The 144179-nt window shown below is 39.1% G+C and overlaps 1 pseudogene; it reads right to left on the minus strand.

The window, feature by feature from the left end:
* Window positions 1–134119: 134119 nt before the first annotated feature.
* On the minus strand, window positions 134120–137587 carry LOC147609991 (uncharacterized; annotated as a pseudogene).
* Between the last annotated feature and the right edge of the window lie 6592 nt (window positions 137588–144179).

The following is a 144179-nucleotide window of genomic DNA, read 5'->3' on the forward strand; positions in this document are numbered from 1 at the left end:
AGAAATCCTTACGGATGGGAGGAGGTCTTTCAGGAATGACTTGATTGAAGCTTTGGTGCAGAAATTAAAAATAAAGCATGCTATGTCAACTCCCTATTATCCCCAATGTAATGGTTTAGTAGAAAAAACTAATGGACTGCTTTGTGGATCTTTGTCTAAGCTAGTGGATACTATGAAGACAAAGTGGGATGTGCATTTGCCAGAGGTCCTATGGGCCTATAGGACAACTCACAAACTCTCTCTTGGTTTCACACCTTTTCAGTTAGTTTATGGAATGTAGGCTATTTGCCAATAGAATTGGAAATCACAAGTCTTCGCACATTTTTTGCACGCTTGAATAATGAAGAAGAAACACATGCCCAACGCCTAGTACAACTGGAGACCTTGGATGAGAGGCGACTTCAGGCACTTCAAAATTTGGAGGCTGCACAACAACGGCGCAAGGCAAGGCATGACACTCTCATGAAGAAGAAGAAGAAGCCAGAACTCAAGCAAGGAAGCTTAGTCATGAGGTATGATGGTCGTGTGGAGAAACGGCTAGATAAGAAGCTTCTTCGACGATGGGAAGGCCCCTTCAGGATAAAGCAAAAGTTCAAAAATAACACCTATCTTCTAGAGGATGCAAGTGGCCAGGAGGTTCCCGGACGTGCCAATGAGTACCGGCTAAAGATATTTTACCCTCGAGCACCATGGCCAGCAAACCCCCAAGACAAGTATGGAGGATCTACTGGGGGAGAAAGATGTGACGTGAAAAATTGATATCTTTCATTTTCAATTTTGTGCATATTTTGATGGTTTCTCAATGGTAATAAGGTGGAAGCTTGTCCAAGAAGATTGCGACACCCACAATGGAATAACGGCATGGTGATGCGGCGGCTTGGCAGCTACCCCGATAACAGCATTCTACCTTCAAATATAATGGTTTTACTTGATTTAGGGTGCACACAATGTAAATGCCACAAGTATGCTTGATGCGGCGGCTTGGCGGCTACCCCGATAACAGCATTCTACCTTCAAATATAATGGTTTTACTTGATTTAGGGTGCACACATTGTAAATGCCACAAGTATGCTTGATAAATACTTTGGTATGGTAGATAGGCTAGTGATGTGGAAAATAAAAGTGGGCCTTCATGCTCACATGGATTTTTATTGTATTATTAATATGGTATTCACCATAAGGCTACAAGTTGGGGAGTGTGGAAGGCATGTGGAGGAGTGTGTGTAGGTGCATAATTGGGAAAGATTCTTCTAGAATGCCTATATGGAAGAGGAGAATTCCGCCATGTGTAAGTGGGATCTCCACCTACATGCCACTTGGACTTGGCTATTATCTCATCACACTTTCAAAGTCAAAAAGTCTTCAATTTAATAATCAATAGAAGACTTAGCCTAAGAGGACAATTGATGGTGACATCTACCCTTATGTCACTGAAGGGTTGAAGATTTTTATATTGTAATTTGTAACAATGGAAGAGAGGGTGATTCTCCACCTATAAAAGGAGCCCTCCTCTCCCTTTCAAATCAATGAATGAAGTCTCCTCAATTGAGCATTTTGTGTCATTGCCATTCTCTTATCTTTCAAACCCTTATTCAAACACTCTCTTTACATGTGAATATCTCATTTAGCATTAGCTCCTCATGCTTAACCCAATTTTGGACCTCTTTGATGATTCATGATAAGGGGGATAAGGAGTTATTATCTTGGTGGGCTTGTGACTTCTCAAGGTAGCCCTTGCCTTATTGCCACCCTCCTTTGGAGGTACCAATGGTTTTAACGGTAATGAGCATGTGAAAAGACTTTGGGGACCATAGGTATATCTTTACGATTATCCACTGAGCAATGTTAACCCTTACCCTCTAGCTTGAATCATGAAGGAGATGAGAAGCAAGAGGCTATGTGAAAATTGAGGTTTCATGCAAAGAGAGGGAAGTGCAGTTTTGTGATCCAATACCCAAATTTCAACCGGTAATTACTCATCACTTGGGTATTGATTTCTAAAATTGATTATATGGCTAGAAAGCTCTTTATATGCTCTTTCCACTCATGTAACTAATTTCTTAATCCTTTACTTCAGTGATGATCATAATTTCTCCCAAAGTTGCTAACTTTTAGGTGAATTTTGGTAGTTTTATAGTCTTGTAGGAAAATGCTCATAACTTTTCGCTCGGTTGTCCGTTTTTGAAAGTTTTTATATGGGCGCGAAGCTCTCTTCAAGATCTATGCCTCTATGTAATCCTCTTTTGCACAGCCTATATGAATTTAAAACTCCAATTCTCTGTGTATCTCTATTTTTATAGACTTTTGGCCATTCTTTCTTCTTAATAATGATTAATAATTTCCTCTTAATCTCTTATCAAAAGGCCAATCCCATGTGTCTTATCCTCTTGTAAGTAATTGCTATATTCTTTTGCTTTAATATGTTCCGTCCAAATCGCCCAATTCGCACGGATAAACCTTACCAATATTCCCCGTATGTTTCCGTTTACATAATTTTGAGTCGGAAGATTTTCTTCCAACAAAGAATTGCCCTCTTATTTGGAGCTGCAAGATTGGCAGAAATTCTTACTTCTCCGGAGCCTTTCGTCTTTCCTTCCATGAATTATGATCTCACCTTTGATGTGTATATCTTTATCTTAACTTAGGGAGAGAAAGGGAGGTGAGGAGGCTGTGAGGTTTCATACAAGTGTGTTTTGATTCTAAGAAGTGATCGAAGTCAAAACCCCAACTTCGTGTCACACTATCTTGACAAAAAACTTGGAAGGAAGTCGAACAGACTGGGAACATAAGCTGACAGTAGTCCTATGGGCGTATCGAACATCATATAGCAACAGAATACACTCCCTTTTTGTCTAGCTTATGGTGTTGAGGCAGTAATGCCTATGGAATACCTAGTCCCGAGCTTAAGGATTGCAGTACAAGAACGTGTGACGAAGAATGCATTAGTAGCTCTGAAAGGCTAATTGACTTAGAGAAGCTTGATGAGACCATGTTAATAGCATCACATGGACTCATGGTCGAGAAACTACGTAGGAAACATTGGTTCGACAAAAATCTAAAACAAAAAGAATTGGAAATGGGAGACCTTGTCCTCATGTATGGTGTAGGAAGCACCAAGAAAAAGAAACTCAAATACTGAGGCCTGGGATTATTCTGAGTGTCTGAGATCACACCTCAGGGGTCAGTTCAAATTGAGACAATTGACGGCATACAGATGAAGGGTTACGTCAATGGAAGTAAACTCAAAAAATATTTTGGACCACTAATTCTCTTGCAAGAACATCTCTTAAAACAACAGAAACAACTCGCAAAGAAAAAAATCCAGTAAGCTCAAGAAGAAGCTAAGGCAAGGGAGGCCAAAGCTAAACAATTACTCCAGAAGAGATTGATACATGTCAACATGGCCTCCTTGACTCTCTCGGATGAAGAGGAACTAAACATTGAGCTAGCACGACTCAAGGTGGGACTTACTACCTATAGCTAAAGGCCATGCAACGAGCATTGCACTAATAGATACGTGATCAAGTCATAACTTGATCTCATATGAAACCTCGGTAGCATTAGATAGACCACGCCTTGAACCCCCACTTATGCGCAAGTACGCAGTGTGCACTTAATAACTACAAGAGCTGAGAAATTTTTAAGTACTAACATTTTCATCAGAAATAATTCCTTGGTCAGGAAGGTGTTTGTCATGCCTGCAGGTTCCATGGAAGAGGAAATGATTCTAGGACGATCTTGGATCTGCGTCAGTAAATGCAATATCCAATGGGAAGAGAGGATAGGGTTGTTGAGCGAGGGCGACAAGGTCATGTCCATACCCTTATGGAGCTTGACAAATAGAGGGAAACATATCATATGAATGATGAAAAAACGACACCGAATACAATGACATCATCTCATAAAATAGAACAAACATCAATCCCATGAAACTTGCACACAAACAATACCCAAAATCTCAGGGTACACAGAAGTGGGTGCCCAAGATTCAACTTAAAAACCAACCCCATAAGAAGGACACTAGGAATAATATCAGGACAACAAGAAAAATCTGCAAAGAAATCAAAAGTGAGACCTTGCTTACACAAATAGATTGGCAAGACTCCAAGCATCCCAATAGACCACAAGGGTTCCATAAGCAATGGGTCGGAAAAGACTTACTGCGAGCACAAGGATACTACCAAGGCAATATGAAAATATTTGTACCCAAACACCACTCAATGGATCAACACCACAAGCAATTCAAGTCACAAAAGAGAGAGTAGTAAAAGCATACAACATCAACTCCCAACCCAAGCGGGAACCTCGCCAACCTTTGTGTGGAGGAAAAAGACAACTCAACAAAATGGGTTGGGAATTGCCAAAACAATGAGAATAGCCACTCCAGTCAAAAAACTGCACAGGGAACCTAAAGGTAGAAACAAAGAAGTTCAACAAAAGGACACAGATACAAGCCCTCCACCACAGGACCCAGTAACAACATTGTTCACTTGGGTGGAAGGAAGAATTAAAAACTCCCACATAGAACTAAAACGACTGCATCAACAAATACCTAGAAGTGCCTAGGTGTCACCTTGGTTCTTGTGGTGGCAATTAAAAAAAGAAGAAGAAGGTATCCAATGGTTGCACAATGGGTACAAGGTAAGCAAGGTATCATTCACTCATTATGTGCATGCTTGACTACTTGAGCATGAAGAAAAATTAGAAGGTATCAATCTTTTGCATTCATGATCCAAAAATGTTCATGTCGTGAACCACTTCAAAAAGAGTTCATGCCGTGAACCAGTTCAAAAAGAGTTCACGCCATAAACCAATTCAAAAACGTTCACGCCATGAACTGGTTCACAAAGGTTCACATCGTGAAATGATCATTTCTCTCACGGGCCAATCAAACAATGCCATGTGGTTTTCTTCATTAAGGCAGCCGGCTTGTCCGACAACTACGTTATAAAATCAAAATTCTTTCCTTTCTCGTCATTTTGCATTGTGTGACCTTTGCTTTTCGATTGTACTTCTGCTCTGCTGATCGTTGTGTATCGTCCGTTTGGATTTTGTGCTATAATTCACTATCTTCTATCGAGGTGGGAGCTTGATCCATTCCCTTTTCGTTTTCATTTTTTTTATTTTATTTTTTGATCTTCATGATTGATCAATAGCTTCTCGACAATGCTTATTGTACATAAATTACTGAATCATAATTATTCTAAGAAACACTGCTCTGCGGACAAAATAGATAATATTTCTTGAAAATGAGAAACATTTGGCATCTTTCAAAGATTCCGTAAATTTTTTTTAGCTTTTTACCTCTTTTTAAAAAGTGGTCTATACATGCATACAACACTATTAAAAACTGATAGTATTTTGGGCACTTTACACATTTCTTACAAAAATTGACATGAAAAAAGACTTCGTTTGCTTACTTTTTGAGATTATAATTAAAAATCCAATAATAAGTTTTCTAAAAATATGCCAAAATAGAGGCAATGTTTATTATTTCCATTTTCAATCCATTAAAAAGATGATACAATTGTAAAAAGAAGGTAGACGAGGCATCCTCTTCTTCACTATCCACAAATACATTTTTTCTTCTTCTTTGTGTACACTTGAAGCTTAGACTCCTTGGGTCATCTACCATGTTAGCATGATTGAGGATGTGCTACAAAGTGTAATTATAAAAAATTATTTATATGATTATATTACAAAAGCGTGATCTTGGTACAGTTCTTAATTATAAAACCCTATTTTGGCTCTTGATGAGAGTAGTATTAAAATCCATTTTGAAGCTCTTGAGTATCACAATTTCTTAATTGATAATATATACTTTTTAAAAAAGAGTTTGTTACGTAGAGATGAATTTTAAAATATCATGAATAAGATATTTAAAAGTTGTGTAATTTTGAAAAATAGTTACGCACTCATTTTTAAAGAAGATGTGTCCTTGATGTGACAAAAAGGGGTTAAATGGTAATTTTAGTTATTAAATGAGTTTCGAAAGCATGAAAAAGCTCGCTTTAAGAAACAAAAGTTTATACTTTTCAAAAGACTTTTTTGTAAAATACCAGGCAAGGACTTAGGTTCAAATCCTAGTGGTTACTACACATGGTAGGGATGTTTTAGCTACAACCTTTGCGGCCAACTTAATACTGAGTAAGAACTTCTTAGCTAAGAGTTGATGTTTTTCATCAACTTGATACAAAACATCAACTTTTATGAAAATTTGATATTTTTCGTCAAGTTGATGTAAAACATCAACTTTATATGCGAAACATCAACTTTCTATGCAAAAGATCAATCTTTTTTACAATACTTGATGTTTTGCATCAACTCGATGTAAAACATCAACTTTTTCATAAAACTTGATGTTTTTCATCAACTTTGATGCAAAACATCAAATTTTCCACACAACTCGATGTTTTGCATGAAATTTGATGCAAAACATCAAGTCTACCACAAAACTTGATGTTTTGCATCAGATGCTCTAAAGAAGAAAGTTGGAGGATCGGAGGTCAATTTTCACAAATGACCTGTGTTAGTGATTCCATCCATGCAAGCATACTCAAACAACCTATTCGATAAATTTTGAGTACCAACACGATTATGTTCCGATGCGATGTGCAGACGTCAAACCGATTTGCTAATGCAGCAAATCGCTTTGTGATGTCTATACATCATATCAGAACATAGTTGTGTTGGTACTCAAAATTTGTGGAATAGGTTGTCTGAGCATGCTTACTGGACGGAATCGCTAAAACAGGCCGTTTGTGAAAATCGACCTTTGATCTTCCAACTTTCTTCTTCGAAGCATCTGAAACTTGATGCAAAACATTAAGTTTTGTGGTAGAGTTGATGTTTTGCATCAACTTTGATGCAAAACATCGAGTTGTGTGGAAAAGTTGATGTTTTGCACATCAACTTTGATGTAAAACATCAACTTTTAGGGAGCTATTTTTCTTAACTTTGAAATGTTTTTACATTTTTTATGAGACTTTTTTTATTTTTATCACCAATAAATTTGTAAAAGCTCATTCCAAATAGTAGATTGTAGCCAATAAAATCTAAAAAAAATTAAAAAAAATCTTATAAATCATAGAATTAAAGAAAAAGAAAAAAGATGCCTAGGATAAGGTGATATAGGTAGAACATAGGTTTAGGGCTAAGGACCTGAAAAGCACATATGGTCGTCGCAAACTTTGACTAAATATTTTAGAGGAGATTATTAAAAAAAATGTTTATCTATATAACCATGTAACCTTTGTATCATAAATAATATCGCTACATAGTAGATGCCAAAAATTCATGATAGCAGAAGAGCTAGATGATATAATCCATGATGACTTGTAATCCATTGGTTTTAATCTAGATGTGCAAGGCTTCATTGATTTGGAAAACCACAAGCCGATTGATTCACCAATCTTGATTTTTGTTCTACAATTCAATCATAAAGTTGAAGAACTATAAGCAAATACACGTGGTGGGACCATCTATGTTGAGGAGGGGGGTGCATGTGAGCCTAGACTTTGCCATGCCTATATGCAATAGTATGCTCACCAGCATAGGGAACCTTGAATCTATTATCATGGTCGTCGTGAAAGTTCCAAGCTCTTCTCTACCACCATTCTAGAAGCCCTAAGCTCCTCTCTTTTCTCTTTATTCTCAAAGACAGTGTCTTGAGCGAAGATTGCATCTCTGAGTATCCTTCGTATGTCCTCCAAATAATTATAACCAGAGTTCATTCTACACTACCCTTAGACATACCATCTCTCAACATCCTTCATATGTACTCTAAATAATTATAATTGGAGCTCATTCCTACACTACTCTTAGATATACTATCACCTACATTCATGATAATGGCTATCTGGATCAAACATCAACACATGCATACTATGAATTTTTGCCACCACCACATATGTACATGATATAGGCTACAATGTCTTCCTGCCACCCTTATCCATACTGCATAACAAGAATTTCCTTCATGAAAACAAATGCCTATGTGGATTAATATTTACACCCATAGGCTATATGATGTCTGCCTCTAAAATTATTTCAATTTTCTAGTCTTTTAACATGCTTAGGTTTACTCAGAGCCTCCGTTAGTTACCATCTTCTACATAAATATATGAATAGAAGTCTACCTTTGCTCACCTATAAGTTGACCTCTTTAAACTTTTAACATTGGTTGTATATCATGCCCACTATGTGCTTATAAATAATAGAGCAAATAATTATGTCATGCAAACTATCAAGGTAAGTATATACTAAAGGCTTTGCTATTTGGGTCTAGAAATAGAGTCAAGGATATTTGTAGAATTTTTCATAAATTATGGAGGTTATATTATTATGTATTCTAATATTTTTTGAGTGCTTGGTGCATATTTATGTATAGTGGTAGAATTTGTCCCAAGAAAGTCTATTAAAGAAAGTGTCTTACATTCATGAAATTTATAAAATAAATTTTTATTTGAAAAAGATTGATATTTCTTTAAGTTATGTAGACTCCTATGTTATTTTGTAAGTCAAGTTTATTTTTATGTCACAAACAACATCAGTTTATAAATCTACAAAGGTCACACGTGTTCTTAATCTTGAACAAAATAGCAAAATTCATGTAATTTTTAATTTATATATGGAATTCTAGATGTGTTTTCAAAAAACTATGTTTTTAAGCTATTTTTGAGATTACATTTTGGGAGGGAATCTTTCTAGGTAACCCCCATCAATTACCTATTTTGCTCGCAAACAGTGTTAAGATTTCTTCATGGTATCCTCACATGCATTAAGCACAGTCAGCACCTTAACAATGAAAGAGAAAATGGAAAACCAATAACATAACAAACGGCACCTTCACTAAAGTTTCATGATATTATCACCTTGTAGTTTCACGGAACCTCAAGTTCGTGAAACTAAGTTCGTGAAACTGTAGTTTCACGGAACCTCAACGGTTCATGGTTGGAACCTCACCGGTTCATGAAACCTAACTTCACGAAACCTCATTGTTTCATGAAATGTGGCAAAGCACACAAAGTTAGCAAAGCAATTGAAGTTCGACATGAATCAAGGGCCATCCGATAGGGGCAAGATGCTCTACTACCATCGTCTAAGATGTCTTCTAGGCTACATGCATGTCATGTCAAAGACATGGTGGACAGAGGATTTTGGTGCTCCCACTCAGCATTCAGATGCACACTCAAAAAGCTCCAGTCACACGAAGAAAATTTTACCGACATGAGTTCGGTGACCAGGTCTTTCGACCTCGATATAACAGGTTCTACGGATAGAACCTACATTAGGAAGGGGGGGGATGTTAATCCCATTTTGGATTAACAAACATGGTCCTCCAATAGAGGACATTAATAAGTGTCACGACACTATAAAAGTTGTACATTATGTGATATTGGCCACCCAAGGCCTAGTTAAGTAAGTTTTGGGTGCCCAATGTAAATAAGGGCCAAATGTATATAAGGACCAAATGTATATATTGGCCACCCAAGGCCTAGTTAAGTAAGTTTTTGGGTGCCCAAGTGTAAATAAGGGCCAAATGTATATAAGGCATTTTCTCATAATGAAAAGACACAATCCCCTTTTGTGCTATAGAGAGCTCTTTCTTGTGTCTTGAGAGAGATTAAGAGAGAGCATTCTAGCATTATTCCTTTTCTATGCTTGTATGATTCATGCTTGTGTGGGAGAGTGAGAGAGAGTGATTGCCTTATGCGATGATGCAAGCGACTCTACGGTGACAGCATGGAGGTGGAGCTTGGAGGTTTGGAGATTAACAAGTGAGCTTGGAGGCCTTAAGGGACTCAAGTTTGAAGCATTGGTAAGTGCCCTATGATAGTTGTTGTGATCTATTGCTCATCCTTTAGGTGAATCCATTGAGTTCCCTCTTGGAGGTGTGGTAGCCCATAATAAGAATCACATGTGCGCATGCATTGTGTGTGTCAACAATCGCATGTGAACGTGGCATCGTGTGTGTGCTTGTGTGCATGTATGCTTATGTATATGCACGTGTTTGTGTCTCTGTGTGCACGTACACAAGAGAGTGTGCATGTGCACATATGCAAGAGAGTGTGTGCATGCATCTATGTGCCTGTGTGTGTAGATGCACGCACGTATATGTATGCATGCATGTTTGCTTGTGTGTATGCGCATGCATGCATACATGCATGTGTGTATGTGTATGTACACTCGAGTGTGTACATGCACGTGTATTTGTATGTGTGTATGTTGTGCGTGTGTATGCAAGTGTGTGCATGCTAGAGAGTGTGTGTATGTGTATCATGTGCACCTATTTGGGGTGTGTGCATGCGATTGGGTGTGTGTCGATTCTGTGTGCATGCGTGTGAGTGTGTGTGACTTTGTGTACATGTGTAGTGTTTATGTGTGTATGAAAGTGTACGACTATGTGCATGTATGCTTACGTGTGTCTATGCGTGTATGTATATATGTGGTGTGCATGAGTGCGTGCAAGTGTGTTTGTGTGTGTGTGTGTACGTGGTGTATACATATGTGTGTCTATGTGTGTGGATACACCTATGTATGTGTATGTGTATTCTTGTGTGTGTCTATGCATGTATGTGTATGTGAGTGTGCAAGTGTCTATGCATGTATGCGTATGTGAGTGTGCATGAGTGTGTGCAAGTGTGTGTGTATGTGTGTGAGAGTGTGTGTGCATATTGTGTCTATGTGTGTGGATACACGTGTCTATGTGTATGTATGCATGTATGTAAATTTCTTGTTAAAAAAAAAGATATTTTTAAAAATAGAAATGGTTATTCCTTTTACTTTTTGTTTCATTGGTGGAGATGTGTGCTAAGGTGTGTTTACTTATTATATCCTCAAATAGATTCACCTTATATACTATTTTTAAACAATGATAGAGATAAAGAGAGACATGTTCTCATCATATAAGTGACCTCCCTACAATACTGCCGCCTCTTTACACCAAAATTGGAATTTGAAATGGGAATAAAGATTTTCTTTCCATCTTTAACTCTTCCTGAGATGGCCACAAAGTGACATGTGGGTGAATGCTATGGCAAGGGAAAAATAGTGAAATTAATAGAGTGTGGTAGATGTGCATATGCGTGTGTGTAACCCTATGTGTACGGTTGTGTATACATACACTTATGTGTATGCATACTCTTTAACTCTTCCTAAGATGGCCACAAAGTGATATGAGTGAATGCTATGGCAAGGGAAAAATAGTGAAAGTAATAGAGTGTGGTGGATGTGCATATGTGTGCGATTGTGTATGCATACGCTTATGTGTATGCATGTGTATGTGTCTCTATGTGTGCATACACAAGAGAGTGTTTGTGTGCATATGTGTGCCTATGTGTGTGGATGCACACATGTATATATGTGCATGTGTACATGTCTGCAACATGTGCACGTACGCTGCACGCATGCATGTGTGTGTGTGTGTGTGCATGTGTGTGTATTTACATGTTTACATTTGTGTGTGTGTGTTATGCATGTGTGATTGTGTGTGTGTAAGCATGCAAGGGTACATGCACATCTATGTGCATGTGTATGTCTGTGTGAGTGTGTGTGTGTGTGTGTGTGCACACACATATGTGGGTGTGTGTACCACACATGTGTGATTGGGTGCGTGTCATTTTGTGTACATGCATGAGAGTGTATGTATGCACCTATATATATGCACGTGTATGTCTTTGTGTGCGCATGCACAAGAAAGTGTGGGTGTACATCTATGTGCCTATGTGTATGTATGCATGTGTGTGTGCATGTGTACATGTGTGCACATGCATGTGCACTTATGTGTGCATGTGTGTGCATGCATACATACACACGTGTGTGTGTGTGTGTGCTTGAGTGTGCATGCATGTGAATGTACACGTGTGTGCGTGTATATGCAAGTTTGTGTGTGTGTGTGTGTGTGTGTGTGTAATTGTGTGCGTGCAAGCATGCAAGAGTACGTGTGTATGCCTTTATGTGTATATGCATCATGTGAATGTGTGTGCACACATATGTGGGTGTGTGTGCACAATCGCATATGCATATATGTGATTATGTAATGTGTCGATTCTATGTGCATGCACAAGTGTGTGTGTCGATTATGTGTGTGCACACGAGTGTATGTGTATGTATGTATGCATGTGTGTGTCAAGTGTGGGCATGCTAACTCTGTGTGTACACATGTGCATATGAGTGTGTATGTCTTTATGTGTGCATGCACATGTATGTGTGAGTGCACCCTTATCTATTAAAGCCTTACTGAAGGTGACTCATGTTATTGTTATGTTGAGAATATGTGGTATCGACTCTCTGTGTGCACGCGTATTATTTTGTGTGCCGATAATCACATGTGCGCATGTATCATGTGTGTGCTTATGTATATGCACATGTATGTGTCTCTATGTGCACGTACGCAAGAGAGTGTGTATGTGCATGTATCATATGCATGTGTGTGGATGCATGCATGTATGCCTACGTGTGCACGTGCTCTTGTGTGTGCATGCATGTGCATACATACATGCATCTGTGTACACTCAAGTGTTTACATGCACACATATTTGTATGTATATGTATGTGTGTGTTGTATGTGTATAAGTGTGTGTGTATGTGTATCATGTACACATGTCTAGGTGTGTGTGCATGCATGTGCATGTGGGTGATTGGGCATGTGTTGATTCTAGTAGATCAAGTTGTTATGTAATAACCCAAAAGAATAGACATTTATCTTTATGAATATTTTATAAGTCATCATCTTTAATAGGCTGACATCATTTGAGGTGGATCTGAATAAATCGAGATCCATTAGTATAAGGGGAGAGTAGCCCCTCTCAGTCATAGTAGACCAAGATATCCCTGTACAGTTAATTTCTGATGAGCTATTTACCAGGAGTAACACCCTATAGAGTTCACGAGGATGTACGTGCTCCAAAAATACAACAAGTCATAGTACTGAACACAGCAAGTGGGTCCATCCCAATCAGCAAGCCAAAACCCCTCATTATAGTGCCATGCACACATACCTTTTGGTGTTTATGTAAAGGCAAAACTTACCAATGCAGCCTTATATATTAATTACTTAGTATTATTCAACTGCAGATTAGAAGCTAAAACAACCTAGTCTGAATTACTTCAGAGGTTATGTTTATGATGCAGAGCGGCATCAGAATGATTTTAACATTAGTTATTTTAAGATCAACCATCATATCGAAACTTTGCTCATTCAGTCCAGCGATCATCATAATTACAAAAAACATATACATAGCTGAAAGCAAGTCCATAGACATGTTATTTAACCTGTTATCAGATTTTAAGCCAAGAGGTCAGTAGCCCCATCTGCTATAGTATTGTAGTTTTATTAAAAAATTCTATAATCAACACCTAGTAGCACATTTAGTATTTCACCGAGTAGCCCAAGTAATCAATAACATAACCAGTACTTCAACCAATAGACCAAGTAGCCCAAGTAATCAATAACATAACTAGTACTTCAACCAATAGACCAAGTAGCATCAGACCAAGTTCCTACAACTAGTCACCATGTTTAATTATTGTGTGTACAGAATAAGTGGAAAGATGGTGGAAAGATCTGAGTCAAATCAATTAGTTGAATAAGAATAGACTCATGTAGTCATTATAACTGAAGTTCAGCTAAAGTGAGGTAAGAGACTATAGTGTTCAATCTTTGTAGGACCTGAAGTGTTTGAAGGTTTTTGCATGTCAAAGGACACAAAGGTGAGGAAATCTGAATCAGCTGAATCGGTTTATTCAGACTAGAGTCAAATAAGAGTCAGTGGAGGACAAATAACATATTAAGTAGGGTTCTAGAGCTAGATATTTGGGGATTGAAGATTCCTCATTCTGGAGGAAAATCTGAGGGTCTAGAGGACATGAAATTGACAGAGGTCAGCAGCAGTTAGTTGAATTAGATTTTAGTCAGGTATTGGTTAGCTGGGGTCACTTTAGGTCAGCATGTTATTAGAGAAGGTCAGGTGAGGAGATAGGGTTGAAGATCAAGGTTGTTCAGAGTCATATCTAACCTGAGAAGGTCAGCTGAGGAGATAGGGTTGAAGATCAGGGTTGTTCAGAGTCATATCTAACCTGAGAAGCCATTTTAGAGGATCAACTGATTTAAATTGAGGAGGCTAAGGTGTCAGACTGTATATCAGTAGAGATTCAAAGGATATCTGAAGGTCAGCTCAAGTGAGGCAAGAGACTGTAGTGTTCAATATTTGTAGGATCTAAAGTGTTTGAAGGTCTATGAGTGTTAAAGGACACAAAGGTCAAAAGATCTAAATCAGCTGAATCACTTTATTCACGCAAGTCAAGTAAGTGTGAGTAGAGGATAACTAACATATTCAATAGGGTTCTAGAGCTAGATATTTGGGGATTGAAGATCGCTGGTTTTGGAGGAAAATCTGAGGGTTTGGAGGACAGGAAACTGACAGAGGTCAGCAATAGTTAGCTGAATCAAATTTCAGTCTCAACAAGTAATGATGGGGTGTTCTATTTTTAAACAATGATAGAGAGAAAGAGATACGTTTTCATCATATATAAGTGACCTCCCTATAGCATTTTCCCCTCTTTACACTAAAATTTGAAATTGAAATGGGAATAAATCTTGTCTTTCACTCTTTAACTCTTCTTGAGATGTCCACAGAGTGGCACGTGGGTGAGTGCTATGGCAAGGGAAAAATAGTGAAAGTAATATTGTAGGATTGACGGTACAAATGTTACATTGAAGCTAGTTGTAGCACATATTTAATGTATATCTAAGGAGCACCAAAAATTTGGAAGACTTTAAAATTCAAAACATGGGAGCCCTTCAATCCAAAAAGAGAAACATAAGATCAATGGCCCATAGTAAAATATGTTGACCATGGTTTCCCTACACTAAACTAACTATAGTCCAAGGTGGTGTTGCACATGGACTATTTACCCACAATAATCAAGGTGGTGTTGCAAATGGACTATGTACACACGATAATTAAAGTGGGCATCACCAGAGGCTATGACAGGTTGGTTTTTGGGCTAGAGGCTTAAATACCGATGTTGACAAATACTTGTATCATAAAGTTTTTGTAATATTTTAATATCCTTAATATATTACAATGGTTTAAGAAAATAATATGTAATATTTTGATATCCTTAGTATATTACAATGGGTTAAGAAAAAGAAATATGTTGACATGGACTTTTGACTGAAAAACCTACCCACTCATCACTCTATCTTGCGTAAGGCAAGACGACCAAAAAGATATAAATACTCTACAAGTACATTAATTGTGATGTATCTATTCATGAAAACATGCCTAAACTAAATGAATCATAGAAGATGATGGTGTATGAGAAAGCATACTTGCATGGTGTACATATGTGAAACATAACTTGAAAGCCGACTATATACTAGAAAGTTTTGTGAAGCGGCTTCTTTGGGTTTCCTTTGAGAGAGTGAACTTCATTTGCACTAAAATTCATAGTATGAACTGTGTGGGAAGTGAATAAAACATGGGAGATGTGAGGAAGGGATGCATAAGAGAGGAGGAGCTAACTAGAGAAGGTATGAAGAAGGAGAAAGGACTTGGAAGAAGTATTCTAAGAGTCCATTGGGAGAGAGATCTTCTAATGCCTTGCATCCTTGGAGAAGGCCCATAGGCATAAGGGAGCATAGCCCACAAGGGTGGAGTATGTTTCCATTGTTCTCCTTAGGGTTGGGTGATCCATAACTCTTTCCATTTTGCTTACACTCGTACTCACACTTTCATTCATGCTCGCACTTTCACTAGTACTACACACACACACACATGCATGCATGCATGCACTCTTGCACTTGCACTAGTACACACACTCACATGTGTTCACACTTGTCCTCACAACTAGCTTACTTTTGTGCTCATGCTCACACAACTCTTAGTTCAATTAAAGCCATTGTTCTCCTTAGGGTTGGTTGATTGTAAGATTCCTCCCTCCAGATTTCGAGATGTAAAGGTGTAAGAACCTCCCCTTTCAGTCTCTGTAATCATCCCCTAATTCTCAATGCAAGAAAACATTTTTTAACCCTGTTTTGGTCTAGAGAGAGAAAATATTCTAGAGAGAGATAATACAGTTTTGAAAGATTTTTGGATAAGTATTTTCTCCCAGTCAATAGGAAGAGATCCCCTGAAACAAAATCTTAAAAAGAGTTTTCCAATGTGCATTAGAAATTAATTGAATATGTGAATTGGAAATCTTGGCCTAGGGGTATATAATTTCAAAAAAAATCTTATTAAGGTCCAAAGAGTGTCAAGAAGGGCCAATAAGGTTAATCCAAGTGTTGGGATGAGAAAAAGGCAAAGAATATAAGAAAATCCCTCAAAAATGAGTAAATTCTCACATAAGATGAAGAGTTGACTAGTACAGGGTTTATTAGTTTAAAAAATGGGGTTTTTTAGTAAAAAAATGGAATTTTTGACACCTCAGAATGGGAAGAAGGGCTCATGAAGGAGGCGCCTCGACATCAAGGGATAATTTTTAATTTTAGAAAATGAGATATTTTTATCTCTCCTCTCTCTTCCTTCAAACCAAATAAAAGAAGTGAGCCAAACTAGACTAAAACTTGTCCAAAATGGATCAAACTGGAGCTGGAAGCCTCTAGATCCTAGTGGACTTGGTTGGTGGCCTCCCTCTCCTATAAATAGACCCCCATTCCTTTGTATTTGGATATTGGAGTAACTCTATGCTAGTGTAATTTTTAGTTTATTATATTTCTATTATTGTGAAGCTTTGGAGCTTCATTAATCCTCTTCTTCTCTTGGAGATTACCCTCTTTCACTTGGTGGCCAAGCTTCTTCTTGTGGGCTTCACATTTCCCTAAAGAATGAAGCCAAAAACCAAGGGTAAGCCTAAACAATGGTATTTTTTCTAAATGGTAATCTTCTTCTCAACCTCCCTAATGCTTGGGAAGCATTTTAATCTATGGGTTTGTCATTTAAAACCATGTTTTTATTGATTATATTGTTAAAATGGATTAATGCTAATCTTTTATGCTTGAAAGTAATGTTTTGATTTGTAAATCTCTCTTTTGGTAAGAATACTCACCTTTATTGGATTAATCCTTCTTGGAAGGATAGATCTTAGTCCTAATCTCATTTTTAAACCAAATCTCTAGAACTAACAAGCTAGAGATAAAGATTAGGAATTTTTATGATTTTTAATCCAATTAAAATGAGGATTAATTCATTTATGGTTATTTTATGTTAGCAAAATTCATATTTATTCATTCTAAAGTGAAAGAAAGCTTAGGTTTATGCATAAACTAATTTTTATATTAAAAGTGAACTTTTGGGCATTCTCATTTCATAGAAAATGAGGGGAACCTATGGTATAATTTTTATTATTAAAAAAATGAAATTTTATGCATAATTAATTTTTTTTTTGCTAAAAGTGAAATTTTAAGCATTCTCTTTTCATAGAAAATATGGGAAAATTATGGTAAAATATTTATCATTAAAAAATGGAATTTATGCATAAATAACCTTTATATCAAAAGTGGAATTATGAGTATTATCATTTCTTAAAAAATGTGGGGAAGCTATGAGAAAATTTATATCATTAGAAAATGAAAGTATGCATAATTAATTTTATGCTAAAAGAGGAGTTTTGAGAATTATTCATTTGCCTAAAAAATAAAGAAGGTTATGCATAAATTTTTTAGATTAAATATAATTCATTTAGATAAAAATAGATTAATAGGTATGCATAAATATTTTATGCTAAAAGAGGAATTTCCATGATAATTCATTATGGAAAAATAGAGAAAAGAAAGCAAAAATATTCATGGAAATGCATCAAGAAATCATGGACAAAATTTTAATCAAAAAGAGATAAAAAATAATAATTTTGGAACGTAATTAACTTTTGGAACATAATTAGCTTTTGGAATTACAAAGTTAATGTCTAGATTCTCGAAAAATAGAATCTTGGGGTACATTCTGAACGAGAAAAGGATTTTCCCAAAAAGACCAGAAACACGCTTAGTTGGATGAATATGAATAATTGTGACTGACTTATTCCTAGATTCCCTTGAAAGGATTGAGGATCCAAAAGAGAATGAATATTTAGACTTAATTGAATTAAGTCGAGAAAAGTTGCATTTAACTAAGCCAAGTAATGGCCGAAACTTAGGGAAGTCCTGTCAGCATAAAAAAGTAGAGTAATTGTACTTTTAATCTGGATGATGTGGGAATGATGTGTGGATGATGCGGAAATGATGTGAATAAATATGGGAATGATGTGAGATGATGTGAATGAATGTGGGAATGATGTGAAATGATGTGAATGAATGTGGGAGTGATGTGAGATGATGTGAATGAATGTGGGAGTGATGTGAGATGATGTGAATGAATGTGAGATAATGTGGGATGATGTGATTGGATGTGAATTGAGGGAATGATGTGAGACGATGTGAATAAATGTGAGAATGATGTGAATGAATGTGGGAGTGATGTGAGATGATGTGAATGAATGTGAAATGATGTGGGATGATGTGATTGGATGTGAATTGATGTGGGAATGATGTGGGAATGATGTGAATGAATGTGGGAATGATTTGAGATGATGTGAATGAATGTGGGAGTGATGTGAGATGATGTGAATGAATGTGAAATGATGCAGGATGATGTGATTGGATGTGAATTGATGTGGGAATGATGTGATTAGATGTGAATTGATGTGGATGGTGTGGAAACGATGTGATTAGATGTGAATTGATGTGGGAATGATGTGATTGGATGTGAATTGATGTGAGATGATTTGGATGATGTGAAAATGATGTGATTGGATGTGAATTGATGTGGGAATGATGTGATTGGATGTGAATTGATATGGGAATGATGTGATTGGATGTGAATTAATGTGGGAATGATGTGATTAGATGTGAATTGATGTGACTGAATGTGGATGATGTGGAAATAATGTGATTGGATGTGGATGATGTGGGAATGATGTGATTGGATATGGATGATGTGGGAATGATGTGATTGGATGTGAATTGATGTGATTGGATATGGATGATGTGATTGCATGTGAGTTAATGTAGAAAATGTGGGATAATGAGAAATGACGTGGAATGATATGGGACGATGAGAAATGATGAGGAATGATGAGGAATAATGTGAATTGATGTGATTGGATGTGAGTTAATGTAGAAAATGTGGGATAATGAGAAATGACGTGAAATGATATGGGACGATGAGAAATGATGAGGAATGATGAGGAATAATGTGAAAGGATGTGTAATGATGGGAATTGTATTTGGAACTGCATTTGTATGTGAAAGATTGTTTTATGTTGTTTTATGTCAAGAATGCCGGGGAAAGATTGTTTTATGTTTGTATGTGAAAGATTGTTTTATGTCAAGAATGCCGGGGAAGCATTTTGACTATCTTGTGGAATGAGGTCGTGGGGACCCAAGTGAAAAAGTTGCAACAGTTGACGGAGAGTCAATGAAGGACGTCTCATGTGGCAAGATCGGCCGAGATCCTGACCAGCCTCGGTTTCGGTTAAAATGGTGAGCTTCCGCTACGGTGGATGAGGGACCAAGGAAGCGGCCTATGAGTGAAGCGCTAGGTCACCTGCGAAGGAACCTAGAGAGTGCTAACCATACGGTGCTTGGGCTCTGGGTCGCCCATGATACCCACACGTGCGCTGAGGAAGAAAATGAGTTGCAGCTGTTTTTTGAACACGGGCATGGATCTGGTTGATTGGCCTTGCTGGTCTTCAAGGGATGAGTTCATGTCTCTTTTACATGGATCTTGTTGGTTGATCTTGCTGATCTTCAACTGAGAGTCCATATGGATTTTGTGTGAGTATATTCCTAGGTACTATGGGCTAGGAGCTATTGAAAATGTCCCTAAGTGAGCAGGTGGTGAGTGTTCTGGTTGCCAATGATGCCATAGGTACGCTGAGGAAGGAATGAATAGAATACTTATTATATTCCTGGGTACTATGGGCTAGGAACTATTGAAAAGGCCCCTGAGTGAGCAGGTGGTGAGCGTTTTGGTTACCAATGATGCCATAGGTATGCCGAGGAAGGAATGATTGGAAATTGGACTTGGAACTGGAATACTGAGGATTGTGATGGAAACACTGTGGTTTTATTGCAATGCTGTTTTGGAAATAGTTGAGTCTAGAAAAGGCAATTTCATGTAAGTGGTGTGTCTATTTAAGTTTGCATGAGAGCCGGCTAGGGGGCCTGGGAACTCTTTTCCCTGGTACCTGGGATAAAACATAACCAAATTTTCATAATGGATCCTATCAATACAATGGTTGGGGGGTGGTTGGCTAACCCATGGGATTGATGGATCCCTATAATCAAAATTCAATTCTGTTCAAGTTACGATAGTTGAAGTAAGTCAAAGGATAATCTTGTTCTATGGAAAAAGAATCAACGGCTGTGCCTCTTTGATGGGGAAAAAAGCATTGGTCTCTATGAACCAAGTGCAAGTTCCTCCTTTGATTCGGCCATATGACCTGTGGGTTCGGTCGGAATACAAAGGTCAGTTAAGGCCCTTGACTACGTTAGAAGATTTTTCCTGGAGGAATCGCCTATGCTTTTTGGGCGAGGGAAGTTTTTTCCGGGTTTCAATTTTGGAAGAGCCGCCGGATTAGTCTCTTTTTGGGCGAGGTCCCGAGTGGGAAGCTCTCCCTTGCGCGTGAGGTTGCTACTTTCGCTACTAGCACCCCAGAATTCGACACGCAGAGGGGGAAGGGATCTCACAGCTGGTATCAGGGCGAATTGGTTGAACATGATCAACCAAGAAGAAAGAAATGTCAAAAATTTATGAAATACCAGTGATGAAAGACTCTAATTGTGTGTTAAAACTCGTACAAATTGATATTCAAAATGGGAATTCACAATTTAGAAATTGGGTTTTTAGATGGAAGTACCGCAATTGTGTGGAGTCCTTGACTTGCTTGAGGCCTAGATATGATGACATTTGCCTTATAACATAAGGATCGTGACCACCTGTTTATACTGTGGGTATACTGCAACTCTTTTTATTGACAATATATATGAGTAAATCTAAGACCTTGAAGTTATAAGCAAAAATGCTATCCTAGATGATGATTTTTCGAATGCTGGTTGATATGGTTTTAGAATTATGTAAGATCCCTGTTCCCACCGAGCAACGGATTCGGGGTACTGGCAGCGGAAGTAGCGCTTCTCGCACGGGACAGGGGTCCCACACTCGGGGCCTCGCCCACGGATATCCGGATAAGAGACTAATCCGTCGGTTGTTCCAAAACCGAACCCGGAAAAACTTCCTTTACCGGAAAGCACGGGCGATTCCACCAGGATAACTTTTTACTCTATCGTAGTCAAGATCATTTCTGATCGAGATGATCCGATTACATCTATAAGATACTTAGTCAGTTCAAGGAAGAAACTTGCACTTGGATCATTGGGATCAACGCTTTTTTCCCCATTCAAGAGGCACAGCCGTTGATTCCTATCCATAGAACAGTTTCTGTCCGGGATTTATTTATTTTTTTCTATCGTAAAAACAAAAGTTTGAGTCTCGATTTACGGATCCATCAGTCCAGCCTAACCCCATCCAATCCCATGGGTTAGCCAACCGCCCAACCACTGTAGTGATGGGATCCAATTAAAAATTTGGTTAGGTTTTGTCCCGGGTACCAAGGAAAAGAGTTCCAAGGCCCCCTAGCCGGATGTTCATGCAAAATAAAACTAGTCACACCACTCACACACCCAATATGAAATTGCCTTTTTCAACCAGATTCAACCAGTTTAAAACAATCCTTTAATAAAACCATAGTATCATTGATCACCATCTTCCAATTTATCCAATTGATTCTTAATTCCCATCATTCCTTCATCAGAGTATCTATGGCATCATTGGCAACTAGAACGCTCAGGAGCCGTTTCGATAGTTCCTAGCCCATAATACTTGGCAATATAATCACTTAACAAGATGGACTCTCATTGAAGATCAGCAAGATCAACCAACAGATCCATATAAGGAGCCATGGACTCATCCATTGAAGACCAGCAAGGTCAATCAACCAGATCCATGCTCGATTTCAGAAAACAACTCCAACTCTGTTCCAATATCTTCCTCGACGCACGCGTGGGTATCCTAGGCAACCCAGAGCCCGAGCACCGTATGGTCAGCACCCTCTAGGATCCTTCGCAGGTAACCTAGCGCTTCACGCATAGGCCGCTTCCTTGGCCCCTCATCCACCGTACCGGAAGCTCACCATTTTAATCGCACCGAGGCTGGTCAAGACCTCGGCCGACCTTGCTACGCGAGACGTCCTTCATTGACTCCCCGTCAGCAGTTGCAACTTTCTCATCACGACCTTAATCACAAGACGGTCAAAATGCTCCCCCCAGCATTCTTGACATAAAACAATCATTTACAAACAGCATTTACAAACAGTTTACAATACAATTTCTATTTTAACTTTCATTTTTCCACATTATCCCTCCTCAATCTACATTACTTATTCCATATTCCATTTATATGTATACTCATCCCATCACCTCATTTCCATCTCATCACTTCAGATTCCCTCACATCACAATCGTATATTCACATCCATACATCCACAACTATATGCGTACATTCACATCTACATGCATACATCTACATCCCTATGCATACATCCACATCCACATTCACATTCACCTCCATACATCTACATCTACATGCATACATCCACTCCACATTCACATCCACATCTATACATCTACATCTACATGCATACATCCACCTCTACATCCACATCTACGTCTATACACCTACATCTACATGCATACATCCACATCTCCATTCACATCTACATCTATACATCTACATCTACGTATACATCCACATCTCCATTCCCATCTACATCTATACATCTACATCTACATATATACATCCACATCTCCATTCTCATCTACATCTATACATCTACATCTTCATGCATCCACCCACCTCCACATCCACATCTACATCTATACATCTACATCTACATGTATACATCCACATCTCTATTCACATCTACATCTATACATCTACATCTACATGTATACATCCACATCTCCATTCTCACCTACACCTATACATCTACATCTACATGCATCCACCCACCTCCACATCTACATCTACATCTACATGCATACATCCACCTCCACATTCACACTCACATCCATACCTCTACATCTACATGCAAACATCCATATCTCCATGCATAATAATATTCTTTTAATTAATCTAGGATGATAGTTCCTAGGATATGGTAGGAAGTCCTCTTTTTATGCTTTGAATGAATTTATTTTATGCGTGATTTCTATAAAATTTTTGCCATAGCTCCGCTACTATGACTGATAAATCTCAATTTTTTTTCTAAGGGATAAAGCTCATTATTAAAGAAATAATTAGAATGGTCTCTAATTGGATCATCAATCCATAATGGTCTCTAATTGGATCATTAAGAAAACAATTAGAATGGTCTCTAATTGGATCATCAATCCATAATGGTCTCTAATTGGATCATTAAGAAAACAATTAGAATGGTCTCTAATTGGATCATCAATCCATAATGGTCTCTAATTGGATCATTAAGAAAACAATTAGAATGGTCTCTAATTGGGTCATCAATCCATAATGGATTGAATCATCAATGTGCATAAACTAAAAGCATAGCAAAAAGCCATTAATTTGGCCTCAAGCATAGCTTAATCTTGGATTAAGGAAAAGCTTTATGAAAAGCTTCATTTGGATTGAGAATGGGTCATGAGTATGACCATTTCTTGACCATTAGAATTTAAATATAAGTGGAAATTAACTTCTATAGCATTTATTAAATTATGTAACTCTTCACTACTATTCACTAATTAACTTCAATAGCATTTAAAAAAAACCATACCAATTAAACTTCTCAAGCTTGAGAGGGGTTGAGAAGAGAGAATCATTGAGTAATTATAGAAAGATCAAAATTCAATATACTTACCTTATAATTTGCTTGATTCTTTATTCACGGTAGAGGCCCCCAACCAATCAATTGGTTTAGTGTGTTGATGGAGCCACCAATGGGGATTGAAGAAAGAGAGAAGTATCAAAAACTAGTGAATTATTAAAGAATTCACAGTTCTTGGCTTAGGTAGAGTAGAGTAACAATGCCTAAGACACTCTATATTTTGGCTTAGGTGGAGTAGAGTAATAAAGCATAAGACACTCTATATTTTGGCTTAGGTGGAGTAGAGTAACAAAGCATAAGACACTATATATTTTGGCTTAGGAGGAGTAGAGTAACAAAGCATAAGACACTATCTAATTTGGCTTAGGTGGAGTAGAGTAACAAAGCATAAGACTCTATCTAATTTGGCTTAGGTGGAGTAGAGTAACAAGCATAAGAGACTATATATTTTGGCTTAGGTGGAGTAGAGTAACAAAGCATAAGAGACTATCTAATTTGGCTTAGGTGGAGTAGAGTAACAAAGCATAAGACTCTATCTAATTTGGCTTAGGTGGAGTAGAGTAACAAGCATAAGAGACTATATATTTTGGCTTAGGTGGAGTAGAGTAACAAAGCATAAGAGACTATATATTTTGGCTTAGGTGGAGTAGAGTAACAAAGCATAAGAGACTATATTTTTTTCAACAAGGGGAGGCTTCTATTTATAGGAAAATTTGAGCTCCTAACCAAACAAACTGATTCTAGAATTTTCCAAGTCAGTTTGGTCACTTTTTGACCATTTTTAGGTCACTTAAGCTAACTTTTTGGAACTAGACTTGAATTAGGAGAGAGGAGAGATAAAATATCTCAATTTTTATGAGTTTTAAACTCATTCAAGCATGTGAAATATGCACCTCCTTTAAAGAACTCCCCTTCCTTACATATGTGTCATAATGGAATCATTTTAATATTGCTCATAGTTTTTTATTAATAAACCTTGTACATTTTCAACTCTTCATCTTATGTGAAATATGCACCTCCTTTAAAAAAACTCCCCTTCCTTACATATGTGTCATAATGGAATCATTTTAATATTGCTCATAGTTTTTTACTAATAAACCTTGTACATTTTCAACTCTTCATCTTATGTGAGCATTTAAGGGACTCCCCTTCCTTACATATGTGTCATAATAAAATCATTATTCCCAAAATATCTCATATTTTTAATATTGCTCATAGTTTTTTTACTAATAAACCTTGTACATTTTCAACTCTTCATCTTATGTGAAATATGCACCTCCTTTAAAGAACTTCCCTTCCTTACATATGTGTTTATTTACTAATAAACCTTGTACATTTTCAACTCTTCATCTTATGTGAAATATGCACCTCCTTTAAAGAACTTCCCTTCCTTACATATGTGTTTATTTACTAATAAACCTTGTACATTTTCAACTCTTCATCTTATGTGAAATATGCACCTCCTTTAAAGAACTCCCCTTCCTTACATATGTGTTTATTTACTAATAAACCTTGTACACATTTACTCAATTTTGGGTATCTTCTTTTACAATTTGGATTTATCTCCTCCCTACACATGGATTGATGCTATTGGCCCATAGGAACCTTAATTGGACCATAATCAAAAAAATTCTGAAAATCTAAACCCTTTAGACTAAGGTTCTTTATACCTATTTCCAATTAACTCCAATTGCACATTGGAAAATTCTTTTTGAATTTCTGTTTCAGGGGAACTTATTTTAATAAGATGAGTTATTTTTCTATCCAAAAATATTCATAATCTGAATATTCTCTCTCTAGAATAATTTTCTCTCTCTAGGCTAAAACAATTAGAAACAAGGTCTTTATATTTCTGAAGAGGGATTGATTACAGGGGAAGATACTAGACATCAAAAAGGGGTTGGGGGAGGAATCTTACATTCTACCCCACTTAAAAAACGCGAGATGTCCTCATCTCGCAACTTGGAATAATTTCGCAAGATGCACGAATATGAGACTTAGAGAAAAATTTTAATCACGATTAACCACCAAGAAAAGTCTTAAAGAGAGCAAGATTCAAAATAAGAACAAGATTTAAACTTTATTCATTCTCGGAACTTATACAGTAAAGATAGAGAAACTCTTTACACTTCCATAAGCCCGTCCATCATATGGTCACAAAAGCAGTCCTCACAAGCTGCACAAGTATAGGGTAACTCATCTATGGGAATGATTCTACTGGTTATTGCCGCACCTATCTCAGTGGTATGAGGTGATCTAACAAAAGGACCTCTGAGAGGCAAGCCAAAAACGGGGTAAAGGCATATCTTCTCATGAGGAAGAAAACACGCCAATAAGAAGACCCGCTCAGAAAACCCAAGATGCCTTGATCTCATGACGCAGTAGTATCGGGGACCCAAACCCAAAGCTTCAATAACCATGGCCAAGCGGACATTGTTACGAAAGTGCTGCTGACCCCAGGGTGTTACCCTAGTTATGTTTTGATAGGTCCGCCATTTGGTCTGCGCTACAGAAGTTCCTAGGTGAGGAAAAAGTGAGCGCTCATACTGTTCTATAAAGTCTTTCTTCACAGACTCTCTTGCGTCTTGAAGGTGAGAAATCATCAGGGATAAAACTAATTCTTGTTGCCAAGCCATGAAGGAGATTGAGAAAGAAAGGAGATTGATGGGAGTAAGATTACTGTGAGCGACAAGTAAAGGTTACGACTTATATAAAGGAAGGAGCTAGCGTAACCTAGAAGCCAACGGTAACTTGCCACTGAAGTTTTACCGTCTTTCCATGATTTGGGTTTGGCACATTTTTCTATAGAAGGCATTAAGAATTTTGAGATGAGGAGATAAAAGAAACTTGTAGGTTAAGTCACCTACTTTCATTGAATTCAGATATAAGGATCACAATATCTGGGGGATAACTTCTTATACTCCCCAAGAGATAAAGAACTTCTTTTGGGCCGTACTTGAATGAAAACCAAACCTTGGTATCCAAAACACCGATTCTCACTTCTGAACTCATTGTTCTAAATCCTTAAAACAGGTGGGACTCCTGAGAAGTATTCTAGGAAAAGGGTCTTCCTTTTTTTTTTTTTTAAAAACAGAAACTTTCTTTTATTTTAGAGAGGGAATAATTATAAGATCAGAAGGGAGATTCTTACTCCTGTATACCTCGAAGGCTGGGGAGGAATCTTACATTCTACCCCACTTAAAAAGTGCGAGATGTCCTCATCTCGCAAGGTAGAGGACAGCTCTTTTTCTTAAGATCCAATTTTATTCTGGGGTTCCTTATATTCTGGTCAACCCAACAGAACACTGGGATAAATATCCCTTATATAGAACTCATCATTAAATAACAATTCATTTAGATCATATCATTCATATCTTTAACATGATAATGGTCCATTAGACCGAAAAGTTTCCTTCGGAACATTCCTCCACGGAAGTTTCAGTCAAGCAAGTTCTCAATTTGACATCCCTTAGCTTGATCTACCGGTCAAGTATTAACAGTAGCAATCTCACAGCACAACCCACTAATCTCATAGTGATTTGCTGAATTCGTTATCATCATTCTAGTTATGAATATCATCACAGGGACTCGTCCCATTCCCCCTCATTGTGGTTTCATTATATTTCAACTAATTTTTAAAAATCAACATTTTTCAATCAGCATTTTCAATCAGAATCCAAATCAATTCATTCATTCTCAAACAGAATTAAAAATCATATCAATCACATTCGAAATCATCATCTAGATAGCATTAACGCTTATAATTTCAAGTCTTAGATTTACTCGTATATACTGTCAGTAAAGAGCTGCAGTATACGCTCGGTATATACGGGTAGTCACGGCCCTTGGAATTATAAGGTAAATACTATCATGTCTAGGCCTCAAGCAAGTCAGGGTTTCTATATAATTGCGGTACTTCCATCTGAAGAACCAATTACCAAATTATGAATTTCAGTTTGAATATCAAATTGTATGAGTTATATCACACAATTATAACCTTTTTGTGTTTCTTGATAAATTCTTGACATATTTATCTTCTCAGTTGATCTTTATTAACCAAATGCTCTGATACCAACTGTAAGATCCCTGTTCCCACCGAGCAACGGATTCGGGGTACTGGCAGCGGAAGTAGCGCTTCTCGCACGGGACAGGGGTCCCACACTCGGGGCCTCGCCCACGGATATCCGGATAAGAGACTAATCCGTCGGTTGTTCCAAAACCGAACCCGAAAAAACTTCCTTTACCGGAAAGCACGGGCGATTCCACCAGGATAACTTTTTACTCTATCGTAGTCAAGATCATTTCTGATCGAGATGATCCGATTACATCTATAAGATACTTAGTCAGTTCAAGGAAGAAACTTGCACTTGGATCATTGGGATCAACGCTTTTTTCCCCATTCAAGAGGCACAGCCGTTGATTCCTATCCATAGAACAGTTTCTGTCCGGGATTTATTTATTTTTTTCTATCGTAAAAACAAAAGTTTGAGTCTCGATTTACGGATCCATCAGTCCAGCCTAACCCCATCCAATCCCATGGGTTAGCCAACCGCCCAACCACTGTAGTGATGGGATCCAATTAAAAATTTGGTTAGGTTTTGTCCCGGGTACCAAGGAAAAGAGTTCCAAGGCCCCCTAGCCGGATGTTCATGCAAAATAAAACTAGTCACACCACTCACACACCCAATATGAAATTGCCTTTTTCAACCAGATTCAACCAGTTTAAAACAATCCTTTAATAAAACCATAGTATCATTGATCACCATCTTCCAATTTATCCAATTGATTCTTAATTCCCATCATTCCTTCATCAGAGTATCTATGGCATCATTGGCAACTAGAACGCTCAGGAGCCGTTTCGATAGTTCCTAGCCCATAATACTTGGCAATATAATCACTTAACAAGATGGACTCTCATTGAAGATCAGCAAGATCAACCAACAGATCCATATAAGGAGCCATGGACTCATCCATTGAAGACCAGCAAGGTCAATCAACCAGATCCATGCTCGATTTCAGAAAACAACTCCAACTCTGTTCCAATATCTTCCTCGACGCACGCGTGGGTATCCTAGGCAACCCAGAGCCCGAGCACCGTATGGTCAGCACCCTCTAGGATCCTTCGCAGGTAACCTAGCGCTTCACGCATAGGCCGCTTCCTTGGCCCCTCATCCACCGTACCGGAAGCTCACCATTTTAATCGCACCGAGGCTGGTCAAGACCTCGGCCGACCTTGCTACGCGAGACGTCCTTCATTGACTCCCCGTCAGCAGTTGCAACTTTCTCATCACGACCTTAATCACAAGACGGTCAAAATGCTCCCCCCAGCATTCTTGACATAAAACAATCATTTACAAACAGCATTTACAAACAGTTTACAATACAATTTCTATTTTAACTTTCATTTTTCCACATTATCCCTCCTCAATCTACATTACTTATTCCATATTCCATTTATATGTATACTCATCCCATCACCTCATTTCCATCTCATCACTTCAGATTCCCTCACATCACAATCGTATATTCACATCCATACATCCACAACTATATGCGTACATTCACATCTACATGCATACATCTACATCCCTATGCATACATCCACATCCACATTCACATTCACCTCCATACATCTACATCTACATGCATACATCCACTCCACATTCACATCCACATCTATACATCTACATCTACATGCATACATCCACCTCTACATCCACATCTACGTCTATACACCTACATCTACATGCATACATCCACATCTCCATTCACATCTACATCTATACATCTACATCTACGTATACATCCACATCTCCATTCCCATCTACATCTATACATCTACATCTACATATATACATCCACATCTCCATTCTCATCTACATCTATACATCTACATCTTCATGCATCCACCCACCTCCACATCCACATCTACATCTATACATCTACATCTACATGTATACATCCACATCTCTATTCACATCTACATCTATACATCTACATCTACATGTATACATCCACATCTCCATTCTCACCTACACCTATACATCTACATCTACATGCATCCACCCACCTCCACATCTACATCTACATCTATACATCTACATCTACATGCATACATCCACCTCCACATTCACACTCACATCCATACCTCTACATCTACATGCAAACATCCATATCTCCATGCATAATAATATTCTTTTAATTAATCTAGGATGATAGTTCCTAGGATATGGTAGGAAGTCCTCTTTTTATGCTTTGAATGAATTTATTTTATGCGTGATTTCTATAAAATTTTTGCCATAGCTCCGCTACTATGACTGATAAATCTCAATTTTTTTTCTAAGGGATAAAGCTCATTATTAAAGAAATAATTAGAATGGTCTCTAATTGGATCATCAATCCATAATGGTCTCTAATTGGATCATTAAGAAAACAATTAGAATGGTCTCTAATTGGATCATCAATCCATAATGGTCTCTAATTGGATCATTAAGAAAACAATTAGAATGGTCTCTAATTGGGTCATCAATCCATAATGGATTGAATCATCAATGTGCATAAACTAAAAGCATAGCAAAAAGCCATTAATTTGGCCTCAAGCATAGCTTAATCTTGGATTAAGGAAAAGCTTTATGAAAAGCTTCATTTGGATTGAGAATGGGTCATGAGTATGACCATTTCTTGACCATTAGAATTTAAATATAAGTGGAAATTAACTTTTATAGCATTTATTAAATTATGTAACTCTTCACTACTATTCACCAATTAACTTCAATAGCATTTAAAAAAAACCATACTAATTAAACTTCTCAAGCTTGAGAGGGGTTGAGAAGAGAGAATCATTGAGTAATTATAGAAAGATCAAAATTCAATATACTTACCTTATAATTTGCTTGATTCTTTATTCACGGTAGAGGCCCCCAACCAATCAATTGGTTTAGTGTGTTGATGGAGCCACCAATGGGGATTGAAGAAAGAGAGAAGTATCAAAAACTAGTGAATTATTAAAGAATTCACAGTTCTTGGCTTAGGTAGAGTAGAGTAACAATGCCTAAGACACTCTATATTTTGGCTTAGGTGGAGTAGAGTAATAAAGCATAAGACACTCTATATTTTGGCTTAGGTGGAGTAGAGTAACAAAGCATAAGACACTATATATTTTGGCTTAGGAGGAGTAGAGTAACAAAGCATAAGACACTATCTAATTTGGCTTAGGTGGAGTAGAGTAACAAAGCATAAGACTCTATCTAATTTGGCTTAGGTGGAGTAGAGTAACAAGCATAAGAGACTATATATTTTGGCTTAGGTGGAGTAGAGTAACAAAGCATAAGAGACTATCTAATTTGGCTTAGGTGGAGTAGAGTAACAAAGCATAAGACTCTATCTAATTTGGCTTAGGTGGAGTAGAGTAACAAGCATAAGAGACTATATATTTTGGCTTAGGTGGAGTAGAGTAACAAAGCATAAGAGACTATATATTTTGGCTTAGGTGGAGTAGAGTAACAAAGCATAAGAGACTATATTTTTTTCAACAAGGGGAGGCTTCTATTTATAGGAAAATTTGAGCTCCTAACCAAACAAACTGATTCTAGAATTTTCCAAGTCAGTTTGGTCACTTTTTGACCATTTTTAGGTCACTTAAGCTAACTTTTTGGAACTAGACTTGAATTAGGAGAGAGGAGAGATAAAATATCTCAATTTTTATGAGTTTTAAACTCATTCAAGCATGTGAAATATGCACCTCCTTTAAAGAACTCCCCTTCCTTACATATGTGTCATAATGGAATCATTTTAATATTGCTCATAGTTTTTTATTAATAAACCTTGTACATTTTCAACTCTTCATCTTATGTGAAATATGCACCTCCTTTAAAAAAACTCCCCTTCCTTACATATTTGTCATAATGGAATCATTTTAATATTGCTCATAGTTTTTTACTAATAAACCTTGTACATTTTCAACTCTTCATCTTATGTGAGCATTTAAGGGACTCCCCTTCCTTACATATGTGTCATAATAAAATCATTATTCCCAAAATATCTCATATTTTTAATATTGCTCATAGTTTTTTTTACTAATAAACCTTGTACATTTTCAACTCTTCATCTTGTGTGAAATATGCACCTCCTTTAAAGAACTTCCCTTCCTTACATATGTGTTTATTTACTAATAAACCTTGTACATTTTCAACTCTTCATCTTATGTGAAATATGCACCTCCTTTAAAGAACTTCCCTTCCTTACATATGTGTTTATTTACTAATAAACCTTGTACATTTTCAACTCTTCATCTTATGTGAAATATGCACCTCCTTTAAAGAACTCCCCTTCCTTACATATGTGTTTATTTACTAATAAACCTTGTACATTTTCAACTCTTCATCTTATGTGAACATTTACTCAATTTTGGGTATCTTCTTTTACAATTTGGATTTATCTCCTCCCTACACATGGATTGATGCTATTGGCCCATAGGAACCTTAATTGGACCATAATCAAAAAAATTCTGAAAATCTAAACCCTTTAGACTAAGGTTCTTTATACCTATTTCCAATTAACTCCAATTGCACATTGGAAAATTCTTTTTGAATTTCTGTTTCAGGGGAACTTATTTTAATAAGATGAGTTATTTTTCTATCCAAAAATATTCATAATCTGAATATTCTCTCTCTAGAATAATTTTCTCTCTCTAGGCTAAAACAATTAGAAACAAGGTCTTTATATTTCTGAAGAGGGATTGATTACAGGGGAAGATACTAGACATCAAAAAGGGGTTGGGGGAGGAATCTTACAAATTATGGTTGACAATTGATGAATTGAGTTGGATTCTGATTGAAAGATGATGATTCTAAATTCTAGTTGAAAGTAGATAAGTTGAATAAAGTCATGATGAGGATGAATGGAGAGGATTCCAGTAATGATGTTAGTAACTTGGAAGACGATCAAGACTTTCAACAGATCGCTATAAGATTAGTGGATCATGCTGACAGAATTGTTCACAGCTTGTTGACCTTGGCCCAGTGGACCCAGTTACGGAATGACAAATTGAGAACCTGTATAACTGAAATTCCCATGGGGAATGTTCAGATGAAATTATTGGTCTGATGGACCATTATTGTGTTAAGAATATGAATAAACTATTTTCTGATGATGAGTTCTGTATGTTCTTCTTGTAGAAGGGATCTTTATCCCAGGATTCTGAGAGGGTTAACCAAACTTTAAGGAACCCTAGAATCAGTTGGATCTAAAGTTTAACTCCTTTCAGATTTGAAGTAATCTTTTCACCTGAGCTGAAAAAAGGGACTTAACAAAGAATTTTCGTATTGATAGGATCATGGATCGAGGTCGTCGTGGTAGAAATGTTAGCCCCCGACGCGATGAGGAAGAACTCGACCCAGATGTTTGCAAGGCTCTTCATAGATCTCAGCCTGGACCTTTCAAAGGTGAAGGGAGAAACATTAGAGAAGTGGATTGAAGTTATGGAAGAGTACTTCGATGTCACTGTACAATGAAAAACGTAAGGTGGCTCTTGCTAGGCTGAAGATCCTAGAAACAGCCATAGTAGCGTGGAGGAACCACTGTGAGATGAACCGCTTGGATCGAAACACCCAGGCGTGGGATGATCTTAAAGCATACCTTAGAAATAGATTCCTCCAGGCTTCTTGGAGACAAAGATGAATGAGTTCCTGGAGCTAACCCAGGGAAGCCAAACTACGGAGGAATATCACCAGGCATTCGATCTCCTCCTCAAATACTCGCCACTGCTGGATGAAGAACAGCTGATGGCCAGGTTCATTCGGGGAGGAATGAGCGAACCCTTGGATACTTTGGTGAATAATGCTAAGTCAGCTTCCATGGCTAAAGCAGTGTGGATGGCGAAAGATTTTGCCAAGGCCTTTTTTGTCAAGGTTCCGCCCCGAAGCCAACACCATCGTCTTTCAAAAGATTCCTAACCCCGAAAGGTGATTCCAACTTTCCGCCTCCTAAGAGACAACAAGGTCCTAGTCAAATCCAGCATACGTAAAGTTACAGAATGGAAGGAAAGCCTTTTCCTTGGAACACAATTCCCTGGAACTTAACTTCAGAAGTTCCACCCTTGAACAAAGGAATTAAATGCTTTAATTGCCAAGGATACAGTCATCGTGGTATGGATTTCCCGACTCCTTTTGGATCAAGGTTTTCGGGACAAGGAAGTCAAGGACCAAGATTCCAGATGCCAACTCGTTCCTTCCAGAGTAATCAAGGTCCTTCCCGTCAAAATCAGGGAAACCCCAAAGGTAGACCCCCTAACCAACCCTCAGCTTTGATGCAAAGTAATGTAAGACTACAGTCTCATAATTGGGGAAGACAAGGAGAGAAATTCCCAAACCAGCCATCTACTTCCAGGCATTAGTTTGCTGGAAGTAATCGAAGAAGAAAGAGATTATCCTCTAGCCTACGAGATGAGGACATCTCGCGTTTTTTAAGTGGGGTAGGATGTAAGATTCCTCCCTCCATATTTTGAGATGTAAAGGTGTAGGATTAATGAAGCTCCAAAGCTTCACAATAATAGAAACATAATAAATTAAAAATTACACTAGCATAGAGTTACTCCAATATCCAAATACAAAGGAATGGGGGTCTATTTATAGGAGAGGGAGGCCACCAACCAAGTCCAACTGGGATCCAGAGGCTTCTAGCTCTAGTTTAATCCATTTTGGACAAGTTTTAGTCTAGTTTGGCTCACTTTTTTGATTTGGTTTGAAGGAGGAGAGAGGAGAGATGAAAATATCTCATTTTTTTAAATTAAAAATGCCCCCTTGATTTGATTTCTAGGCACATCCTTCATGAGCCCTTCTCCCCATTCTAAGGTGTCAAAAATTCTATTTTTTTTACTTACAAATACCATTTTTTAACTAATAAACCCTATACTAGTCAACTCTTCATCTTATGTGAGAATTTACTCATTTTTAGGGGATTTTCTTATATTCTTTGCCTTTTTTGCATCCCAACACTTGGATTAACCTTATTGGCCCTTCTTGACACTCTTTGGACCTTAATAAGAATTTTTTTTTTAAAATTATGTATCCCTAGGCTAAGATGTCCAATTCACATATTCAATTAATTTCTAATGCACATTAGAAAACTCTTTTTAAATTCTATTCAAGGGATCTCTTACTATTGACTAAGAGAAAATACTTATCTAAAAACATTTCAAAACTGTATTACCTCTCTCTAGAATATTTTCTCTAGCGTTCTGGTTTCCAATGATGCCATAGGTACACTGAGGAAGGAATGAATGGAATACTCATTATATTCTTGGGTACTATGGGCTAGGAACTATTGAAAAGGCACCTGAGAGTGAGCAGGTGGTGAGCGTTCTGATTGCCAATGATGCTGTTAACCCATGGCGGACATTGCGACATACTATATTTTACGTCGTTAATTTAAATATTCTGAGTCATGGGCCGGGCTTGTCGGCACCATATGTTAAGGATGAAGGGATTGGGTGATCGCCGATGAGAGACGCACCTTGGATATCAGTAGGATAAGGGTTAGGGTCGGCCGGCCATGTATGGGCGCCCAAGTGTGAACGGCCAAGTCACCTATATGAGTCAAATGTAACCCTAAAATCCTCATTCTCATGTGTTGTGAATAGAAGAGTGCTCTTGCCTTATCTCCTTGTTTTCCTTCTCCTGCGTGTGTGAGAGAGAGAGAGAGTGAGAGAGCGATCGAGCGCACTGTGTAGCGGCACGGCGAGGCGGCGGAGAGGCGGTAGAGCGGCGACGGCGGCTCCTCCTTCACGGCTGCGACGCGGGAATCCTTCAAGGCGGCGGTTAAGCGGTGAGTGACACACCTTTTGCATTCTGTTTTGAGCTTGCCTTCCTGGTTGTATGCTTGCAGCCATTCGTGGCTCGCATACGGTGTCCGGCAAGTCCCTAGCTACGACCTGTGCGGCAAAAGCGCACATTTTTGGCGCCGCTGCCGGGGAGTTGCCCTGCACCAAGCTCCAGTTTGCAGCTCGGCTACTGCGTGAAGTTTAATCTACACTGTAGGAAAGGCGTCTGTGTTGCTGTTGAGGTGTTTCTGTGGTTTTCAATCTCTGTTTCTGCAATTTGTCTTCTGTATTCCTGTTTCTTTTGTTATATTTTCGCTCCGCGTGTGGGCGTACGTTCTGTTATCTGGTTTCTGCGTGTGAGAGGGATTTCTGAATCCCCAGATCTGTGCTGTGTGTGCGAACTGCGCCGCGGCCAAGGTTGAACCGTAAGGAAACCCTAGAAAACTTATCCCACAAAAAAAATAGAAAATAAAAAATAAAAAAATTGTAAAAAAGAAAAAAGAAAAAATTAAATTTTATTTTCAAAGAAAGAACCAAACGTGTGGAGAGGAAAGCTTTTCTAATTGGAGAAAAATTTTTTGAAAAGAAAGAACCCCAATTGACCCACGACCCACGACCCACGACCCACGACCCCGGCCCCGGCCCCGGCCTCGGCCTCGGTCTCGGTCTTTTGATATATATATATAGGAGAGTGAGCCTCCATAGCTTTCTCTCAAGTGAGAGCTTATGGGAAGTCGTGCCCTATATGTAGCCCACTCCCCAAGGAGTAAAGTGAGTATGTGGGATAAAGCCCTCACCCTTTCCTCCACAAGCAAATAGGCTTTTGCCCCTTTCCCCCAAAGGAAACGGACTGTTTTGAGGACTACAAGAGCTCTGGATAGGCAAACACGATGCTGTAAAGCACACTAGGACCCTTTAAACGATACGCTCGTTTTGAGCTATCACACGCCCTAGTCCAAGTTCGACCGTAGGTAAGGGAGTCAAAAACGGGTTAAAAACAACACAAAAACAAGTAAAAAAGGGGTGCGAAACACCTAAGAAACCACTTGTGTGGGCTTCAAGGGTAGTTACCAACGCACGTAGGGTACCCACGTCACATGCATCTACGTTCTGGTCGGGTGCTAGAGCCTGAACCACTAGAAAGCGTTTCAATCTACGCAGGCTCACACCATCCCTCCACGTTGGCATCTTGGCCTTCGGCTGGAACCCAAGGGAGTGCAACCCAAGATCCACGAATAGTGGATAGTGACTCGTCCTCTGACTCAGAAGCCATGGAAGGACACCCTACCAAGAACCCTGAGGAGACAAGCCAAAACATGCCAGTGTGGGCCCCACAGCCCGGATCTAGCATGTTTAGTCGTTTAATAGAGACCTTTACTAGAGCTACACGCTCTGAGCATGCGACAAGCGAAGTAAATGAGGAAGGAGGGGTAGTAGATTCGCCATTCACATCTTATGTAGACCCTACCCTCCCAAAGAGTGTCCATGTGGATATTCTACCCACTTCGTTTAATGAGGGCCCTACTGAGCTACCACATTCCGATGCTCCTCCTAAAGTAGAGGTCCCTAGGAGCCAATCCATAAGAAGTGACATTGCGTCCACTTCAAGAGAACCGTTTGGCACACCAAGTCTGGATGGGATATTTCTCAATGAAAATTGGGAATATGATCTACACACAGAGACTCTAACGGACCTATACACGGGTTACACATATCATGTAGGTTGGTTAGAAGTCCTACGATCTACATCTAGCGCCACTAATCTAGAGGAGCAACAACACATGATATGTGAGGTGATTCATAGAATTATCCAAATTGAGAGGCAAAATAGGGGAGTGAACTTAGTTTCCACTGGCCCTATGAGATTTTTGGATACGGGCAAGGCCAAACAACCAACCCTATCACAATTGGAGACTCCCTCCGTGAGTCCCATAGACCCTTCATATGTTGTTTCGCCTGGAGTCTCAATGCAGGTTGAGCCCACGAGTAGTAACTTTAGCTTTCCAACCTTGGCTCAACTTTCCATTAGGGAATCCGCAATGCCTACCCCAATGATGAGCATGACAGAAAGCGCACCTGTTACCACTGTAGTTAGTACGACACCACTACCTAGTGGAACAGTACCTACAACAGTGCGTGCCAGTGCCTATCGACCCTATGTACCTATCGCTACTCATGCTCAGGTAGCTCCTACGCCTCTTAGTATGCCAATGGCGTATGCTCCACGATCGCCTTATCATAACCATTATCCAAGGGGAGCTAGGCCTAGTCACATATCATATCCTACGTCATTTGCCAACTTACTCAGACCAACGCCAACTCCTATCAGCCAGGCTATCCCAGAAGTGCCTCCACCAACTATGCCTGCTCACTTAGGTGATCTCGCAGCATTTGCTCAGACGATCGGACGATCCATTGCAGAAAACATGCGGGGCATGCCTGAGAGAGAACCTAGAAGCAAGGCAGTACAAGTGGCTAAGCTCACTCAAAACTTCAGTGGTAACGAGGATGTTAGGAAGCACATTGAAGTCTTTGAACACGTGTGTGATTCCTTGGAAGAGCACAATGAGCTCCATAAGTGTAAAGCCTTAGGCTTAACCTTAAGTGGGAAGGCCGGAGATTGGTATCGAACCTTAAGGGTTGAAGAGCGCACTCACTACCCCACTCTCAAGAGATTGTTCTTGAAAGAATACATACGCGAGGGTGTGCTTTGGGGGGTAGCATCTCAACTCCAAAAAGCTGAACGCGAGGAAGGGGAGTCAGTGAGAGACTTTATAAGTCGATTGAAGCATCTAAATTCTCGCTGCACTCCCGATGAACGCTTCAATAACAACCAACTCCTCGATAGATTCATCCGAGGATTGCGCCACGAGGACATTTACAATGGCCTAGTCATTAGAGGTCTTACAACGTGGGAAGCAGTCACTGCCAATGCAATCCAGTTAGAAGACAACTTGATGATTGCAGGTAAAAAGGTGTCTTCAGAAACAAAATCCGTTAGTTCGCAAGTATCTGGGCACGAGCCAATGACGGTAAAACCAATTGCCAAGGAGCCCAAGATATCTGAAATGTCTGTGACCGACCTTACTAAGGCTCTCCAAGAATACTTCAGGGGTAATCGAGCTCCTCAGAATAGCCATATGTACCCAAGGAGAGAGCAACAATGGTGTTCGGTGTGCTTAGGACCACATAGCACGAGTGAATGTCCCACATTCAGAGTCAAATTCAATGGGAATTGCAATGCATGTGGTAAGTATGGCCATCAATCTAAAGATTGCCTAACACTTAAGCGAATGTTGGCAAACCAGGCACCACTAGCTTGGTCAAACACACCTCAAGTACCCGCGCTAATGCCTGCACAACCTATCGAGCAACCGTCACAGCACATAGTTCCAAGGAATCCGAATGTAGTCCAGTCTGTGCCGTTACCACCGCCAGTGCTAGGACCACAACCTCCACATCCAAGGATTACCCCTGTAAACCAGATGGGTTGTGAGTCACATAGTGCATGTGGGGATTATGAAGAGGAGATAGACCCCACTGCTCCATACGGGATTGATACGTTTGAAATGATTCCCCAGTACTACATGGAGGATCATTTCGGGCAAGTCAAGCCTGTATATCAAGCGGCTGCTCTTGCCACAAGAGGGCAAAACCTTAATACCATGGCGAGGAGACCACCTCTTCAATGTTACGAGTGTGGTGGACCGCATCGTGTAGCGGAGTGCCCTAATAGGTTACAAAAGATCGCTACTCAGATGCAACCAAATCAAGGGAGCACATCGGGAATGCCGGTACTTACATGTAATCGTTGTGGCATAGATCATTTGATCGCTCAATGTCCACATAATCCTAATGCACCCAAGATTACGCCATTGAATTTGGTTGAGGTCACCAACCAAGTACGAAGAACCACACCCGTTGTACCCGCGAATGTAGTTACACGGTCAATGCTTCAAAATCAAAACTACATTCTTGAAGAAAGGGATACTGCATCAATCGCTCAGGCAAAGAAAAAGAAAACACGGCGGAAGAGATCGCTTAATGCCACGAGCTCCAAGCCTAGTTCAAAGACTAACATAGGGACAGGAGACGACCCCGTGTATATGAATGATCCTGAAGATGATTCCGATTCAATAGAAACCATGGGGACCAAAGCCACTACCTTAAGGGAGGAACCCACTCGGGAGCTCAATGAAGGAGAATCAAGCGAGTACAAAAATAAGGGAAAACGGAAGGAAACTTCCTCGGCCCCACAACCAAGTCAGTTAATGCCCCCTCGACCACCCAAACTGACTGAGACTCCCCAAGACAAGCCACGTGGGCCAAAAACCCTCAAGAAAAAGATTGGAACTTACCCAAACCCAGTTGAGGAGATTGAACAAGTGCAACACTTAAGGGGCTTGGTGGAAGAAACACAAAGAGAACTGGAGCCAAACCCGAGAAAAATCAAAATTCCAGACACAGTGTTTCCTACGCAAGTTCAGCCTCACCGGAACCATAAACCATTAGCTATACCTAGTATCATTCGGGAAGAAAGTGAGGATAGGACATCTGGAAGTGGGCAAACACCCTTCTTGCTGGAAAGAATGTTTAGTGAGGGAATGCCTGACCCCATCGAAGAGGAAGTGATTCCATCTTCACCAGTCCCTAGTCAAGGGGCGATGTCTCGAAAAGTACCGTTGAATGTGTCTAAGCTAATGGATTTCATGTCCTCTGAGATCAGAACCACGATCATATCCAAATTATACGGAGATCCTGAGCTATTCTTAGCTCTTCGGGCATTTCTCAATGGAGAACTAAAGGCGGGGCTACCACAATTTGCAAATATGGATAGACCCGACACGCTTCAAGATGAAGGGGAGCATTGGGATCTACAACCCAACCTAGATGAAGATTCGGTCGTTGAAATACCTGTGAACAAGTTGGGACAGTACTTTGAAGGTGACGAATCTAATGCCACCCTCCCCATTACTACCAAGGGATTAACTCTAAAGGGAATCCTTGATGGTGGTGCTGGAGTGAGCATTGTGACTAAAAACTGTTGGGAATCTATGGGAAGACCTCACCTCGAAGTCACAAACATAGTGGTTAAGATGGCAAACGGAACCATAGCTAAACCTATTGGAATGTTAAGGGACCTTAAGATCAAGGTCCTGGGATACAAGGTAAAACATACCTTCATTGTAATGGATTTCTCCAAGCATCCTATGTCATATCAAATGATCTTAGGACGTCCTTTCATGAGGGAAGCACAAATGGTGCATGACTGGTCGAAAAACCATGTCTACCTACAATTCCAGGACTCTGTCATTCGAGTTGATCTTGAGAATGGTCGTGCGCATCCTTTAGGAAGCAAGGTTATCATTGATAATCGATCAGATACCACTATTCACTCCGCCCCATTAAGGTATTGCTATACATGCAAAAAAGAGACTGATGATGGAAAAGATTCTCCTTACATGGATGTCCTACCGGGTATGACTGAGTCGGATAACGTGGATTGGGTACACCTAGCGGCAACCATAGACACATGGGGAAATAGAGGCACAAGTTGGGTAACACCTGAGGGGCAAGATATGCCACCGTTAGTGCCAATAAACATGATAGGTGTTATGCACATGACTCCTGATGGCGAGAACGTGGCAAACTCCACCGACACTGAAAGTAGCGAAGACTCTGACCAATGCAACTCTGAGTATGAATCTCAAGAAGAAACTGACCCTGAGCCTGATGGAGAAAATGAATCAAATATTCACCCAAATGTGGAAGCAAGGTGCTCAAGGCCTAGGACAGTGGCCTCCTGCAGTTCATCCGAAAGTGAAGATCGACCAAGTGAGTCCGAATCGGATAGAAACAAAAATCAAAAACTTGGTAAGAAGAAAACGAGACATAAGCGCCAACGCTATCGAGCTAATGTACGAACTGCAATAAACAAGGAAAGATCCACTGCAGAATGGCTTAGTTATGTAGGAGCCATTGATGCTCATCGGAAGATAGCGGATAATTGGGGACAATACCTCCAAAGTGTCATGTGGTGTATTCCGCAACCTCATGACGTCGCCCAATTAGAAATCGAAGAGAAGCCGAAACTAAGTCGTACTGCAAGAAGGCGGCAAAACCAAGAGTTGGCTCAACAACAAAAGGAAGCGGAATTGAAAGAAAAAAGTCTGGCACAACAAGAACCAGTAGACTTACACCCCGCACCCGAGCATTTCAAATCATTCACCACAGGGGAACGTAAAGTGGTCTACACAAAAGCCCAACGAACGCCTACCAATGGGAGTAGCGGTGTCTACGATGGCCCTGCGGTAGTTAAGGAGATAGACTTAGCAGATCCGGGTGAGGAGTCTAAACCAGTTTATATTGCTCAAGACCTCACCAAGGCGGAAGAAGCTGCACTTACGAAGCTTCTTAAAGAATTCAAGGACATATTTGCTTGGACATATCATGATATGAAGGGTGTTCCACCCTCGGTGGTGCAACACACGATTCCAATGATTAGCACTGCTAAACCAGTCCAGCAACGTCCCTACCCAATGAATCCTAAGTACGCAAAGATTGTACAAGAGGAAATTGAAAAGCTGGTAAAATGTGGATTCATATATCCTATTGAGCACTCAGAATGGGTTTCTCCGATAGTCATCGTGCCAAAGAAGAATGGGAAACTCAGAGTGTGTGTTGATCTCAAAAAGGTTAATGCAGCCACCAGAAGGGATCATTACCCCTTGCCATATTCTGAACATGTTCTTGAAAGAGTGGCAGGCAAGGAGGCATATAGCTTTTTAGATGGGTACTCGGGTTACAATCAGATCACAATTGCAGTCGAGGACCAAGCTAAAACAGCATTTATCACGGAGTTTGGAGTGTTTGCCTTTCGCGTCATGGCTTTTGGCTTGACCAATGCACCTGCAACATTCCAACGATTGATAAACACGGCCTTTAAGGAATATCTAAGGGACTTCTGTGAAGCTTTCTTAGATGATCTTTGTGTTCATTCCTCTTGGGACGAGCACTTGATGTGTTTACGAAAAATATTTGAAAGGTGTAGATTATATCGCATCTCCTTGAATCCTTTCAAATGCCAATTCTGGGTTAAACACGGAGTTATCTTAGGGCATATAGTGTCCAAAAATGGGATTTCCACTGACGAGAGTAAAATCAAGGTCATTCTGGAATTACCCCCACCCACCAACTACAAGGGAGTCCAACGCTTTATGGGCCACGTTGGTTATTATCGAAGATTTATTCTCTTCTTCGCCGAGATAGCTCGACCATTGTATAAGCTTCTCATCGAGTTTATTTGGACCGAAGAATGTGACCGTGCCTATGAGCTATTAAAGAAGGCCTTGGCGAGTGCTCCAATCTTGAGAATGCCTAACTGGGATTTACTCTTCCATGTGCATATTGATGCATCAAACTTTGCTATTGGGTGTGTGTTAACTCAACCTGGAGAACATAAGCTAGACTACCCCATTAGCTTTGCCAGTCGCCAGTTGAACGATGCTGAGATGAACTACACCACTACGGAGCGAGAAGGGTTGGCAATGATATATGCAGTAAGGAAATTTCGTTATTACCTCCTTGCCACCAAGTTTGTTTTCTATGTGGATCATCAAGCATTGTTGTATCTGGTAAACAAACCATGCTCCACAGGAAGAATCACACGATGGCTATTGATTCTTCTTGAGTTTGATTTCACGGTTGTTGTGAGACCTGGCAAGAAACATGTTATGGCTGATCATTTGTCTCGCATACCCAATGGTGAGGCTCCTACAGGGGTTGATGATGACTTACCTGACACTTCCCTGTTCATGGTGGAGACAATGCCTGAATGGAGTGAGAAGATTGTTAACTTTTTGGTTAATGGCTTTCCACCCAAGGAGCTTCGTAAAGATCTAGCTCGAAAGCTGATCAAAGAATGCGAACCCTATTGCCTGATAGCCGGGACTCTTTATAAAAGAGGAAAGGATGACGTTCTTAGGCGTTGTGCCCGAGAAGATGAGTATCTATACATTTTGCAAGAGGCACATATGGGTGTAGCCGGTGGTCACTTCTCAGGAGACTTAACTGCGCGAAAGATCTTACAATCAGGGTATTGGTGGCCCACTATGTTCCAAGATGCATCACTCTTTGTGAAGGGTTGCGATGAATGCCAACGATATAAGAAACCCCAGAGGAAAGATCAGATGCCCCTACATCCAATCAAAGTAAACCAACCATTTGAAAAGTGGGGTTTAGACTTTGTAGGTCCAATTAGCCCAGCGGCCCGAAACACACAATCTCACTATATTATTGTGGCCACTGACTATATGACCAAATGGGCTGAAGCGAAAGCGACACGTAAGGCAGATGCGAGGACAACAGCCAAGTTCCTCTTTGAAAATATAATCACACGCTTCGGTTGTCCTTTTGAACTTGTGAGCGACAATGGAACGCATTTTATAAATGACGTGATTAAGGAGCTCACAACAAATTTCATGATATCCCATCACAAATCTACTCCTTATTATCCGCAAGCGAATGGCCAAGCCGAGAGTACAAACAAGACATTAATCTCTGTTTTGACAAAGACAGTTGAAGCTCATCGCACGGATTGGGATCTAAAGCTCACGACAGCTTTATGGGCCTATCGTACTGCGTACAAAGTGGCTATTAATTGCACACCATTCAAAATGGTATATGGCCAAGAAGCAGTCATGCCGTGGGAATTTGTCATTCCTAGTCTTCGTGTTGCTACTCAAGAGGGTTGGGATGGTAATCCCTTAGCAGAGCGTCTGTATATCCTTGAGCGACTAAACGAAGAAAGACAATTGGCTGTATACAATGCCCTTGTGGAGAAGGATAGAAGGAAAAAATGGTTTGATCGCCATCTAAAGGACAAGGACATCAAGGTTGGGGATAAAGTCCTGATGTATGGAGTGCGAAACGAAAAGAAGAAGCTCAAATATGCTGGTAAGGGACCATATAGAGTATGTGAAATTACACCGCAAGGTACCATCAGAGTGGAGACTCTCGACGGAGTTGAAACCATTGGATTCCTTAATGGGAGTAAATTCAAAAGATACTATGACCCCCTGAGCCAGGAGGAGTTACACGCAATCCATCAAAAGAAGGCAGCTAAAGAACAGGCTGAGCTTAAAAAGATACAAGCAAGAGTCGAAGCCAAAGAACGTCAACAGCGTGCTAGGAGACGACGAGAAGCCAACTTGGGAATTACGCAAGTATTTTTCGAGGAAGCAGAGGAGGATGCATTGGAATCTGACCCACCTCTAAGATACCCAATTGAGTTACAGAGTCCTTACGGGGAGGTGCTGTATAATGCATTATTGGATACAGGAGCTCAACACAATTTGCTATCATATGGCGTGTGGTGTCAACTGGGAAAACCACCTTTATCCAAGAGTTCTATCCAAGTTCAAGGAATCAGCAAGAAGAAAACCCCTGTCTCAGGAATTCTGCACACTCCGGTTGCTTATGACAAGGGAACCATAATTCAAAGCTTTTTGGTTATGCCTGCTGGTACCATGGAAGGGACTGTAATCTTAGGGCGTAAATGGATGATGGCCACCAAGTGCAATATCGATTGGGCAACCAGACAAGTCACAACGCAAGAACCAACACTAGGTCTGACCGCTCAAAATCCCGCACCTAAGTCATCCACTCAAATATTAGATAACGAAAAATCACAAAGTCCAGTGGCAAAACCATCTTCGATTGTTGGCCACCCCTCTAACGCTTCAACGCCAAGAGTGGAAACAGGCAAGGTGGTCCCTAAAGCTTCGCTTACTATGCCAAAGAGTACATATAAATGGGTCCCCAAAGCTTCGTTAACAGCTACTTCCCCTGCTCAATCTCGTTCAGCCACCAAGAAGCCTCGTAAAAGGAAAGTAGCTACCCACCCGAGAAAGGGCAATGTAACATTGCGGTGGATCCCTAAAAAATTATTAGTAGCCCAAGGGTACTACGAGGGGAATGACCAGATTTGGGTTCCTAAACATAAGGTGAATCCCTCTACATCACCTATAAAACCTTGCAAACCAATTGTTGCCACCCCAATGACAATTCAAGACCGTGGTAAGGGAAAGGTAACAGAGTGCTCCGCACCACTTCCAGAGTTAGTTTGGATTCCCAAACGATATCGATCATTACCACCTAGCTCAAGAAGGGGGGAGCCACATGAAGCTTCTAGCTCCTCATGCCAGGCACACAATCATATAGAAGTTTCTACATGCTCTACACCTACTCTTGTCAACACCCAACAAAAAACCGATGAGTCTACGTCTCCCCTTGTAATAGTATCGTCGGAAACCATTTCCTCCATTCGTCAATGGGAGCGTACACTACCATCTCTACAATTGGATGTGGCCACAAGGGTCATAAAAAGCTATTTGCCCACATCACAACCTATGACCCGCTGGACAAATTGGTTCCAAGAGGCTGCAACATCATTGCAAATAATATGATCTACCCAAGGAAAGGGGGAGCATGTACTCACGCTCGACATTCTAATGCTTCCTCCTTAACCTTCTCCCCTGACCATGTAATTGCCAAATTCAAGGGGATGTATATATATAGCTTCATACATAAACAAAACAAAGAAAACAAAATAAAAAAATAGTAAAAAGAGCAAGAGCACGTTAAGAGCAGAGATATCCGTATACAATCAAGAACTAGATTGTCCTGTCATAAACCTACTGATGCTATATCTGTGTTTGCAGATATGGCAGATGCCCGATCATCATACACTTCATCCACTCCTACCTTTGGTGAGAGGTATCATCTGTACCTTTCTCAGATATTCCACATGTGCTATCCTGTAATTGAAACTGAATGGGATCATATAGATGTACTAGCCAGAGAGGAAAATATTGAGGAATTAGAATGGCTAATTCGCCTATTGACCATGACCGACCCCTACTCCGTAGAGGACATATCCCCGATAGCCCAATGCTTTCCTTTTCCACAAGATGACTATCCTCGCATGGTTACATTTTTGATGAGTTTATGTGGATGGGAAAATGAAAAGGAAATATCTGACAATGATGAATGGACGGATGAAACTCATGGCACTACTGAGGTTGATTTTATTTATTTGGATGATGCGGATAGAGGCTTAGCCTTAGGGCTAGAGCCAGGACTCTACAACATCCTCTTACCGTATCCTCAGTAGTAGTGTGGTGACTGGTAGGTAGGTTAGCGTTTCCAAGTTTTTTCTAGTTTAGATTCCTTAAACAAGTCTTGAAATTTTCACACTGATGTGCCTCTCGAGGTATAGTGCTTGTTAGTTGATTGTACAGGTTAAAAAGTTTGAGGTGGGTTCGCTTCGAAGTCCAGAGACTGCCGCAACGTTCATCAAAATATATCTACATCAAATTGCAAGCTGTCTCGTCAAATCAAGGAGATCTCCAATTACAGGTGTAATTCTTCCATACCCACTCTCTTTCGTTTTTACTATTCAATCAATTGCATAAACTATAATGCATGACCACATGGAAATTATCAATGTACTACTTAGTTTTTGAAGTTGCTTGCATGCTAGTGTAAATCATTAATGAGCTTAACTTTATTGGAAATATTCCTAGGCAGCATGACGTCTTTAGTTAACCTTGGAATACGATTGTCTTAGGTCTAGGGTCAAACCATCTTAATGTTTGAACACCTGGCTGTGTGTGTGTTGACCTCTAGGACATAGATTTTACCCCTTGTCGAAAAGATGCAAGAACACATTTTAGTTCAGGAGCGAAGATCAAAACAAACTTTAAAAAAAAAAAAAAGCCTACAATAAATGGCAATACAAGTCTATGATGTGCTTTAATGTTGGCCTATCGCCTTATTGATACTTGGTAGGCGAGGAGTATTCTACTCCAGACCGATGCCTTGGTTGGTAGGGGGTAGCCTTGCCTAAAGTGAGCTAATAGATTCTTGGATAATGCCTTGTGTTAAACATGGTACCAGGATCGATGTTAGTTTTGCCTTAGGAAGGTCGCCATTGTGTATAAAAATTGTCATGTGCAAAAAATAAAAAAATAAAAAAAAATAAATAAAGGCAAAAGGCTCCTGTAACTCTGATGTTTCTTGTGTCCCTAGGCTCGTGGTAACTACTTGTTCTTAGAGTAGACATAGTATGGTCATCTGTTTATTTATTAAGCTTGGTTATTTTCCTTGACTTAGGCCAGTTATAAACCTTGATTAACCTTTGACACCTTGCTAACTCTTGAATTCCTTTCAATAATTTTAAACTCCTATTAATTTGCTACACTAGCTCACTCATGTACCCTTAAACTAAGTTCTAATAGCAACATCCATTGTGGTCTCACACGCTTGAATTTATACACTTTATATCTTTTGAATTCCAGCATACCTTCACTCTACTTCCCTGTTTTGCAGACGGTCTACCACAACAACCCTCTCGAGCTTACCATACCATAGCTTCCGAGGACGGAATCTACATCAGGAAGGGGGGCATGTTAACCCATGGCGGACATTGCGACATACTATATTTTACGTCGTTAATTTAAATATTCTGAGTCATGGGCCGGGCTTGTCGGCACCATATGTTAAGGATGAAGGGATTGGGTGATCGCCGATGAGAGACGCACCTTGGATATCAGTAGGATAAGGGTTAGGGTCGGCCGGCCATGTATGGGCGCCCAAGTGTGAACGGCCAAGTCACCTATATGAGTCAAATGTAACCCTAAAATCCTCATTCTCATGTGTTGTGAATAGAAGAGTGCTCTTGCCTTATCTCCTTGTTTTCCTTCTCCTGCGTGTGTGAGAGAGAGAGAGAGTGAGAGAGCGATCGAGCGCACTGTGTAGCGGCACGGCGAGGCGGCGGAGAGGCGGTAGAGCGGCGACGGCGGCTCCTCCTTCACGGCTGCGACGCGGGAATCCTTCAAGGCGGCGGTTAAGCGGTGAGTGACACACCTTTTGCATTCTGTTTTGAGCTTGCCTTCCTGGTTGTATGCTTGCAGCCATTCGTGGCTCGCATACGGTGTCCGGCAAGTCCCTAGCTACGACCTGTGCGGCAAAAGCGCACAGATGCCATAGGTACGCCAAGGAAGGAATGATTGGAAATTGGACTTGGAATTGGAATACTGAGGATTGTGGATGGAAACACTGTGGTTTTATTGCAATGCTGTTTTGGAAATAGTTGAGTCTAAGAAAAGGCAATTTCATATTGGGTGCGTAAGTGGTGTGTCTATTTAAGTTTGTATGAGAGCCGGCTAGGGGGCCTGGGAACTCTTTTCCCTAGTACCCGGGACAAAACATAACTAAATTTTCATAATGGATCCTATCAATACAGTGGTTTGGGCGGTTGGCTAACCCATGGGATTGGATGGGGTTAGGTTGGATTGATGGATCCTTATAATTAAAATTCAATTCTGTTCAAGTTACGATAGTTGAAGTAAGTCACAGGATAATCCTTGTTCTATGGGAAAAAGAAACAATGGCTGTGCTTCTTTGATGGGAAAAAAAGTGTTGGTCTCTATGAGCCAAGTGCAAGTTCCTCCTTTGATTCGGCCATATGACCCATGGGTTCGGTCAGAATACAAAGGTTAGCTAAGGCCCTTGACTACGTTAGAAGATTTTTCCTGGAGACTACGTTAGAAGATTTTTCCTGGAGGAATCGCCTATGCTTTCTGGGCGAGGGAAGTTTTTTCCGGGTTCAGTTTTGGAAGAGCCGCCGGATTAGTCTCTTGTCTAGACATTCGTGGACGAGGCCCCGAGTGGGAAGCTTTGCCCTACGCGTGAGGTTGCTACTTCCGCTACTAGCACCCCAGAATTGCAGAGGGGACAGGGATCTCACATTGATCCAAAACTCTTTCCATTTCACTTGCATTCATGCTCACACTTGCACTAGTACACTTGTGTGAAAATATACCCAACATGATATTTTATCTAGCCCAAAAGGGTTTGTTTTTTGTCATTTATTTGTCTTTTCTGCTAGCCGACATCTCTCCCTAGTAGCCGACTAGCAGCCCTACAATATATATATAGAAAATTCTCATAATTCAACAAACAACACAAGAACATCATCGAGCCATATCTGCTGCACCCAATGCTTCTTCCTCTACAGGTAACACATCACTCCATATCTGCTGTTGCCGGTGCTTCTTCATCTACAGGCTATGCATCACTTAATACCTTCTTCCTACTGGTGCTTCATCATCTACTACTACAAGGTGCGCATCACTTTATACCTACCGCTTCTGTTGGCCATACCTGAGCTACTACTAGCCATACCTACAGCTATTGTCGACCACCTCCTTTGGGTGGATGAGCAGCACTTGTGCTTCTTCTTCTCTTGAGCGGTACTACACACCTACCTCTGCAAGCAACCTACATCTGCAGTACTTCAACGTTTTACATATACATCACATCTTTGGGAAATCAACCCTCTCTGCTACACATCGTTGGGAGGACAACAACCCTCTCTACTACACACCGTTGGGAAAACAACCCTCTCTGCTACACATCGTTGGGATAGTAGCCCCCCTCTCTCTTTCGTTTGGAGATGACCATCCCATTTATACTTGCGCTCACCCTCTACACCTCTGGCATCTCGCCCTTCTTCTTTGAGATTATCAGATTTTCCTTCCAAAGGGGGATACATGCCTACAACCAGTGTGCCAATACTGGACCTTGGTATCTAGCCTCATCTAGAGTGTTATGCTACTCAGTCTAGCCGATAGCTTGGACTTTGGTGTGGGAGTTTCTCTTAGGGAGTACAGGTACCACCATGGTCATCCAGAGTTCCATTGTCATCAACTCTGCCAAAGACCATGTCAGGTTTGTGTGTACCTTTGAGTGCTTATGTTCATAATTCTCTTTGAGTGTATTATTTTGCAGAACAAGTTCAACATATGGTACCATCACGATCCCTTGAATTATGTGAACCCAAATAGAGGGTCTAGGAGCATAGTTTGCTCCCAGTTTACTGGTATTCAAGGAGGTAACATTGTTTTCTCTTCTGGTTTACCTTCTATTCCTGCTCCTAATGTATTTTGGAATATTGCACAATCACAAACACAAGACCCTCCTACCCAACCCATGTTTTCTCCTATTGGTGTTGGCATGCCACCATTACCAGCCGCACCCCCACAGGGACCTGTGTATGGGTTTTACTTGACATAGGGCCCTCTCGGCACTATGCCTCCTAGCACCGTGTTGCCACCCAGCATTCTAGGTTATTAGGTAATTTACCAACCCATCTCAAGCACTACCTCTGCTCCTGCATATGTGCCTCCTCAAGGATTTGTACCTCAGCCAGGTATTCCACCTGTGCACCAAGTCGCCAACCTTATATCACATCTTATGGAGTAGCCTCCCCAGGTCCTACACCTGTGTCAGGTATTGGTGGATATTTTGGAGTTACTCCTAACCCTCTTCACCCCGAATATGGGTACTAGTTATACTGGACCCCCCCACCTCCTCCCTTTCATGTCTCTATGTCCAGAAATGATTTCACAAAAAAGAATCATTTCAATGGGTCTAATTACACCACCTGGGCTATTCTTATGGAATAAGTTTTCACTTCCCAAGGTTTGACGGGATTTGAACCAAAACCCCACCCCTCCCTAGCTCCGCTTGAATTCATCCCCTATTGGGAAGAGAGGAATGCCACTGCCATAGTGGTGCTCATGCAAGGCCTTCTGCCAGAGTTTCACTCACAACTCCAGCAGTTCCCCTATGTCTCTGACAGATGGACACACCTTGCAAAGAGATATATAGCACGTGATTGCATGCATCATGTTGAACTTGAGCATCAAATCCAAATTTTTTCTATCAAAGAGGGGGATGACCTGAACATCAAGGTTGTTGAATACCGATGCCTTAACGTAGAGTACGCCACCACATTTCTTCCAAGTATGAGGAAGACCAGGTTATCAATTTATTGGACAAGTTGGCACCAAGTTTCTTTACTTTTGTCACACATACCATTAGTTTAGAACCTATTCCTAACCTATATGCGTGTGAGTGCCAACTCTTGCGCTTCACTCGGTTGCATGACCAGTTTTATCCCAAGAAGTCATCTTCTTCCTCCTCTACTCAAGAGGGAGCTCGTGTGTCCAATACCACCTCTACTCAAAAAGGGCACCAAGGGAAGGGGAATAGCAACTCAGGTAATCAAGGAAAACCTCAAGGCAATAATACTGATCCCAAAAACCCTGCCTCAACTCCACAGTGTAGAAAAGAATAGATTCTGCACTCATTGCCAAATGCCTGGACATGTTGATGTGATGAGTGTGGTATTAAAGCCAAGGAAAATATAGGTAACAACCCCAACATCACTAACTCAAATCGCCAAAACAACCAAGGTGGCATAGCAATGCCCCAAATTGGTGGGGTCACAAGGGGGTGGTAATCCATCACCTACTCTGCAGGGTTCCCCACCAAGGAACTAGCAAACAAAATGGTATGAATTGGCCTAGATCCTCTCAGTGGTGACCCACTGGTCAGGTCTCTCAAGTCCCCCCCAGTCAGTTTCCTTTACCAACCCGGAAGAGATGTCTGATTGGTCCTCACTCACACTACATCCCGGCCCCATGACCAATGTCACTTAGGTCACATTTTAGGTTGATTTTGGCCACTTTTTTGGAAGGAAGAAGAAACAACGACCTAGACGAGGTAGTCAACATGTGGAAGCGTCTACCCTCATTTAGATCTGTCAGTTACCTAATAATCCTCTTGTGCCCATCATCGAATCCCACCCAACCCTTCCCTATGGCCATCCAATCACTCGAGTAGACAATGGAGCTACACACCATATGGCACACAATGCTGACATCTTTATCTCTGAGTGTTCTAAGGGTGAAGTTTGATGTGGCAACAACATAATGATGCCCATCAAACACATGCCCCAACTAGGCAACCTTGGACAATGTCTATCTTGTCCCTAACTTGGGCCTCAACATACTTTCTATATCCAGATGACCCAACTCGATCGTGGAGTTTACTTCAATAAGTGAGTTGTCGAGGTGATTGATGAGACTATAGATCTTATTGTTGCTAGAGGTCAAGCTTAGAAGGATGGATTATACCGGATGTCCACTTTTTTATTTGAGCCATCCTTCGAGGGTTTTGAGTTTCATCGGGTTCGTGCCTATGTGACTAAATCTCCTTCGGACACTGATTGAACGACTATGGCACTATCGCTATGGTCACCTTCCCTATGACACGTGCTATGACTTGTCTAGAGACTAGTTGGTTGAAGGCATACCCTACCTCAAGCTGACAAAGGATATCTACCAGCCATGCGAATGGGTAAGCAACATCATACACCATTCCCACATCATGCTACTCATCGTGCTTAGGGTATAGTCAAGTTGATTCATTTTGACTTGAGTGGGCAATCTCCAAGTCTCTCCTTGAATGGGTCTCTCTACTACATGTTGATTGTAGATGACTATTCGAGGTACATGTGGGTGTTTTTCTTGAAGCATAAATCAGATGCCTTCCAATACTTTTCCACATGGGTTTGGTTCACTAACCAAATGGGCGTCGCAATTGAGATTTCTCGGCAGTGACAATGGTGGTGAGTTTTTCTCCCATCAATTTACCGAGTTCTTGCAAGTGCAGGGACAGTCAATGCTAATTCACCTCCACCAACCCCCCTCACAAAATGGAGTGGTCAAGCACAAGAACTGCACCGCCCATGGACATGGCACGCTCTATGCTCTTTGCAACAGAGCTGCCTGAATGCCTTTGGTCAGAATCAGCCAACACTGCTGTGTATCTTCTGAACCGTTGTCCTACGGTTGATGTCCCTCATAGGACCCCGTTTGAGGAATTTTATGGACAAAAACCAACTTTTTCCCATCTTCGCATATTTGGGTGTCGTGCTGCATAAACACACACTCCAAATGGCACGAGGGGAAAGTTTTGAGCCAAGGAGTGATTTGCTCATTTTGGTGGGCTACTCTTTTGAATTAAAGGCTTAGAAAGTATTTGATCCAAGATCGAACAAAGTCTTTGTTCATCGAGACATTGTCTTTGGTGAGTGGGATTTACCTCACCTTCCGCTGCCCATATCACCCAAATAAGAATCTCCGACCGTGCCACATGAACCCAATCAGTCAACTATTACTTTGCCTCTTGAGGAGCCTTCATCCTCCCCCGACAGCCACCTAGGGACCCTTTACGCTGTTGGTACCAATAGACCATGCGTGATTCAGGCATGCTTCCCCATGATAACCCCTTGGTCCTCATCGGTTCACCAGGCTCACTCCTTGTGCCTCATTTTCCTCAGTGTTTTTTGTAGACTACGTGGTGCATGATGAGCCAACATCGTGGAAAGATGCTATCAAACAACCAGCTTGGAAATAAGCTATGGAATGAGAACTCAAAAGAATTAACCGTAATGGCACGCGGTCCCTCATGGATTGCACTCGTCATAAGAAGGTCGTTTGGAACCAAATGGATCTTTCGCACCTTGGAAAAGTACAAAGCCTAGCTTGTATTGCAAGGCTTTCACCATAAAGAAGGCATTGACTTCAATGAGGCCTTTGCACCTATAGCCCAAATGACGACAATCCGTCTCTCACTCAATCTGGCTGCTTGCCTACAAATGGCCAGTCTACTAGATGGATGTCAAGAGTGCCTTCTTAAATGGCATTCTCAAGGAAGAAGTCTATGTTGAAAAACCTCTGGGCTTCCTGCTCCTCGAGTATGAGGACAAATTCTTCTGCTTGCATAAAGCTCTTTATGGGCTTAAGCAAGCCCCCCAAGCGTGGTATCATCACATCAACAAAATTTTATGCAGCCAAGGTTTTCAGCCATCTTACTATGATCCCAATATCTATATTCACACAAATTAGGGGATGGTTTGCTATACCTAGTGCTGTATGTTGATGACCTAATCATTTCTGGTTCAAATCAAGCCAAAGTGGCTGATATTATGGCAAAATTGAGAGACGAACTTTTGAGATGACTGATCTTGGTCTTCTCTCATATTTCCTTGGCATGGAGGGGGTCCAACATCCTGATGGTATTTTTGTGTCACAACAAAAGTATTATCTTCAACTCATTAATTCCTACTTTCTCGATGGTGCTATCCCTGTGGCTACCCCATTGGATCCAACCATAAAACTATCAAAGAAAGAGGATTCACCACCACATGAAGAGCAAGTCTACCACCAAATGGCTCAGAAACTCATATGGCTCACAAACTCTCAACCTGATATTTCCTATTGCACATCCATTTCAAATTAGTATTTCAATTCTCCCAAGGAGTCACATTGGAGTTCAGCGAGACGATGAGGGTTACACGGACTTCACTTTAGTAGTGGGATCACCTTGCATGGTTACACAGACTCCGACTATGCCGGTGACATAGATTCCCGACATTCTCATGGTGGTTATTTGTACTCACTTGGATCTAGCCCTTTCTCTTGGTCTAGCAAGAAGCAGGATACTGTTGCAGGTTCTTCCACTGAGGCTGAGTATCGGGCCCTCAATGAAACCACCAGTGAGGCTATGTATCTTTGTCAGCTTCTTGTGGTCGAGAGATGCGTGTTACCAATGACATTGCTTCTACCATCTTCGTCCGATAGTCAGAGTACGATTACCCTTGCTGGCAATCTTATTTTTTCTAACTGTACCAAGCATGTGGGTGTCCATTTTGCATTTACTAGGGAATAGGTTGAGCTTGGTACCATCAGGCTCCAATACATTTATACGGTGGACAACCATGCCAACATCCTTATAAAGTTCGTCAACCAGCCCATCCTCAAGCATCTTCGTGAATAGATCACATTGTTCCTTCACCATCACCCTCCGCATATTAAGAGGGGGACCAACCTCTCCATCTAGATTATTTATCATTTTTGTAACATGCGCATTAGTCAATGAAAACCCCATGAGGGCATGACATATGTGAAAATCCACTGCACTAGATTTACCATCTTGCATACCCTTTGTATAGCATTTGTTTTTTGTGTTTGGGACACATGTGTGAATGAAAACCCAAAAAATGGGCATTCATGTATGTGAAAACCTCTTGCATTGTGGCATTGATCTAGCACCTGCACCCAAACTCAAAAGCCTCTACACAAGTGGAAGAGTACATGATCTACACCCTTGAAAACCCACCTTACCCAAAGCTTAATTCCTCTTCACCCCCTTATCTTCCTCCTCATCTTCTCTCATGTTCCCCTTTTAGCCTCAGAGGGGGTGTGTGAAAATATACCCAACATGATATTTTATCTAGCCCAAAAGGGTTTGTTTTTTGGCATTTATTTGTCTTTTCTGTTGGCCGACACACCGCTCCTTGGCCCACCAGCAGCCCACCAACATACATATAGAAACTTCTTTTAATTAAGCACAAACGACACAAGAACATCATCGAGTCATATCTTCTACAACAACCAGTGCTTCTTCATCTATAGGCAACACATCACTCCATATCTGCTTCCAGTGCTTCTTCATCTACAGGCTGCACATCACTAAATACCTTCTGCTGTTATGGAAGCTTAATCATTTACAAGTTGCACATCACTACATACTTGCAGTGATGTGCATACTTAATCATCTACAGGTTGCACATCACTGCATACTTGCAGCTTCTGTCAACCATACCTATAGTACTGTTAACCATACCTGCAAATACTATCGGCCATCTCCTCTAGATCAACAACACTTGTGCTTATTCTTCCTAGGAGCGATACTACACACCTACCTCTACAATAGCCTCACATCACAGGGCCTTGGGATTGGATTTCATTCATCAATTTACATACTCTCACTCATCTATTCCATGCTATATTGATTTTCTCTGATCTCTTGTACATCTTGTCGTTTCATCCTTTTATCCTCACACACGTGTTTGCACTCACACTCGGTAACTATCTTACATTCATGCTCGTGCTCACACCACTCTTAGTTCACTTGAGTTACAAGTAATATGAAAGTAGTTCTATGCAATTTTAGAACCCATATTCCTCATTAGGATTAAGCCTATGAACCAAAAGACTCTAAGATAATGGATAATTAGTGTAGGTATGATAAGAAATTGAAGGAGACGATAGATTAGGTAGAATCATGTTCTCAACATTTCCATTAGCAGCATCAAGTTAGTTATATTATTAAGGCTTATCTAGCCCACTTCTTACCTTAGGCCTTATCCAACTCACTGAAAAATTATCCATGCACTTGAGCAAGACATTTGTGTGCCTATGATGATTGTTGGAGTGGAGATCAATGTAGCAACACATACATAGATACATCAAGCAAGGAGAGATAGATAGAAGCATAGCATCCAAAGTAGATTGATTAGAATGAGTGAAGTACAAATGAAGTGACATGATAAGGTCACTTATACACTCATGAGAGTACATATAAATACTTGAGGGAAAAAACCTCCTAAAAAGGAAAAAAGTGGCGCAATCCATTATTAGCCTACCTCCACACATCACTACTATATAAATGTTACAAATCCTCCCTATATAGTGATGATGTGAACATGTATAGGGATCATGTGGCTGATTAATTCTCAAATGGTAATAAGCCTAAAGATTCGCAAAAAGCTTCAAACTTTTCTCATGAGAGTTTTGTGAGCATACTGTGCAACATTGTCATGTGTAGAGACATAAGCTAGGCTAATCTCTCGTGTAATAAGCCTCTCCATGCCACAATGATAATGCACCTCAATGTGCTTTGTGCGAGCATGAAACATTGGGTTCCTCACAAACAACTTATGCACTTTGGCTATTAGCAAAGATCTATTAGCGAAGATGGAGGTGGGGGATTGTTGTCTAACACCAAGATCTACCAAATGGCATCTGAGCCATACACACTCGAAAGTCGCTATAAAGGCTTCCCTGTATTAAACTTCACAGCTCCTCAAAGTGGCCATTGTTGGTTGTTTCTTGTTGAGCCATGACATACATGAATCACCAAGGTGAAAGAAAAAGTCACTAGTGGGGAAACATAAACTCGCATGTCATAACATCCAACCCAGTTAGAATCACTAAAAGCATGTAGATGAACATCACTCCCCTTAGCATAGAATAAGCCAAGGGGCTGAGTGTCCTATAAGTATATGAATACTCACTAGGCAGCCCGCCCATGCTTACTTCTGGGATTGTGCATAAACTTTCTTAGCTCAGAGTCTCCAAACCCAACACTAGGCCTCATCCATAGACTCACTAGGCAGCCCGCCCATGCTCACTAGGCAGCCCGCCCATGCTTACTTCTGGGATTGTGCATAAACTTGATTAGCTCAGAGTCTCCAAACCCAACACTAGGCCTCATCCATAGACTATGCCTCTCTTTTCAAAGCCATGGTGTAAGAAAAAGTAAGAGATCTCAAAAATATGGTACATAGGCCGCTAATGCAATGCTTTTGATGCAAAGGCTCACACCTTACTACAGAGTGCCCTCAACAAGATTCTGCACATAAAATCCTCTGAGTGCTCAATTGAGTAGTGTGGATATGGGTGACAAGCTAGGATAATAGGTCCACACTTATGCCACTAGCATGGTTCGTGATATTATGGGTGATATGCTGCTATTAGTTTATATGCTGTGTGGCAGCCACTTTGATGTATTAGAGTTATGGCATAGTTATAGTTGTTGAGTTATCAAGCTCAACTAGTGTAGATATGGGTAACAAGCTAGGATGATAGCTCCCTCCACACTTATGCCATTGGCATGGCTGGTGAGGTTATGAGTGATATGCCACCAGTGGTGGTGGTTGTGTAACAATCACTTTGTTATATTAGAGTTATGGTATAAAGTACATGTTAGGGTTATTTGGAAAATATTGATTTCTATTGTCATATGTTTAGGATAAATTAGCCAATAATAGGTCAATAAAATATATTAACTTTGTTTCTCCAAATTACATATTTGTGATATTCAGGCTTATAACACTCAAAGCATACTATATTTAAGGACAATCTTATGGGAATGCTTTGTTCAAATGCACATTGTATACCACAAGTTTTGTGATCACACTCATCATGTTTCCTAAACCATACATTGAAAATATAGAAAATGACTTTTGATCAATTCAAAGTCATTAATTAACGACAAACCCTTTACAAGGATAACATGTCCTACTCCAAACTCAAAGCTCACAAATATCTTCATTTCCATGAACTCATCATTATATCCACACGAACATTACTCAACATCATTGAATGTGTCAACTTGATGACATCCTTATGTCCATTTATATAACTACCAGTATATAATGGAGATAGAAAAAATGACTTTGGAAATTCAAGAAAAATACAATGGTACATAGGCCGATCATTGAAGATAAGGTCTTAATAATGAAACTTACAAATTACCATGACTATAAAGAACCAATGTTCATTTTACAAAACAAATTGAATGAAACATAATGACAAATGATGGAAACTTAATATTGAACACATTGTAATCAAAACTCATTGTCGATAAAGAGCTCATCTCCCACCTTGAGGTTACATATAGATTATTCAAGGTTATTAATTGAAATGTGAGTTTGTTTATGCAAAGGTGGCAAAAATGCAGAAAACATATATCTCACATTCCCTTTCTCACTGAAACCCCTATAACTATTTATGTAACCTGCTGCACCTCCATCTCGAACATCACCCATGATATCTACTTGATCATCTTTGACGTCAACTGTTTGGGTCCTCAAGAATGGAGTACCTCCTTCATCTGAGGTGCATGGAACATAACAAATTCTAGTCATCACATGAAGAAATTCAGATCCATAATATAGTGCAACAAAGCTCGACCAAGGGGAACCATGAAGGCAACCTCATTAATGTAAAAGACTTCAGCATTTTAAATTGGCCAAAGAGTGGTTGTAAATGGTTGCCATTGTTATCATAAATGAAAAGTCAAGAAACATCAAACAACAAAAATTAATGATCATTAATGTTTGCACTAGGCTAAACAATATAAAAGAACCTAATTGCACTTGTGGTATGCTTGGAATTGTGATATATGAAACTCTTAGCTGTTGCAGCTTCTATGATGAACCTTTTCTTATAACCTAGTTGTTCAACATAGTGAATTGTGACCATTTCCTCCCACTTTATAATCATGCATTGAAAGTATTTATACAGGGTATGTCCTTGTTGGACTGGCAACTGCCCCTATCTATCAAAAGAAATCATTGTACGGATGTCAACAACCATATCCAAATGGCATAAGTATCCCTATAAGTCTTCCAATGCACCGTCATATGCATAAATGCTAAATTTGGGTGGAGAAATGCAATTCTTCAATGGACTTGCACATCCTTTGTATGGACTATCATCAATCAAAACTGCCCTTAGTACATAGCATTGTGCTTTACATTGGTGCCAAACCTTTTTGAGTGGTTTTAACCTGGCCTCCACACCCATATTTTCTAGCCTAGATATCTTCTCACAATTACATACATAACACTCCTCCTGTCCCCACACAATAAACATTTTCTCCCTACATGAAATTCTAAAGTTTCCACCATATCCAGGACACTTCTGTGCAAGTCATAGACCATATCCCAACATGGAACTTTATGAATAGATTGGCTAATTTGACTCTATGCATCCTAGACAAAGTACAATTTATGAATAGATTGGCTAATTTGACTCTATGCATCCTAGACAAAGTACAATCCATTGTTTCCCACAATGTAAGCTTATTTGCCTCTTTAACTTTGTGAAGCAATGTTCTAACAATAATCTATTCAAATCTTTGTGAACTTGTCACATCCCTTGTATACAATCCTATGTTGCATTTATCTTTGTTAACACATGTGATATACTTTATCTGTCAAAAGAAAAAAGAAGATGAAAGACATTTTGTTAATTGACCAAAAGTGAATAAAAAAATCACAAACACATGTAATTGATCTCAAATATTGGATATAAGTTTTCACTACATAAAATTAAATTTGGTAATATGATTAGTTGTCCACATATTGTGGATGGTTTTGAATGTTAGACTTGGTTAGTTATCCAAATCTCACTAGATGATGTCTGGGTGTTATAGGAAAAAAAAGATAGAAGACATTCAACAATCAACCAAAACTCAATTAAAAAATCACACACATGCATTCATTACTCTTAAATTCTTGATATATATTTAAGTACATAAAATTTAATTTGGTCATGTAGTTGTCCACATGTTTGGATAAATTTGAATATTATATTTGATCAATTGTCCAAATCTCACTAGATAATAGTAGACATCTTGTGCATGGGTGTTATTGGCTAGATTAAACTACTTGTACAAATCTATGTTAAGGGTGGGTAATGCTAGTGGTTATATCTTATAAATGGATGTGAATTAGATTGTTCAAATCCATGTCATGGGTGTTAATGATATGGTTTTGACCAATTATCCAAATCTTATGTATGACTATAAACTTTAGGTGGCCTTATTGACATACCCAAATGATTAATTATCTATGAGCATTAAATTTGAACAAGTGTCCAAATCTTTATTTGGAGTGTCAATAAAAAAATCACACACATGGCCTAATTGATCTAATGAACATGGTATATGTTTCATTTTTAACAATAAACAAATTATGATGTAGTCACTTTATCATTATGAGTAAATTATGATGCAGTCAAGTTAGGTCAACAATAGTGTCTTTGAATTTGACAAAATGAAATAGAAATTCTTCTACAAAGTCAAGATAATAAATAACATATTTACAAATTTAATTGATGATATTTGTAGATCATTTACTTACATATCACAATGGAAAATACTATCCTACCAATAAAATGAGAACTAAGTGTGCTTTTTAGACACTTGTTGTGTTTGGTCATCTCAGGAAGAAGCTAATCAACAAATTCTAACATTACCTCTTCATGCTCCTTTGTAAGTGTATAGCTATATGCTCTGGTGTGGGGCCTTTTATCAGAAGCTGCTCATTCATAAACATAGAATCCTCTCCCTACTTTGTGATTCCAGCCTGTGAACTAATGTCAAGATTCCCCTTGACAAAGCTTAAACACATTGATTTGATCTCCTGTAGTTTTTATAAACTAGGAACTATTGTTAATGTCTTCCATTTGTTCGTAAGAGCCATTCTATATGCACTTTCCAATGTGAATACATTAAAAACATACTCATCCTCCCCATAAAAAGTCATATAGTTGTAGAAATAACATCTTCCATCTTTAGTAATATCCTGTGCACTGGCTTACTCTTCATGTGCATTTGAGTCATCACTATCACTCTATCACTATTGTCAGTATTATCCAAAATATATGGTCTATGTTCCAAATCTTGGAAGCAATGATTATCCATGAATTTCTTCTCTTTGCTACTAATACATGCACTAAAAAAGTATTGATTGGTCCATCCACATGATCTATATTAGGAGGGTTAATATCCACACTACGAATTGCCAACTTATGTTTCCTAGCTACCTTATTTAAAGCACTCTCCAAGTCTACAAGTTTCTTGAATGTTGCAAATGTGACAAGGACAAATTTAGCAGGTAGTTTTAACAATCCATGTGCAGGTTCAGTAGAGCTAGTTTTAACAATCCATGCAACATCATCTCAAACCTATTTGAGCTCCATGTCATGTTACGAACCCAATGAATTGCATCAATCACCACTGTGCCAATGGAAATTGGTTCCTTGAATGTGTTGCACATGAACTCCATCCCTTCCATGTCTGGTCCAACCTAGTATACACTCCAATGATACTTATCAGAATGCAAACTAGTTTCCTCCTTTTGGTTTATAATCCACTGATGAATGTATGCTTTATGATATATTCGAGAAAGCTTATTTTTTAGCCATATTTAGCTTGATCCAACTATCTTTTCATAGTATTCTGGTTGGATGTTGTAGTAAGTCACACACTTCTCCCATGACCTATTAAACTTGTAACTTGAATTTTCCTTGAACTCCTTCACAAGCTCTTACCTGCAACACCTTTTTCTCCTTAATTTGGCATGCTATTTCTTCCATATCCATCTTGACTATATCATGCTTTCCCCTACTAGAATGATCTTGGAAGCCAATATTTGTTCTTGAATGATCTTAATAGTCTCCTCATCTAAACCCCTGTAAACACTTGAACATGCTAGAAATAGTTTGTCTCCAACCCTTATTGACATCATTACTATGCTCAACATGATGGGGTAGTGATCCATCTTTGTATGCATCCATAATCCTCATCCACATCTCAAACATGTCATTCAACATTCTCAAAATTGGGGTAGTGATTCATCGATGTATGCATCCATAACCCTCATCCACATCTCAAACATGTCACTTGGGCATATTATCATGTGTGCATCCTTGATTGTAACACTATCACTAAATGTAACTAGTACTATCTTGATAAATTGCTGCACAACATTCTCAACATTAGGCAATGTTATGAGTTCTACTTTATCAATGAAAACCAAGAATATATTGAGATGTTTTTGAAAATACCAAATATTGAAAGGTTGATAATTACTTATATTGAAAGGTTGATAATTACTTACATCCCATTTTGAATGTTGTTTTCTTCCCTTTACAACTCTTTAATGAGGCGTTGTAGGTATATTGAATGCAATCCATTGATCCCCCTTACTTTCTTTACATTATTATGATATGGAGATTGCCGCATTATATTTCAAGATTCTAGGTTTTCCATTAGAGACAACTTCACACTCTCCTTTGGAGGGAAATTTTGTACTATCCTTGCAACCCTTTCATTATAATACTTCTTTCTTTGATTCACGGCTTCATCAGCCACACTGTCTATGAAAATCTTGGCTACATAAATGAAGTGTTGACTAGAAAGTATCCAATACTTGTATTTATAAAGGTGGTCTCACCGTCTCCAAAGGTCTACAAGTGGCCTCATAAAAACGCATTAGATCAACACATGATGTAGATGGTCTAGAATTCAATCCAAAGGGGAGAGCTCATTTTTTGACATGCTTCTTACTCAATTTTCTATAGACATATATTGCAGAAGCTTGTACACGTTCTTTTGTAGACATATACTACAAGAGATTGTAAACAATTTCTCACTGGGATGTGGAAAGTCTCTTATAATCCAAATGGGTAGTATTACTCATAAGTGACCAACCTAGAATGACCTTCACTACCCTTTTTTGCAAGCTTTTTCTTTGTCTGATCAGAGTCCACCACAATAGCAGTATCACTAAATGGAATAATGGTAGAACCTTCGGCTGTGTTTGTCACCAAAGTAGATGATGTTTGTGGTTTTTAATTCACTATTTTTGTTTTACCTCTAGCTTCATCCTTTGAAAGATTTTGGACCTTGTAAAATCCATCTATGTATTGTTTTATCATAGGGTCCCCATCCTTCTCCTCTATAAACCAACCTATTGCTCACATAGAGTGAGCACCATTAATCTTCATCTTTACACCATCAAAAGAAAATGCATCCAGCAAGTATGACTTATTGGAGTCTCTAATATCCACACAAATGCATGTAACTCCTTCTTTCCCTGCAATCCCCTCAAATAATGCTTGTACTACACCAAGCTTTTTGTATGCCTCTTTCTTGGGTTGTAATGCAAACAATTGCACATGTTTCAACATTCACTTCCCCTCTTCATTGTAAAAGTCAAGGTACCAATTCCATGCCTTGTCATCATTAATGCTGTAAAAAATCTCAAGCCTTGAGCTTCCCTTAGACATTTTAGAAGAAATGGGGATGATATCTTCCTCTTTGACATTTTGAACCTATTTAAAGTTTGATGTCATCAACTTTCTTAGTTCCATAACTTTTGTAGATCTTTATAATTTTTAATAATTTAACATTTACATAGAAAAATTAATCTATTAATCAAATCATGATTGAGTACTCTGGAGAGATGACGTTAAAATATTGGACTAGTTAAATTCTTTAGAGGGATATGAGAGGGAGTGAGCTATGAATTGTATATATATTTGGATAATTGTCTAAATCTATATTGAACGGTTGATCAAATCTAGTGAGAGGAGCATTAGGCAAGTCCCCAATAAGGGTTAGCATTAGGAAAGTCTCCAATAGGGGTGAGCAGTGAGAAGAGCAATAGGAAAATCCCTAGTAAGAGTGAGCTATGAATTGTAGATAGATTTAGATTGTCCAAATGTGTATTAAATGGTTGGCCAGTTATAGTGATTAGAGGATTAGGCAAGTCCCCAATAGGAGTGAGGTATGGATTGTAGGTAGACTTGGATAATTATCCAAATCTACATTTTGTGATTGGAAAAAATTGTTGAAAAGAGAATTATGAAAGTCCTTAATAGGAGTAAACTATGAATTGTACATAGATTTGGACAATTGTCTAAATCCACATTGAGTGGTTGGCCAAATCTAGTGAGAGGAGCATTATGCAAGTTTGTGGTCATGGTTAGCATTAGAAAATTCTCTAGTGGGGGTGAGGTATAGTCAAAGGAGCATTAGGCAAGTCCCCAATAGGAGTGAGATATGAATTATAAAAAGGTTTGGATAATTCTCCAAATCTATATTCAATGGTTGGCAAAATCTATTGAGGAAAGGAGTGAGATATGAATTGTTTATAAATTTTGAGAATTGTCTAAATCTATATTCAATGGTTGGCAAAATCTATTGAGGAAAGGAGTGAGATATGAATTGTTTATAAATTTTGAGAATTGTCTAAATCTATATTACAGTTAGTCATATCTAATGCCAATTAGGGAAAATTTAGACTCAAATTAGGCCCTTTAAGGATTGCTACACATTCTCTCTCTACAAAAATGTTGAGATATCGAGCTCATCTAGTGAGGCGGTGGACACTGATGACCCGCCTGGGGGATAGGCCCCACACTTACACCACTGGCATGGTTTGTGAGATCATGGGTGATATGTGGCCAATGAGATGATAGGCTATGTGACAGCCCTTTTAGAGACTGGCATAGTTATAGTGCCAGCTCATTTAGTTCGGTTCACACTATAGGGAACCCTAGTATGTATTTGGTTGAGTACCTTTTTCATTTGTGTGTTCTCTTTTAGGGTTTTGTGAGTGTGTGTGTGTGTGCTTGCAAGAGCTCAAGCTCTCTTCTCCCCTGCATATTTCCATGGTATCAGAGCCTGGTTCATGCTAAGGGCTGAGCTGCAAGCAAGAGAAGCACAGGAAGCAGTACGAGGGTAAGAGCTTCATCTACTCTTCCCTATTTGTGTTGGCGACTACACCCTTATCGGGAGCTCTACGGGAGGCACCGGCAAACGATCTCTGATTGAGGAGCTTTCTTTGCGGGAGTAAAGCTATAGGGCAACTATACTGTCCTATCAGAATTTTTCGGGCCGAAAATGCGTTTCGGCGGGCACGTTACGACCTCCGTTTTTCAGAAAGCACGCGATTTCGAGCATTGCGGGTAAGTCATCAATTCTCTGCAGAACTCTATTTTAAGAACTGGTTGTGCAGACATTATGTGTGCTGCAAGGAGGTCAACAGTTAAAATTGGGTGTATGTATGTACATTGAGGTCACTGGTTGTGACATTTGAGTGTAGTACACTACAGAAAATACAGCAGTTTGTTTTAGGACAAACCAGAGTGCTGTTTCTAGTAAATTTGTGTGTTTGGCAAGATGTCAAATGATGGCGTAAAGGAGATCGTTGCTGAGAAGCTTGACAAGAACAACTTCCATGCTTGGAGGTTCAGGTTGACAAATTTCCTGATGGGAAAGGGTTACTGGGACTACATAGAAGGTGAGCATGAAGAGGCACTGGAGATACCGGAGATCAATCCGACTGCTGCAGATGTGAAAGAGCTCAAGGATTGGAACCAAGGAGCCAGAAAAGTTATGTATTGGCTCTCTATCAATATACAAGACACCATGATTGGGCACATATAGGATGCCAAGTCCCCTAAGGAGGCGTGGGACACCTTGGTAAAACTCTATGAAACGAATAACAAGGAACGAAAGATACAGTTGAAGAATGAACTTCATACTGTGGAGAAAAAGAGTATGTCTGTGAATGACTATGCATTGAAGATCAAGGGTATTGTGGAATCCCTTGCATCTATTGGCATTTCAATAGATGATGATGATAAGGTGGAAGTCTGTCTACGTGGTCTCGGGCCACAATACAAGGCGTTCAAGACGTCTATTCAGACTCGGGAAAACATTCCCAATTTCATAGATTTGGTGTCTATGTTGATTATAGAAGAAGAGAAGAGCTTGGGTGAAGACCAACAGTCTTCACAAAACAAAAACAGTTCAGAGCAAAAGGCCTTCTACACAAGTTCAGGAAGAGGACGAGGTAGAGGAGGCCGTGGACGTGGCCAAGGAGGTGGCCGAATAGTTAATCAGAATTATGGCCAGCAGAGCAGCAATAACAACAGTCCCAAAATTCACAACAACAACAACACACAGGTGGAAGAGGCCAATTCAGAGGCAGGGGGAGTCAAAGAGGTCATGGAAATTGGCAAAGATAGTATAATGATACACATGGATGCTTTTATTGTGGTAAGCCTGGACATGTGCAGGCAGATTGTTATAAGAAGCAGGCTGACATGCAAAATGGAAAATTGCAGCAAAACAACTATGCATCCTCGACCAGAAACAATGAGGATAATGAAAGGTTGTTTGTTATGCAGCATGTTGTTAATGCCATGTCTGAAAATGTTGAAGCAGTACATAAATATGATGTATGGTACATTGATTCAGGTGCTTCGAACCACATGACAAGTCATGGGGAGTGGTTCAAGGAGATGAAAAACCTTGAAAGACCCAGTTTTGTGGAAACAGGGGATGATACTGCTCATCCAATTGCCCATGTTGGAGATGTGCCACTGTCTATGCTGCTGTGCAAGATGGCAAAGTGAAGTACCTTGCAGATGTACTTCATGTTTCGAACATAACAAAGAATCTGGTTTCAGTTGGCGAGATGATTGAGCAGGGTTTACAGGTTTGGTTTAACCTTGATGGTTGTTATGTTGAAGACTTTAAAGTCAAGTGCAGGTTGGTTGCAAAAGGCAACAGAGTGGGCAGAATGTTTACATTGAATGTAAACATGCTTGAAGTGAGTGCTGCGATGTTTGCAAATGGTTCAAGAATTGTTGCAGACACAGACATTTGGCATAAAAGAATTGGACATGTGAATGTACAGAGAATGAAGTCTATGCAGACTAAAGGAATTGTGACAGGGCTGCCAAAGTTTAAAGTTGAAGGTATGCAGAAAATATGTGAAGCATGCCAATTTAGAAAGCAAACAAAGCATGTATTTCCACGTGACAGAAATGTGAGAAAAAATGTACTAGATGTTGTGCATTCAGATGTATGGGGTCCTACAAAGACCATGTCTATGGGAGGCTGCATGTATTATGTGACATTTATTGATGACCACACAAGGAAAGTGTAGGTATACTTTATGAAGGAGAAGGGTAAGGTGTTCACTCATTTTCAGAATTTCAGAGTTATGGTTGAAAAGCAAACAGGGAAATATGTAAAGTGCCTAAGGTCAGATGGAGGGGGAGAGTACTTCTCCAACTCTGAGTTTCTGAAGAAGAGTGGTATTCGGAGACAGTTTACATGCAGATACACTTCTCAGCGAAATGGAGTTGCTGAGCAAAAAAATAGGCACATTGCTGAGATTGCGTGAGCATTGATGGGAGAGAAGAATATGCCGCATAGCTATTGGGCTGAGGCTGTTTCTACAGCAATTTACATCATGAATAGGACTCCAATTGCAGCCATACATGATGTAACTCCAGAGGAGAGGTCTACTGACAAAAAACCTGATTTGTCTCATCTGAAAGTCTTTGGATGCATTGCATATGTGCATGTGCCAGATGAGCTGAGAACTAAGCTAGATCCAAAAGCTAAAAATAAGTGTTTATTGGGTATTCCCTTGAGCAAAAGGGATACAGGTGTTATAACCCTGCTACATGTGAGTTGAGGGTAAGTAGGGATGTTGTTTTTGAGATGAGATGAGCAGCTGGTATGCTACTGAAAAAGAAGCTGTTGGGGCTGATGTGAGTGGAAATGTGGTTGCACAGAATGCAAGTCAGCAATCACAGTCTTTGAGTGGACCAAGAGAGTCCTCATCTAGTGGTTCAGCTGATAGACCATGGAGTGGCAGGCTGCGTCATAATACCAGTCCTACAAATGTGATTAGTACATCACATAAAGGGAAAGAGAAAGTGGTTGAGCCCCTTAGTATGCCTAACATTTCTGCAGGGCATTCTCATGTTGATGAAGAGTCTAGTGGCTCAGAGATGAGCCTTGATGAGGATCTTGGGATACTAGCTATGAGAACACCTGGTGTAAAGAAGGCTATGGAAGCCATGAATGCAAAGCTGTGAAGATCTGGGAGAGTGAAGAATCTTGTGCAGAGGTTTACCTATGATGGTTATGTGGCACATCACTATGCATACGTGGCAAAAGTTGTACAGGTTATAGAGCCCACATGCATTGATGAGGCTATTGGAAATGTGTGTTGGGAGAAAGCTATGGATGAGGAGATGGATGCACTATATGGAAATGAGACTTGGGATTTTAGTGCAATTGCCTGAAGGCAAGAAAGCCATTGGATGCAAGTGGGTGTACAAAGTAAAACATAACAGTGATGGAAGCATAAGCAGGTACAAGGCTAGATTGGTAGCCAAAGGATATGCGCAGACATATGGCATTGATTATGAGGAAACTTTCAACCCAGTTGCCAAGATGGCAATAGTGAGAGTTGTGATAGCAGTGGCTACGTCAAAGCAATGGTCTTTACATCAGATGGATGTAAAGAATGCATTCTTGAATGGGAATTTGCAGGAAGAGGTGTATATGTTGTAGCCACCTGGTTATGAGAATGTGAGTCACCCCGAGCATGTTTGCAGGTTGAAGAAAGCCTTGTATGGCTTAAAACAAGCACCAAGAGCATGGTGTGACAAGATTTCTAAATATCTTGTCACTATTGGCTTTCATGTAGCCAATGCAGATTTCTCGCTGTATGTGAGACACAGTGATAGAGAGGTTGTGCTTGTTGTCATCTATGTAGATGACCTGATCATTGCGGGGGACCATGATGCAGAGATCTTTGATGTGAAGATCTTGCTTAGACAGAAGTTTGAGATGAAGGATCTAGGGGAGCTTAGATATTTCTTGGGCATTGAGGTGATTAGGTCACCACATGGTATTGGATTACTGCAGAGACAGTATGGCTTGGACATGTTGTCCAAGTATGGTATGACAGGCTGTAAGCCTATCTCAGTGCCATTGGATCAGAATGGCAAGTTGAGTGCAGATTCAGGAGAGATTTTGGAGGATTCTACTATGTATAGGTACATAGTAGGAAGCTTGATCTACATGACGATCACCAGGCCAGATTTGAGCTATGCTGTTGGGTTGGTGAGTCAGTTTGTGCAGGTTACTCGAAAGCCGCATTTGGATGCATTGAGACACATACTGAGATATGTGAGGTCTACTTTGTATTGTGGACTATTTTATGAAATTGGGACAGAGACATGTGAACATGGGTACACAGATGCTGATTGGGCTGGTAGTATCTCAGATAGAAGATCTACTAGTGGCTTCATGTTTTCTTTGGGGAGTGCTGTTGTGACTTGGAGCAGCAAGAAGCAGCCTACGGTTGCTCTATCCAGTATATAGAGGCTGAGTACAGAGGTGCTGCTATCGGCAGCATGTGAGGTAGCTTGGTTGAGAAAGCTACTTGCAGATTTGGGTCTATCAGTGGATAAACAAGTTGTCATTTTCTGTGACAACATTAGCAGTATACAGTTGGCCCCAGGAACCCAGTTTTTCATGCTCGCACGAAGCATATAGAGGTCCACTACCATTTTGTCAGAGAGAAGGTTTTGGCAGGAGACATTGACCTTGTTTATGTCAGCACACAGGATCAGGTTGCTGCCATCTTCACCAAAGCATTGGGTACAGAGAAGCTCCACAGATTCAGGGCTTCGCTTGGTGTACATGAGATGGAGTTGAGCTCGAGGGGGAGTGTTGAGATATCGAGCTCATCTAGTGACGGTGGACATTGATGACCCGCCTGGGGGATAGGACCCACACTTACACCACTGGCATGGTTGGTGAGATCATGGGTGATATGCGACCAGTGAGATGACAGGCTGTGTGACAGCCCCACTGGCATAGTTATAGCGCCAGCTCATTTAGTTGGGTTCACACTATAGAGAACCCTAGTATGTATTTGGTTGAGTATCTTTTTCATTTGTGTGTTCTCTTTTAGGGTTTTGTGAGTGTGTGTGTGCTTGCAAGAGCTCAAGATCTCTTCTCCCCTGCATCTTTTCAAAAAATGGGCTCATGGTGAAATTTTTACAAATTAACTCAGAAGTCAGAAGTGAGTGGAGTTTGGACATTTGGAATCTACTTTTTAAGACCTTTCCAATGATATATAGCATGATTTCAATTTTTCATATTCAAGAAGTCCCAAAATTTGGTGATGAAGTGGCATGTTACATGCCACATCATCACCCAATTTGGAAACTTCTTGAATATGCAAAATTTTCCATCATTCTATATATCATTGGAAAGGTCTCAAAGAATAGATTCCAGATGTCTAAACTCCGCTCACATCTGAGTTGATTTGTAAAAATTTCACCATAAGCCCATTTTTCTAGAGAGAGAATGTGTAGCAATCCTTAAAGGGCCTAATTTGAGTCCAAATGTTTCCTAATGATGAGAGGAGCATTAGGTGAGTCCCCAATAGGAGTGAGCTATGAATTGTATAGAGATTTGGATAATTGTCCAAATCTATATTGAATTGTTAGTCAAATCTAGTGAGAGGAGAATTAGGAAAATTCCCAATAAGGGTTAGCCTTAGGCAAGTCTTCAATAGAGGTGAGGTCTAGTGAGAGGAGTATTATGGAAGTCCCCAATAGGAGTGAGCTATGAATATAGTTAGATTTGTATAATTGTCTAAATCTATATTGAATGGTTAGCCAAATCTAGTGATATGAGCATTGGGCAAGCTCCCAAAAAGCGTTAGCCTTAGGAAAGTCTCCAATAGGGGTGATGTTTAGTGAGAGGAGCATTATGGAAGTCCTTAATAGGAGTGAGATATGAATTGTAAAAAGATTTAGACAATTGTTCAAATCTATATTGAATGGTTGGCCACATCTAGTGAGATCAGTATTAGGCAAGTCCTCAATTAGGGTGAGCTGTGAATTGAAATAGTGAGAGAAGCATTAAGTGAAACCACAATAAGAGTTACTATTAGGCAAGCCCCTAATAGGGATGTGAGGTCTAGTGAGAGGAGCATTAGGCAAGTCCCCCCAATATGAATGAGCAATGAATTATAGATAGATTTGGATTGTAAAGAAAGGAAGGTATATTGAGTCTATGGCCATAGAAGAGGTTTATTGAAAGCAAAGATGTCTTTAAATTTAGATAGAAATCCAACGATCCAAACGATCAAATTTTAGAAGGTAGCGAGTACTATAATTTATCAGTTTACTTTGTTTTGATCTAATAGTTCGATTTAGAGTTATAGTCTTTGTGAAAACACAGCTTTCACTTTATAACAGTTAGATTTTGAGCCATGAAAATGACAACAGTTGTCATTTTGAAAAATTGATGGAAATTTGGATTTCAAAATCCACTTTATTGATAAAGTGGATTTTGGAATCCTAAATTCCATTGAGACTAACGTTTCTATCATGACATCGAAATTTTCGTCCAAAAAAAGAGAAATTTTGGTCCATAATGAACGAAAATTATACTTTTATTAGATGAAAAATTTAGTTCATCAAAAAATTCTATCAACGAAAAAAATTTCCATAAAAAATTCCTGTCAAAAAAATTCCATTGAAAATTTTCGTCAAAAAAATTCCGTTTGATGAAAAAAAATTTGGTGATGGAAATTTTTCCATCGATGAAAATTTGAACCCGTCGATGGAAATTTGGATTCTAGTATCCAAATTTTCATCGTTGAAAATTTTTTCCGTCGATGTAAAAAAATTTCGACGAAATTTTTTTCAGCGGTCCAAAACTTTCAATAGATTTTTTTTCATCGAGATGAAAGTTTTTGACAAACTTCTTTTTGGCAAGACGGACTAAATTTTTCGTCCAATAAAAGTGAAATTTTTCGTTCATTATGGATCAAAATTTCTCTTTTTTTGGATGAAAATTTTACTCAACGATAAAAACGTAAGTGTGTCTGAAATTTCGGATTGTAGAATCCATTTTGTTACCAAAGTGGATTTTGGAATCCAAATTTTCATCAATTTTCAAAACGACAGTTGTCATTTTCATGGCTCAAAATCTAAATGTTATAAACTAAAATTTGTGTTTTTGCAAAGACGACAACTCTAAATCAAACCGTTAGATCAAAATAAAGTAAATTGATAAATTATAGCAATCAGTACCATCTAAAATTTGACCACTTGGATCGTTGGTTTTCTATCTGAATCTAGAGAAATTGTTTCTTTTAATAAGCCTCTTCTATGATCCTGGACTCCATATACCTACTTATCTTAACATTAAATATATGCTCTAATTCAATGATTAGATGAGGTGCAATGATTGAGATGAAGTTAGTTAAATTTTTAGAAAAGAAAAAGTACATTTGTAATTGTAAGTAAAGAATGTATTATACATTACATAGACATGCGTGAATTATAAGTAGTTTTAAAGAATATTAGATCTTGTATTGACCTTGTTTTTTTCATTTGTTATTTGAAATGAAAAGTAGAATTTTTTTCACCTTTAAATTAACAATATGTACATTTTTTAAAAGAAGTTTAAAACCATGCTTATTTTGTAAAGTTTCTAAAAACATTTCTCTTCAATGTCTCTTAAAGATTGTAAAATTGATCAATATTTAGGCTAGTGAAAAATCAAGACAGCTCGTTGGCAAAAACGACAACTCATGACTCGTTTGTCGTTTTTCAATCATGACTCACTGTTGGAGGTGATAAAAACCATTAAAATCACATGGAAGACATTTTTCACAATGAGAACAGAGTCTAAAACAGAAGAATTGGAAAAACTTAGAAAGACAAAGATGTTCTACTCCCAATAATGTATAACCCCTTTATACATAACTCAAGAACTCTAGATTCCACCATCCTACTAAAAACTAGTCCCCCAAATAGGTACTCAAAAAGTTCTAAAGAGAGAGTAAAAAATATGTATCACCAAACTTCGCCCACCTGACTAAAATATAGATATTAACATAATAGAACATAAAATATAATTTGATTAAAAATATTTTATTATGTAAAAATGTGCATTACTATATATATATATATATATATATATATATATCTATGTATGTATGTATGTATGTATGTGTATGTATACATACACATACATACATACATACATACATAGATATATATATATATATATATATATGTATGTATGTATGTATGTATGTATGTATATGTATACACACACACACATATACACATACACACAATTACATATGTGCATATAGATATATAATTATTTAGCTGTATGTATGTATGTAAGTTTGTATGTATGTATGTATATATACATACATACATACATACATACATACATATATACATATATATATATATATATATGTAGTAATGCACATTTTTACATAATAAAATATTTTTGATCAAATTGTATTTGATGTTCTATTATGTTAATATTTATATTTTAGTCAGGTGGGCGAAGTTTGGTGATGCATATTTGTTACTCTCTCTTTAGAACTTTTTGAGTACCTATTTCGGGGACTAGTTTTGAGTAGGATGGTGGAATCTAGAGTTCTTGAGTGATGTATAAAGGGGTTATACATTATTGGGGAGTAGAACATCTTTGTCTTTCTAAGTTTTTCCAATTCTTCTGTTTTAGACTCTGTTCTCGTTTGTGAAAAATGTCTTCCATGTGATTTTAATGTTTTTTATCACCTCCAACAATGAGTCATGAAAAATGACAAACAAGTGATGAGTTGTCGTCGTTTGCAACAACAAGCTGTCTTGATTTTTCACTAGCCTAAATATTGATCAATTTTACAATCTTTAAGAGACATTGAAGAGAAATGTTTTTAGAAACTTTACAAAATAAGCATGGTTTTAAACTTCTTTTAAAAAATGTACATATTGCTAATTTAAAGGTGAAAAAATTTCCACTTGTCATTTCAAATAACAAATGAAAAAAACAAGGTCAATACAAGATCTAATATTCTTTAAAACTACTAATAATTCACGCATGCCTATGTAATGTATAATACATTCTTTACTTAGAATTACAAATTTACTTAGATATACATACATACATACATACATACATACATATATATATATATATATATATGCATATATATATATACATACATACATACATACATACGTATATATGTACATACATACATACATACACACATACATACACACATACATACATACATACATACATACATATATATATGTATGTATGTATGTATGTATATCTACATGTGTGTGTGTGGATGACTCCGCCGGGTCCTTGCTAGGGAACTCGAAGACAACCGACACAAACACTATGGTTGGGGGAGAAGGGAGCGTGGATCCTCTCAGGGAAGTATACCCGCCAAGGATGAGTCGACCTCACTAGCTAGACATGCAAGACCTATGCTCTACACTATTTATCGTGCTCTCCGACCACCACCTAGCACCGGAGTACCCCTACAGGCCTCTCACTCATACCACACACACCACTCACACGTCACTCACCTCGCTCACACAGAGAGATAGACAAAACACAAAATAGAGCACAACACTACCATCAGAATACCAAAAAGGAGTGATACAAGGGAGACTCCGCTCTGATAGAAGGACTGTGCTAGAACTCTAGGTGATACACAAGAGAGTGTCCTCTTTTGTGAGAGTATGTCCCAGACTATTTGTATGCTGCCGAGAGAGTGCTCCCCTTAACTCCTCCTTGGGTGTCCTCCTCCTCGGGTGGTGCTCAAGAGGATCTCTCCGTGCCTTCGGAAAGGGAGAGGGGTGTTGCCTCGATGAGTGCCATCGGAGTTGGCCATGCATGTATGAGATGTCGAAGAGGACCAGCGGTGAGAGGGGTCGAAGAGCACTGGCGGTGGTGACGACGATTGGAGTCATCGGAGGGTACCTGCGGTTGAAGCCATCGGAGGGCACTAGGGGTCGGAGTGGTCGGAGTATATCGGCGGTCGGAGTGGTCGGAGTGGTCGGAGCATACCGGCGGTTGGAGTGGTCGGAGTTGTCAGAGGGCACCGACAGTCGGAGTGGTTGGAGCACACCGACGGTGATGCCGGTCGGAGTGGTTGGAGCACACCGGCAGTGATGGCGGTCATAGTCATCATCGGAGGGCACTGGCGGTAATGGCGGTCGGAGCAGTCAGTGGAGTGTGGAGGAACTGGCTTCTCGTCCACAGGTCACCCACTACTGCTCAATTCACCGTCCCGGTGAATGCCAAGAAAACATAGGTGAGCCTCCGGGAAAAACATCTAGCAAGCAAGCTGCCAGGCATACCTCATACAATGATCCTTCCAGGCAAACCTTCTGGAGAGATACAAATAAATAAAAATGAATCATCTAGGCTCTTGGGCAACTTCATCCAACGAGCTGTAGAAAAAAACGATTGAACAGGGAGCTCCTCGGCACTTCATCCAGCAAACTATTTCTTAGAGCTCCTGGGCACTTCATCCAGCAATCTATTTCTTAGAGCTCTTGGGCACTTCATCCAGCAATCTATCACTAAGTGTATTACCACTGTCATCCCCCGGGCAAAGCATCCGGCAAAAGGTTACCTCAACAAAAGCACAAAAACCAATCTAAACAATAATAATCATTGGCCACTTCATTTGGGCAAAACTTCTGGCACGAAGTCTAGGCATACAAGATACAAAATGAAATTTGGCCATGGCCAGTACATAAAATATTCCACCTCATTAACAGAAAAATATTTACTTCTCCCAAGCATCAGTAGCATGTGCCAAGGCAGGCTCCCACAAAACTTTTGCTTTAGTGTCAAGACTGCTCATAAACTACCGCGGAGATGGCCATACAAAGGGCTTCGCAGTCCAAGGGTGGTTGAGAAGAGCTGCACATGCACCTGTTGTGTTATGGTATTGCAGAGCGATGAAGAAGGGGTGTGCCCTTCAGAGTTTCTCTGCAACCTAGCTGCAGCCCATGCCAAGAACTCTTTAACACATTTAGATGATCCTCTATGTGATGCAAAATGCTGTAGAACGGCTGGGCTGGGCTACCAAGTGTAGAGGTGTAGCTCCACATGTTTGTGCCAATATGGGAATCTCAACAACATCCAAAACTTGTTGGACATAATCAAAGTGGCCGCTCTTTACTGCATAATGGAGGCATGTCCTCCCATTGGGAGCATCAGACATAAGGATATACTCCCCAGGCCACAAGCCACTCACTCAGATTGGCCATGTGACGCGGCATAATGCAAAGGTGAGAGGTGGCGATTGCGAGAGAGGGAACCAATGGGGAGTGACGGGAGGGGGGCGGTGATGCATGGAGGGAAGTGAGGGCAGTGAGAGAGGGGGAGGGGGTTCAGGTGACTTGAGGAGACGGGTGAGGTGAGAGAGGGGGGGTGGGTCGGTGAGGGGCAAGGGGTGGGCACCGTTGGTGAGGGTTTTTGTCGGTGGGGTTGGGAAAAGGGGGGAAGGGGGGTGGTTGGTCGGTGAGGGGTGAAGTAAGAGGGAGAGCAACCTTTTGGGTTGATTGTTTTTTATATATAAATATTATTATTATATTTGGTTTTTTTTTGAGGTGGGGAATGGGGTGGTGGGGCGTGACAGGAAGGTCTGTAGCGCCAACGAGCTCCATAAATGGTGCACAGCCGTGAAAGAGAGGATGACGGAGGGCATGATTGTTGTGTAGGGGAGGGGGCGTTGAGGGGGTTGGGGGGTTGGCGCATGAGAGAGGGGGTGGGTGAGGTAAAGAAGGAGACAGGGGAGTGGGGAACGGTGAGTGCCGCGAAGGGCTGGGGGTTGCACCCGAGAGAGAGGACAGGTGAGGGGGCCAGCACACCAACAGAGGGAGTGGGAGGTGAGGGTCCGAGGGGGGCGGTGAGTGAGAAAGGGGGCTGGTCAGCTGCATAGGATGAGAGGGTGGGGTTGGCAGTGAGAGAGCTACGGGCGAGAAGGGAGAGGGTTGGGTGGTGAGAGAGGGGGGCGGGTGGTGGTGAGGTGAGAGAGGGGCGCACAAGGGAAAACAAAGGGGGGGGGCTGCTGCGCACCCAAGAACAGACGAGGGGGGCGGTTGGTTGTGAGGTGAGAGAGGGGGGGTGGTGGGGGGGAGTGGGGCCAGGGAGCTGCGGGTGAGGGTGAGGGTGATGCGAGGGGGGGTGATGAGCGAGATGGTGGTCACTCATGGTGGTCACTCAGGGGGGTTGGGTCGAGAGAGAGGCGACGGTTGGTCGGCGAGAGGGGGAGAACGGGTGAAAGGAGGAGTGGGGCCGGGGAGCTGTGGGTGAGGGTGAGGGTGATGCGAGGGGGGGGTGAGAAGAGGGATGGTGGTCGGTGAGGTGCGAAGGGAGAGGGAGAGGAGGTTGGTCGCTCGACGGGTTGAGGGAGTGTCGGTGGGGTGAGCGAGAGGGGAGACCGAGAGAGGGGGATGGTTAGTGGGTGAGGGAGAGGAAGAGACCGAGAGAGGGGTATGGTCAGTGGTGGGTTGATGGAGTGTCTGTCGGTGGGGTGAGCGAGAGGGAGAGACCGAGGGGGTGTGATGGTCGGTGGGTCGATGGGGTGAGCGAGAGGGGAGACCGAGAGAGCGGGGATGGTCGGTGGGTGAGGGAGAGGAAGAGACCGAGAGAGGGGGATGGTCTCGATGGGTTGAGGGAGTGTCGGTGGGGTGAGCGAGAGGGAGAGAAAGAGAGAGGGGGATGGTCGGTGGGTGCAAAGGGAGAGGGAGATGAGGTTGGTCGGTGGGGAGGGGTTGTTGGTGGGGTGAGCAAGAGGGAGAGAAAGAGAGAGAGGGGGATGGTCGGTTGGTGGGGTGGGGAGATTTTTTTTTTTGAAAGGGTCGACGAGAGGGAGAGCACGGGTGAGAGACCAAAAAAGGGGGGGTGAGGTGGTGAAGGTCGGTGGGGTGAGGAAAGGGGGGGGTCGGGTTGGGCACGGGGGAGGTGGGTCGAGTGAGAGGGAGCCGAGAGAGAGAGTGAGAGAGGGGCCAAGGGGGGGGTGAGAAAACGAGAGAGAGGGGGGTGACGGAGTGGGGTTTTTTGGGTTTTTTTTTTGAGAGAGAGAGAGTGAGGGGGCGAGGGTGCGGGGTTGTGGAACACCCCTTGAATGGGGTCTGGATCTAGCTCCATTATGTCCACCCTATTGCACTAGAACCCCTCATAGGAATTTAACCAATTCCATAGAGGTTCTGCCACCTCTCCCTCTGAACCAAATGGATCCCAAGTCTCATCCACTGGTAAGCCTTGCCATTCCTCCTGTTCTTCCTCGTCATTGGGTCCTCTCGAATGGGAATCATGTCATGTAGGGCAGTACCCCGAGCACTCTCATTGGGGCCTTTTTCCAAGGGCAAGGTCACTGTCCCCTCTGGGTTGGGGATATGCAAGTTGTCTCGACCCCAATCATGGATCACTTGAGCTGCCCTCAACCAAGGCCTTCCAATGAGAAGGTTGTAGGCCCCTTGAGCTAGTGGGAGGTATAACACCACAAAAGTCATTTCACATACTAATCCTTCAAAACTGATCGGAACTTGCCTGACTAGTCCCATGGGCATCACTTCTTTCTGGTCTGCCACTCGGATGGCAAAGGGAGCTGGCTCAGTACTTCGGAGACCCAAGACTTTCCTAGTAGCTTCGGGGATGATGTTAACACCAGAACTACCATCCACAATGGCTCCTGTAATTTGAGTTCCTCCCACAGAGATTGTCACCCTTGGGCTTTGGTGATCGGCCACTCTTGGGACAGTGAGGCATACCCTTGCTTGCTGCCTCCTGGGGGCAGTCGCCCACTACTACTAGATGTGGCTTCACCCCTAGTTGTCTTCGGATCCATCCAATGCTGGACCAAGCCTAACAGTTGCTCTCCTATTTCCTGGCTCAAACCACCTTTACTCCTGCCAACTTTTCCTCCCAACTTAAATTACTAACCTTGGGTTGGGTAGACTTTGAAGGTGTGGTGGTTGGGGGAATGACCAAAGTAGGCGCTGCTTCCTTCTCCATGGATGCTGTTTGAATGAATTCCTCCACGGCCTCCTTATAAGCTTGGGAGACGGCACCACAACTTCCACCATGTTAACTAGTGGGGGTCTAGGACAATCCCGGGTGTAGTGGTCTCAGCTCTCTAGGCAATGGAGGCATGGGGGCGAGCCTTTCTGGTACATTGCATTGAGCTTGCATGTGGCCGCTACCCCCACACAACGGTAGCATATAAGAGGTCGGGTGGGGTTGTTGGGAGGATGACAATTGGGGAACCTTTGGTTAGGCCGAGGCCCATAAGTGTTGTTAGCCACCGAAGGTACTAGAGGGGCTGCCCGCATAGACCACCGGAGATGGGTTTTGATAGACTTGAGGTGTTTGTGGGATTGGGACGGGTGGGAGGTACTACTAGAGAGTGCTTGCTTGATATGGAGTTTGCATAGACAGGGGGTTGTATGTTAGGGTTACTCCAGAATGAGGGGTATTGGTGTATGCTACCATGGCTGCTTGAGCTCCCTGCTGATATGAAGTGGCATGGGGCGGTGGAGGGGTTTGTACAAAAGTAGCCATGGGGGAGGGAAGGGTATGTGGGGTAGCTAAGTAGGAGGGACCAGTGGGGGCAGGGTTAATATAAGCTTGGGGGGCTGATTGAGGATTCAAGAAGGGTGTTGGGTTTGGTTGGTGGTTAGGAGCCTGGGAGGAAGTTGAAGCATTACTGGTTGGGGTCACCATGTAGTCTTCGCCGGTGCTTGCTAGGGAACTCAAAGACAACCGACACAAACACTATGGTTGGGGGAGAAGGGATCGTGGATCCCCTCAGGGAAGTATACCTGCCAAGGATGAGTCGACCTCACTGGCTAGACATGCAAGACCTATGCTCTACACTATCTACCGTGCTCTCCAACCACCACCTAGCACCGCAGTGCCCCTACAGGCCTCTCATTCATACCACACACACCACACACACCTCACTCACCTTGATCACACAAAGAGATAGACAAAACACAAAACAGAGCACAACACTACCATCACAATACCAAAAAGGAGTGATACAAGGGAGACTCCTCTCTCCGATAGAAGGACTCTGCTAGAACTCCAGGGTGATACACGAGAGAGTGTCCTCTTCTGTGAGAGTATGCCCCAGACTGTCTGTATGCTACCGAGAGAGTGCTCCCCTTAACTCCTCCTTGGGTGTCCTCCTCCTCGGGTGGTGCTCAAGAGGATCTCGAAGAGGATCTCTCCCTGCCTTGGGAAAGGGAGAGGGGTGTTGCCTCCATGAGTGCCATCGGAGTTGGCCATGCACGTATGAGATGTCGAAGGGGACCAGCTCGATGAGAGGGGTCGAAGAGCACTGGTAGTCGGAGGGCACCGGCGGTGGTGATGGTGATTGGAGTCATCGAAGGGCATTGGCGGTCGAAGCCATCGGGGGTCGGAGTGGTCGGAGCACACCGGCGGTGATGGCAGTTGGAGCGATTGGAGTAGTCGAAGGGCATTGGCGGCGGTCAGAGTGGTCGGAGCACACCGGCGGTGACAGCGGTCAGAGTCATCATTCGAGTACACCCCAAAAGAAGTTCTCTATCTCTTGGGAAGTATAAGAAGTTATCCCCCAAATATTGTGGGCCATATCTGATTACAAAGAAAGTAGGTGACTTAGCCTATGAACTTCTTCTGCCTCCTCATCTCAAAGTACATAATGTATTTCATGTCAGCCTACTTAAGAAGTATGTACCGAGAGCCCGAATCATGTGCTTAATGATGAACTCTTAACTTCTTCAACCCAAGGGTAGATGAACTCCAACTTGAAGAAATCCTTGATGTTCGAGAGAAGGTTCTCAAGAATAGAATTTTGAGAGAATTATTAGTCAAATGGAAGTTCTATCCTTTTGAAGACGCCACCTGGGAAAAAGAAGCCGAACTGATGCGGGTTAATCACCCTTAATGACAAAAACCAATCCATTAAGAGAAATTAGTCAAATTCAAGAGTTTTTTTATGGTTTTGGGAAATTTTTTGAAGTATTAAGCTACTCCTAATACTTGCAAACACTCTAATGCAAATAATTTCAACAAAAAACACACAAATTAAGCTAAAAATTTAATGATTTCAGTTCTATGTTTAACACTAAAGAGAGCTAACATTCACTAAAAATTACATTCTAATGCATTGTTTAATGCAATGGATGAAAACTAAGCCGAATACACTTTATGTGCAAGCCTTCAGAACATTAAAAATAACATTATCAACAACAAAAACAATAAATTAAGCTAGAAATTAAGCAAAAAGTCATTCTTTATAAACAAAAAAAGAGAGCTATTTCTCACACAATCACACACAAATCTCTATCAAATCCACATATTTTTCATGGAAAACCATTAATAAAGACAATGGGAAATGGGTAATATCAACAACAAAAGCAACAAATTAAGCAAAAAGTCATTCTTTATAAACCAAAAAAGAGAGCTATTTCTCACACAATCACACACAAATCTCCATCAAATCCACATATTTTTTTTATGGAAAACCATTAATAAAGACAATGGGCAATGGGTAATATCAACAACAAAAACAACAAATTAAGCTAGAAATTAAGCAAAAAGGCATTCTTTATAAACCAAAAAAGAGAGCTCAAATCCACATATTTTTCATGGAAAACCATTAATAAAGACAATGGGCAATGGGTTATGCGTAGATTAGAGAAAAAACTATGGAAAAGCCAAGGGATGGTTCCCTGACGACGCCAAAAATGTTATGGCTTACCCTAACCCCCCTTGAAACACATCCAACAAGAGATCACCTAGTGAACCACAACTGTCATGAGGATCTTTCCAATGGCTGTGCTTGTAACCCTTGAGGTCTCCAAGCTCTACAGCTCCTTGAGAAGACATTCCACCACGCCAGCGTTGTGACACCACCACGTTGCACTACAGGTGCTTATCCCTCCTCTCACCTCACTTCACTCACACACACTCACTAGCATGCATTAGGAAGAGAGATTAGCAAGACCAAGACTCAATCGCACAATGGGAGAGTATGTTGTATTATGAAAGAAATTCACTTATATACATGGCCATAACACTCACTTAAATTATGGTCGGCCAGGCACTTTAGGCTTATAAGAGGCCTAATGCTATTACAATGACTACTCTCATAATATATCCATGAAGTACATCACTTGGGACTTCATCCTGCATGCTACCACATGCTCTTAAAGCGGGAATCACCTTAAGTATTCCGTCACACCATTACGGGCACCCATCCAAGTTGTAGCTTTGGACACCATTGCTTCATATCTTGAATGTATGACCCTTTGGTGTATCTACCTTGACTCCTTGATGTAAGATAATGGTGGTAGCTCTTGTTAACCCCAGGAATGGGTTAACAATTAGCCACCATTAATCATGGCTCATAAGCTTGATTAAGCTTTCTCTAATCTTCCCTATATCTGAGCACCATCTCCCTTGAAGTGAGTACCCACTTGGCATCTTTATTACTTCTTCTAGATGTCTACTTTTGGCCTCCACATGGCTGGTCATTCCACCTATTCTTCTATCTTTGGGCTCCTCTTGAACCTTTGAACCATATTCTATGCCTTATGTAACTCATACAAATGTTTGATGGTCACATACCACTCTCCGTTGCTCCTAACATTTACCCAACATCACTTGCTATTACAACTACCACCATACATATACTGTGACTCTACACTCTTAGCCATTTGCTAGACTGGTCTCATAGGTGCCTCATAGGCTACAATGAGCCTATAGTTTTACATAAGGGTAGGAATCTAATGAGTGTATTTAAACATAAGGTGAGAGGGGCGACCTCTTCTAGCAATCTTCACTTGTTGGGTTTTACGTAAGACTCAGAAGTTTTAACAAACTTGGTCTTCTCGTTTTCAAATGACTCATTAAGCATTTTCCTACTTTTGACATGCTTTTGTGAAAGCTAATTCTTGACTCACATACACTCACTAGCATGCTCATATGGGTGCTTACAATGAAGATTACAAAATGATGATTTTTTTGTTTTTATAAATGTAGATGTTCTTGATGCCCAAGTTGTTGTATACCCTTGCAATGTGGAATTCGATGAAGATTTGTAGATAAACACAAAGCTTTTGATCTCCATGTGAAATGCTCTTTATGAAGGGATCCTTTACACCATGATTGAGTACCAACTAAGTGTAACCCTTAGTTGGTACTAAATCCTGTGAAACACCCTTTATGAAGGGCTCCTTAGTTGGTACTAAATCATGTGAAACACCCTTTATGAAGGGCTCCTTTAAGATAGAGCTTTATCATCTACACTTGCATGAACGGATGACTCTACCATGCTATAGCTCCTCATGAGTTGTTTCTCTCTTCACCACATGCTCGATCTACCGTGACATTATCTCTAGCTCCTGGACGTGCTCTTACATGACAACAACATATGAGAGTGTTGTGAGCCATGGCCAGAGATTTTTCTTGTTGTTTGCTTCTTCCTTGTGCTTTGGCACAACTCCCTCCTTTGCCATAGCCAACTCTTACAGCGTGACTAGGCTCTCCTGGGCCTCGAGATGAGTTGTGAAATTTCCAAAGCTGGAGGGAATGTCCCCTTGAAGGCGGTTTTTTCCTAAGTACAAGACCTAAAGCGTGTGTAGTCTTCCAATGGAGCTAGGGATAACGCCTTCCAGCTCATTAGTATTAATAAAGAGACCTGTTTTATGGTGCCGCCATCGGCCAGGCCAGGATTATTCTTCTTCCATGCCAGCCTACTCTCCATCTCTGTGCAGTGGAACATTTTCCAAAAGAGCACGAAGCCCAATGCTATTTCTCTCATGTGTTGAGAATAGTGAGTATGCTTGACCATTTGTTTTGTAATTTTATTAACATTTATAGCCTTTTTTTTAAATCATTTGACATAGTTTATCTTTTTTTTATATAAAGAATTAATACTTGACACTTGAAATAGGTGTGTTATATACAAAATCTCCATGTATTATGGTACAAAAACCAAAATCAGGTTATTTTAGTGCGTTTGATTTAAAATGGGAGACCATTTAAGATCCTTTATCGAAGTACGATGCTTTGAACAACATGGCAACTAGAGACGATGGCCACTTATGGCAACGATAGCTTGTTAGCCATGGATGCAACTTTTGCCACTAGGTACAAGGTAATTGACAATTAATATATGCTTTGTAGTGTATCCCATTTTTTGTAGAGTTTTGTACTAATATTGATTTATTATTATGGTTTTAGTTCCATATTTATACTATATTGGTGTTTGATTCTTTCAAAATGGTATACCAGCACCATGGATCATCACTTCATCATGTTCTAGTAATGATACAAAGCTATGGCTAACAAAACTTAGGAATCGCATGCTAGACCACAAGAAATATTGGGAGCCTAATTCTTTCATGGTCAACGATGCCCAAGCAGAGATAAATGCACTCTGATATGTACTTGAAGCCAATTTGCATTATCATGTTATTTTGCCAAAAATCACTGACAATTGTTTTATGTTATGTGCAATGAAGTGTTTGGATTTCAAATTTATTTGTGTGTCCAGCATGTTCAATGATGTTGGCTCAAACATCTAATTAGAAAAGTTGTGGATCCAAATGTGAAAGCACAAATGTTTAGGGATCTCAGGACAAGGAAAATATAGCACATTCCTTTTTGGAAAACACACAACATCAATTCATAACATACTTCAAATAGCATTGGCTGCAATACGTAGCTTATTTTCACAACTTACCAGGGCATGGAGGTTTAATTTTGAAAAGTGCATGCATGTTCATATTTTTTGAAGGGATGTGGGTTCCTGCCAAACGAATGTTGCTCCATGCAAACCAAGATACCAATGGTTCTATTGAGTCATACCATGGGCCTTTGAAAAGCCATTTTCTAAGCAGGCGACACACCATTCATTATCAACACATTGATTGGTTCATCTACAACCTAGCAAGAAGCAGGATACTATTGTAGGTTCTTTCGCTGAGGCTGAGTACCGGGCCCTCAATGACACCACCAGTGAGGCTATGTATCTTTGTCAGCTTCTTGCGGGAGATGCGTGCTACCATTGACACCACTTCTACCATCTTCATCCGATAGTCAGAGTATGATTACCCTTGCTAACAATCCTATTTTTTCTAACCATACCAAGCATGTGGGTGTCCATTTTGCATTTACTAGGGAATAGGTTGAGCTTGGTACCATCAGGCTCCGATACATTTATACGGTGGACAACCATGCCAACATCCTACAAAGTCCGTCAACCAGCCCATCCTCGAGCAACTTCGTGAACAGATCAGCATTGTTCCTTCACCATCACCCTCCGCATATTAAGAGGGGGACCAACCTCTCCATCCAGATTATTTATCATTTTTGTAACATGTGCATTACTCAGTGAAAACCCCATGAGTGCACGACATATGTGAAAATCCACTGCACTGGATTTACCATCTTGCATACCCTTTGCATAGCATTTGTTTTTTGTGTTTGGGGACATGTGTGAATGAAAAACCAAAAAATGGGCATTCATGCATGCTCCATGCATGTGAAAACCTCTTGCATTGTGGCATTGATCCAGTACCCGCCCAAACTCAAAAGACTCTACACAAATGGAAGAGTACATGATCTACACCCTTGAAAACTCACCTTACCCAAAGCAAAATTCCTCTTTAGTGTTCACCCCCTTATCTTCCTCCTCATCTTCTCTCGTGTTCCCCTTTGGGCCTCAGAGGGGGTGTGTGAAAATATACCCAACATGATATTTTATCTAGCCCAAAAGGGTTTGTTTTTTTGCATTTATTTGTCTTTTCTGTTGGCCGACACTGCTCCCTGGCCCACTAGCAGCCCACCAACATACATATAGAAACTTCTTTTAATTCAGCACAAACAACACAAGAACATCATCGAGCCATATCTTCTACAACAACCAATGCTTCTTCATCTATAGGCAACACATCACTCCATATCTGCTTCCGGTGCTTCTTCATCTATAGGTTGCACATCACTGAATACCTTCTGCTGTTACCAAAGCTTAATCATCTACATGTTGCACATCACTGCATACTTTCAGCTTCTGTCAACCATACCTGTAGTACTATTAACCATACCTGCAAATACTATCGGCCATCTCCTCTAGATTAGCAACACTTGTGCTTATTCTTCTCAAGAGCGATACTACACACCTACCTCTACAACAGCCTCACATTAGAGGGCCTTGGTATTGGATTTCATTCATCAGTTTACATACTCTCACTAATCTATTCCATGCTATATTGATTTTCTCTGATCTCTTGTACATCTTGTCATTTCATCCTTTTATCCTCACACACGTGTTCGCACTCACACTCGGTAACTATCTTACATTCATGCTCGTGCTCACACCACTCTTATTTCACTTGAGTTACAAGTAATATGAAAGTAGTTCTATGCAATTTTAGAACCCATATTCCTCTTAGGATTAAGCCTATGAACCAAAAGACTCTAAGATAATGGATAATTAGTGTAGGTATGATAAGAAATGTGAAGGAGATGATAGATTAGGTAGAATCATGTTCTCAACATTTCCATTAGCATCAAGTCAGTTATATTATTAGGGCTTATCTAGCCCACTTCTTATCTTAGGACTTATCCAACTCACTGAGTAATTATCCATGCACTTGAGCAAGACATTTATGTTCCTATGATGATTGTTGGAGTGGAGACCAATGTAGCAACATATACATAGATACAGCAAGTAAGGAGAGATAGATAGAAGCATAGCATCCAAAGTAGATTGATTAGAATGAGTGAAGTACAAATGAAGTGACATGATAAGGTCACATACACTCATGAGAGTACATATAAATACTCAAGGAAAAAAACCTCCTAAAGAGGAAAAAAGTGGCGCAATCCATTATTAGCCTACCTCCACACATCACTACTATATAAATGTTGCAAATCCTCCCTATAGTGATGATGTGAACATGTATAGGGATCATGTGGCTGATCAATTCTCAAATGGTAATAAGCCTAAAGATTTGCAAAAAGCTTCAAACTTTTCTCATGAGAGAGTTTTGTGAACATACTGTGCAACATTGTCATGTGTAGAGACATAAGCTAGGCTAATCTCTCCTGTAAAATAAGCCTCTCCTTGCCACAATGATAATGCACCTCAATGTTCTTTGTGCAAGCATGAAACATTGGGTTCCTCACAAACAACTTATGCACTTTGGCTATTAGTGATGAAGATCGAGGTGGGGGATTGCTGTCTAACACCAAGATCTACCAAACATCATCTGAGCCATACATAGTTGCTACATAAAGGCTTCCCTATATTCAACTTCACAACGCCTCAAAGTGGCCATTGTTGGTTGCTTCTTGTTGAGCCATGACATACATGAATCACCAAGGTGAAAGAAAAAGTCACTAGTGGGGAAATGGAAACTCGCATGATGTCATAACATCCAACCCAATTAGAATCACTAAAAGCATGTAGATGAACATCACTCCACTTAGCATAGAATAAGCCAAGGGGCTGAGTGTCCTATAAGTATATGAATACTCACTTGGAGCCTGCCAATGCTTACTTCTGGGACTGTGCATAAACTTGCTTAGCTAGAGTCTCCAAACCCAACACTAGGCCTCATCCCTAGACTATGCATCTCTTTTCAAAGCCATGGTGTAACAAAAAGAGATCTCAAAAATATGGTACATAGGCCGCTAATGCAATGCTTTTGATGCAAAGACTCACACCTTACTACAGAGTGCCCTCAACAAGATCCTGCACATAAAATCCCCTGAGTGCTCAATTGAGTAGTGTGGATATGGGTGACAAGCTAGAATAATAGGTCCACACTTATGCCACTAGCATGGTTCGTGATATTATGGGTGATATGCTACTAGTAGTTTATAGCCTGTGTGCTAGCCACTTTGATGTATTAGAGTTATGGCATAGTTATAGTTGTTGAGTTATCAAGCTCAACTAGTGTAGATATGGGTGACGCGCCAGGATGATAGCTCCCTCCACACTTATGTAATTGGCATGGCTAGTGAGGTTATGAGTGATATGCCACCAGTGGTGGTGGTTGTGTAACAATCAGTTTGTTATATTAGAGTTATGGTATAAAGTACATATTAGGAAATTTGGAAAAACATTCATTTCTATTATCATATGTTTACGATAAATTAGCCAATAATATGTCAATAAAATATATTAACTTCGTTTCTCCAAATTACATATTTGTGATATTCAGGCTTATAACACTCAAAGCATACTATATTTAAGGATAATCTTATGGGAATGCTTTATTCAAATGCACATTGTATACCACAATTGTATACCACAAGTTTTGTGATCACACTCATCATGTTTCCTCAACCATACATTGAAAATATAGAAAATGACTTTTGATCAATTCAAAATCATTAATTAACGAACCCTTTACAAGGATAACATGTCCTACTCCAAACTCAAAGTTCACAAATATTTTCATTTCCATGTACTCAACATTATATCCACACGAACATTACTCATCATTGAGTGTGTCAACTTGATGACATCCTTATGTCCATTTATATAACTACCGGTATATAATGGAGATAGAAAAAATGACTTTGCAAATTCAAGAAAAATACAATCGTACATAGACTGATCATTGAAGATAAGGTCTTAATAATGAAACTTACAAATTACCATGACTATAAAGAACCAATGCTCATTTTACAAAACAAATTGAATGAAACATAATGACAAATGATGGAAACTTAATATTGAACACATTGCAATCAAAACTCATTGTCGATAAAGAGTTCATCTCCCACCTTGAGGTTACATATAGATTATTCAAGGTTATTAATTGACACGAGTTTGTTTATGCAAAGGTGGCAAAAATGCAGAAAACATATATCTCACATTCCCTTTCTCACTGATTTGGTTCCTCAAGAATGGAGTACCTCCTTCATCTGGGGTGCATGGAACATAAAAAATTCTAGTCATGAAGAAATTCAGATCCATAATAGTGCAACAAAGCTCGACCAAGGGGAACCATGAAGGCAACCTCATTAATGTAAAAGACTTCAGCATTTTAAATTGGCCAAAGAGTGGTTGTAAATGGTTGCCATTGTTATCGTAAACGCAAAGTCAAGAAACATCAAACAAAACAAAAAATAATGATCATTAATTTTTGCACTAGGCTAAACAATATAAAAGAACCTAATTGCACTTGTGGTATTCTTGAAATTGTGATATGAAACTCTTAGCTGCTGCAGCTCCTATGATGAACCTTTCCTTATAACCTAGTTGTTCAACATAGTGAATTGTGACCATTTCCTCCCACTCTATAATCATGCATTGAAAGTATTCATACAAGGTATGTCCTTGTTGGATTGGCAACTGCCCCTATCTATCAAAAGAAATCATTGTACGGATGTCAACAACCATATCCACATGGCATAAGTATCCATATAAGTCTTCCAATGCACCATCATATGCATAAATGCTAAATTTGGGTGGAGAAATGCAATTCTCCGATGGACTTGCACATCCTTTGTATGGACTATCATCAATCCAAACTGTCCTTGGTACATAGCATTGTGCTTTACATTGGTGCCAAACCTTTTGGAGTGGTTTGAACTTGGCCTCCACACCCATAATTTCTAGCCTAGATATCTTCTCACAACACACATAACACTCCTCCTGTCCCCACACAATAAACATTTTCTCCCTACATGAAATTCTAAAGTTTTCACCATATCCACGACACTTCCAAATATTGTGGATGGTTTTGAATGTTGGACTTGGTTAGTTATCCAAATCTCACTAGATGATGTCTGGGTGTTATAGGAAAAAAAAAGATAGAAGACATTCAACAATCAACCAAAACTCAATTAAAAAATCACACACATGCTTTCATTACTCTTAAATTCTTGATATATATTTAAGTACATAAAATTTAATTTGGTCATACAGTTGTCCACATATTCAGATAAATTTGAATATTATATTTGATCAATTGTCCAAATCTCACTAGATAATAGTAGACATCTTGTGCATGGGTGTTATTGGCTAGATTAAACTACTTGTACAAATCTATGTTAAGGGTGGGTAATGCTAGTGGTTATATCTTATAGATGGATGTGAATTAGATTGTTCAAATCCATGTCATGGGTGTTAATGATATTAATTTGGCCAATTATCCAAATCTTATGTATGACTATAAACTTTATGTGGCCTTATTGACATACCCAAATGATTGATTATCTACGAGCATTAAATTTAAACAAGTGTCCAAATCTTTATTTGGAGTGTCAATAAAAAAATCACACACATGGCCTAATTAATCTAATGAACATGGTATATGTTTCATTTTTAACAATAAACAAATTATGATGTAGTCACTTTATCATTATGAGTAAATTATGATGCAGTCAAGTTAGCTCAACAATAGTGTCTTTGAATTTGACAAAATGAAATAGAAATTCTTCTACAAAGTCAAGATAATAAGTAACATATTTACAAATTTAACTGATGATATTTGTAAGATCATTTACTTACATATCACAATGGAAAATACTATCCTACCAATAAAATGAGAAATAAGTGTGCTTTTTAGACACATGTTGTGTTTGGTCATCAGGAAGAAGCTGATCAACAAAGTCTAACATTACCTCTTCATGCTCCTTTGTAAGTATAGCTATATGCTCTGGTGTGGGGCCTTCTATCAGAAGCTACTCATTTACAAACATAGAATCCTCTCCCTACTTTGTGATTCCAGCCCGTGAACTAATTTCAAGATTCCCCTCAACAAAGCTTGAACACATTGATTTGATATCCTGTAATTTTTGTAAACTTGGAACTATTGCTAATGTCTTCCATTTGTTCGTAGAGCCATTCTATATGCACTTTCCAATGCGAATACATCAAAAACATACTCATCCTCCCCATGAAAAATTATATAGTTGTAGAAATAACATCTTCCATCTTTAGTAATAGCCTGTGCACTAGCTTACTCTTCATGTGCATTTGAGTCACCACTATCACTCTATCACTATTGTCAGTATTATCCAAAATATATGGTCTATGTTCCAAATCTTGGAAGCAATGATTATCCATGAATTTCTTCTCTTTGCTACTAATACATTCACTAAAAAAGTATTGATTGGTCCATCCACTTGATCTATATTAGGAGGGTTAATATCCACACTACCAATTGCCAACTTATGTTTCCTAGTTACCTTATTTAAAGCACTCTCCAAGTCTACAAGTTTCTTGAATGTTACAAATATGTGACGAGGACAAATTGTACAGGTTTAGGAGGTAGTTTTTTTAACAATCCATGTGCAGGTTCAGTAGAGCTAGTTTTAACAATCCATGCAACATCATCTCAAACCTATTTGAGCTCCATGTCATGTTAGGAACCCCATGAATTGCATCAATCACCACTCTGCTAGTGGAAATTGGTTCCTTGAATAATGTGTTGCACGTGAACTCCATCCCTTCCATGTTTGGTCCAACCTAGTATACACTCCAATGATACTTATAAGAATGCAAACTAGTTTCCTCCTTTTGGTTTATAATCCACTGAATGTATGCTTTATGATATATTCGAGCAAGCTTATTTTTTAGCCATATTTAGCTTGATCCAACTATCTTTTCATAGTATTCTGGTTGGATGTTGTAGTAAGTCACACACTTCTCCCATGACCTGTTAACCTTGTCACTTGAATTTTCCTTGAACTCCTTCACAAGCTCTTACCTGCTGCTGCAACACCTTTTTCTCCTTCATTTGGCATGCTATTTCTTCCATGACCATATCATGCTTTCCCCTACTAGAATGATCTTGGAATCCAATATTTGTTCTTGAATGATCTTAATATTCTCCTCATCTAAACCCTTGTAAACACTTGAACATGCTAGAAATAGTTTGTCTCCAATGCTTATTGACATCATTACTATGCTCAACATGATGGGGAAGTGATCCATCTTTGTATGCATCCATAATCCTCATCCACATCTCAAACATGTCATTTAACATTCTCAAAATTGCGGTAGTGATTCATCTCTATATGCATCCATAATCCTCATCCACATCTCAAACATGTCACGTAGGCACTATCACTAAATGTAACTAGTACTATCTTGATAAATTGCTGCACAACATTCTCAACATTAGGCAATGTTATGAGTTCTACTTTATCAATGAAAGCCAAGAATATATTGAGATGTTTCTGAAAACACCAAATATTGAAAGGTTGATAATTACTTACATCCCATTTTGAATGTTGTTTTCTTCCCTTTGCAACTCCTTAGTGAGGCATTGTAGGTATATTGAATGCAATCCATTGATCCCCCTTACTTTCTTTACATTATCATGATATGGAGATTACCACATTATATTTCAAGATTCTAGATTTTCCATTAGAGACAACTTCACTCTCCTTTGGAGGGAAATTTTGCACTATCCTTGCCACCCTTTCATTATAATACTTCTTTCTTTGATTCATGGCTTCATCAGTCACACTGTCTATGAAAATCTTGGCTACATAAATGAAGTGTTGACTAGAAAGTATCCAAACTTGTATTTATAAAGACGGCCTCACTGTCTCCAAAGGTCTACAGGTGGCCTCATAAAAACGCATTAGCTCAGCACATGATGTAGATTTTCTAGAATTTAATTAAAAGTCAAGAGCTCATTTTTTGACATGCTTCTTACTTAATTTTCTATAGACATATATTGCAGAAGCTTGTACACACACCTCTCACTGCCACGAGGTCTGACAAGATTAAAAATCGTAAAAGTGCAGAAATGTGTTCAGGCCGTGAACTTTTTTAGAACTCTTCACAACGTGAACCAATTTGTTCACGATGTGCACCATTTAGAAGACCTTCACGGCATGTACCCTTTTTTGTTCACGACGTGAACTTTTTCCTGCAAACTCATGGTTTAGTCCAATCCAACGCACAGTCAAGCTAAGGCTATGAAGGTCGAGAAAGGAGGGACACCTACAACAAGGACAAGGGGTTCTGACCCCCCTAAGAGAAAAAAAAATTGAACACGAGAAAGTGCAGAAAAACGTTCACAATGTGAACTATGTTCTGACACTTCATGCCGTGAACTATTCTCTGTAATCTCACGACCTCAGAAATAGATCAACAGAATCTGATCAAAACTAAATTGGGTCATCAAAGTAGCTTATCAAATCATACATACATGCACTTAAGATCTGGAAAGCTCATTGGAGATGATCTTACACCTCACGATAGTGCATCGTGCATGTGGAAATTTGTAGAGCCAAAATGGGGCTTGAAACAGTCTCAAATCTAAAATTTGAAATCACCAAGGTCCTATTAACCTTACCCACATAATATAATTCCCCTTTTCTTCACCATGAAGGGCTTCTCAAGATGTGACAATACACCTTACTATTGTGCTTGCCTAGTGCTCTTGCCCAATAGCTACCTGCTACTACAAATATTTTCTTTCAAGTCAAAGGGAAGAGATGGAGTTACCCTTACTTGTTTACCTTTTCCTTTGATTTCTTCTTGAGCTTTTCACATGAATCGATGCTCTGATGCCATGAGAAGAATGTGGGGGAGAGAGGGATCTTGAGATTCTTGAGATTCATGAGAAGAATGTGGGGGAGAGAGGGATCTTGAGATTCTTGCAAGCCAACACACACACACACACAAGAGTAGACAAGCATACAAGAGAGATGGATGCCTGAATTTTCTTCTATTCTCTTCTCTTCTCTATAACCATAACATAAAGATAAGAGTATATATACTATAAGGGAAAGTACTCTTCTACTATAAGGGAATGTACTCATACTAAAGATAAGAGTATATACTATAAGGAAAAGTACTCTCCTATTATAACATGCCAAGGTTGATCCATAGTGTTAATCCGACTACATGAGCTAACACTAAAATTATAAAGTCCATATTAGAGAATTTGGAAAAATCAATGTATTTTAGAAAAAATAAAATTTACATCTTTAAATTTATTTTTAAATTTTGATGACTTTGGTAATTTCACTAAATTTAAAAGAAAATATGTTGCTACTCAAGGTTGATAATAGCAGATATAGGGTGTTCTAAACTCACTAGCCTTTATCACAGTCCTCAAATATTGCTAAACTCTTCTTTGTATTCATCACAGGGTTGTTGCAAGATCAGGGTGTCCAGTTTTATCCAGTTTCTGCTGGACTGGGACAATGCTTGGAGAGCAAATTTTAGGGGGTAAGGTACTTAAAATGAGATCAAGCAAATAATAGAAAATATGCTTGTCCTTAAATTAACCCAGTATAACTTAAATTAATATAAATTAGTCTAATTAATCAAAATTAATTAAAAATATGATGAAATGATAAACAAATGATCTTTCCATACTTAGAGTGATCCAATTTATTTTTCCATAGATGCACCATTACAAGTACACTAGTCCCTATAGGTTTTAGATGATTCACATCAAAAATGTAATTTTACTAATTAGATTATTAATATTTGCAGGCCTTCTGATAGTCTGGAAGAATTTTGAAAAAGAGATCATTAAAAATCCAACCATTGGATTTGCAATTTTCACTAACCACCACATTCTACTAATGTCTTAGTATCTACCCACTCTTTTGATGTACAAGATTGAGGACTTTAAGTGGTACCTATTGTGGGTACAAAAAGTGGCATATATTATAACACTTTAAAGACCTTGAAATATTTAAACAAAATAGACAAATATCTTAAAATTTTCTCAAAAAATCAAGTTAAGCTTCATATTATGTGAAGATCTAAGGTACAAATTGGGAATCTCATATGAGTTTATATGTAAAAGATATTAGCATTTTATGGAATCAGCTCAAATTTGGGACAGGGTGTATACATTGACTTTGTACCTAAGAAAATGAGGACTTTTGACTATCTAATGCTTAATCAAATTATGCAACTATATTTCCAACTTTGAATATGATGTTCCAACAAAAGAACTTGAAACGAAATTCCTTCATTTACTAGGAGAGATTAGCCACTAAAGGTAAACAAATGCGTGTTTGGGCACCCTGATCTTGCAACCACCCCACAATGTCCAACATAGGTCTAACTAGTACGCCAATAATCTAAACTCACTAGCCTTCATCACGATCCTTAGATGTTGCTAAACTCTCCTTTGTCTTAGCACACACATTATTTGGAATCTTAATCTTTTGTGGCATTTTTTTCCTCTTAGTGACCCATGCAAAAACTATAGTATCTGATAGTTCCCAACACATAGTATCCTTCTTGTTAACACATCCGGAAGTTGTTCCAACAATCTCTATAAACCTTAGCATCACTAATATTTCTCTTTTGCATACAGGTGTCTAATATTGTATTAAAATCCTCTTGTAATTTTTAGATGATCTATTGACATCTATGTTACTCTGAACTACACCCAACCATATAGGATATATATGGTTTCGATGGTCAAATAAGAACAAAGTCTCCCTTTCTAACATCAATCATGGGAGGAAAATCTTGCTTCAACCTTTTACTTTGTGTTCCACAATAGTGATCATCGAATTGCTCCAATCCTAAGAATTCATCATCAATATATCATCCACATGTGTACCGAGAGTTCTTGTGATAAAAGCCTCTATCCTAGACACTTGGTCTCTCTAGTACCTAAACCATGGACTCCTGGGTCTCAATTATTGGGGTAATGTATAAGGTTAAAGTTGCATCAGATCCTTGAACAATAGCCTATCTTTTTCCAAACATTGGAATAACACATGGAACCCCTGTCGGTAGTATTATGTTACCATCACTGTCCTTCCTTCATAACTTCATGCCACCATCCTTTAGCAACCATTCAATGGATTTAAGATGCACTTTATATTGCATGACTAGAACCTTTTCCTACATGAAGAATCTAAATTGCAATGGTCTTAAGTGGCACATCTTGTCAACTAGACAAGTATCCATCAATGAATCCCTTGAAGTCTAGGAAATTTGTTATCAAGAATGAGGTTGGAGCAGATACTTGGCCATCCTTGAATATTTTCATTAAATGTGAGAAGGTGAATGTCTAGCTAGTCTTTAGTTTCCTAGAAAGCCTACAAAACATTGCACCAATATCCTCATGTGTATAACCAACCATCAAAAATCCCGATTGGACCATCTTAAATAGTCCTTTGATATTGGCAACCAACAACGATAGATACGTGAAAAAATACCAATTCTTGTTCTCGAAGGAACAATTGTCCAATTGCAACATCAAATTCTCTAGTAACTTCTTAAATTTTGAACTAGGATTTGTTTAAGAGTTCTTTTGCTATCCCAACATCATTGAATGTAGCCCATTAGAATTTTCTAATGCTAACCGCACCACAAACTTGCATAATGCTCCTCCCACTAGATTTGGCCAACCACTCAATGTGGATTTGGACAATTATCCAAATCTATGTACAATTCATAGTTTACTCCTATTAAGGACTTTCATAATTCTGTTTTCAATAATTTTTTCCAACCACGAAATGTAGATTTGGACAATTATCCAAATCTATGTACAATTCATAGTTTACTCATATTATTAAGGACTTTCATAATTCTGTTTTCAACAATTTTTTCCAATCACGAAATGTAGATTTGGCCAACCACTCAATGTGGATTTGGACAATTATCCAAATCTATGTACAATTCATAGTTTATTCCTATTAAGGACTTTCATAATTCTGTTTTCAATAATTTTTTCCAATCACGAAATGTAGATTTGGCCAACCACTCAATGTGGATTTGGACAATTATCCAAATCTATGTACAATTCATAGTTTACTCCTATTAAGGACTTTCATAATTCTGTTTTCAACAATTTTTTCCAATCACGAAATGTAGATTTGGCCAACCACTCAATGTGGATTTGGACAATTATCCAAAACTATGTACAATTCATAGTTTACTCCTATTAAGGACTTTCATAATTCTGTTTTCAACAATTTTTTCCAATCACGAAATGTAGATTTGGATAATTATCCAAGTCTACCTACAATCCATACCTCACCCCTATTGGCGACTTGCCTAATCCTCTAATCACTATAATTGGCCAACCATTTAATACACATTTGGACAATCCAAATCTATCTACAATTCATAGCTCACTCTTACTAGGGATTTTCCTATTGCTCTTCTCACTACTCACCCCTATTGGAGACTTTCCTAATGCTAACCCTTATTGGGGACTTGCCTAATGCTAACCCTTATTGGGGACTTGCCTAATGCTCCTCTCACTAGATTTGACCAACCATTCAATATAGATTTAGACAATTATCCAAATATATATATACAATTCATAGCTCACTCCCTCTCATATCCCTCAAGTATTTAACTAGTCCAATATTTTAACGTCATCTCTCCAGAGTACTCAATCATGATTTTATTAATAGATTATTTTTTATATGTAAATGTTAAATTATTAAAAATTATAAAGATCTACAAAAGTTATGGAAGTAAACAAGTTGATGACAACAAACTTTAAATAGGTTCAAAATGTCAAAGAGGAAGATATCATCCCCATTTCTTCTAAAATGTCTAAGGGAAGTTTAAGGCTTGAGATTTTTAACAGCATTAATGATGACAAGGCATGGAATTGGTACCTTGACTTCTACAATGAAGAGGGGAAGCGAATGTCGAAACATGTGCAATTGTTTGCATTACAACCCAAGAAAGAGGCATACAAAAAGCTTGGTTTAGTACAAGCATTATTTGACGGGATTGCAGGGAAAGAAGGAGTTACATGCATTTGTGTGGATATTAGAGACTCCAATAAGTCATACTTATTGGATGCATTTTCTTATGATGGTGTAAAGATGAAGATTAATAGTGCTCACTCTATGTTAACAATAGAGGAGAAGGATGGGGACCCTATGATAAAACAATACATAGATGGATTTTACAAGGTCCAAGACAATCTTTCACCCTATGATAAAACAATACATAGATGGATTTTACAAGGTCCAAGACAATCTTTCAAAGGATGAAGCTAGAGCTAAAACAAAAATAGTGAATTAAAAACCACAAACATCATCTACTTTGGTGATAAACACAGCCAAAGGTTCTACCTTTATTCCATTTAGTGATACTGCTATTGTGCTGGACTAGGATCAGACAAAGAAAAAGCTTGGAAAAAAGGGCAGTGAAGGTCATTCTAGGCTGGTCACTTATGAGTAATACTACCCATTTGGATTATAAGAGACTTTCCACATCCCAGTTGTTTACAAGCTCTTGTAGCATATGTCTACAAAAAAATGTGTACAAGCTTCTGCAATATATGTCTATAGAAAATTAAGTAAGAAGCATGTCAAAAAATGAGCTCTTGACTTTGGATTGAATTCTAGACCATCTACATGATGTGCTGATCTAATACGTTTTTATGAGGCCACCTGTAGACCTTTGAAGACGGTGAGACCGTATTTATAAATACAAGTATTGGATACTTTCTAGTCAACACTTCATTTATGTAGCCAAGATTTTCATAGACTGTGACTGATGAAGCCGTGAATCAAAGAAAGAAGTATTATAATGAAAGGGTGGCAAGGATAGTGTGAAGTTGTCTCTAATGGAAAACCTAGAATCTTGAAATATAATGCAGCAATCTCCATATCATAATAATGTAAAGAAAGTAAGGGGGATCAATGGCCCATTGCATTTAATATACCTACAACGCCTCACTAAGGAGTTGTAAAGGGAAGAAAACAACATTCAAAATGGGATGTAAGTAATTATCAACCTTTCAATATTTGGTATTTTCAGAAACATCTCAATATATTCTTGGTTTTCATTGATAAAGTAGAACTCATAACATTACCTAATGTTGAGAATGTTGTGCAGCAATTTATCAAGATAGTACTAGTTACATTTAGTGATAGTGTTACAATCGAGGATGCACACATGATAATATGCCCACGTGACATGTTTGAGATGTGGATGAGGATTATGGATGCATACAGAGATGAATCACTACCCCAATTTTGAGAATGTTAAATGACATGTTTGAGATGTGGATGAGGATTATGGATGCATACAAAGATGGATCATTACCCCATCATGTTAAGCATAGTAATGATGTCAATAAGGGTTGGAGACAAACTATTTCTAGCACGTTCAAGTGTTTACAGGGGTTTAGATGAGGAGAATATTAAGATCATTCAAGAACAAATATTGGCTTCCAAGATCATTCTAGTAGGGGAAAGCATGATATAGTCAAGATGGATATGGAAGAAATGGCATGCCAAATGAAGGAGAAAAAGGTGTTGCAGAGCAGGTAAGAGCTTGTGAAGGAGTTCAAGGAAAATTCAAGTGACAAGGTTAGCAGGTCATGGGAGAAGTGTGTGACTTACTACAACATCCAACCAGAATACTATGAAAAGATAGTTGGATCAAGCTAAATATGGCTAAAAAATAAGCTTGCTTGAATATATCATAAAGCATACATTCAGTGGATTATAAACCAAAAGGAGGAAACTAGTTTGCATTCTGATAGGGTATCATTGGAGTGTATACTAGGTTGGACCAAACATGGAAGGGATGGAGTTCACATGCAACACATTCAAGGAACCAATTTCCATTGGCACAGTGGTGATGATTGATGCAATTCATGGGGTTTGTAACATGACATGGAGCTCAAATAGGTTTGAGATGATGTTGCATGGATTGTTAGATAGTGGTGACTCAAATGCACATAGAAGAGTAAGCCAGTGCACAGGCTATTACTAAAGATGGAAGATGTTATTTCTACAACTATATAACTTTTTATGGGGAGGATGAGTATGTTTTTGATGTGCTTATAGAATGGCTCTATAAAAAAATGGAAGACATTAGCAATAGTTCCAAGTTTACAAAAATTATAGGAGATCAAATCAATGTGTTCAAGCTTTGTTGAGGGGAATCTTGAAATTAGTTCATGGGTTGGAATCACAAAGTAGGGAGAGGATTCTATGTTTGTAAATGAGCAGCTTCTGATAGAAGGCCCCACTTAGTTCTCATTTTATTGGTAGGATAGTATTTTCCATTGTGATATGTAAGTAAATGATCTACAAATATCATCAGTTAAATTTCTAAATATGTTACTTATTATCTTGACTTTGTAGAAGAATTTCTATTTCATTTTGTCAAATTCAAAGACACTATTGTTGAGCTAACTTGATTGCATCATAATTTTCTCATAATGATAAAGTGACATCATCATAATTTGTTTATTGTTAAAAATGAAACATATACCATGTTCAGTAGATAAATTAGGACATGTGTGTGATTTTTTTATTGACACTCCAAATAAAGATTTGGACACTTGTTCAAATTTAATGCCCGTAGATAATTAATCATTTGGGTATGTTAATAAGGCCACATAAAGTTTATAGTCATACATAAGATTTGGATAATTGGCCATGGATTTGAATAATCTAATTCACATCCATCTATAAGTTATAACCACTAGCATTACCCACCCTTAAACATAGATTTATACAAGTAGTTTAATCTAGCCAATAACACCCATGCACAAGATGTCTACTATTATCTAGTGAGATTTGGACAATTGATCAAATATAATATTCAAATTTATCCAAATATGTGGACAATTGCATGACCAAATTAAATTTTATGTACTTAAATATATATCAAGAATTTAAGAGTAATGAAAGCATGTGTGTGATTTTTTAATTGAGTTTTGGTTGATTGTTGAATGTCTTCTATCATTTTTTTCCTATAACACCTAGACATCATCTAGTGAGATTTGGATAGCTAACCAAGTCCAACATTCAAAATATTTGGAAGTGTCGTGGATATGGTGGAAACTTCAAAAATTCATGTAGGGAGATAATGTTTATTGTGTGGGGATAGGAGGAGTGTTATATGTGTAATTGTGAGAAGATATCTGGGCTAGAAAATATGGGTGTGGAGGCCAGGTTCAAACCACTCAAAAAGGTTTGGCACCAATGTAAAGCACAATGCTATGTACCAAGGATAGTTCTGATTGATGATAGTCCATACAAAGGATGTGCAAGTCCATCGGAGAATTACATTTCTCCACCCAAATTTAGCATTTATGCATATGACGGTGCATTGGAAGACTTATATGGATACTTATGCCATTTGGATATGGTTGTTGACATCCGTACAATGCTATGTACCAAGGACAGTTCTGATTGATGATAGTCCATACAAAGGATGTGCAAGTCCATCAAAGAATTACATTTCTCCACCCAAATTTAGCATTTATGCATATGACGGTGCATTGGAAGACTTATATGGATACTTATGCCATTGGGATATGGTTGTTGACATCCGTACAATGATTTATCTTGATAGATAGGGGTAGTTGCCAATCCAACAAGGACATACCTTGTATGAATACTTTCAATGCGTGATTATAGAGTGGGAGGAAATGGTCACAATTCACTATGTTGAACAACTTGGTTATAAGGAAAGGTTCATCATAGGAGCTGCAGAGCAGCTAAGAGTTTCATATCACAATTCCAAGCATACCACAAGTGCAATTAGGTTCTTTTATATTGTTTAGCCTAGTGCAAACATTAATGATCATTAATTTTTGTTGTTTGATGTTTCTTGACTTTGCGTTTACGATAAAACAATGGCAACCATTCACAACCACTCTTTGGCCAATTTAAAATGCTAAAGTCTTTTACATTAATGAGGTTGCCTTCATGGTTCCCCTTGGTCGAGCTTTGTTGCACTATTATGGATCTGAATTTCTTCATGATGACTAGAATTTGTTATGTTGCATGCACCCCATATGAGGGAGATACTCCATTCTTGAGGACCCAAACAGTTAACGTCAAAGATGATCAAGTAGATATCTTGGGTGATGTGGAGGTGCAGCAAGTTACATAAATAATTATAGGGGTTTCAATGAGAAAGGAAATGTGAGATATATGTTTTCTGCAATTTTGCCACCTTTGCATAAACAAACTCACATGTCAATTAATAACCTTGAATATTCTATATGTAACCTCAAGGTGGGAGATGAACTCTTTATCGACAATGAGTTTTGATTGCAATGTGTTCAATATTATGTTTCCATCATTTGTCATTATGTTTCATTCAATTTGTTTTGTAAAATGAGCATTGGTTCTTTATAGTCATGGTAATTTGTAAGTTTCATTATTAAGACCTTATCTTCAATGATCAGTCTATGTACGATTGTATTTTTCTTGAATTTGCAAAGTCATTTTTTCTATCTCCATTATATACTGGTAGTTATATAAATGGAGATAAGGATGTCATCAAGTTGACACACTCAATGATGAGTAATGTTCGTGTGGATATAATGTTGAGTTCATGGAAATGAAGATATTTGTGAACTTTGAGTTTGGAGTAGGACATGTTATCCTTGTAAAGGGTTTGTCGTTAATTAATGACTTTGAATTGATCAAAAGTCATTTTCTATATTTTCAATGTATGGTTGAGGAAACATGATGAGTGTGATCACAAAACTTGTGGTATACAATGTGCATTTGAATAAAGCATTCCCTTAAGATTGTCCTTAAATATAGTATGCTTTGAGTGTTATAAGCCTGAATATCACAAATATGTAATTTGGAGAAACGAAGTTAATATATTTTATTGACCTATTATTGGCTAATTTATCCTAAACATATGACAATAGAAATCTATGTGTAGGATCTTGTTGAGGGCACTCTGTAGTAAGGTGTGAGCCTTTGCATCAAAAGCATTGCATTAGCGGCCTATGTACCCTATTTTTGAGATCTCTTACTTTTTGTTACACCATGGCTTTGAAAAGAGAGGCATAGTCTATGGATAAGGCCTAGTGTTGGGTTTGGAGACTCCTAGCTAAGCAAGTTTATGCATAGTCCTAGAAGTAAGCATTGGCGGGCTGCCAAGTGAGTATTCATATACTTATAGGACACTCATCCCCTTGGCTCATTCTATGCTAAGGGAAATAATGTTCATCTGCATGCTTTTAGTGATTCTATGCTAAGGGAAGTGATGTTCATCTGCATGCTTTTAGTGATTCTATGCTAAGGGAAGTGATGTTCATCTGCATGCTTTTAGTGATTCTAATTGGGTTGGATGTTATGACATCATGTACTTATAGGACACTCATCCCCTTGGATGCTTCATATACTTATAGGAAACTCATCCCCTTGGCTCATTCTATGCTAAGGGAAGTGATGTTCATCTGCATGCTTTTAGTGATTCTATGCTAAGGGAAGTGATGTTCATCTGCATGCTTTTAGTGATTCTATGCTAAGGGAAGTGATGTTCATCTGCATGCTTTTAGTGATTCTAATTGGGTTGGATGTTATGACATCATGCGAGTTTTTCGTTTCCCCAACTAGTGACTTTTTCTTTCACCTTGGTGATGCATGTATGTCATGGCTGAACAAGAAACGACAATGGCCACTTTGAGGCATTGTGAAGTTGAATATAGGGAAGCCTTTATAGTGACTGTGGAGTGTATGGCTTAGACACCGTTTGGTAGATCGTGGTGTTAGACAGCAATCCCCCACCTCCATCTTCACTAATAGCCAAAGTGCATAAGTTGTTTGTGAGGAACCCAATGTTTCATGCTCGCACAAAGAACATTGAGGTGCATTATCAATGTGGCAAGGAGAGGCTTATTTTACAGGAGAGATTAGCCTAGCTTATGTCTCTACACATGACAATGTTGCACAGTATGTTCACAAAACTCTTTCATGAGAAAAGTTTGAAGCTTTTTGCAAATCTTTAGGCTTATTACCATTTGAGAATTGATCAGCCACATGATCCCTATACATGTTCACATCATCACTATAGGGAGGATTTGTAACATTTATATAGTAGTGATGTGTGGAGGTAGGCTGATAATGGATTGCGCCACTTTTTTCCTCTTTAGGAGGTTTTTTCCCTTGAGTATTTATATGTACTCTCATGAGTGTATAAGTGACCTTATCATGTCACTTCATTTGTACTTCACTCATTCTAATCAATCTACTTTGGATGCTATGCTTCTATCTATCTCTCCTTGCTTGCTGTATCTATGTATGTGTTGCTACATTGATCTCCACTGCAACAATCATCATAGGCACATAAATGTCTTGCTCAAGTGCATTGATAATTACTCAGTGAGTTGGATAAGTCCTAAGGTAAGAAGTGGGCTAGATAAGCCCTAATAATATAACTGACTTGATGCTAATGGAAATGTTGAGAACATGATTCTACCTAATCTATCGTCTCCTTCACATTTCTTATCATACCTACACTAATTATCCATTATCTTAGAGTCTTTTGGTTCATAGGCTTAATCCTAATGAGGAAGATGGGTTCTAAAATTGCATAGAACTACTTTCATATTACTTGTAATTCAAGTGAACTGAGAGTGGTGTGAGCACGAGCATGAATGTAAGATAGTTATCGAGTGTGAGTGCGAACACGTGTGTGAGGATAAAAGGATGAAACGACAAAATGTACAAGAGATAAGAGAAAATCAATATAGCATGGAATAGATGAGTGAGAGTATGTAAACTGATGAATGAAATCCAATACCAAGGCCCTCTAATGTGAGGCTATTGTAGAGGTAGGTGTGTAGTATCGCTCCTGAGAAGAATAAGCACAAGTGTTGCTGATCTAGAGGAGATGGCCACCGGTATTTGTAGGTATGGTTAATAGTACTACAGGTATGGTTGACAGAAGCTGCAGGTATGTAGTGATGTGCAACATGTAGATGAAAAAGGTATTTAGTGATGTGCAGCCTATAGATGAAGAAGCACCGGAAGCAGATATGGAGTGATGTGTTTCCTATAGATGAAGAAGCATTGGTTGTTGTAGAAGATATGACTCGATGATGTTCTTGTGTTGTTTGTGCTGAATTAAAAGAAGTTTCTATATGTATGTTGGTGGGACGCTAGTGGGCCAGGGAGCAGTGTCGGCCAATAGAAAATACAAATAAATGCCAAAAAACAAACCCTTTTGGGCTGGATAAAATATCATGTTGGGTATATTTTCACACACCCCCTCTGAGGCGCCCAAAGGGGAAGGCATATCCAATGCTTTATTTTCATAGATAGCCATGGTGCAAATGAAATTTGTGCCGATGGATTAGCTTCGCTATGTGGCCCATGGAAAATATCACCTTGGTTGTCTCTGTGTTGGTATTGTATATAGCTAATGTGAGCAATGTCAGGCCACAAATATAATTGTGAGACAATAAAGTGACATTGACAACCAACATGCTGCCTTTTGGACTATACTCATCTTTTGACATGATCTAATTTGGATATTCATAAATTTTGCGAGTATCACGAGCCCCAAGAGCACACTAATAACTACATAAAAATGCAATTTTACCAAAATTAGTTGTTATTGCAAAATAGATAGTTAACAAAGACATGCTAATATAGGGGTGATAGAGTGTGCTTACGCAATCAAGCTAAGAAAGATACCTTCATCAAAGTTTCGGGGTATTCTTTCATCCATTGAAGTCGAAAGTTTGTTGGTGTGCCCGATCTTTGATTTTTTCCAAAAATAAAAATCCAAAACTCTTTTCCAAGAAATGTATGCAATGTTCAGCATCGTACTTTGATAAAGGATCTTGAATGGTCTCCCATTTTAAATCAGATGCACTAAAATAACCTGATTTTGGTTTTTGTACCATAATACATGGAGATTTTGTATATAACACACCTATTTCAAGTGTCAAGTATTAATTCTTTATTAAAAAAAAAGATAAACTATGTCAAATGATCTATAAAAAAAAAGAAGTATAAATGTTAATAAAATTACAAAACAAATGGTCAAGCATACTCACTATTCTCAACACATGAGAGAAATAGCACTGGGCTTCGTGCTCTTTTGGAAAATGTTCCACTGCACAGAGATGGAGAGTAGGCTGGCATGGAAGAAGGAATAATCCTGGCCTGGCCGATTGGCGGCACAATAAAACAAGTCTCTTTATTAATACTAATCAGCTCCATTGGAAGACTACACATGCTTTAGGTCTTGTACTTAGGAAAAAACCGCCTTCTTCAAGGGAACATTCCCTCCACCTTTGGAAATTTCACAACTCATCGAGGCCCAGGAGAGCCTAGTCACGCTGTAAGAGTTGGCTATGGCAAAGGAGGGAGTTGTGCCAAAGCACAAGGAAGAAGCAAACAACAAGAAAAATCTCATAGAAAAATCTCATAGAAAAATCTCATATGTTGTCATGTAAGAGCACGTCCAGGAGCTAGAGATAATGTCACGGTAGATTGAGCATGTGGTGAAGTGAGAAACAACTCATGAGGAGCTATAGAGGAGAGCCTAGTCACGTTGCAAAAAGAGTTACATATATTCTTAATTTTTTAAAGATTAATTAATCACATATTCTTAATTTTTTAAAGATTAATTAATCACATATTCTTAATTAAAGAGTTACATATTCTTAATTTTTAAAGAGTTACATATTCTTAATTTTTAAAGCTCGCATTCATGAAGAAGCACATATGGCTACACCCACGATGACTACTGGGCTTGTGGGCTCCACTGCAACATCATAGAGTCATCCATCCATGCAAGTGTAGATGATAAAGCTCTATCTTAAAGGAGCCCTTCATAAAGGGTGTTTCACATGATTTAGTACCAATCATGGTTTAAAGAATCCCTTCATAAAGGGTATTTCACATGGAGATCAAAAGCTTTGTGTTCATCTACAAATCTTCATCGAATTCCACATTGTAAAGGTATACAACAACTTGGGCATCAAGAACATCTACAATGCTAGTGAGTGTATGTGAGTCAAGAATTAGCTGTCACAAAAGCATGTCAAAAGTAGGAAAATGCTTAATGAGTCATTTGAAAATGAGAAGACCAAGTCTGCTAAAACTTTTGAGTCTTACGCAAAACCCAACAAGTGAAGATTGCTAGAAGAGGTCGCCCCTCTCACCATCTTCTCAAGGGGCTGTAGAGCTTGGAGACCTCAAGGGTTACAAGCTCAGCCATTGGAAAGATCCTCATGACAGTTGTGGTTCACTAGGTAATCTCTTGTTGGATGTGTTTCAAGGGGGGTTAGGGTGTGTTTCAAGGAGCTGTAGAGCTTGGAGACCTCAAGGGTTACAAGCACGGCCATTGGAAAGATCCTCATGACAGTTGTGGTTCACTAGGTGATCTCTTGTTGGATGTGTTTCAAGGGGGGTTAGGGTGAGCCATGACATTTTTGGCGCCGTCAGGGAACCATCCCTTGGCTTTTCCATAGTTTTTTCTCTAATCTACGCATTACCCATTGCCCATTGTCTTTATTAATGGTTTTCCATGAAAAATATGTGGATTTGATGGAGATTTGTGTGTGATTGTGTGAGAAATACTCTCTTTTTCGGTTTATAAAGAATGCCTTTTTGCTTAATTTCTAGCTTAATTTGTTGTTTTTGTTGTTAATATTACCCATTGCCCATTGTCTTTATGAATGGTTTTCCATGAAAAATATGTGGATTTGATGGAGATTTGTGTGTGATTGTGTGAGAAATAGCTCTCTTTTTTGGTTTATAAAGAATGACTTTTTGCTTAATTTCTAGCTTAATTTGTTGCTTTTGTTGTTGATATTACCCATTTCCCATTGTCTTTATTAATGGTTTTCCATGAAAAATATGTGGATTTGATGGAGATTTGTGTGTGATTGTGTGAGAAATAGCTCTCTTTTTTTGTTTATAAAGAATGACTTTTTGCTTAATTTCTAGCTTAATTTGTTGTTTTTGTTGTTGATAATGTTATTTTTAATGTTCTTCAGGCTTACACATAGAGTGTATTAGGCTTAGTTTTCATCCATTGCATTAAACAATGCATTAGAATGTAATTTTTAGTGAATGTTAGCTCTCTTTAGTGTTCAACATAGAACTGAAATCATTAAATTTTTAGCTTAATTTGTGTGTTTTTTGTTGAAATTGTTTGCATTAGAGTGTTAGCAAGTATTAGGAGTAGCTTAATACTTCAAAAACTTTCTCAAAACCATAAAAAACTCTTGAATTCGACTAATTTCTTTTAATGGACTGGTTTTTGTCATTAAGGGTGATTAATCTTATTCAAGAGGTAAAAATTTTAGAAACTGTGTTAATTGGGGTCCAAATTGAACATGTAAGTAGTTTGAAATTAGTATTTTGAGAGCATCAACATGCTTCAAAACACCTAATTACATCAATTTCTTTATCAATTGGAGGAATTTGACTCTTTTTTGCTTAATTTGTTCTTAAAAAGAAGAGACCAAAATTAAGAGCTTAATTAAATTATATATTAATTCACACATTAGTTGATACACACATAGTTAGCAATTCCTTGCTCTATCCAATGATGTGCTCAATTGTCTGAATTAGTAAGGGATTAGTGGTTAATTAGAGTCCTTGATTAGTGTAAAAGAGGAAAAGGTTAGTGAAAAGATAAATCTTTGATTAATTCTTAATCACCTTTTTTTACATAACTCATTAAGACTGCTAATGAGCATTCAATGAGTAGATGCCCATGAGTTGTCAAATTATCCATTTTGGAGGTCATTTATGAAGGATGTAAGGGGGTGTCATAAAAAGGTTGACTTTTTTAATTCCCACGTACCTTTTTGGGAAAATGCCCATATCTCCCCATTTTAAAATTCAAAATATATTCCCCCCCCCAAACAAGAAAATTTGGAAAAAAAATGGTTCACATGTGAACCATTTTCTGCACTCTCACGCCCCTAGGGTCCAAGCCCTCGGGGTCTGTGCCCTTTTTTTTGGAAAAGTCGAAAAAAATGGTTCACGCGTGAACTATTTTCTGCCCTCACACCCTAGGGGTCCATCCAAAAAAAAGAAGAAAAATAAATAAAAAATTAGTTCACGACGTGAACCCTTAAGTGTTTCGCGGTGTGAAACAGTCCCCGCGCAAAAGAAAAAATTCAGAAAAATGGTTCACGCATGAACTATTTTCTGCACTCACGTCCTAAGGGTTCACGGCCAAAAAAAGGAAAAACAAATCGGTTCACATCCTAAATGGTTCACGGCGTGAACTAGCAAGTGATTCACGTCGTGAAACAATCCTCGTGCAAAAAAAAAAAATCAAATTTAATTTTTTTTCTTAAAGTCGGTTCACAGTGTGAAACCCTAAGCATTTCACGTCATGAAATAGTCCCAAATATATATATTTTTGGATAAAATCCGTGAAGTTTGCTTCACAACGTGAACTGCACCCTGCTAGTTCATGACGTGAAAGAGGGTCCATCGGTTTTTTTTTTTTAAAAAAAAGATAAAATCCGTGAAGTCCGCTTGATGCTATGAACTGCACCCTGCTAGTTCACGACATGAAAGGGGTCCGTCGACTCTAGAAAACACCCCTGTTTGGAGGCTCGTATCTCCTAAACCGTGAATTTGATGAGGGAGCTCTAGTGCTCGTATCGGAAAGCTCTTCAAATTTGGCCTCAGCCACCATCAGAAGTCAAAATCGATCGTTTTGGCCTCCGACCAGCAGCCTCAAAATTCAACCCAAAAATCGAGATAAAAAACAGCCCGAAAAGTACTAAAATTTGAAAAAACCAGGGGAGAACGACTTCAAAGCATATTTGGGCTACTTTTTGAGGGTCTAAACAACAAAATGACAAATATCTCTGAGAGACAAAGTTGTAGTACTCCAAAAATACTACAACTCTCTCATACCAAGTTTTTCCAAATTCTTTTTGGAACACCCTCAAAAATGTGCTGTGAAATAGGATAAAAATTCTCGATTTTTTTTTTCATTTTGAGACGATGATGGGAAATAGGTTTTAGGATTTCCTCTTCTATCTAGGAAGTTACTAGCATGCACTTTTTTGAAAAAATATCCCTAAGGTCGTTCACGTGCGTGTAGCATCAGGGCAAAATGGACACTCGTTTGATCTAACGAAGAGTACGCCAGGCCTCTTGAGGCTATAACGCGCTGTGAGAAAATATAAAAAGTAAAAAGAAAACATGTGCGCTTGCTCATTAAGGAGCAATTAGGAAATCAGAAATGGCAATAATTGATAGACTACGTGGGTCGACACCCTCACTGAACACAATGGTTGACATCTTTGAGCCATTAAAATCTATGCCCCAATTGCAACTCCCAATACCATTTGCCATGCCAACAACAAGAGTGTCATCGGGTTTTGCACCCCCTGTCACTTCAATCCCACTAGGTTTTGGTCCCTTACCTAACATTTCCACAAATCAGGTTGTCACTTCAATCCCACTGGGCTTTGGTCCTTTACCTAACATTTCCACAAATCCTATAGGTACCAACCTCCTGTCACTTCAATCCCACTAGGTTTTGGTCCCTGTCATCGGGTTTTGCACCCCCTGTCACTTCAATCCCACTAGGTTTTGGTCCCTTACCTAACATTTCCACAAATCAGGTTGTCACTTCAATCCCACTGGGCTTTGGTCCCTTACCTAACATTTCCACAAATCCTATAGGTACCAACCCTTTCCAACCTCTGGATGCCCACACCTTGGACATACTGACTAGTCTAGAAAGGGGGGTATCCCGAGGACTTAGTGAGTCCCTACCATCAAGAGAACTCATATATAACCTCAGTGACTCATACAAAAATACGACCATATAGATCTCCAAAATTATGGATAAATATGATGGAACAACCGATCCTGTTCAATTCATTTAAATGTTTGAACAAAAATGTGAAGCCTTTTGAAATCCAAACTACCCCACTAAGGTACATGCGTTGAACCTATGCTTAGAGGGAAAAGCTAGTCAATGGTTCATCACATTGATATCGACGATCAAGACAAACTTCAAAACCTTGAAGTCAACCTTTATCCATAGCTTTTGAAGATAAGGTGATCAGTGGAGTGCATCGAAAGAACTCTATTCAATTGAGCATAAACCAAACGAAACCATTAGAGATTTTATCCTTCGAAAAAAACTCGGACTCACGATGCAAGTCATAGGAGAAATTAAAAGATTCTCAATTGAAGAGATGTTTCATGATGAGCTTAAAGAATAACAACTTACACAACTTGATCATTGTGTTCAACCCAGAAACATTCGATCAATGTTGTAAAGAAGCAATACGGTTAGATTACAACATGATGGAAGATGATCACGATACGAGGTGTTCCTCATCTAAACCAAGTGAAGCAATGACAAAAGAATGATTGATCTCAGAATTGTCATTTCGTAAATTCTATGCAGCCTTGCTTAAAAGCTTTCAATCAACATCTCTAAGAGAGGATGAAATTCTTCAAAGCCAAACATCCTTAATGCCTCTACAAGTGAGGAGAAAAATGCCTTATGTTCAATGCAATCACTATGACCATCCTAATCCCCATTATGCATACAAGGCACCTGTTTTTCTGTATTGCATATATTGTAAATCCTTTGGTCATGATACGACAAAGTGTCCCAATTCATCAACAATTGACTCAAAACCTCCATCTCTCGTGCACCAAACAGAAACAATCCGAAGAGTAGAAACCGCTCAAGAAGTAATTAATCAAACACTTTAGTGTTTCTATTGTCGTGGACCTCACAAAGTGGCAGACTGCACAATTTGGAATACTTCCATGCCCATAGTCACTAGCACTTTGTAACCCATGTATGAATGATGTGGCATTAATCACATGTTCCAAGATTTCTCAAGGCGAGTTGCTTCAATGCAACTTGTCTCACAAAATGCAACTCTTAACATCTTAAGTGTACAAAATGGGCAATTGTCCACGGTACCCTTGAATGTACCTTACATGCTTACAAGCTAAGGCACGAGAGAAAGTTAAAAAACAATGTAAAAGATAACACTTCGAACTGGGTAGAAGAACATGCCTTAAGGCTGAAACCAAAAGAGAAAGCAAAACCTTCTAAACCCAAGAAAGACAAGGGACAACAAACTATCAAAACCAAGGTTGAATTAAAGGACAAGGAAAAGGAGCCTATGGAGGACAGAATCCCAAAAGGAGACATAAACCCAAAAGAGCCAAAAGCTACACATGATGCAAAAGCATCCACCTTAAAGGCCACCACACAAACCACAAAACCCATATGTGTGACACATGATACAAAATCCCAAAAGAAAATTCAATGTCGGTGCATGGGAAAACATAATAAAAACCTGACGATCCAAAGAAAGTCAGAACAAGAGACAAGTAGAAAGTACGTCGCTAAGTGAGGATGAAACAAGTTCTGACTCTTCACTCACTGCACCTCACAGACCAATCAAGAAACTAGAACTTGCCCAACCACCCCAAATTGAAAATCATGATCATATGACATGCGAAAATGAAAAAATAAAGCTCAGGAGAGCATCCTTAGCATGGTTGAGTGTCTTACAAGCTCACCGGTTGTGATTCAACCTCATAATGCCAATCCTAAAAAAGCAACCAAAATACACAACCCAGAGGAGTATCACTTCCCCTATCAAGAGGAAGACATACTCTCTACAGAAGAGTCATTAGAGACAGAATTCATGAATTATGCAGTTGAGAAAGCACGTGAGGAATTTGATGAATCCCTTATGAAATTATAGCAGTCTCTCAAAACATTTGGAGGAATGCTCTCCTCTCAGGGTGAAGCCAGCATAACATCAGCACTTGCATCTTTAAGTGCTCAACATGAGTTATATACTAAGACATAAAGAGCTCCCCTCTCAAGGTGAAGCCAGCATAACATCAGCACTTGCATCTTTAAGGGCTCAACATGAGTTATATACCAAGACATAAAGAGCTCCATAGAACAGGACTGTGAGATTCACAGGTTTCCAAATAGACCTCATTTAGAATCGTCTCAGAGGACCCAGTGTGCCATTGTACACATTGGGTACTCTTGAAAAAGCTGAGAGCCAAAAAGAGGATGAAATTGAATGGGAATATAAAACAAAAACGGGATCTGAAGAGCAAAAACATAAACTGAAACATCCATGGTTCCTCTTGAAGATTCTATCATGGTATGGTTAGATTTCCCTACTACAGGCAATGATGTTAAGCGCAAACGCGCATTGATTAGCTCTCGAGCTAGTCATAACATCATGACAATAGACACTTGGGTGTCATTGGGACAACCTAAACTTATCCCTACAAACAATGGTCTTGCAAGAGGAGCCAATGGACAAAATATTAAAGTTCCCGATTACTTTAGCTATGCTACTCAAACAATTGATGGAGATGTGGAATTTACATTCCATGTTACCCTAGATTCCCTTGAGTATGATGTCTTCCTTGGTGGAAATTGGATACATAAATTGTTGTATTCAATTGATGAACCCATGCAAATAGTCACCTTGAACACTCCTGCAGGCATTGTACAATTACTATTATGGGAGAAAGAGACCTTGGAGGAGCTAGAACTTCCAACATATCTTACTAAAAGGATCCCTAGGATTCTGGTTGGATTGGAACTTTCCGATAAAATCACCACAGCTCAAACATAACTTTATCCAACATGAGAACACAATCTCATGACCCTCGAGTTATAGGATTTGTTAGGTCAGTCTCAACACTCACACGGCTCATCCTGAAAGAATTCCCTTTACACAAGACTTGCACATGCCATGTTTGAGGTACTTTGAACATAAAATGTATATTGAAACTAACCCCCTTACTTGCAAGTTTTTTGTGGTTGAGTATGTGTTGGAAGCAAATTTGATCTTGGGGCATAAATGAACTATTGCTACGCAAGCACCACTATGCTTTGCCAACAGCGATAGGGTCATCATGATGGTCAATGACTCAAAGTTGACAATACCATACTGCAAGGAAGAGGATCCAACCTTAATGGATTTATATGATGCTGAACGTAAAAAGTTACAAGCCTCTTCCATGAAAGCCTCTCTACACACAATGGCCTACCATCTACGTCAACGATCGACTCCGATAAAGCATCTACTCCTTCAACCCCATCCCCACCAATGAAGTTTGATGCTAGAACCTCGCAATCAATAGCTATTCCTGAAGAAGTCACCGCCACGCAACCATCTATCTCTAACAAGGAAATAAAAGGAAAAGCCCCTGTGCCTATGCCACTTCATTGACAAACCTCACCAAAGGAGACAACCGCATGCTCGAAAGCCTCATTATCGACAGCCACTCCATAAGAGACTCTAGCCTCATCATCGTCAAAAATACCCATGAGTCTCAAACCTGCAGCCTTAGTGCCAATGTGAAGGAAAACCCAAAACCTTGCACTTACACAAAAAAGAAAACTCCACCAAGACAGCCAAGATCAAGATATCTTAATGGTATCGAAAAATGGGTGGAGAAGCAACTACTTGTAGCTCAAGAATACTACAAAGGTGCCAATCAAATTTGGCTGCCTCGACAGTCAAAGCCTCATCCTCAAAGTAGCACTCGAAGGCCAAGGAAAAATAATTATACTCCACAACACGATCCACAAAAGCATATGCAAGTTCCTCAAAGAACTCCACCAAGTCAACAAGTGTGGGTACCAAAAAAAAATACTACAAGCACAACGGTACTAACAAAGTAATACCAAAGCTTGGATTCCCAAGCACATCAAAAGGTGCCCTCAACCTGTTTAAAGAAACAAACCTCAGTGGCACCAAAGGCATCAGCCACCATTTTATAATGTATATTAACGATGGATGCCTTTGCATGTGCTTCAACAACAAGGATACTATGATGGTAATCGCATCATATGGTTCCCAAAATCGAACAACGTGAAGAAAGCCTCACCACACCGACTTCAACCCCAACGTGAAGAAAGCCTCACCACCAACCCCAACCCCAACAGGTTCGACAAGAATGGCAACCCAAGAAACACCAAGCAAGTCACTCAACCACTCTCGTGCATTCAGTACCTACACAAGAGCTTATGTGTTCAAGCAACCCCAATGGTAACCAACTAGCAGTCTTACCTATATATATATATATATATATATATATATATATATATAGTAATGCACATTTTTACATAATAAAATATTTTTGATCAAAATGTATTTTATGTTCTATTATGTTAATATCTATATTTTAGTCTGGTGGGCAAAGTTTGGTGATACATATTTTTTACTCTCTCTTTAGAACTTTTTGAGTACCTATTTCAGGGACTAGTTTTGAGTAGGATGGTGGAATCTAGAGTTCTTGAGTGATGTATAAAGGGGTTATACATTATTGGGAGTAGAACTTCTTTGTCTTTCTAAGTTTTTCCAATTCTTCTGTTTTAGACTCTGTTCTCGTTGTGAAAAATGTCTTCCATGTGATTTTAATGGTTTTTATCACCTCCAACAGTGAGTCATGAAAAATGACAAATGAGTCATGAGTTGTCGTTTGCAACAACAAGCTGTCTTGATTTTTCACTAGCCTAAATATTGATCTTTAAGAGACATTGAAGAGAAATGTTTTTAGAAACTTTACAAAATAAGAACGGTTTTAAACTTCTTTTAAAAAATGTACATATTGCTAATTTAAAGGTGAAAAAATTTTCACTTTTCATTTCAAATAACAAATGAAAAAAACAAGGTCAATACAAGATTTAATATTCTTTAAAACTACTAATAATTCACGCATGTCTATGTAATGTATAATACATTCTTTACTTAGAATTACAAATCTACTTTTTCTTTTTCAAAAATTTAACTAACTTCATCTCAATCATTGCACCTCATCTAATCATTGAATTAGAGCATATATTTGATGTTAAGATAAGTAGGTATATGGAGTCCAGGCCCATAGAAGAGGCTTATTAAAAGAAACAATTTCTCTAGATTCAGATAGAAAACCAACGATCCAAATAGTCAAATTTTAGATGGTAATGATTACTACAAATTATCAATTTACTTTATTTTGATCTAACGGTTTAATTTAGAGTTGTCGTCTTTGCAAAAACATAAATTTTAGTTTATAACATTTAGATTTTGAGCCATGAAAATGACAACAATTGTCGTTTTGAAAAATTGATGAAAATTTGGATTCCAAAATCCACTTTGTTAACAAAATGAATTCTACAATCCAAAATTTCATACACGCTTATGTTTTTATCGTGAGAGTAAAATTTTCGTCCAAAAAAAGAGAAATTTGGATCCATAATGAACGAAAATTTTACTTTTATTGGACAAAAAATTTAGTCCGTCGCCAAAAAAAAGTTTGTCAAAAACTTTCGTCTCGATGAAAAAAATTCTATCAAAAATCTTGGTCCACCGAAAAAAAATTCTGTCAAAATTTTTTTACGTCAAACGAAAAAAATTTTCAGAAAAATTTGGATACTAGAATCCACTTGGATTCTGGAATCCAAATTTTCGTCGATAGAAAAATTTCCATCAATAGAAAAATTTCCATCGCCGAAATTTTTTTCCATCAACGGAATTTTTTTGATGGAATTTTTTTGACAAGAATTTTTTACGAAAATTTTTTTCTGTTGATAGAATTTTTTGATGGACTAAATTTTTCATCAAATAAAAGTATAAATTTCGTTCATTATGGACCAAAATTTCTCTTTTTTGGATGAAAATTTCGATGTCACGATAGAAACGTTAGTCTCAATGGAATTTTGGATTCCAGAATCCACGTTATCCAACAAAGTGGATTTTGAAATCCAAATTTCCATCACTTTTTCAAAATGACAACTGTTGTCATTTTCATGGCTCAAAATCTAACTGTTATAAACTGAAAGCTGTGTTTTTACAAAGACTATAACTCTAAATCGAACTATTAGATTAAAACAAAGTAAACTGATAAATTATAGTACTCACTACCTTCTAAAATTTGATCGTTTGGATTGTTGGATTTCTATCTAAATCTAAAGACATCTTTGTTTTCAATAAACCTCTTCTATGGCCATGGACTCAATATACCTTCCTTTCTTAATATCAAAATATACTTAAATTCAACCATTGGATCATCTTTATATACAAAGAAAATTTATTTTCTTAGACAATGTACTAACCCCATGTAAGAGTTTCATCAAATTTCTAAAAGTAACATCAATTTTATCTCCTATCAATTTGTTGATAACATGCTACGTACAACACGCAGTGTAGAAATGTGTATTGGTACAAAACTTATCTCTGTGTGCTCAAGGGAAAGTATGATCTAGAGATGCTTAAACAAAGCAAAAAAGGAAAGAAAAGTGAATTTTGTCAACGTGTGGACATGCTTAATTTGCATGATATAGAAATTGTTTTGTATAGATTTGAGTTAAAAAATTTCTTGACACTTGCACCAGAAAATAATTGATACTTTTAAGCAAAAGGTCCAATGACTCTCCTAATTGATTGGAAGATTTTCTTCTCTTTTGTAATTCTTTTTTCAATTGGATGTTTTTGGGTTTAGAGTAATGTTTTATGAATTCCTTTTTCACAAAAGTAGTGTTTTTTTTTAAATGTTTGACATGAAAGTGTCTCTTTTGTCTCCATATATTTGAAAAAGGGTATATTTTTGGGTTTTTTTTCCAAAAATGGAGTTGAGTTGTTGTTTGCATGATTTTGTTGTCATTTTTCATGACTTGTTGTTCTCTCTCTACAAATCCAAAAACATAAAAATGCCTTTTTTGAGATGAAGACATCAAAATCTAACTTCAAAAGAGAAGAAAAAATTTATACGGGATTGTGAGGGGTTTCCGTCAAGCTCTTCAACATCTCCAACACACGTGCCCCGAAAAGGAGTCAAGGGCCCCAAAAAAGGGATGATTTCCCACACTTGGTAATTGGTATGTCTTTGGGGGTGGTGGGGGACAACCAATTTGTTGGGAAGTATCGAGGAAGGGGGTTCGGGGAGCCTCTAGACCCCCCTGTTAGTGGGATCGGGAGCCACCACATAGGCCCCCCAATATGACCTATGTAATTCATGGCATCACATCATTAAAATAAAATATTAAATATTAAATATAATATAAAATTATTAGCATAATGATTACGGGTAGTTATTATAATTATGCTTATGGCTATGTGTGTGTGGAAACGTGGCCCAAAAAATGTTAATGACCTTTGATGATTTAACATTAAAGGTCGCTATCTCACAAGATTTCACCCAAAAAGCATTTCATGCTCTCTCTCTCTCTCTCTCTCTCTCTCTCTCTCTCTCTCTCTCTCTCTCTCTCTCTCTATGGCATGGAGAAGTAAAACACAGGGAGAAGACAGAAAGCGTAGGGAGAAGAAAAAAGCAGGGTGAAGAAAACACAGGGAGAAGGAGAGGTGTGGAGCAGGACTAGCACAAGTAAATTATCTTCTCTCTCTCACACACACACCTTTTGATATCAGATCTTCTCAACTCTCTCTCTCTCTCTCTCTCTCTCTCTCTCTTCCCCTTAGAAAATTGTCTCACCTTGGCAGTAGCCTTGCAAAAACAACTTTCATGATGGTGATGGTGATACCCTAAACCAGAATCAATATTTCCTCCCTCTTTCTCCACCAAGTATGATTTGAAAAATAGCTTGTTGTGTAGAGATCTAGTATAGATGGAGAGTTTATCTCTCTCTCTCTCTCTCTCTCTCTCTCTCTCTCTCTCTCTCTCATATAGTAGGAAAGTTGTATGCCACACTAATAATCTTTATTTATAGTTAACATCATCATTAATTAGGCTAATTAATTAATGTTTATTAATTACTCTTGATTAATATATTTAATCTTTATTTATAGTTAACATCATCACTAATTAGGCTAATTAATTAATCTTTATTAACTACTCTTGATTAATATATTTAAACAATCATCACTATAATTAAACTAATTATGTGAGATCAATTTATTTAATTTATCATTGTTTATTCATACATTTACTTAAGCTATCTTTAATCTACAATCTATTTAGGCTTATATTAACATGCTTTCTTTATTTTGATGAGTTAGCCATTTAAATAAGAAAGACATATTGCATACTTGTACATGGATCCATTCCCTTTCGCTCTTTTTCTCTTTGAATGGATTCCCTTTAGCTCTTTTGCTCTTCAAATAGATTTCTTTGGCTCTAGAGTTACACTAGAAGTAAACTGCTAACAAAAATTATAGACCACCTCTTTCAATCTAGAACCATTCACACATAACATAAATGTAGATTTTGAAAATTCCCCAAATCTACCTATACTCCATACCTCTCCCCTATTGGGGACTTGCCTATTGATCTATCACTACATTTGGCCAACCATTCACTATATAGATTTCAACAATCCAAATCTATCTACAATTCATAGCTCACTCTGATTAGGGACTTGACTAATGCTACTCATCTCACTAGATTTGGCCAACCATTCAATACAGATTTGGACAAATTTCTAACTCTATCTACTATAGTTCATATCTCACTCCTTTTAGAGATTTTCCTAAGGCTCCTTTGACTACACATCACCCCTATTAGAGACTTTTCTTATGCTAACCATTACCATGGACTTACCTAATGATCCTCTCACCATATTTGACCAACTTCTCAATGTATATTTGGACAATAATCTAAATATATATACAATTCATAGCCTACTCCTATTAGAGACTTGCCTAATGATCTTCCCAATAGATTTAACCAACCATTAAATGTAGATTTGGACAATTGTCCAAATCTACCTACAATCCATACCTCACCCCTTTTAGGGACTTGCTTGATGCTGCTATCACTACATTTGGCCAACCATTCAATACAAATTTGGACAATTATCCAAATCTACCTACCATCTTTACCTCACCCGTTTTAGGTACTTGGAGGGGACTTGCCTAATGCTACTATCACTACAATTGACCAACCATTCAATACAAATTTGGACAATCCAAATCTATCTATAATTCATTGCTCACACTCATATTGGGGGGACTTTCCTAATGCTCCTCTCACTAGACCTCACATCCCTATTAGGGGCTTGCCTAATAGTAACTCTTATTGTGGATTCACTTAATGCTTCTCTCACTGTTTCAATTCACAACTCACCCCCCTAATTGAGGACTTGCCTAATGCTGATCTCACTAGATGTGGCCAACCATTCAATATAGATTTGAACAATTGTCTAAATCTTTTTACAATTCATAGCTCACTCCTATTAAGGACTTCCATAATGCTCCTCTCACTAAGCATCACCCCTATTGGAGACTTTCCTAAGGCTAACCCTTTTTGGGAGCTTGCCCAATGCTCATATCACTAGATTTGGCTAACCATTCAATATAGATTTGGACAATTATCCAAATCTAACTATATTCATAGCTCACTCCTATTGGGGACTTCCATAATTCTCCTCTCACGACCTCACCCCTATTGAAGACTTGCCTAAGGCTAACCCTTATTGGGAATTTTTCTAATTCTCCTCTCACTAGATTTGACCAACAATTTCATATAGATTTGGACAATTGTCCAAATCTATATACAATTCATAGCTCACTCCTATTGGAGACTCACCTAATGCTCCTCTCATTATTAGGAAACATTTGGACTCGAATTGGGCCCTTTAAGGATTACTACACATTCTCTCTCTAGAAAAATTGGGCCCTTTAAGGATTACTACACATTCTCTCTCTAGAAAAATGGGCTTATGGTGAAATTTTTACAAATCAACTCAGATGTGAGTGGAGTTTGGACATCTGGAATCTATTCTTCGAGACCTTTCCAATGATATATAGCATGATGGGCAATTTTTCATATTCAAGAAGTCTCAAAATTTGGTGATGAAGTGGCACGTTTCGTGCCACTTCATCACCAAATTTTGAGACTTCTTGAATATGAAAAATTGCCCATCATGCTATATATCATTGGAAAGGTCTTGAAAAGTAGATTCCAAATGTCCAAACTCCGCTCACTTCTGGGTTACTTTGTAAAAATTTCACCATGAGCCCATTTTTGTAGAGAGAGAATGTGTAGCAATCCTTAAAGGGCCTAATTTGACTCTAAATTTTCCCTAATTGGCATTTGATATGACTAATTGTAATATAGATTTAGACAATTCTCAAAATTTATAAACAATTCATATCTCACTCCTTTCCTCAATATATTTCCAGCCATTCAATATAGATTTGGAGAATTGTCCAAACCTTTTTATAATTCATATCTCACTGCTATTGGGGACTTGCCTAATGCTCCTTTGACTATACCTCACCCCCACTAGAGAATTTTCTAATGCTAACCGCGACCACAAACTTGCATAATGCTCCTCTCACTAGATTTGGCCAACCACTCAATGTGGATTTGGACAATTGTCCAAATCTATGTACAATTGTCCAAATCTATGTACAATTCATAGTTTACTCCTATTACGGACTTTCATAATTCTCTTTTCAACAATTTTTTCCAATCACGAAATGTAGATTTGGATAATTATCCAAGTCTACCTACAATCCATACTTCACCCCTATTGGGGACTTGCCTAATCCTCTAATCACTATAATTGGCCAACCATTTAATACACATTTGGACAATCCAAATCTATCTACAATTCATAGCTCACTCTTACTAGGGATTTTCCTATTACTCGTCTCACTACTCACCCCTATTGGAGACTTTCCTAATGCTAACCCTTATTGGGAACTTGCCTAATGCTCCTCTCACTAGATTTGACCAACCGTTCAATATAGATTTAGACAATTATCCAAATATATATACAATTCATAGCTCACTCCCTCTCATATCCCTCTAAAGTATTTAACTAGTCCAATATTTTAACATCATCTCTCCAGAGTACTCAATCATGATTTGATTAATAGATTAATTTTTCTATGTAAATGTTAAATTATTAAAAATTATAAAGATCTACAAAAGTTATAGAAGTAAGCAAGTTGATGACATCAAACTTTAAATAGGTTCAAAATGTCAAAGAGGAAGATATCATCCCCATTTCTTCTAAAATGTCTAAGGGAAGTTTAAGGCTTGAGATTTTTAACAGCATTAATGATGACAAGGCATGGAATTGGTACCTTGATTTCTGCAATGAAGAGGGGAAGCGAATGTCAAAACATGTGCAATTGTTTTTTGCATTACAACCCAAGAAAGAGGCATACAAAAAGCTTGGTGTAGTACAAGCATTATTTGAGGGGATTGCAGACAGCAGGGAAAGAAGGAGTTACATGCAATAAGTCATACTTATTGGATGCATTTTCTTATGATGGTGTAAAGATGAAGATTAATGGTGCTCACTCTATGTTAACAATAGGTTGGTGTATAGAGGAGAAGGATGGGGACCCTATGATAAAACAATACATAGATGGATTTTACAAGGTCCAAGACAATCTTTCAAAGGATGAAGCTAGAGGTAAAACAAAAATAGTGAATTAAAAACCACAAACATCATCTACTTTGGTGACAAACACAGCCAAAGGTTCTACCATTATTCCATTTAGTGATACTGCTATTGTGGTGGAATATGATCAGACAAAGAAAAAGCTTGCAAAAAAGGGTAGTGAAGGTCATTCTAGGTTGGTCACTTATGAGTAGGATAAGGTTACCTATTTTTGGCAAGAAAATCTCGTGATTTGCGACGTTAATTACGGTGCTGATGTTGGAGCGGTTCGCGGTGTGAAGTTGCAGAAAATGATTCACGTTGCGTGAATGTTTTTCTATAGTTTCACATGGAAGCTTCCCACACCGACGACTATTATGATTTTGGGTGCAAAATACTTATCCAACCGTTCCCAAAATGATTGTGCCGCATCTAAGGAGTTGAATACAAGTTCAAGGCACAGTCAATGGCTCCTTATTTTTTTTATTTTTGTGAATTTTTGGAAAAGAAGAAAACAAAACACCAACCTGCTCATTCACATTGATGCTTCCAATGATGCAAATATCATAATTAACTAGAAAAAACAGTGAAGCTCTATTCTAAGACCACTCCACCACACACATACACAATAACGACAACCAATATCACATGATTCCTTACTTCCCCACAAATCTTATCCATTCATTTTCTACACAATGCACTACCAGAATGCAAGGGCAATCATGCATTAGAAATTTTGGAGGTCATTTATAGGGCCTTGTAAGAAATTCACAAACTCGTATTTTCTCTCTCTAGAAATGTTTTTAAAAAGATACCCTCATTAAATGTATACTTGATAAGAAACTGTCGCAAGTTATAAAAAAATAGATCTGACAAGTATTGAAATATGTGCACTAGCTACAAGTTGCCCTTAACTTTTTGGGTTCGCAAAAGGCACTTACGTCATCATATGGCACCTTTTCCAAAAATTTGATGCTACATTCGGGTATGGTTAGATTTCCCTTGGTAGAAATATGTTAAGAAAGCATGCATGCCTTGTTGTCTCCCACAAAGCACTAATGTCTGAGTTGGTTTGTGCATATTGCCAACACAAGGATTCCACTGCCTTCTTCTCTTGCACACTAAGGACCATTGCCTTGATTGTCAGTGTTGGAGGGTGTCGACAATGCCCTTTCAACCAGCTTTCATGAGGCATGGGGTGTGGTACTGTTGTGGTGATGAGGACGGGACTTGAATGTGAAGGGCAGTTAAGGGTGAGGTTGTGCATGATATCCTCTTTTGGACACAAGAGGACTGTGGATTTTTTACCATTGACTTCCATGGTGGTTGTTTCTTCTTGCCAATTGATTTGGTGGTGGTGAGTGGCATCAACCCACTCTTTTCCAATTATAATCTAGCCTTGGAGTGCTCCTGCATCTATGACATGAAATTTGTACTCCAACTGGCTATTTTCAATAGATATTTTAGGAAATGAAATACCCAACACTCTTTAGATGCATTTCATGTGAGATTTAAATGTAAGTTCTTTCATGTGTAAGTGTGGGTTTTCCAAGATTTTTCCATGCCTCCAAGAATATGAGATTGGTGTGGACCATAGGATATATGTGGGGTTGCCACCTTTGTGGACCATTCATAGTTGATAATCCAATTTTGGTTCTTGTGGTAGTTCGGGGGTGATGGAAGACTTACCAAATTTTGTAGGTGAAAGAGTATCCTTTGTGGAAGTAGTTGATGCTGGCATAGGATCAGAGATGGGGGACTCCCCTTTCGAGAGGATCATCATTACCTTTCTTGTGGGGAGCTTGAGGGTAGTTGTGTTGTCAGCAGAGCTGAGTTGACTGTACATGGGACGTTCTTGACCCAACTCCCTCCAAAGATAACTGCTTCTTTGGTCTCACATGTGGGAACTACATAAAACTTACAAGACAATGGGTTAGAGATAGTATGTACCATTTGTGTAAAAGACCCAAGGCTTTGTATCCGTTTTCCACTAGGTAGTTAAATTTTGGCATGAGTACTATGAAGAGATGTTTTGCCTAGGGAGACCCATGTTTCCCATGGCAAAAGATTGTGGCTAGTGGGCAGGGATCATTGAAAAAGAAACACCATAGAAGACTATTGGTGCAGATTTGGAGAGTCTCAACAAAGGAAGCTCTACACCCTCTTACAGAAACATCAAAGCAAAACCTAGAGGCCCACCTAGATGCCAATATTGACAAGATGTTTGAAAACTAGATGGAGAATTCAGGTCTTTAAAACATTCCTAGAAACATCTTTTTTTGTAGATATTATTTGATAATGTTTTGTGTAGTGCTTGCAATTTGATAACATAGTCGACATTCAATATATAAATTTTAATATTTAGAAGTTTTGTCATTTTAGTGTTTCTAATAACTCACATGACTAGTGTTGTTGATTATAAATGAATTATTATGTGAATTTTGTTATAAAAACTAAGTCTATGGTGTTGTTAGGGAAGTGTTAGTCAATCCATATGTATTTAGATAGATTACACACAAGCCATTGAGGACCCTTAATATCTAAAGATTTGGAATTGAGTCCAAATCTTCTCTCAATTCAAAGAGATTGGACTTAAGTCCAAATCTCCTCTCAAAGAGATTTTGGACTGAAGTTTAAATCTCCCTTGATACCTTAACACACATATAGTTTTGAACTCAAGTCCAAATTTCCTTCTAGTTTTAGGTGCTTTGAAACATAGTTCTTTTGCTTATTGAAACACATTTGTCAAATCCAAATCTCTTCTTTATACCTAGAGATATGTACTTGAGTCCAAATCTCCCATATTGCTAAATTTTGTTGAGGAGAGGAATGGGCTTGTATCTGAATTTGTTGTAGTAGAATACAAATCAATACTTCAAGTCAAATGCTATTGCTTTGTCTTTAATCCATTTATTAAGCAAGCTGTGCATGTCAATCCATATTAGTTTGAGAAATTATGTGCAATTATTATATCAAATAAAGTTTTGTAATGGGTTTATATATCATACTATTCAATCAATATTCAATCAAGAGAGATCACCTTTATTATATTTAGTACATGTATTTAGCTTGTATTAACATTCTCAAAATCTTTGTAATAAGAAAATTATCTCTGTTTGAAACAAATCATGTCTTGTTAACTTCTCCACCACAAGACAAAATGAGAGATCTTGCACCGATCAAAACTAAACCAAAGATGACAATTATCTTGGACCTGAATGGATTAATTTTGCAGCGTTGCTTCATGGGATCAAATAGATTCACAAGCCTACGTTGTGATAATCAATGGATTGTTCTTCATCCAAGATGCATGGAATTTTTAAATGAATTGTTTATGAGATTTCATGTTGGGATATGGTCAACAGCAACTTAAAAGAATGTTTTGTCTATAGTGCAAACTTTGACAAAACATGCAAGAAAGGACTTGCCATTTTTCATGGTTTGGGGACAAGAAGAGTGCTACAAATATGATAAAGAGAAGATTTACATGCCAGATAAGATTGGGGTTGAAGCAATGTTTAAACCTCTTCTAAAGGTATGGTGCCAATGGAGTTGAAAGTGTTTTGTGGAAAGGACTGTGCTCATTGATGACCACCCTTATAAAGGTTGTTTGAATCCAAGAGAAAATTGTATCTTTCCTACCACTTTCAATATTGATCAAGGAGATAACATTTTAATTGAGGATCTGTTGCAGTATCTATTGTACTTAGATGGTGCAAAAGATGATGTTATAACCTTCAATAGATATGGGCAACAACCAGTGGAATATGGTCATTCATTATATGACTATTTTCAAAAGGTGATTCTTGAATGGGATGAGATGAACAAGAACATAACAAGGGAAGGAGGACAAGATGCTCATTCAAGCTCATCAAGCAGACAAACTCCATTAGGTCAATGTCAAGGACACACAACATATACTGATCTGGAAACAACAAGAAAAATCCGTGCTCCATCTGTTCATCTAAGTAGTAGACAACTAGTGATATTGCAAATAATTCCTCCAGTGTCGACACTAAAAGACATGGAATCAATGCTCTATGCTCAACAACTAGGGTATGAAAAAAGCTTCATCACAAGAGCTACAGCTAAGAGTTATATATTGCAATTAAAAGATTTGTATCAACGTCAGCCAGGGAGAAACTAGGTTCTTCTTCAAATGTGTAGGAGGAAGCATGTAACATTTATGATATATATGGTATGTAGCTTATGTAAAGACTAACTTGTGTTTTTTCTTTTCATAGAATTCAAGGCTTTAAGAAAAATCAAGATATCTTTGATATGTGAATACCATATCAAAGATGATGAAATGCGACCACCGCATTTACCTATCAAAGTTGCAAAGATCTTCTACATTAAAGATGTGGCTTACATGGTTAAACCTTCATCAATCCAAGGGGCTGGGCTTGGATTATTTATACATTTAAATGTGCAAGCTAGAAGGACCTTGTTGCACTATGGAGAGTCAAAATATTCTCATGATAATTGGATAAAATTATGTGTAGAGAATCCTAGAGCACAAAAGTACTCGATCATTGAGGACCCTAGTGTGTGTCCTAAGGAGGACAGAGTTTACATTATCGGTGATGTTCAAGATGGAAATGTGGCTGGTTATATAAATAGCTGTAAGGATTACAAACAAAGAGAGAATGTTTGTTATGTATTCTCACCATCATTACCTCCATGGTACAAGCATAGAGAAAGAGATGTACATGTAGATGATTATGGCTACATTTATGTAGAAGCATTGAAGAATATCACTGCTGGAGATGAACTTTTTGCTGATTATGATTTATAATGTAATCTCAATCATAATTTATAGTTTTTTTCAACACTACTCTTCTAAGAGGTTTTCAATGTCTATGTACTCGAGCTCCTAAGCGGCATGAATGTGTTCATAAATATAGTATGGAATTTTAAATTTGGTAGTGTTTAGGAACTGTCATGATTGATATAGTTTTGAATAGTAGAATTACTAAGTAATGATCCATATAAGCAGATGGTAACCTATGTTGTATCGTAGTATTTCAAAATCTCTCCAATAGAAATATAGGTTATTATTTGTTGAGAATGTTCTTCTTGCATTAGTGAAATGTAGTCTAAATCAAAAGGGTAATTCTTCTCAAGTTTCACTAATATAGACTGAATTCACGAGTAATACAAGCTTTTTTCTAGTTGATTTTAATAAATATAGTCCAAATCTAGATCATTTTATTGATTTTATCTAGCCAATTTTAACAAATATAGTCCAAATCTTCGAAATTGTGAATTGGGATTTTTCCAAATTCCCTAAAATGGTGTTTTGGGAGTTGTAGTGGGAAAACCATCAAGAATAAAATCCACATCGTATAGCCGATGGCAGCCTCCATGACTGGAATAACCATGAGGTCCAACAATATCCCCTTCTAAAGATGCACTAGCATCATGCAACCTTAATTTTGTCAATATTTTATTTTTGAAAACGCATAAAACATACTTTGTTCTCTTACGAGGACTTTCTGGAATCAAGGGCTTGTTATTTAAGAACTATACTTGCCAACACATGGCTTGACCATGGCTTGGCAAAAGGAAATACAATTGACAACAAGCAGCCAGCATCGACGTGGGCTACTTCCCAATAGTATTGGCCATGGCTAAGCCCCATATGCCATCTTGAAATCAATTGCACATGGCCTCCAAGATATGTAGCAAGAAGGTGTCCATGAAGACTAGCATAACACATAACACAAGCATTATTGACAAAACCATGGCTGGCCCCAATACTGTTGGGAAGTAGCCCCCGCGAGACGGGGGCTACTTCCCAACAGTATTGGGGCCAGCCATGGTTTTGTCAATAATGCTTGTGTTATGTGTTATGCTAGGCCGCGTTGATGCGGGGGCTACTTCCCAATAGTATTGGCCGTGTGGCCAACAAGCCCCATAGCAAAATACAATGTGAATTAAATTACAACGCGAACCAAAATACAATGCCAACCTGGTTAGAAGGAGATGGGCGATGGGCGACGAACTATCAGTAAATCTCGAAGAAGAAGACAATGGCACTGGGAGTTGTCCTCTATTTCTAGGTTAGGGTAAGAGATGATTAGGGCAAGCATGCAGGCAAGCAAAAAGTGGAGAAAGTACTTTTTTCCTTGTACAACCACTTTACAAGTAACTCTCTCTCTCTCTCTCTCTCTCTCTCTCTCTCTCTCTCTCTCTCTCTCTCTCTCTCTCTTGTGCCATAGGGGTAAGAGAAAATATAAAACATAAAACTATGATGAAGTTAGGAGACTACACAAATCAAGAATTACGAGCACGTCCAGCAGAGCTATTTAATTTTCTATTATAATAACCTTTTATGCAAAAGATGCAAAATATTTTTTGTTGTGTGTAATGAAGCCTGTAATGTTACACAAAATATAATAATTCTTTAGTAAATACCTTTTCCATATTGTGATTATGTTTGGGCCATATCTTTACTCAAAATATAATAATGCTTTAGTGAATACTCTAATAATTCATGCAATAAGTCAGCAATTTTTACAGTACTCATGTATAGTGGCCACTTAAAAGTTAATATTGCAATTTAGTTGGCTGAACTCAAATTGATATTACGTGTTTTGGAAATCAAAACAACTAATATTTGGGATGTCTGTTTTTACTAAATGAGCATAAATTAAATATTAATTATTGCACTTTGTGGGACTTTAAAGGCCCATGTATTGACTTAAAGCTGATTTTTTGTTGCGATTTCATTGGCTTGGCAATCATAGCAGAATATTTGATACATCCGTCATTCGATGAGCTTAAATTAAATATTTATTGATGCCCTTTAAATATTGTGAATGTAAACCTTAAAGTCCAAAATGATGACTGCAACCGTCAAGAACCATTATCTTGACTATCGAAATTTGACAGAGTTTGTTATAGGGATAAGAAATATAAAGATGACCCCCCAAGTTCTGAATGTTATCTTTTGCAAGTGATTTCTTGTATTTCTACCATTTTGAAGAATTTTGTATGGCTAGGCATATTACTGTTTACGGATGTGTGCCTGGAAAAAAGCTTGTTGTTATGAATGAGGCAAGATATTGTCATCTTAAGCTTGTTGACATTCTTCAACACTTTGAGTTAGTGGGATGCTCTGTTACACTTCGGCCATTGTATCTAAGTAGTGAGAAGGTGAATATATAAATAACAACACTTCCAAATGGGGAAGCTTGCTTTGTTCTTGATGCAGATACTCATTCTTTCTATAAATTTTTTGTTGAACAAGAGACACAAACAACTCTAATTGTTCTTGAAGATGATTGTGGTTCTATAGGACAAGCACAAAATACTGCTATTTTGAGTGTGTCGGATTTGATAGGGAACCTGTCATTACATAGTAGTTTGCATGTTGCCCTGTGTAGTGCAAAAGAAGTGTTGCAAGTGGAGGAGTTTCCTTCTACATTTGATGGATACATTGCATTTGAGCTTCCTCCTTGTGGAGCATGTTCTACAATAATAGGTATGGATAAAAAGCACGATGGGCATGTTTAAACAGAATACATTACTTGCTCATCGATTGGACAGAATACATTAATTGCTCATTAGATTGTTTTGTTGGTGCCATCAGGCTTACCAGGTGTGCTGGTCATTTGTGATGCATGAATCTTGATTGCCCATACCTGGCAAAAATGATGAGCGCTAACTTGACATAATGGAAAGAAATACTTAAAAGAACATGCCTAGTAGGAATTGTTGGTCCTGAGTATGGACGTCTCTCTTGCAAACATTGTGGTCAAATGCTTGAAAGTATTGGGACTTGTCCAACAGTTATATACTACTACATACCTAGTGACAATTTCTCAACTACAAGATGTGCTATTCATTTGGGTTTTCATGAACACCCTTATGAAGAGGGTTCATCTAGGCAAAAAAAAAAATGTGGAGGACAAGATTGCAATGCATGCACAATTCAATCCTTTCGCCACTCCAAAATAATTAGGGGTTATTGTGGCCCGGGACATTCTTATGGAAATATTGTTAGGTGATGGGGTTACAAATACTACTGAGTTTGGAGACGAAGAACTTAAAGATCTTTTGGATGTAATGACTCCCCTTTTTGATAAGAGGAGGATTTAAAAGTGTGTGGAGGATGCAAAGAGAGCAAGTTTGGTTAGTTCAAAGGGATTGGATGCAGTGTTGGATCTAAAAAATAGATGTAGATATCCATTTATTCACAGCATTTTGTTTCCTAGTCAACTAGAGACCTCACACCAATCGCATATATTTAAAATGTCCACTATGGGACCAGGGAGTGGATTGGACCTTATGAATAGAATGCGTCTCGGTGGTAATATCCAAGAGATGTGGATTCACTTTGACCATGCGCATCGAGTTTGACCAAGGCTGGTCTACAATGGGTGCCCATGTGTATGACCCTTTCATCCGTGAGTTATTGACAATGGCCACATATGAATTCAAGGTGGAGGATAGAAATGCCCAGATTGAGTTTTGGAATATGTTGAATGCAGTGGTTAAGAAGTGTGCCTTTGGAACTCTAGAGTTTTGAGGGTTCATGGGGTGGCTGACAAGGCTAGTGCTAATTGGTTAGCTATGCGGTTTGTGTATAATGGCGGTGCTAAAAAGATCATGCAGGGTAAGGAGAGATCTTGTGTTTTCCACTTGGAGCACAGCATGCTCAATCATACAAAGAAATGTATATGTGCATCCTCTCAGGAGGACCACAAGATCTTGTGTAGAAAATGGAAAGAAGCCCTCACAGAGGTTTGCCGACCGCTGAACAATGCAAACAAGAATTGCAAAAGTTTTGGTGAAATAATCATGCTGTGAAGGGAGAGATTCCTTGCTTAGAAACTTGGCTATCATGGTGGGATGTTAGGGCCTTCCATTGGGGGTCATGGTTTCTTACGCAAAATGATTATGGCTTGTTTGTGCGGACAACAAATTTGGCTGAGGCAAGGCACTCTAGCATGAGAGCAAGTGTGGGATTCAAGAATCACATTTCCTTATATGAAGCTGCTGGTGCAAACCTGTCCTTGGCAATTTTGCAAAGCTTAAAATGCCATGCATTCCTTACAGGAAGGCACTTGGGAATTGGTTTGCAACAACTGGAGGGCATACGAGACAAGTTCTGCTGTGGGGAGGTTGCCGCATCCTCCGGTAAAAAGTTTGCTGATTTGGCTAATTCAACAATGGAAGAGACAGCCATAACTCTCCTGAGATACAGCATGTTGATAGGGAATAATGTAGTGTGCAACATAAGCAGCTAGTGTTAAATATTCCAAGTATTGTTCTTGACAATGATAGTCACAGGCTAGAGTATGTGGCCATGATAGTGAATCAGTGTGGGTCCACGTGTGCCACAAACACCATTTAGTATGGATGTTATGGAGGCAGATGTCAAAAAGACCATGTGGGCTATTCGAGAACTGAACCACATAACATGGTAACATGTTATGTGGGCTATTCGAGAACTGAACCACATAACATGGTAACATGTTTTGGATTATTGCCGGAGAGCAAAATGAGGTGTGGGAAATTGATCAATCCTTCTGGGAAGTCCACAGATGAGGGTGTTTCTGCACCTAATTTTTGGGGTTGCCATCTATACCCTGGTGGTGCAGTTTAGACTTTTATATGGTTCTACAACTCCACCAACACACACTCATGGTGGGCTGTGGATATGTCCAAGGTCTTGGGGCCACCTCGTCTGGCTCCTGGCGTTTCGCCAGTTGCCACACGGGGACAAGCCTCACTATCGTTGAGATTGAAGATCTTCATGCAAGTGGTTTTGTTTTGGAGAGAGGAAGCTCAACCTTCAATCAGCAGAGAGATCACCACACCACTCTAGGGTCAGTCATCATAGAGACGGCAAGGTAGTTTGATGGAGGGAGATGTTGACAAAGGAGTTCAATGAAAAAATTAAAAAGGGTAAAAATCTCTCAGCTGAAGTGCTTTCAGGAAGAAATCGTCTTGTGCAATGAATCACATATATTTTATGTTAGCATAGAGGGGTCATGAAGTAAGGGTGTGAACTATTCAGTCACGATTTCGGAGCTCCCTCATTGCACTTGTGAGTGAGGACTTTCAAAAGAGCAAACACCTTACTTATGTACCTTGTAAACACATGTACTTTGTGTGCTCAATTTAGATGCACGGACTCATTCCTTCATGCATCAGGCTGCTCTATCTAAGGTGGAGCTATTCCAAGCGCTATCAAGACACAGGTCTCACACTGCACTTTGACAATATGCATTGGTGTGGGATTTGGCTTGATAATCCCCTGTGGAGAAGGTTATTAGGACAAATGAGCCCAACTTTGTGGTCTTTGGTTGCTTGTCTGTCCATTGGTCCTTTGAAATCCTTGTAGACTATTTATGCATAGAGTGTATTGAGGTCGAATGTTGGAGCTTTTGAGGTGTTCCAGAGTAGTGGATTTTTATTTCTAGCAATGAATCTCTGGCTAATATGGAGCTGTAAAAAATTGCTTCTATGATGATTTTTTTTATGCTTTCTTGATGGTGAAGTTAAGCTCCGTTGGGTTCTTGTATTTAACATGGAGAATGTATGCTTTGATATCATCATTGGCAAAATTGTTTGCCAAATTTGTTTGCACTCGCTTAGAGATAGTGCATGCTCGGTTTCGGTCGCTCGGAGTGTGTTAATCCCCTAGGGTATGGAACATCAGGAAAAGTAGCGCCTGGTGGAAGGAAGTAGTCTTACAGGGCTGGAGGTTTAAGATTCCATATCAAGGGAAGGTGTTCCTATAATGCATGCTAGTTGGAGGCCTACCATTGGGGGACCAATTTGCGAAAGTGGCGAATTGTTTCTGGTAATTGTGTGTTTTGTACTTCATGCTTGGAGCTTTTCATTTCGTGTCCGGTGGCAAAGAAGGTGTGGGATTTCCTTTCTCGAAGCGAATGGATTCCGTTGACAGATAGGGCCATAAAGGTTAAAGACTGGATTTTTGGCAAGATTTCGAATGGGCCTGATAACCTAGAACATTCAGTTTTCTTTCATTTTTTCAGGTAGACAAGTTTGTGGCATATCTGGTTAACAAGGAATGCCTTCATATTTGATGTAAAAGTTGGTATTATAGCTCACTTAGGTCGTATAAAAGGGCTACTATTGTGTGGCAAGTCTTTTCCTTGTTGCAATCAGCTCATTTGGTGGAGAATGACACGGCTAGTAATTTTTTGGTAATATATCTTCTATTACGGAAAAAGAAGAAGAAGAAGAAGAAGAGAGATGTGTGAATCCACACACATATTTATAATAGTGTTCATCCCAATAAAACATATGCACATCTCACACTATGAGTGTATTCACACATGTAGTCACTCACATTCGAATATATACCACGCAGCAAGTGTAAGATCTCCTCTCTAGCCATGTGCAACCACATGGTAGCAGTGTAATACCAAGAGGGTAGGGCTCAGGCCACAACAACGCACTGGTCAAGTACTAGTGGTATTAATAAAGCATGCTTGTTAAAATTTTTCTATGTGTACAATGATGGGGGAAGATCCTAGTGGGGGAAGATCCTAGTGGGTCATTTTTTGTTAGTGAAGGTAGGTGCGATTTGCAACTTAGAGGTTTGGGAGTCAAGATTGGGCATGACTTCCAATCTCTCCGTATATAACCTAGGTGCTGGCCCCTTGTTTGATGAGGACAAAACATTTTATATTTTGGCTTAAATTTTTTATCGCGTGTTCATAGAGAGGCCGATGTGCTTGCTTTGTCCTCGTGGTGGTGGCCACCATCACGGCCGCCACCGCCACCACCACCACGCCGCCTGGCCTGCCGAAGGAACGCCACCACCTCTTGCATAGATGGGCGCCTTTGTGGGGCCGCGCTAGTGCAAAGGAGGGCAATATTGAGCACCTGCCACCGTCGCCATGCTCTCCCTATCAGCATCCGCCACGTCAATCTTGCCATCGAAGACTTTCCATATGCCCTCCTTGGACTGGACTAGCCGCCCCACCCACCGCACTACCCTTTTTGAAACTCCCTGCATGTGGGGCTCCTCCCTGTCACCAGCTCCAACACCACCACCCCATAGCTGTACACATCGCTCTTCTCATCCACCTTCAGCGTATATGCATATTCTGCAAAAATTTAAGCCCTTCATTCGAACTCGATTAGTCTGTTAGGTCACTAATAATCACATACGCAATCCTGGATTAGAGATTAAAAAAGTGGACATTTAGCGCTATATACTAATTAGTCCCCGGGAGTAATCAGAGATTATCAAAGTCACTACTGATTACCCCTTGATTAGAGACAATAATGTCAGTATTCTCGAGCCCTGGATTAAAGATTATCAAAGCACTATGCATTATAGGCCTTTGATTAGGGCTAGTCGTCATTCATAAACCTAGATTAGAGATGGTCACGCACTCCGGCCTTTACCAAATATTGACGCGAAGCTGCTTGCTTTAATGGGTTCAATTATGTTATGAAAATTGATTAGTTAAAAAGTTTACTTCACCCGGTGCAATGTAGGCAACGGATCCAACCACGCCAGCCATGGCGCCGGCTCTGCCTTTGAACGTCTTTGCCACGCCAAAATCTGCAATCTTAGCTTGGAAATCGGAGTCTAAGAGGATGTTGTTAGACTTGATGTCTCTGTGAAGGATGAAGGGCACTTGTCGTGCCCATTCTCCTCCTTGTATACATCACCCTTGCAAGAGCTCCACACAAAGCTACAGCACATGCTCCCATTAGCAACGCAAAAGGAACTATCTTTCGCAATTTGGCACTGTCTTTCCCCTTCATAATAGAAGCACCAGTTTTCTCACCACAAACTTGAGAGAAGCGTAGTGATGGGTTTCCCTCAAAACTACTGGAATTAAGCTCCCCTCTCAGTGACTCCGGGACAGTTCCAGATAAATTGTTGTGGGAGACATTGAAGAGCACATAAGTGAAATTGGCCATGGCAGTAGGTATGCTTCCATTCAAGTGATTGTTGGAGAGATCCAAGCGATTATTAGGCTTAATTGAGAGGGTATTGGCCCGGAGAGCTGGTTTTGAGACAGATAAAGGGAGGTGAGGGCCTGACAACTGCCAATCCTTGTGGGGATCTCACCAGAAATTGAGTTAGAGGAGAGGTCTAGAGTCTCTAATTTAGTGAGGAGGCCAATGTGGCAGGGTAGAGGTCCGGAGAGCTTGTTTTGGGAAGCACTTAGTTTGGTTAAGTTCGGGAATTGGCTGATTTGGGTTGGAAGGGGGCCTTCGATTTGGTTTGAATCCATGCAGATGACCTGCAGGCTGTAAGATGGAGAATTGGGCAGATTAATGCTACCTGAAAGATTATTATTTTGCAGCATGAGGACTTGTAGGCTTGGTAGCTTCCATAGCTCGCTTGGCACGCTGCCGAAGAGATGATTTTCGCTAACCCAGAAGCGGAGCACACTCCCGCAGCTGCCGTAAGCTGTCGGAATTTCTCCCGTCAGGAGGTTGTTCTGCAGAGAGAGGTATTTCATCTCGTTGTTATGGCACAAGTTAGGAGGGATGGAGCCCGTGAAGGCGTTATTGGCGACATCAAACAGGAAAAGGCTCGAGTGCAGGCCCCATTGGGGAGAGAGGTTGCCGGAGAAGTGGTTAATGAAGAGTACGACGGTGGAAAGCTTGGCGAGGGTGGCGAGTCCGTCCGGCAACCTGCCGGTGAGCTGGTTGTTGTACAGCTGTAGATTGTTTAGGGAGGAGAGGTTGGCGAAGCTGTCCGGCAGGCTGCCGGAGAAATGAGGTGAGGGAGGTTAGATAAGGCGGGTATTGAGCCGGAGAGGTTATTTTTCCAGATATAGAGGTAGGTGAGCTTCGTGAGGTTGGTGAAAGAGGCGGGGATGCTGCCGGGGAGGAGATTGACAGAGAGATCGAGCAAGGAGAGGCGCGAGAGGTTTGCGAGGTTGGCGGGGATGGAACCCAGGAGGTTACAACTCTGATCAAGGTTAAGGCTTTCTAGGCTAGCCAGGTTGCCGAGCTCAGGGGGACGTTCGCCGGGATCGAAGTGATTATAAGAAACGTCTAGCTGCTGTAAATTGGAGAGATTGCCGAGTTGCGAGAGTATGGTGCCGGAGATACTGTTTCCCCGCAGTCGGAGCAGGGTTAAGTAGGGAAGGTTTCCAAAGTCTGTCGGGATGGGCCCGACGAAAGAGTTGGCTTCTAAGGTGAGATACTGCAGTTTGGAGAGCTTGGAGCTGTTGGACGGCAGAGGCCCGTAGAGCAAGTTCTCGCTGAGATCCAGCGCCGTGAGGTGGGGGCAGTGCTCCAGCAAGAAGTAAGGGAAGCTCTGGATGAAGTTGTAGCGCAGGTAGAGCAGGGTGAGGTTGGGCAGATCGCACAGAGGTCGGGTCAGTGTGCCGTTGAGATTGAAATTGGTGAAATTGAGGCCTACCACAGTGGAAGAGGTATTTGAGCACATCACGCCCTCCCACGAGCACACCGACGCCAAATTGCCGGCCTTCCACCTCGTGAGCACGCCGTCGTCTCCCTCCAAACCCTTCTTGAACTCGAGAAGCGTAGTGGCTTCCCCGCTTATAAGGTTATACACGGCTGCGCCGCCAATGGTGCAGCAATTTACTACCAAAAGAAGAGAGGCTAGCAGCTGACCGCCCAACATTGCTACGCTAGAAACTTGCTCCGCCTCCCCTGGCAGGATCAGCAGCCCTTTATTCACTCAGAAGAAAAATAATTTACTACCAAAAGAAGAGAGGCTAGCAGCTGACCGCCCAACATTGCTACGCTAGAAACTTGCTCCGGGCAGGATCAGCAGCCCTTTATTTACTCCGAAGAAAAATAATTTGAAAAAGTTGAACCGACCTTTTTCCCAATTTTCAAAGTCTCCTTCTTCTTTTTCATACTTTCCCACATGCCTTTCTAATTTCCTCCCAATTTTCAAAGTTTCCTTCTTTTTCATTGCCTTTCTAAATTCCTCCTTTGACCATCTCCATCACTTCAAGAATAGAGAACGACCATCTCCATCACACCTTCTTTTTGATGGCCACCTTTGCCCTTCAAAATTGACGGGTTTGGTGAAATATAGCAAGTTTTTTTGTATTTTAATATAATTTTTGATGGGCATTTTAAAAATTCACCAATATTTTATGGCCAAAATGTTCAAAAATGGGTGTCATGCCGTCAAAAGCAACTATGATCCCCACCTCCATTTCTTGGATTTACTTCAAAAAGGACCTCTCCAAAGGGGTTTTAACTTTAAAGTTGTAGTCTTGCAAAGTTAAGAGAAATGGTCCTCCACAGAAGCTAAGTGGTCACATCTCAATAAAATTGATGGAGGGTTCATGCTAAAGTTTTTTACGTGAATATGTACAATATGTTCAAAAACATTTAGTGGATGGTAGACGCCAATGTTTTTTATTTCGTGAAAATCTACAATATGCTTAAATTTGATATGAACAAAAATGCATTGAAAGTTAAGATTAGAGTTTATTAAGATACAACTCATGAAATAAGGACTTTTGAGCGATAGACCTTGAAAAACTAGGACATGACTAACATACTTCAAGGGAGCATTGTGATGTATTTTTGAAATCTAGCCAATATGCTAGAGAAAAAGTGTTAGATTTGCTAGATTTTAATTTCATGGTAATACAAAAATATGTTTCGTGATAGATCATTCATGGGTAAAGCATCATGTGTTAGATTTCAAAGGCTCATAAAATGACAATCTCCAAATCTATAGCTACAGTTGGGCCCATAGTATATTTCAAAGAGGGTGATACTACTTGTTTATAGAAATTATTCTCATAGTAAACATCGATTAGACATCACTTTCCAATGCTCTCTTTCTAGCGTAGGTTGCTAGTCATTAAGGTATTTATCGGTTATATCTTAATTTTTTGCATTAATGTTGGTAGGCCATTAATAATCAATGTTGATTCGATCCTTGTTAATCTCCTCATCATTCGTAGCCAGTAATTTTCCATTTAGGACGTCTTTAAGCTCCTCATCATTCATAGCCACCAATTTTCCATCTGGCATATCTTTGAGCTCCTCACCTTTAATGCCTTTAAGGTCCTCATCGTTTATAGCCATGAATTTTCCATCTGGCATGTCTTTGAGATCCTCCTCAAAATATTTCTTTCTTTCTTGGATCAATTTGAGTAGTTTACGACTATCTTGGATCTTATAATTAAGAATGAAGACAACCTAGTATACATGTATTATACACCACTGGTGGTTTATTAGATTATATAAATACTCAACACCATTGGTGGTTTATTAGATTAAATTGACATGCACAAAAGAAAATATTTTAGAAATTGGTGTAGTATGTAATGAAGGATCCACCTTATGTACATATTCACATTATTCTAGGAGAAATGGTGTTAGCCACTTTATAGGAGAAATGGTGTTAGCCACTTTATAGGAGAAATGATGTAGTATAATGAAGGATCCATCTTATATACATATTCACATTATTCTAGGAGAAATGGTGTTAGCCACCTTACAGGAGAAATGGTGTTAGCCACTGAAGGATCCATTTTAATATGTACATATTCACATTATTATGGGAGAAATAGTGTTAGCCACTTTATAGGAGAAATGGTGTTACTTCATATGTTAACATGGTTTCACCTGCCCAACCTACCGTAAGGTGCTTTGCCATCTAATTTGCTAGAATATCCACCTATATTTTGTCAAATGGTGCACAACTTTATAAAGCGGCCTTAGCTTAAATCCAAACAAGAAAGTCATTAGCTTTGTGCACATACTTGCTTTTGGCTAAAACTAGTGGGCTGGGACTATTTTTAAGTTTTGTCCATCCTAGTGTGAGAGTTAATCATTTGCTTTTGGCTAAAACTAGTGGGCTGGGACTATTTTTAAGTTTTGTCCATCCTAGTGTGAGAGTTAATCATTTGTATATAAGCCATTTCAACATTGAGCAATACACATTCATTCCCTTGCAATAGAATACTTAGGAGATGTTCTTCTTCCCCCTACCCTCTTGTTTGTGTTTTATTAAATCATTGCTTGCTTCTGCTAGATAGATTTTTTGTCCCTCTTATTAGCTTCTTGCTTGTGTTTTTTTGCATCTTGCTTGCTTTTGCTAGATAGATTTGTTTGTCGCTCTTATTAGCTTCTCTTCATCCGCCTTTTATAAGATATAACCATTGTTATAAAGGATACCTCCTTCTTGGCTCCATCTAGGCCAAGGAAGCTCTAACTTCACCCCCTTAGCAAAAGGAGCATTGTAATGTGTGGTAAGAGAATAAAGGATGTGACTAATCACCTAGCATACCCATGGGATAAGTTACATCTATGGTTCTATATATGATAAAGTACCAAATGACACATGCTTTGGAAAGGATAAGGTAACCTCTTGACCTGAATATATTTGGCATCGATGTCAAGGAAAAGATGTTGAGATATTAAGCTCAACTAGTGCTATAGACATTAACTTGTCTAAGTGATAGCTTTCGCATACTTTATACCACTAGCATGGTTGGTGAGATTATAGTTGATGACCCGCCTAGGTGATAGATTCCATGCACTTATGTCGCTGGCATGGTTGATATGCTACCAGTTAGACAACGATAAGCTATGTGATAGCCATATTTGGATTACTAGAGTACGCCATAATTATAGTGTCAGCTCTCATATAGTTGGGTTCACACTATGGACCAACCATTATATGTTATAGTAGGATATTACTTTTCCTTATAGTATGTACTCTTGTCTCTTTAGTTTATGACTGTAGAGAATAGAAGAAGATAGAATAAAATTCAGCCATCCATCTCTCTCTTGTGTCACTCTCTCTTGTGCGTGCGCGCGTGTGTGTGTGTGTGTGTGTGTGTATGTGTGTGTGTGTGTGTGTGTGTTTGTCTGTGTGTCTGTGTGTGTTTTTATTTGCAAGGAACTTAAGCTCTCCCTCTCCACTGCATTCTCTTTATGGTATTTAGATCCTCAGCTCATGTGTGTGTGTTTATTTGCAAAGGAACTCATTGAGACAAGCAGTCCCTCTCCATTGCATTCTCTTTATGGTATTAAAGCCCTAGTTCATGTGAGAGCTAAGGAGGTAAGCAAGGGGCATGAACAAGGAAGGAAAGGAAGTGGTACACGAGTAAGTGTATTTCCATATCTTTCCCTCTTTGATTTTGGAGCAACACCTTTGATAAGCTGTGTGGAGAGCTACAGACAGACAACAGGAAAAGCATTGTCTTATATTTATCCATCCTCCTAGGTGAAGGAAGAAGACCACATTGTTTGTAGCTCTAACTATGTTGACTACATTTTTTCATGTTTCTACATGATTCAGGTGCATTTTGGTCCCGTTTTGACTCTGTAAGAGTTTTGCAAGTACTCTATGAAACTATCAATTTTAACTGTATAAGCCTAATTTCTAGTCGAAGTAAAGTTGCAAGAAGAAATTTGGTTGCAGAGGACAATCTGTGCAGAGAATATAAGTATTATAAGTATTGGTGGATGTATATTTATCTGATTGGTTCACATACAATGACATTATAATAAGTTTACAGTATTGCTATTAAAAGTTGTAGATTTGCAAGTGTAGACGTGAAATGCTTAGGGTTTCACACCGTGAACCGACTTTAAGAAAAAACTTAAATTTGATTTTTTTTTGCACGAGGATTGTTTCACAACGTGAAACACTTGCTAGTTCATGCCATGAACCATTTAGGATGTGAACCGATTTGTTTTTCCTTTTTTCGGCTGTGAACCCTTAGGACGTGAGTGCAGAAAATAGTTCATGCATGAATAATTTTTCTGAATTTTTTCTTTTGCGTGGGGGCTGTTTCACACCGTGAAACAATACAGAAACACTTAAGGGTTCACGTCGTGGACCGATTTTTGATTTTTTTTTCTTCTTTTTTTTGGTAGTCCGTAAAGATTTTTGGGAGCGTTTCTTGCAATTTTGCATTGATTATGTGTATGATTCCATGGAAATGGCATGCTATGTGGACAGAGTGGGGACAAGACAGTATAGCTTCGCATTCAATGGTATGGAAGTATGTTCAAGGGCATGGTATGAGATGCATGGTATTCCAACTATAACATTTTACTACAGATACAGGGGGTCAGTTTGAGAGTGGTATACAAAGGTCAATGCACAAAAACAAGGGAATTATAAGAAAGACATGGGATCGCACTGAACTTGGAGGGGCAATAATTTGAGAATTTATACCAAACAATTACGAGAAGATGCCTCACAGGAGCAAGACCATGACAGATGGTTCTAGGGAAACCCAACTAGTTATTCTAGATGTCTACAAGCAGGTGGACATTTTGAATGAGGTTAATATGACGTTAAAGAATCTTAATCAAAAAGAAATGTCGACATCAACATTTGGTAGGATCTGGAATACAAAATTCAAGCATGTTAGCCTTGCCAAAACAAGTGAGTTTTCAAAGTGCACTATATGCAATGAAATAAAGGATCAGTTGGGAGCCACAAAGTGCCAAGATGAACGTAATAGATTGATGCCTGAAAGAATGTTCCACATGCTGCAGCAACTTAGTTGTAGAAATCTCTACTATGCTTGGAGATTGGCCTTACAAATTAAATCCTAATAAGTACTTATATATAATACATGATAAGATGGACCAAAAGAAAACAACGATCCTGAGATTAAAGATGCATTCCAAGGAGATTGATAAGTCAACACAATTTATAGTGTTACTAACAAGAATGATAACCCATGGACATGGACAAGGGCACTATGGACATTTTGCTATCAGCTTATGGCCATTTGATCCGAATTTCACAATAGGTTCTCTTGCCTTGTGTCTAAGAAACCTTGAGAGGTGTGACAGACAAGAGTATGGAGATATTTCCAATGATGGTATGACCATTTTTTTAGCAAGATAAAGAGAAGTAAATTGTGTGGTTCCTATTAACTTATGAGCCAATTTAAGTGCACGTCAATGATGATGGTTTTGCATGGGGCATTACTCTACTTTTTTGTCACTCTTGCCTTCTATCTAAGAAACCTTGAGAGGTGTGACAGACAAGAGTATGGAGATAGTTCCAATGATGGTATGCCCATTTTTTAGCAAGATAAAGAGAAGTAAATTGTGTGGTTCCTATTAACTTATGAGCCAATTTAAGTGCAGGTCAATGATGATGGTTTTGCATGGGTCATTACTCTACTTTTTTGTCACTCTTTTTGACATTTTTGTGTGTCGATGATAGAGGTTTTTTTGGGCTTTGTATTGTTTTGTTGGCTAGACTCTACCTTTTGTATTGTCCTATCATGTACTCATAAAATGAGAGTGAGAAGGCAACTAATATGACACTATTTATAACCACCACATATGTTAAGATTGTTCTTGCTAAAGTTGGGAGAAGTTTTTTCACCACTAGACTAGGTTGGAATGCTCTCATGGATATGTATACCATGTTTAGTGCTTTCTTCAAAGAAAAGTAAGTGCTTCAAGAAAAGTAAGTGCTTTCTTCAAAGAAAAGTAAGTGCTTCAAGAGCTCCTTTTGTGGATATGTATGGCAAGCATGGTGTGTTCATATATAGGTAGCTAAGTTTAGTGCTTTCTTAAAGTAGACCATGAGGACCAAAATGGGTTTCAAGTTTAAGGCCTATCTCTATGGTGCCCTTTCCTCTCCCACGTTCAGAGGACAAGTGTGGGAACTATTTAAAAGAAGACCTATTTCTAATCTTGTAAAACAACTAACTGGGAATGCTTGGGACCTCACTATTGGCTCACCTTATCATACTTCCACCCAAATATCACCACCTACGCACTACATGTGCTTGGAAGGTGCTTGGAAGGGTAGTGAAGCTTTTGGATGGTTTTCTTGGGCACAACCAAGTATCCATAGATCCTAAAGACCAACATAAGACCATTTTCACCACAAAGTATAGGGCTTTTGCATATAAAGTAATGCCATTTAGAATCACCAACGTGCTTTCTACGTTTTAACTACTGCTATATACAAGGATTTCTTATAGAAATTCTGAGAGGTCCTCATGCATAACCTCTGTGTGAACTCAAAGTTAAGAAGAAATCATATACCACATCTACGACAAGTGCTTAAAAGATGAAAGTACTATAGGCTATGCCTGAATCCATAAAAGTATAAATTCTTGGTTAGGCATGGAAGAATCCTAGAACATGTGGTGCCCAAAATTGGGATCACAGGCGATGAAAGAAAGATTCTTAAGAGACCATAAAGCCCAAAGGATGTCCAAAGGTTTATGGGGTACACTTTGTATTATAGGAGGTTTGTATTCGTGTATAATGCCAAAATTGCTTGGCCACTATCTACCTTGTTAGGCTTTTTGTGTGGACAAAATAATATGAGGAAGCGTTTCATAAGATAAAGCAAGATTTGGTCTCAGCTCCAGTTCTCAGAGCACCAAGATGATATAGTAT

This window comes from Cibotium barometz, chromosome 50, assembly GCF_041138505.1.
Source record: "Cibotium barometz isolate CiBa-2024 chromosome 50, ASM4113850v1, whole genome shotgun sequence".
NCBI classification, from domain to species: domain Eukaryota; kingdom Viridiplantae; phylum Streptophyta; class Polypodiopsida; order Cyatheales; family Cibotiaceae; genus Cibotium; species Cibotium barometz.